Source organism: Rana temporaria, chromosome 1, assembly GCF_905171775.1.
Source record: "Rana temporaria chromosome 1, aRanTem1.1, whole genome shotgun sequence".
Taxonomy (NCBI): Eukaryota; Metazoa; Chordata; class Amphibia; order Anura; family Ranidae; genus Rana; species Rana temporaria.
In genome coordinates this window covers 62,609,558-62,753,736 of record NC_053489.1, presented here as the reverse complement: position 1 = coordinate 62,753,736, position 144,179 = coordinate 62,609,558, and the positions used below count along the sequence as shown (strand labels likewise).

Sequence of the window (144,179 nt, the reverse complement as noted above, 5' to 3'; positions counted from 1 at the left end):
GCTAAGTACGCTGCACGGGCCTATTGATTTCGACATGGACGTAAACTACATAAATCCCTATTCACAGACAACTTACGCAAACGACGTAAAAATTTTGAATTTCGAAGCGGGAATGGCGACCATACTTTAACATTACTATTCCATCTATTAGATGGAATAACTTTAGGCCTAATAAGGCCTAATAATGCCGTACGGAAACGGCGTAAATGTACTGCGTCGGCCGGGCGTACGTTCGTGAATCGGCGTATCTACTAATTTACATATTCTACACCGACCACAATGGAAGCGCCACCTAGCGGCCAGCCTCAATATTGCAACCTAAGATAGGACGGCGCAAGCCATCGTATCTTAGATATGTTTAAGCGTATCTCTGTTTGAGAATACACTTAAACATAAGTCGGCGTAGATTCTGAGTTAGGTCGGCGTATCTACTGATAAGCCGGCCTAACTCTTTCTGAATCTACCTATATGTATCTAGTCAATCTCAATTTTGTGCTTGATTTATATGCTAGATACCAATAGTAAAGGCTCAAATACAGACCACAACTGTAATTTGGTATCTAGCCTTGTTTCCTGGCTTTGGAAATTTGTACAGCTCTTCTTTAGTTTTCCCTGGAAATGTAATACAAGCGAGAATGCCAGGTTATTCTTTAAGCCTATCATGCTGAATTAAAAATACTAGGCTAGCAACAGTAGTTAATGAGCTACACTTATAAGCAGTGCCAAGCTATACACAATGGGAAATAACTTGTGTATATATTTTTTAACAACTAATGGAATCAGATCTACTTGTAAGTAGGTTGCAATTTTGTTATGTATATTTTTTACTTTTAATTATCCTCTGTTGGACCATTCCTATTTCATCCCACATTCACAGCTGTCATACCAATTTCACTGAAAAACTCAGCAAGGAAAGGCTGGGCTTTGCCAATCCAATGTGCCAGCTCTCCCACCAGCTCCATCTTTATTAATATAGATTGAAGTTCTCCTGCCTTGTTGTCCTGCCAAGTAATCCTCTTCCCTAGTGGTGACAACTGCCAAAGTCTGCAAAGATCAATCGGACTTAACATTTCTAACAGATGTGAAATCATTGTAAATGGCTTTTCAAGAAGCTGGAGGATTAGCTAAGTGCCTATTGATCAGTAATATATTTTTTACTAAAACCTTGTTTAGGAGGTATAATTCAATGTTAGTTACTAAATCTCAGTTTTTCTGCTGTAGGTACTCTACCACTAAATTCATCTCAAACTCAGCAATGGCATCAACAACCTCTACTTTTTAATCAGCCAGCTGCCACGCTTCCCAATCCGGTATTGGGAGCCCAGCCTAGCTTTAATCTGCCAACTGTCTTTTCATCACCATCATCAATGGTGTCCTGGAACCAGCCAGCCCACTTTATAGTTCCTCCACCTGTACAAAATCCCCCATTATGGAATCAACCAGTACCTGTCCAACCACCAGGATGGACCCAGCCATCAAGTAACCCTTTCCAAATGAACATTTTTCCACCTAGACTACCAACATTACCCTCTGGATTAATTCAGTCAGGACCAATTATTTCAAGCCCTCCACAGCTTCCACCAAGGCCAGCTGCAGTGGCGGAGTCACCTAAGAAGGAAAGTGATGCTTTTACTGCTCTGGATCCTCTAGGCGAGAAGGAAAAGAAGAATGTGAAGGATATGTTTAAAGACTACCAGCTGGCTAAGCCTCCTGCTGTCCCTGCAAGACGTGGAGAGAACCAGAACAGCTCAAGTAGCACATCTGGAGCCTTTTCAAATTACTTCAGTAGCAAAGTTGGAATTCCCCAAGAAGTTGCGGACCATGACGATTATGATATCAGTCAACTCTCTTCTAAAATTAACGGTAATGTGCTAGGTGTTTTTTTAATGTAATGGTTAATATTGTACTGATAAAAAGATACACTTTGTAAAGTGTAAATGTTTGTGTCCATGGAAAGTATGGTCTGATATGGCCTTTATCATTATTGTGGTAAAGTGGAAATTTTGCATAGTGAACATTTTTGGGAAAGGCAGTAGTAAGGATGAAGAGTATTGCAGTATAACTAAAAGCAAAACAGTTTTTTTTGTTTGTTTTTTATTTGGATAGAGTGGACAGGGATTGTTTTCTGTGTCTCTGTAAGGCCTCGTACACACGACCGAAAATGTCCGCTGAAACTGGTCCGCCGGACCAGTTTCCGCGGACATGGTCGGTCGTGTGTAGGGCCGACCGGACAATTTTCCGACCTAGCGGACAGGTTTCCAGCGGACAAATGTTTCTTAGCATTCTAAGAAACATGTCCGCTGGAAAGCTGTCCGTCGGACATGTCCGCTGGTTAGTACGTCTTGCGTGGAAGCATTGAACTTGCGCGATAGAGAACATCGGTGTAGTCTACATCACCGCGTTCTCTGTCCGCGAGGATTTTGGTTTGATGGTGTATACAACCATCAGACCAAAATCTCTGAGCGGGCATGTCCGATGAAAACGGTCCGGCGGACCGTTTTCATCGGACTGTCCCGTCGTGTGTACGAGGCCTAAGGCCTCTTTCACACGGGACGGATCTGTGATGATCCGCCCTGTCAATCTCCACTTGCTCAGCGGGGATCGCTCCGTTGATCCCCGCTGAGCCGCCATATGATAGGAACCGCCCTGTCAGATTTCCGCTCTCCCCTATGGGGGGATCGGATGAACACAGACCGTCTATCCGTGTTCATCCGATCCGCAGACGGATGGAAAAATAGGGTTTTCCTCCGTCTGCAGAATCGGAGGATTGCGGAACCGGGTGAGATCGGGTGTCAGCAGATGGCCATCCGCTGACACCCGCAATCTCATAGGGTCCCTATGTATGTATGTCCCTTTTCCATCCGTACACGGATGGATGAAAAAGCGGACATACGGTCTGCCCGTGTGAAAAAGCCCTTAGGGAGATTCACCCTCTCTATTTGTCCTGTTTACCTGTAAATAGAGGATGTCTTATCAGTTGCCTAAGGCCCCGTACACACGACCGGATCTATCCGCTGGGATTGATCCGCGGATCAGTTCCAGCAGATAGATCCGGTCGTGTGTACGGCCTAGCGGACATTTCCCGGCGGATAAAAATCCAGCCGACGGATTCCCAGTGGATAAAAATTTCTTAGCATGCTAAGAAATCTATCCGCTGGAATCCAGTCCAGCGGACTGATCCGGTCGTCTGTACAGACTCACCGGATTAGTCCGTCCGCTCCCATCCCTCGCATGTGTCGTAATGATTCGACGCATTCGTGGAAGTATTTACCTTCCAGGGTCGCGCACGTCGCCGCGTCATCGTCGCGGCGACGGCGTGGCACGTCATCACGGATGTATTCTGTGGGGATTGTGTGTACAGCCATCAGATCAAAATCCGCCAGAGGATTTATCCGCTGGAAACGGTCCGGCGGACCGTTTCCAGCGGAAATCCTCTCGTGTGTACAAGGCCTAACAATCCATGAATAGGCTAGCATCTATGAAAATGTACTTTACCTTCAAAAGTCAGATGAGCGCACATACAAATTGTGCCTTTATAGGAAATTGTAGCAAATTGTGCCGTTGTAGTAAGTGTCTGTCTAGATATATTGGCAGTGACCTTTCTAAACAAATCATACAGTACAGGACACAGGCAGAGTATTTATACACCACTGGCATGTGCCTTCAGGTAATTAGACACTGGCAGAGCTTTAGAGGACACTTTCCGAGGGTGTCTCTCCTATAACCACTCTGTGGGTCCTCCTCAGTTTTGTGCTAATGTTTAAAGGTGATGGACCCTTTTTCCTTCATGGAGAAATTCACCCTTTAATACGTTTATTTTTCTTTATTATTTTATCATTGGATTCTTCAATCAAGTCCTCACTTTCTTCTACTGCCAGCCTAGAAGCAGTGTAGCTCAATCAGCCCCGGCTCATTAAAACCTTGAATAGGGATGGCCTGTAATGTTGCTTTGGCCACTGGATCCTGCATGCGTGTTCACCTTGCCACTTGGTGCAAGGTGTCAGCCACAGGGTGCTATGCAAGTCCAGGGCCATTTCCCAATGCTATGGAACCCAGTCCCTAAAGACTCCTTCCAGGGTATACCCACCATGATTGGAAAAGGTCACAGATGATCAGTTGTTATTTCCCACCATTGTTTACTCACTTTACCGCCACTTATACCCAGAGCCCTTATATATTCTCTGGTGGAGAATCTTCCAGGTCCATGTGTTTTAAAAGGCTGTGATTTTTTTTATTCAACCCAGCGGACTGAATGAAAAAAAAACCTGAAGAGCTCAGGGAGAGCTGATGTACTTACTATCCGATGTTAGTACAATAACCTCCGCTGCTGTGCTATTGTGTTCTGACAGGGGGATGTCCTCCCCCACTAGAGTACAGCCATTTGCTGAGAGAGCCGATCGGGTGCTGATCATCAGACCTTTTTCGATCATTCTCCTTCCACACAGGCCAAATGTTGGACGGTTCCTATTGAACCTGCCGATGCTGCCTAATTTTCGGCCTGTGTGTATGGCCCTTGCGGAAAATCACATTCACTATACATAACTCTGTATATCATGCAAATTGCAGTAACATTCTGTCAAACTTTAGGTATAGATATTTTTGCATGGTTACATTTGTAGCAATTTCCTGAACTCAGAGGCATGTTGGCACCTCCAGAGACACGGGTTAGCCAACATTTCTCTCCCGGGCTGAGTCTATGGCTAAGAAGGGGTACAGAAAGAACACTGGGCCAGATTCACAAAAGGGATACAACGGCGTTTCTCCTGATACGCCGTCGTATCCCTGTTTCTATCTATGCGACTGATTCATAGAATCAGTTACGCATAGATAGCCATAAGATCCGACAGGTGTAATTGTTTTACACTGTCGGATCTTAATATGTAATACCGCGGCCACGGCTGGGGGGAGTTCGCGTCGTAAACCAGCGTCGGGTATGCAAATTAGGAGTTACTGCGATTCCCGACGGTTTTTCGCGTTCGCTACGTCGCCGCTAGTCTAGTTTCCCTTCGCAAAGTTAGTCGTTTTTTTTGGTGCCTTAACTTTACACAGCAATCGTATTGCTGTATAAAGTATTCAAAAATAACGTTGTTTGCGTAAGCCGTCCGGTAATACGGAATTACGCTACGCGTGTCGCCGTTCGAAAAAATTACGTCACTTCGCGCAAAGCACGGCGAGAGTTCGGAAATGGAGCATGCGCGGTAGGTCCGGCGCGGGAGCGCACCTAATTTAAATGGCACACGCCCATTTGAATTGGCCCGCCTTGCGCCGGAGGCCGCCGGCGTAGGTTTTCATCGCAAGTGCTTGGTGAATCAGGCACTTGCGATGACAAATTGCGGCGGTGTAACGTATCTACGATACGTTATGCCGCCGTTTTTCTATGTGAATCTGGCCCACTGAGTGTCAGTCACTTGTCTATATTTTAGAAATTTTTTTGGACAACACACAGGTGAGGGTTAGGGGTCCCAGACACCCAAGCAGATCCCTTACAGATTTATCCAGATCCATGTCCCAGCTTCACAGTGTCAGAACCTTTAAGCTGACCTGACAACACTGTGGGCAGCATCCTAGCTGGTTTATAGACTTATCTCTGTTTCCTAGGCTCTGTGCGCCCCCAAGGCACTTTACCAGACCTGTCTGAGAAACCAGCCTTCATCCTGGCTTTCTCCAGCAAAATCATTCTCCTGGAACTTGATTCTAGTGCCCTCCTTTGACTGGCAGGAAAGTTTCAGGGCCACTTCAGGTCTATTGCACATGTTAGGTCCCACGCAGGCTATTGGCCTAATAGCATAGTTCAGTCTTGGAGCACCACCTCCCCAGTCTGCACCCTGCAGGAAGAGAAAAATTACCATGCCTGTCCTAAACATTTATATCCTCCTCCAGCATGTACCCGTGGCATGCACTTCCTCCTGGGTTGGCTGAAGGAAAACTCAGTCCTGTTGCAAAATACCATACTATTGGCAGTGGCACAAATGACACCTACTGGCAGCAGTGAGAAATCACAGCTCCACTGAGTTTAAGGGAAAACCAAGTGAAAAACTAAACTACAAATAAGTCTGGGCTGACAACCAGAAAGCAAATCTGTATGCGGGTAGTAGCCCCTATTTAAGACACAGTGCTACACATTGGTCCATCTGAAAGATACCCTGGAAAGCTGGAAATCATTGTGGTCGGGATCGTACTACAGTGATCTGCACTGGCTTCCAGGTCCCATGCCGAGTGACTGCTTTGCTGTTTGGTGAACACAGGATGTCTCTTATACAGCATCATTCACAGAACAATTTGCATTTTCTTAGTTAATGTGAAGTGTTCTCTGCGTGGCTGGAGAGGTGTTTTTTTTTTTTTTGCCCAGCTGTGGCAAAAGCTTTTTTTGATCATAGTTCTCTTGTGGTGCACTTACTTGTGCTCTCCTGTAACCCAGAATCAGCCAACAGTGGGCTAAAGTTCGCTGTCGGCTAATTTCACAGACCCAACCCATGCTCTGGAAGGATCTTGAACATATTGTGGGGATCCACCCTGTTGCATATTAACAACTGGCTCCTGCTCTCCCCATCTGCACCCACCCCCCTCTCCAGCATAGCGCTCCAGTGTGCTCTGCTGCGGCAGAGCAGAAAGTGGTGACTAACATTCACCGCTCTCTGCTCAGAGCTGACTGATAACTGAGCGTTCAGAGGTCATGTGATTGCTAAGTTCTCGGCCTTGGAGCTGGCGGCACAGCTGCAGCATCAGACCAATACTGCAGCAGGGAGGTGAGTATGTGTGTGTTTTTTTTTATGCTTATGATCTAATGCAACAGAAGTGATTGCCACTATTATTACAATTGTCACTTACAATCCAGTTCAGTACTTTCTGAACCATTGACCCTAAACAAATATATATATATTTTTTTAACAGAAAGATGTTTTTATTAACAAAACAGCATTACAAGATATGCATTAGTCGACAATCAGATTTGCATAGAAACGGTGACAGTCAGAAACAAGCAATTTCAGCGTTTGCAGATTATAAAACAAAGGAAAATCAAAAAAAGGGGAAATAATAAAAGTAAAGTAAACAAACGAGGTGCAAGTTCATAGCTCTCCCACCCCAGCACACCCCAACCATAAACTACCCGGCGCAGACCCAACTAGAGTCCTCCTCAGAGTACACTAGGGCAAATGACCGTCGCCCCTGCGCCAAATCCTCATATATCCAACCAGAACGTGTAAATAACTCAGCAGCCGATCGAAGTTGGCGGCGCCCCGGGAGAGAGGGGGGGCAACGGCCCCCATGCCGGGCGAGGGGGGTTCAACTCTAGTCCCCCACCCCCCCTGGCCCCCCACCCCCGCGCATCCACCCAAGCCGACCAGACCTTATCATACTTAGCAGGGCACTGCCTACTCTCATACGTGAGTTTGTAAAGGGGCAAAGCCGAGTCCACCGCCTTCCTCCAGGAGCCAAGGGTGGGGGGTCCCACGACTTCCACCGTAGCAGTATCTCCTTCCTAGCATAAAACAGTGAGAATGTAATACATAGCTTAGTATACCTATCTCCCTCAACCTCACCCAAATGACTCAGAAGGAGCACCATGGGATCCAATAGCACCCTGGTCCCTCCTATGTCGCTAAGCCTCTCTGCTACCCCCACCTAAACAAATATATTTAAATCAGGTGTTATGACTTCTTTCTGACTTTTCTATTTAGTGTGTCTGTTCAGGGTCAGTCATTCAGAAAGTATTGAACTAGGAACTAGTATTTTTAGAGAAAGGTCAGCAATGGAAGCCTCCATATTTCTCTCTGTACCAATTTTTCTTGTGTTGCAATGCAAATAGCTAGCCTTCAGGCATTTGAGGGTTAATGCAAGCCCCACATCAGCAAGCAGACAATGCACAAGAATGTGTCCCTGTTTAAACTAAGGTCCATGCCTGCAGTAACACCTGATATGTCTAAAGGACAGCTCCAATCATCTATGTCACTTTGCTCTCCTGGAACAAAATATAATTTCATCACATCAAGTAACCAAAGATACCCAAACAATTTTTTGTGTGTCCCACTGATCTTGGCTTTACTTTGTCTCTAGGGGCTGGACTTTCCTTACTTTCAGACTAAACCCCACTGCACAGATTAAGTCCAATTAGTGCACCCTTACTGGCCACTAAGGTGCTCATAATGGTATTGGTCAGGGCTTAGCACTAGAAGTAAGGATATGCAATAACGATTCCCAAGAGCTTTGTGTGCTCTTGTGATCGTGGTTTAAATTGTCTCTAGGGACTGGGCTTCCCCGACTTTAGGACTAAACTCCACCAACAATTACTGGCCAATAAGGGCCCGGATTCACATACAGCAGCGCATTGTTATGCCGGCGTAGCGCATCGAATATACGCTACGCCGACGTAGCGCAGGGCGGCGAGCACAGTATTCACAAAGCACTTTCTCCCAAAGCTACGCTGGGTTCCCTCGGCGTAACTCGTCGTAAGTGGCAGTGGGCGTGAGCCATGCTAATGAGGCGTGACCCCATGTAAATGATGGGCCGAGCGCCATCAAGATACGAATAACGAACGGCGCATGCGCCAGCTCATGGACATATCCCAGTGCGCATGCTCAGAATCACGTCGGAACGAACGCCTAAGGTACGTCGAATCACTGCCTATGACGTGAATGTAACCTACGCCCATCCCTATTCACGTACTACGTAAACAACGTAAAAAACTACGGCTGTGTTCCCTGGTGCAGCCATTTGCATTGAGGCTGCTGACTTACACCTGCTATATGAGTCGTAACTTTACGCCGGACGTACGACTTAAGTAAACCGCGTATATTAATGCGCCGGGCGCAAGTACGTTTGTGAATCGGCGTATCTCACTCATTTGCATATTCGAATCATAAATCAATGGGAGCGCCCCTTGCGGCCAGCGTAAATATGCGCCCACGATACGACGGCGTAGGAAACTTACGTCGGTCAGATGAAGCCTATTTACAGGCGTATCTTGCTTTCAGAGTCAGGCACATAGATACGACGGCGCATATGTGCACTTACGCGGCGTATTTCAAGATACGTCGGCGTAAGTGCTACGTGAATCTGGGCCAAGATGTTTATGGTGGTAGTGGGCAAGGCTTAGGTCTAGGAAAAGGGCTATGCCCTAAAGATACCCAAGCGTCTCTTTGGGTGCCCTTGGTTTTATATTGTCTCTAGCTGCTGAGCTTTTCTGACTTGGGACTAAACCCCATCCACTTACTGTCTTCTTGTCCATTTATTGTACACTTAAGCTGGGTACACACAGGCCAAAACTCAGCTTCTTTTGAACGTGCATGCTAGAAAACCAGCATCTGATCAGCTGAGAGTGCTAATGAGTGTGTTCTAGCAGGGGAAAGTCCCCCTGTCAGAATACAACAGCACAGTGAGGGAAGTCTCTGCACTTTCATTGCTTGTGTTAGTATGACGATGAGTTGTTTTTTCTTTCAGTCTGCTGGGTTGAAGGAAAAAAATCTTAGAGTGTGTACCCAGCTTTACTGACCAGTTAGGTACTTATGGGGGTGGATAAGAGTTCACTCTGAGAAATGTGCTAAGCCCTAAAGACAGAAAAAAACTTCTTTGTATGTCCCTCTGATCTTGGCTTCACATTATCTCTAAGCAGGGCCGGATTAACAATGGGGCTGGTGGAGCTGCAGCTCCAGGCCCCTTTCTCAAGATAGGCCCATTTGCCCAAAAAAAAAAAAAAAAAAAATATAACTTTTTTTTTTTTTAGAATTTTTTTTTTAAGATCGAATTTGGGGGGTTGTAGCTCGATGACCAGAGGTCACAGAAACCCCACATTTGTGGGTAGGCATGGGAAGAGCTACCCCACAACTGGTTAAAATATGGGACGGCTATCATTTATGGTTCCGGAGATACGGGCCTGCTTGCACAGCCTGTCAGAAGCTACATTCAGAGCGGCCAATATAAATACAAGCTGACACACTGCAGCAGACTGATAGGATCACAGTGCTTATAATAATTATTTGTATATTACTCATGGTAATTAACCCCTTGCCACCCAGGCCAATTCTGACACTTCTCTACTACATGTAAAAATCATCATTTGTTTTTTGCTAGAAAATTACTCTATGGTGGTCTTTGCACTTTTTATGTTGAAGGGTACAGAGCTGCACGATTCTGGCTAAAATGAGAATTGCAATTTTTTTGCTTAGAAGATAGATCACGATTCTCTCACGATTGTTGCGGCGTAACATCATCTTTCACATTAAAACAAACAAAAAAAAATGGGCTAACTTCACTGTTTTGTTTTTATGGTTTTTATTATTCATTGAAGTGGGAAAATGCAGTGTGACATAAAATATTGCAGCAATAGCCATTGTATTCCCTAGAGTCTCTGCTAAAATATATATAATGTTTGGCAGTTCCAAGTAATTTTCTAGCAAATAATATTGCTTTTTAACTTAAGAAACAAGTGTTGGACTTTAAGTGGATAAATTTAGTTACAATGTTAGTTAGTTACAATGTTTCATTTTGTTTACAAACTTCGCAGACTGCCCAGATTTGTTCTTTACACACAGAAGTTTATCCCTTTGATCTAAGAAGGAAGTGTCAGTTACAATGTTTCCTGTTAAAAACTTGGCAGACTGCCCAGATATTTTCTTTTGACAGCTGAAAGTCTCTCCACTTGTTATATGAAAGAATCAGCAAACTCTGCATTGAAGATCGTCAGGGGGGTTGAATCGAGATCACGATTTTTTTAACGATTAATTGTGCAGCTCTAGCACGGTATTTGCGCAGCAATTTTTCAAACATGTTTTTTTGGAAAAAAATGTTTCATTCATTAAAAAAACAGTTAGTTAGTTAAGTTAGCACAATTTTTTTTGGTATCCTAAGCGATGCTTTACATTTTTTTAGGTTACATGTTTAGAGTTACAGAGGAAGTCTAGTACTAGAATTATTGTTCTCGCTCTAACGATCGTGGCGTATGTAACCTGTGTGTATCTGGCTCTGATACTACCAGTGCCTACCCAGCCACTGACTAGTATCTCTCCCCAGCCTGTCCCCACACACCCTCTCACCTGCTGACCTGTGGATGGGGGAATCACTCCTGCAGTGTTATTGTGTTCTGCCAGTGCGTACAATGATCAGTGTTGCTAACTTTAGCTGGCAGCACTGATTGTTTTAAGAAAAAAAAAACAGGCTGGTTGTACTCAAGTTGATTAATAGATTGACTTGTGTAAAACCAGCTAGCCCATACATAGATTGACTATGGCTGGTCTCTGCATAATTGGCGTAATTTCAATCCATGTATGACCCGCTTAACCACTACTCAGTCCCTAAATATCCTTCCACTCCTGTACATAGTGCTCACTGTCATACTCTCCACACTCCTCTCCTGTACATACTGCCCACTGTCATACTCTCCACACTTCTCTCCTATACATAGTACCCACTGTCATACCCTACACACTCCTCTCCTGTACATAGTGCCCACTGTCATACCCTCCACACTCCTCTCCTATACATAGCGCCCACTGTCATACCCTTCACACTCCTCTCCTGTACATAGTGCCTGCTGTCATACACTTCTCTCCTGTACTTAGTGCCCACTGTCGCACCCTCCACACTCCTCTCCTGTACATACTGCTCACTGTCATACCCTCCACACTCCTCTCCTATACATAGTGCTCCCTGTCATACTCTCCACACTCCTCTCCTGTACAGAGTGCCCACTGTCATACTCTCCACACTTCTCTCCTATACATAGTGCCCACTGTCATACCCTACACACTCCTCTCCTGTACATAGTGCCCACTGTCATACCCTCCACACTCCTCTCCTATACATAGTGCCCACTGTCATACCCTTCACACTCCTCTCCTGTACATAGTGCCTGCTGTCATACACTTCTCTCCTGTACTTAGTGCCCACTGTCGCACCCTCCACACTCCTCTCCTGTACATACTGCTCACTGTCATACCCTCCACACTCCTCTCCTATACATAGTGCCCACTGTCATACCCTCCACACTCCTCTCCTATACACAGAGCCCACTATCATACCGTCTACATTCCTCTCCTGTACATACTGCCCACTGTCATACCCTCCACACTCCTCTCCTGTACATACTGCCCCATCTTACCCTCCACACTTCTCTCTGGTATGTACTACCCTCTGTCATACCCCCTCACTCTTCCTGTACATACTGCCCATGTCATATCCTTCACACTCCTCTCCTGTACATAGTGCTTTTTTCCATACCCTTTGTACTCCTCTCCTGTACATAGTGCCCACTGTTAGACCCTCCACATTCCTCTCCCTCACCTGCACATACTTCCCACTTATATACCGTCCATACTCCTCCCCTATGTCGCTTACCCACAAAAACAGTTCTTTAAAATTATACTGAATATCCTCAATGTTACCAGCTCTAGAATGGACACACTTTTGTTAGTTCAACTAAAGGAAATCTCAGTTCTCATATTTGTTCTGCCCCATTATTAGTACTCATTTAATTTTGTGATTACTACTATGATGTATAGAGGAACATCGGGGATCTCAGCTACTCTAAATATAGCACTTATATAAAAAAGTGGCCCTGAAAATATTTTTTAAATGTTGGCAACTGTGCACTTAGGCACTGCCCAAGGGCCACCGTCCACCAGGTCAGTAGGGGGCCCCATGAGAGGCTCCTGGGATCCTGTGATAATAAAGCGGTAGTAAACTTTCCTGACATTACTACTTTTTAGAGGCCCTGGGGTAGGTTATGCCACAACGTACAAGTATGCACAGCATATTAGCACATTAGTGTACACTTCAATTTTCAGACTGAGCCCTCCAGTGCTGCGATGAATCAGGCGGGGCCTGGACACTTCCATCTTCACCCGGTCTTCCTTCTGGGTTCTGTGCCTTTGGTCAATTGCCTTGGCTGGGCTGCGTTCATGTCATTCCCACGCATTTATTTATTATTTATTACACCCCATTCACACCTCTGCGACAAAATGCCCGACGCCGGCCGCTCGTGCCGCTGGAGGGGAGAATTCCCATTGCTGTCTATGAGATGGTTCACATCTCATAGACGCCGTACACCTGCGGCATGAAAAAAAAGTCCCGGACCCTTTTTTTCAGGCGGCAGTGGCGTTCGGCCATACAAAGCAATAGGAAGGATTTGTAAAAAAACAAGTTACACTATTCGTGGCAAAATACGCCGCGTACACGGCGTTACTTGTCGCGGAGATGTGAATGCAGCCTAAAAGGCCCCACCAAAATCCTCAGCACCAGGCCCATGATGTTCTTAAAGCGGGAGTTCACCCATTTAAAAATAAAATAAAAATCTCCCCTTAGCTTCCTGCTCGTTCGGTCTAGGGGAATCGGCTATTTATATTAAAATATGAGCAGTACTTACCCGTTTTCGAGCTGCATCTTCTTCCGTCGCTTCCGGGTATGGGTCTTCGGGAGCGGGCGTTCCTTCTTGATTGACAGTCTTCCGAGAGGCTTCCGACGGTCGCATCCATCGCGTCACTCGTAGCCGAAAGAAGCCGAACGTCGGTGCGGCTCTATACTGCGCCTGCGCACCGACGTTCGGCTTCTTTCGGAAAATCGTGACGCGATGGATGCGACCGTCGGAAGCCTCTCGGAAACCTGTCAATCAAGAAGGAACGCCCATTCCCGAAGCCCATACCCGGAAGCGACGGAGAGGATGCGTCTCGTAAACGGGTAAGTACTGCACATATTTTAAAATAAATAGCCGATTCCCCTAGTAATAACGAGCAGGAATCTAAGGGGGAAAAGTGCCCTCTAAGGGTGAACCCCCGCTTTAATCTGGCCCTGTCTCTAAGGGCTGACCTTCCCTCACTTTGGGACTAAACTCCACTCCTCTACCTATTTTGTTGTCCAGTGAATGTAAACTTAACGGTCACTAAGGTGTTCATGGTGAGCAGGACTTAGTTCTAGGAAGAGGGCTAAACCCTAAAGTTATGTAAGTCAAATACTGGGTAACAAAGTGAAAAAAGGGTTGGGGGTTACACAGAACAAAGGTAATATTAATAACTTGTTCTGCCTTTCTTTATCATCAAGGATGACAAGTCCATCTAACCTTAAAAATGACACCTTCTTATAAACCTGGTATTTTGGTGTTATTGGTGAAAGCGTATATTGTTCTTTTCTTAAAGAGAAAAAATTATGTTTTTGGATATATCAGTATGTTCAATTTTGTGATGTTAATAATGCAACTGTTTATTTGACTGACAGAGCCACCAAAGCCAGCCCCACGAGTGCAAACACTGCCAGTGACCAAACCCAGCGAAGGGTTGTTCGAAAACCCATTTGGATCAGACTCCTTTGGTGCTCCATTACAAAACTCTGTAAGTAACAGTCTAGTTTTGTACAGTATGGAGTAAGGACATAGTATTAAAATAGATCTAAAGTTCAAAATTTCACTGAACCTACTTTCCTCCTCTGCTGAAAATAGTAACTACAAGTTGTAAAATTTCTTTGCTGAAGATAATATTGCTTTTCATTTCTATTTTAAACTAAATGGGTTGTTTTACCAGGTGAGGGTTCACATATGCTTCATTACATCTCCAGAGGGAGCCTTAAAGTAAAAGTTCAGTCAAACGTCAAGTATATTTAAATCTATTCCCAGACAAATTCTAAGTCTAATCTATCTACCCTGTTAAAGAAAGATCTGTATACTTACCCGTTCTGAGGGCGCTCTGGCCTGGTTACATGATCGGAACTCGGCATCGTCTTCAGTGTAGAAAAGAGATTGCGGACAACGGCTGCAGAGCCTGGACGATGACATCACCCATAGGCTTACCATGGAGCATCCGTTGAACGCTGTCCCTCCTTTACGCTGAAGCTGACGCTGAGGCCTGATCATGTGACTGAGCCGGAGCGTCCTCAGAATAGGTAAGTATACAGATCTTTCACAAGGTACATAGAATAGGCTTAGAACGGAAGTGGGAGAAGATTTAAGCATAGTTAGTGTTTTGAATTTCCAATTTAAGGCTCCCTCTGGAGATGTAATAAATGCCTTAAAGCATATGTGAACCTTCATGTTGTAAAACAACCCACTCAGTTTATAATAGAAATGAAAGGTAAAACATGTGCGTGTGTGTTGTGGGGGTTAGCTCAATTGGAGATCACCTTCACTAGGAAAAAAGTCTGAGGCTCCGTACACACGACCGAGTTTCTCGGCAGAATTCAGCCAGAAACTCGATCGGAGCCGTATTCTGCCGAGAAACACGGTCGTCTGTACACTTTCGGCCGTGGAAACCGACGAGGGTCTCGTCTGGCCAAATAGAGAACATGTTCTCGATTTCCTCGTTAGTCAATGAGGAAACTTGGCTCGCCGAGATCCTCGGCGGCTTCACAAGGAACTCGACGAGCAAAACGATGTGTTTTGCCCGTCGAGTTTCTCGGACGTGTGTACGGGGCCTCACTTGTAACCAGTTTTATTTAAAAGGTTGCATGGAAATCAAACAAAACAGAAAATGAATCCTTGCCATCCAGGAACTAACTAAATCGAATTGATCCCTATCTCACAGGTAAAGGGCTTCTCCCAGTCACCCACAAAACAAAGATAATGCAAACATTTTTCTTTCTCTTACAAAGCAAGTTTCACATCAATAGCTCTCTCAGGTTTGGCTTACCGAGTCCCAGGCCAAGGGAAACCTCTGGCTCCAGCCTGCTTTATTTATACCACCTGCTGCTGGTCAGCAATGGAACCTAAAATCTGGTACGGAACCAATACTGCCAAGCTGGCCTGGAAAACCCGGACCAGATTCCATGTTAGTTTCCTGCATATGAACGCATGTCAGGTGATACATAGCGTCCATCAATCATCTCGCCTTTCATAATGTCACATATCTTCCACATCTGCACAAGCCCACTGCGGCTGAGCAACTGTCCCAACAAAGCAATGGACACAGGAAAGGGCATCGATATTATTCTGAAGTTTAACAGCTCTATCCTCCACTGTAAAATTAAATGCTTGTAAAGCAAGGAACCACCTTGTCACATGACTGTTTTTCTCCTTGTTATCGCACATGCATTTGAGAGGGGAATGATCCATAACTGTTTAATTTGCCTCCCTAACAAGTAATGTTTGAGGGCCTCCAAGGTCCATTTGATAGCCAAACATTCCTTCTTGACAATGGCATCGTTTTCTCATGTCTATTAAGCTTTCTGCTAAGGTAGACAACCAGGTGCTCCTCCCCATCTCTGATTTGGGACAGCACCTAGTCCCACATCAGAGGCATCTGTCTGTACCACAAACTCATTTGTGAAATCTGGGATCATGAGAACAGGATGTGCACAAAGAGCTTGCTTCAGAATTTGAAATGCCTTCTCTGCCTTCCGGATTTTACTTAATCATGACTGACCCTCTTCTTTTTGTCAGATCTGTCAGTGGGGCTGCAATGGTGGCAAAATTGGAAATAAAACATCTAAAGTATCCTGTGATTTCAAGAGACACCCAAACTTGCAGTTTATTTATAGGTTGAGGCCACTTTTGAATCTCGTCAATCTTAATGATCTGAGGCTTAATCAGCCCTCGACCAATAACATATCCAAGGTATTTGGCCTCCTCCAAGCAAGCATATGGCACACTTTCTCAGGGGTTGGCAGTAAGTCCTGCTTTCCTAAGGAAATCTACTACTGCTTGCACCTGGGGCAAATGAGACTCCCAATCTGGGCTGTGGATGACTACATTGTCAAGATAGGCACCTGCATATTGGCGATGTGGTCTTAAAGTTTTATCCATCATACTCTGGAATGAGGCAGGAGAGTCATGCAAACCAAAAGGCATTCGCTTATACTGGAAAGACTCCTCAGGGGTAGAGAATGCCATCTTCTTTTTTGCAGATTTCATTAGGAGTATACTCCAATAACCTTTAATCATATATAAAGTTGTTGTGTACCGGGCAGTTCTCAATCTGTCAACAAGCTCGTCCACTTAAGGCATTGAATTTGGACACACTGTTCAACTTTCTGAAATTGCTGCAAAACCTTATGTTTTCATCTGGCTTTGGGGCCAAAACTATAGAACTTGACAAGTCACTGTGGGACTCCTATATCACTACTAACTCTAGCATGTTCTTTACTTCATTTGTAACTGCTTCCTGCCTGGCCATGGGTATTCTATAGGACTTTACATTTAAACAAACCCCCAGTTCTGTAATTATGTTGTGTTGTATAAATACGGTTAGTCCGGGCAGGTGAGAGAAAAAGTCTGTATTTCAATTATGAGCACCTTTAGGTGTCATGGGGGGGGGGGGGGGTATTCTTAAAGGGGTCGGTACTGCCAGCAAAGTCTCTCTGTCCTTCCAAGGTTTTAAGAGATTAACGTGATAGTTTTGCTCTGGTTTCCTTCTTCCTGGCTGGTGGACTTTGTAGTTTACTTCCCCTATTCTTTCCATAATTTTAAAGGGACTTTGCCACTTTGCTAGGAATTTACTCTCAACTGTGGGGGCTAGTACCAGCACTCTATCTCTGGGGTTGAAGGTCCAGGTCTTGGCTCCCTGATTATAAACCCTTCTCTGGGCCTCCTAAGCTTGCTCCATATGTTCCTGTACAAACGGCATGACAGCCACAATTCTATCCTGCATCAGCAAGAAATGGTTAATGACACTTCTATAGGGCGTGGACTCCCCCTTCCACATTTTTTTTTTTTTGCAACATCTAGCAATCCCCTGGGATGTCTACTATACAGTAGTTCAAAAGGTGAGTAACCTGTAGACGCCTGAGGTATTTCTCGTATAGAAAACATGAGGTATGGCAACAAAAAAATCCCAATTTCTCCCATCTTTGTCCACCACCTTTTTTAACATATTTTTGAGCGTCTTGTTAAATCTCTCCACAACACAATCAGTTTTGGGGTGGTAGACAGAGGTACAGATATGGGAGATTTTCAACAACTTACACATGACTCTGAACATAAATGATATGCCCTGATCCGTTAATATTTATTTTTGGAATACCCATGCGACTAAATACCTGGACATGCTCTTTGGTAATAGCCGTAGCTGAGGTATTACGCATGGGAATGGCTTCAGGATACCGTGTGGCATAGTCCAGTATCACCAGTATGGGCTGATGTCCCCAGGCAGACTTCACCACTGATCCATGCCAATTTTTTTCAAAAGGCACTTCAATTAACATTAATGGTACCAGCAGGCTGCAAAACTGGGGCGATGGTACAGAAAACTGACAATCTGGGCATGACTCACAATATTCTCTAAGGTTATCAGTGGTGTACCCAAGGTTCAGTATTAAGCTATGATTAAGCACTAATTTATAGTGCGAAACGCGTCAGCTGTTTTACTCCCGTGTTGTGTGCTGTGACTTGTAGTGCATTTTTCCTTTTTTAAATAAAGATAACCATCAAGGTTTTTTGAAAAGCGGCTGTCCATATTTTCTTTTTCCATTCAGTATTGGGACCCTTACTCTTTAATATCTTTATAAATTATATTGGTTATGGGATCAAAAGTAACATTTCTGTCTGTGCAGATGACACCAAGCTATTCAGTGGAATAATGCTCTGTCTAATTGGGCGACTATGTGGCAGATGACGTTTAATGTTGATAAATGTAAAGTTATGCACATGGGGACTAAGAATATGCATGCATCATACATACTAGGGGGAGTACAACTGGGGGGGTCCGTAATGGAGAAGGATCTAGGGGTTTTGGTAGATCATAAGCTCAGAATTGGCATGCAAAGTGAGCAAAGTCCTTTCTTGTATTAAGACAGGTATGGACTCCAGAGAGAGAGACATCATTTTGCCCCTGTACAAATCATTAGTAAGACCTCTTCTGGAATATGCAGTTCAGTTTTGGGCCCCAGTTTTCCAAAAGGATATTGGGGAACTGGAAAAAGTGCAGAGAAGGGCAACCAAACTGATAAGAGGCATGGAGGAGCTCAGCTATGAGGAAAGGTTAGAGGAACTGAATTTATTCACTCTTGAGAAGAGGATATTAAGGAGGGATATGATGAACATTTACAAATATATAAGGGGTCCATATAGTGAACTTGGTGTTGAGTTATTCACTTTACGGTCAACACAAAGGACAAGGGGGCACTTTTTACGTCTAGAGGAAAAAAGATTTCACCTCCAAATACGGAAAGGTTTCTTCACAGTAAGAGCTGTGAAAATGTGGAATAGACTCCCTGCAGAGGTGGTTCTGGCTAGCTCAGTAGATTGCTTTAAGACTGGATTCTTTCCTAAATGTACATAATATAACTGGGTAATAACATTTATAGGTAAAGTTGGTCTGGGGAATATCCGATTGCCTCTCTGGGGATCAGGAAGAAATCCCTTGGCTTGCTGGGAGAACCTATATATTTGGGTGGAGTCAGGTGATCTATGTTCTGTGCCACCCAGACCGCTGTCTGGGTGGACGTGTGTCATACGCCCTGGGCTGCTAGGCTGGAGATTGGGCCTATCCTGGGGGCATCTGGTTGTCAGGCTGTGTGAGGGCCCATCCAGAAGTAAGAGGGCAGCGCAGGGTTGGTACTACAGCTTGTAGTCCAACCGAAAGTGACGGTTCTGCCAAACAGAGAACCTGTCATGGTCGGAGGTAGAAGGAAAGCTGTCGCCATTAAGGGACCAACCACCTTTAACAGGGACCACAGTGAGTAACTGAAGCAAGTACTAGAGCAACATTCTCACTGAATAGGCACGGTGGAGAATCGGGAAACTTCAAGCGTTGATCAAGTCAGGGACCTAACCAGCAGAAGTGACACATGCAAAGCAGCCTTGTGTGTCAAGCCAGGGACTGAGCTGGTCAGCAGGCGTGAAGCTTGAACGGTATCTGGAGTGCCAAGCTAGGGACCCACCAGAGAAGCATTGGTGACGCTTGAGGAAGATACCACCGCAAAAGCCTTGAGGAGCTCACAGGATTCAGAGAGTCCAGTGAGAGACTAGGAGCTCAAGGGGCTGAAGAGCTACATGTGGACATTGTAGTAAAGCTGATGGAACTATTGAACTTTGTGTTAGGAACTGTGAAGTACTGTTGCCATAAGAGACAGCAATTCTGCACATTTCACGTGCAGAAGTGGCACCTTTCTGAGGCCTTTCCCTGTACAGCTGCCCTCCTATTGAAGTCTCAGAGTCTGCCAATTGAAATTGCAACTACTCAAGGGTATCCTGGCCCTAACCCTCTTTCCCTTCAAAATAAAAAAGGACTGTTAAAAGAAATAAAACCTCTTTTGCATCCAAGAACTGTCTGGTGCCCAATGACTTTTATCACCTTTGCACCCACTATGCCTCACAACCCACTACATATTGAAGGATGTCTGCGGTCTGTGGCCTCAAAGGTTCTCATTAGACTGGAAGATGTTAGAGATTCTGCTACATATCTGTAAGGCTATATAAATTTATCTCAGAGAATAGGTGCAGAAATTCAACCCATGCCCCCCCCCCCCAGAAGTCTGTTATGTGCACAGTTCAGGGGTGCCCTACATACTGAGTGCAGGGTTTAGGGACGTGCTGTGCACAAGGTGCAGTTTCAGGGGTGCCCTATCGCTAAACCACTTAACTACCTTTTTTGCCGCTATGTCCCAACTTTATGAGGACCCTCAGCAGACTGCCACTGCCGAGTCTGCACTACGACAAGGCAGTGTTATGTGGCAGAGTTCAGACGGTGGAGTTCTGACACCAATTGAAATGATTCTGACACCAATTGAAATGATGCGTTACCAATTTCGGGTGGGCTTATCTGATGCTCTCAAAGACGAATTAGCACGGGTCGGTATTCCTCCAACCCTGGATGAACTCATTAACTTGTCCATTCAAATAGACCGACGCCTACGGGAATGCCGTTACGAGAGATCCACCAGCCACTTTCAACCCACCTGGATGCTTCCCAAGGTCCCCAGCTCTCCCAGCCAGATTCCTCTGATTCCAGTCGTCCCGACTCCTGATTCTCCCGAGCCCATGCAGCTGGGCCTACTTCGTCCTTCCCTCACCCTGGAAGAACGACAGCGCAGGCTGATCCACAACCTTTGTATTTACTGCAGAGAACCTGGGCACTATGGGAGGACTTGTCCCGCCAAGCTGCGTAAGTGCTTTCCGACTTCTTCTTTGTGTGCATCTGTCCTACCTAAACCAGCTTCTCATCTTGCTCTCGCCATCATGTTGCAGCTATCAGGAAAGGATCCACCCATCCCAGTCTCCATCATCATTGACTGCCGAGCATGCAGCTGCTTAATTGACCTATCATTTGCTGCCAACCTCCACATTCCTCTCCAGCCTAAAACCCAGGGACTTGCGGTACACCTTGCTGATGGGTCCACTATAAAATCTGGCCCTGTTACACAGGAAACTGTTCCATTGTTGGCCACCATGGCTACCCACCACCAGGAATTACTACGCCTAGACGCGATCTCCTCACCTCTGTTCCCCATCATCCTGGGGATGCCCTGGCTGCAAGCCCATAACCCCAGTATTGTCTGGGCCATGGGGGAGATCAGGTTCTTGTCCAGTTACTTCCAGTAGCATTGTTTACAACAAACTTCAGTCAGTCCCCCACAACTTCTTTGCCTTGACACTGACTCTGAACTTCGTCAGTTAGTTCCTGAGACCTATCATGACTTTCTGGATGTGTTCAGCAAGAAGGGGGCAGAGACCCTTCCTCCCCATAGACCTTGTGACTGCCCTATAGAGTTACTACCTGGAACTGAAGTCCTGTTTGGGAGGATCTTCCCTTTAACTGAGCAGGAGCTGGGCACGCTGAAGGTCTATATCGATGAGAACCCAAAGAAGGGGTTTATTCGTACTTCTACTTCTTGAAAAAAAAGACCATTCGCTACGACCGTGCATCGATTACCGGGAATTAAATAAAATCACAATCAAAAACCGCTACCCGCTGCCCCTAATGCCTGAACTTTTCCAAAGATTTGGATCCACAGTTATCTTCACTAAACTTGATCTCCGGGGGGCCTATAATTTAATACGTATCAGAGATGGAGATGAATGGAAGACGGCTTCCTGTGCTCGATTCGGGCACTTCGAGTACCTTGTTATGCCTTTCGGGCTGTGTAATGCACCAGCCACAATCCAACATTTTGTCAACGACATCTTCCATGACTACCTGGATTTGTACGTCATAGTTTTATCTGGATGACATTCTGATCTTCTCCCCTCCAGTAAATGACCACTGCAGGCATGTTCGAAGTGTTCTAACCCGGTTAAGGCAGCATGAACTTTATGCTAAGCCAGAGAAATGCGAATTTGAACAGCAATGCATCCAGTTCTTGGGAATAATTATCTCTGTTAAGGGCATCAAAATGGACACTCAGAAGGTCTCTGCCATCTTGGATTTGCCTGTTCCCACAGATAAAAAGGTGGTGCAGCGTTTCAACGGTTTTTCCAATTTTTATCTGAAGTTAATCAGGGTTTTTTCTGCGATAATCGATCCCCTTACTGAGCTTACCAAGCAAGGAACCCAATTCTTTTGGTCCCCCGAGGCTCAATCTGCCTTCAAAAGACTTAAGGAACTATTCACCTCTGCCTCCATCTTGAAGCACCCCGACCCAGCTTTGCCATTTGTTCTCGAGATTGACGCTTCAGAGATCACGGTAGGGGCAGTGCTATCTCAACGGCAAGGAGCCAAGTCTCTTCTTTACTCAGTGGCCTTCTTATCTTGTAAATTATCCACAGTGGGAAAAAAATATGATGTGGGGGATCGGGAGCTGTTGGCCATCAAGGCCGCATTAGAAGAATGGCGCTACCTACTTAAGGGTGATGCACATCCCATTTTGGTCTACACAGACCATAAGAACTTAAAGTACCTAAGAACAGCCAAACGATTGAAACCACAGCAGGCAAGGTGGGCACTCTTTTTCTTAAGATTCCTGTTTCACATTACATACAAACCTGGGTCAAAAAATACCAAGCCGCATGCGCTCTCCCACATATTCAACGGTTCCGAGAAATCCATACCCCCAGACACTATCATCCCTTTGGTGAATTTCTTGTTGCTCCAAGGGGATCCCATATCTCGAATTAAACAAGCCTCTGCTGGATTGACTTTGTTTCCTGATACCTGTGTAAGGGCATAAGATGGGTTGATGTGGCATAAAAGAAAAATTGTGGTTCCAGAAAATCTGAGGGTAGCAGTACTTGAGCTTTGCCATGACCATAAGTTTGCCAGACGGCTGAATTGATTCAGCGCACGTTCTGGTGGCCTCAGTTGCTGAATGACTGAAAGAGCTATGTGGAATCATGCAATACCTGTTCCTGGAGCAAGAGCAGCCTGTCAAGAGCTTGGGGCCTATTAAAACCCTTACCTGTTTCAGAAAGACCTTGGCATATGATCTCGATGGACTTTTTTGTGGAACTTCCTCTTGCTGAGGGGTTTTCCACTATTTTTGTTGTAGTGGACAGGCTGTCCAAAATAGCCCACTTTCTGCCTATGAAGGGCACACGCTCAGCCATGGAGACGGCGAAGATTTTCATCAAGGAGATAGTGAGGTTGCATGGCGTTCCAGCCAACATTGTGTCTGATCGAGGTGTCCAGTTCACCTCCAGGTTCTGGAAGGCTCTTTGTGGTTCTCTCGAGATCGAGTTGGCCTTCTTGTCTGCTTACCACCCCCAGGCGAACTAGTCAAACGGAGAGGAACAACCAAACTTTATAGCAGTACCTCCGTTGGGCCTCTTTAATACCTATTGCCGAGTTCGCATACAACAATTCTCTGCATTCTGCTACCAAACAGACTCCATTTTTCACTAACTATGACTTTCATCCATCCTTCCTGCCCAGTACCATACCCAAATGCTCTATTCCTGCAGTCTCCGAAACAATGGACTTTTTTCTCACCAACAATAAACTTTTACAGGAAACCATGTCCAAGACCCAGGAGTATAATAAAAAAAATGTTCGACAGAAAGAAGCGAGGAGAACTTATTCTGGAACCTGTCAACTAGGTATGGTTATCCACTGTGAATTGAAAAATGGCCTGCCCTTCCAGGAAACTGGGCCCTAGATTCAGGAGGCCTTTCTCTGTAAAAAGGAAGATTAATAATGTGACTTATGAACTTGACTTTCCTGACTCTCTGAAGGTCTATCCAGTCTACCATGTCACGCTGCTGAAGAATGTTCCTAACCCCTTCCCTAGCCGAAGTACCGATCCACCAGGACCCATAATAGTCGACAATGAGGAAGAATTTGAGTTGGAGGCTATTTTGGACTGCAGAAGGAGATACAACCAAATCCAATACTTAATTAAATGGGAGGGGTATGGACCAGAAGACAATTCCTGGGAACCGGAAGATGGTATACATGTGGAAGAACTTATGCAGGCTTTCAAGAGATCCCATGCTACAAGGCTGGCTCAATTGGGCACCCGGAGGCTTCCCTTAAGGGGGGGCACTGTCAGAGAGGTCCTCCTGCTGCTCACCCTGCTGGTCGCCGCGGCGCGCACCTGTGTGTTCCTGTGCGCGCTGGTGTGCGCCTCGATCCGCGGGCGCCAATCTGTCTATTTAAACTGTCAGATTACCTGGGCTCGGTGCTGTCTGATCTGCAGCTACCTGTGACCTTTGCTCCTGTTTTCTGTCTAAACACCTGTCTCCTGATTCCCCGGCTTGTCTACTGGATTATCCCTGCCTTCCGCCTGCATCGGACCATGGCTTGCCTTGACCTTAAACCTGCCTGCTTCTCTGTACTTCGCTGCCCGCCTGTTGCCAACCCTGCCTGTGACCCGACCATCCGCTCTGCTTCTGCCCAGCATCACCTGCCTGTGCCTGTATCCTGTCCAGCCGGACATCCTCTTCTCTGCACCTGGATCCAGAGCCTCATCATCTGCAACTACCCGCCAGGCTCTCATTCCACTCCGCACTCCCGTGCCTCCTGTCCATACTACCAGGGGCCGCGAGTCGGACACATAAGGGAGACCTCCCTCTGCTCAATCAGGCTCTCCAGTCTGGTATGTACAAGTCTGACACTATACACATCTCACTGCACCTGCACCTCCCTTGTCCCCACCATGAGTGCAGGACAGGCAGGGATCTGTGAGTGGAAAGCTGTGCTTGTAAACACAGAATGCTTCTGTGGTTACAAGTGACAGTGGTGAGCGGAGAGTGGAGGGTGAGAGACAGAGGTGGTGGAATGGAGTTCCGCCATATTCCTGCTGAAAAAAAAGTCCTGGGTGTGAGAGCCACAGGAAATGGCCTGGCAGGCCAGATTCGGCCTGTGGGCCTTGTGTTTGACACGTGTGCTAATGCTAAGAGGTATATGTATAAAATGTTTGATGTCCAGATATGACAAACATCTGCACAATCAGGGTGAATATTGCTATATTTTCTCCAATATGTATAGTTCCTATATTGTTCGTGCTACTCAGTGGCCATAATATGTTTTAGTTTTTTTCAAAAATATCTCAATCAGGAAACAAAAATGTATGGTGGCCACTAGATGGTGCTGACAATATAGAAACTACACATAATAAAAAAATATGGCAATGTTTGTACTGATTGTGCATGTGTGTGTCATATCTTTACAACAAGCATTTTTTACATACAGTATCATTAAGCATCCCTCCACATAATTGCAAACTGATAAATTGTGTACATAATGTTATATTATGCAAAGTTATCCCGATTATCTATTATCCACAATAAATGATCTCTCAATGAGGTTTCCTCCTGAAGGGCCACCTTACAGATTTCCCTAAATATTTTTCTAAAGGAGCTATTGACATGAACATTTCACCACATGTTGGTAACAACCCATGCAATCCATACATACAAAGAAACCATAAAAATAAGTTCAGAAATAAAGTTATGTGTAATAAAATGGAATGACACAGGGTATATTCAACATGACTGTGCACCAGTGAACAAAGCAAGGTCTATAAAGACATATAGGTAGATTCAGGTACGTTCGCGTAACTTTGCGGCGGCATAGCTTAAGGAATTTAAGCTACGCCGCCGTAAATTAGCGAGGCAAGTACATGATTCACAATGTACTTGCCTGCTAAGTTACATCGGCGTAGCCTGAATCGGCGGGCGTAAGGGCGCCTAATTCAAATGTGTTTGAGGGGGGCTTGTTTTATGTTAATGGCGCTTGACCTCAAGTTTTTTACGTTTTTTCTAACTGTGCATGCGCCGGGCGCCTACATTTCCCAGTGTGCATTGCGCCTAAGTACGCCGTACGGGCCTATTGATTTAGACGTGGACGTAAACGACGTAAATCCCAATTCACGGACGACTTACGCAAACAACGTAAAAAAATCGAATTTCGACGCGGGAACGGCGGCCATACTTGACATTACTATTCCACTAGGGCCTAGCTCTAACTTTACGCGGCCTATCTCTTACGTAAACGCCATAAAAGTACTGCGTCGGCCGGGCGTACGTTCGTGAACCGGCGTATCTCCTCATTTACATATTCTACGCCGACCGCAATGGAAGCGCCACCTAGCGGCTATCCAAAATATTGCAATCTAAGATAGGACGGCGCAAGCCGTCGTATCTTAGATATGTTTAAGCGTATCTCTGTTTGAGCATACACTTAAACATAGGTCGGTGTAGATTCTGAGTTAGGTCGGCTTATCTACTGATAAGCCGGTCTAACTCTTTCTGAATCTACCTAATAGATGAGCGAGTTTGGGGTGGAGGAACTTGACTGGCCTACACAGAGTCCTAGGCACAAGTCCTGACACAGGGAGGTAATGATGTTATTCTCACTTTAGAAAGGGAAGGAATGAGGCTATTCTCACTATAGCCAGGCAGACAATGAGGTTATTCTCACTGCATCCAGGTAGGAAGCGGGTTATTCTTACTTTTGCTTTTTCTCCATTAATAGAGTAGAGCAGCTATAGAAGCCCTTATTTTTAGGATTCCCATGAGATGATGATGTAAATGTAGAAAGGATGTGTTGTGAAATATTTATTTTATTTCTAGAACATTGAAGGGGTATGTAAGCTTGACTTACAAAAATAGCACAAATCAGTTGTTATATGTATTGCTTCCTGACAGGTCCCAGTTTTACCTCCTTGAAATATTAACTTACAATGCGTATTTTATTAGCGCTCAGACCACTTATTCATATAAATGACTAGGAACAGACAAAGGAACTTCCTGCCAAATGGATGTCCTCACTTTGTCTTCCAAAACAGTGAAAGGCCGAGACACAGCGTTATTGGCAATACCTATTATTGGCACTTACCGCTAGCTTGTGTCTGTTCTCCTACTGAATTCACCGAAAAGGGGAAACAATACAAGCTGTTCACAATGGTTCTGAATCTGAAAAGAGAACAGATTGGTAGAATGTAGTGCCTTTTTACTCTTAGCAACCACATCAGTTTCTAGTTTTCTAGACTATGTTGAAAAACAAATGTAAAAATTCCTTAGGAAAAACCAAAGGAAAACACTGCGCTAACACGTGATAATTAAATGGTGATAAGTGACAAAAGCAGCTAGTACCTATTGCTCATAATACCCAAAGCAAAAAAACGTACATACAAAAGAAGGTACAGCGCTAATGTAAATGAAATAAAAAGTGAGTGAACCAAATAAAACAAAATATGAAAGATCAAAAAAATCAAAAAAATCTGTGGCTTGATTGAAAAACAACAAAAAATATTGATAAGAAATTCATATAATGTCCAAGGGTGAAAAAAGATTTTTTTGATTTTTTTGATCTTTCATATTTTGTTTTATTTGGTTCACTCACTTTTTATTTCATTTACATTAGCGCTGTACCTTCTTTTGTATGTTGAAAAACAACAGCAAACATTTAATCATTGTTTTTTACAGGACCCCACAAAACCCCTAAACCCACCCTCCAAATCACTTCAAATAGTGGGTGTGGTCAGTCAAATTTCACAAACAGTAGGAGGGTCTTAAAGGGGCATTAAATACCAGGATTGCATTACATAAAGAGTGCAGAGCTGTCACCTGTAAACACAGAAACCATATTTTAGGGAGTGATAACCAGTGGGACAGTGTTTGTAAATTTACTTTTACATACATTTTTGGGCGATGAGAATTAAACGAACACGCGATTTTCTAAAATACCACATGAAATACCGATAATGTGAGGAAATTATTTCTGTAATATAGCCAATGGGATGTTTCAAGACAGATGTTGAAAATAAAGCACAGTAAAGGAAGTAATCCATGCTTTAAAACTTTTGTGAATTGATTACAATTGTGATTTGAGGCCACAATAAATATGTTATGGAAAACTATGATTAGACTAACACTGTGGGGGTTATTTACAAAAGGCAAATCCACTTTGCACTGAAAGTGCACTTGGAAGTGCAGTCGCTGTAGATCCGAGGGGGGCATCCAAGGAAAATAAAAAACAGCATTTTAGTTTGCACATGATTGGATGATAAAATCAGAAGAGCTTCCACTCCTTTTAGATTTATTCCTCGGATTTACAGCGACTGCACTTTCAGTGCAATTTCAAGTGCAATTTGCACTTCTAGGGGCAGATCCTCAAAGAAATTACACGGCGTATGAAGAGATACGAATTTTGCGCGTCGTATCTTTGTTTTGGTATCCACAAAACAAGATACAACGGCATCTGTGTTAGATCAGACAGGCGTACGTCTTCATACGCCGTCGGATCTTAGATGCAATTTTTCGGCGTCCGCTAGGTGGCGTTCACATCGTAATCCGCGTTGAGTATGCAAATTAGCTATTTCGTCACATTTTTTACGTCATTTCCGTGCGGCTTTTTCCGGCGTATAATTAAAGCTGCTATATGGTGGCGTACTCAATGTTAAGTATGGCCTTCGTTCCCGCGTCTAATTTTAAAAATGTTACGTCGTTTGCGTAAGTCATCCGTGAATAGGGCTGGACGCCATTTACGTTTACGTTGAAAACAATGACGTCCTTCCGACGTCATTTGGAGCAATGCACCCTGGGAGTTTTTACAGACGGCGCATGCGCAGTTCGTTCGGCGCGGGGACGCGATTCATTTAAATGAAACATGCCCCCTACCCGCCCAATTTGAATTCCGCCGCGTGAGATACACTACGCCGCCGTAACTTACGGCGCAAATTCGTTGAGGATTCAAACCAAAGCCAGGTAAGTTACAGCGGCGTAGCGTATCTTACATCTGCGCCGGGTGCAGTGTATGTATGTGGATCTGCCCCCTAGTTTGCACTTGTAGTGCCAAGTGGATTTGCCTTTCGTAAATAACCCCCTGTATGTTGTGTCATAGGGAAATTCAGGGAGACAATTGTATGGAGTTTCCCTGCAACTTTAAAGAGGAACTACTGTATACTGTGGGGAAAATAAAGTTTAGCGGAGGGTCAAGGACTGCAGTAAATCATTCCCCCAGTACTCACTGTACTTCATTCTGTGCCATGTAAACCTGACATCTGGTGAACTAATGAACTTAAAGCTGACCTTCACCCATTACAACAGCTTTGTTGTGTCTGATTCCTTCCTCTCCTTCTTCCGCAGTTGGAAAAGCATTCTTACATTTCCACAGGAGACAGTTTTTTTTTTTTTTAAAGCCCATGGCATGTGAAACACACTCAAAAACTTCACCCAGTGCCAAAAAAATGTGCATACACATGAAGAGGTGACACAAAAAAACATGCAACGGGTGTACACAAGCCCTCTAAAATTAGAGGGCCTTGCCCTGATCCCTCGGGGCATTGGGCTCCAGACGGGGACTGGGGTACTTTACACTTGGTCCATCTGGCCGAAACCAGATGGACACCATTCTCTGGAGGGTCTGCCAAAACAGACCCGCCCAAGTACTAGGTGGGGCTCCCCAAAGGGAGACCCCATGAGAGAGCGTGAACTAAGCCAAAAGGCCATGTCCACCCCCTCCCGAGACATTTAGAGCAGGCCCGAGGACCTACACCCTACCAGTCACATGTGCAAAAACTGTGTACAAACACAAAAATACAAAAAAGTGACAAACAAAGGGAATAAATAAAAGAATTTGGGGGAATAGGAAGTGGAGAGGAGAGTGAAAGGTGGTCATTGTGCAATACAATGGCCAGGCCCTCCGGTCAGAAATAAAAACTCCCTCCGGTCCCAGCCAAAAGGCCCAGCCCAGGAGGCAGGTGAGAAAAAAGCATGTATATGGTGCAGTGACCATGGTGCCATAAACCAAAGTGACCCTCACTCCTAGCGATTGTACGGCACCCCTGGACTGCCACTCCGGGGGCACATACATTCACAGGAGACAGTTTTACTAATGAGTGCATTGGGATTCCCATTTGTGTACAGAGGATTCCTATTTGTGTACACAGATGCCGCAGGTATCAAGTCTCCAGATACCAGAGTGTGTATGCACGGAAAATCTCCATGACTATGCAAATTGACGCCAGTCTCTGCTTGGTCCCAGAGACCTGGCAGCGACCTTTGGGACATCTCCACATGTGCTTGATATTCATAGATGACAGCAGGGCATCAAAGAGCAACAGAAGAGGTGAAGGAGCCACAGATCCACAGAAAGCAGCAGCAAATGAGACAGGACTATCAATAGGCAGAAGGAGAGGTGGAGAAAGCACAGATAAACAGAATGGTTGAAGTTTTTATAGGGATATTCTTGCACTTTAGGTCCCCAAGCACAGCCAGACATGGAGCACATGTGATTAGCCTGGGGAGAGTCATAGATCCAGATTCAGAAAAATCAGTAGATATGCCGTCGTAACTCTGAATCTAAGCCGTCGTATATTTAAGTGTATTCTCAAAATGAGATACACTTAAATGTAGCTAAGATACGACGGCCTGCGACATCGTATCTTAGCTGTGTATTTCCGCCGGCCGCTAGGGGCGTGAACACTGATTCACGCCTAGAATGCGTAAATCAGCGAGATACGCCTATTCACGAACGTACGCTTGCCTGTCGCAGTAAAGATACGCCATTTACGTAAGGCGTTTTCAGGCGTAAAGTTAGTCCAAACAAAAATCTGGCCTAGCCAATGTTAAGTATGGACGTCGGTCCCGCGTCGAATTTTGAATTTTTTGCGTTGTTTGCGTAAGTCGTCCGTGAATGGGGCTGGGCGTAATTTACATTCACGTCGAAACCAATAGGTCTTTGCGGCGTAATTTGGAGCATGCGCACTGGGATATGTCCACGGACGGCGCATGCGCCGTTCGTAAAAAAACGTCAACCACGTCGGGTCACGACTCATTTGCATAAAACACGCCCACCTCTTCACAATTTGAATGAGGGACATTTACATTTAGGCCAAGACATTTACGCTATGCCGCCGTAACTTAGGACGCAAGTGCTTTGTGAATACAGCACTTGCCTATCTAACTTACGGCGGCGTAGCGTAAATACGATACGCTATGCCGGCTCTAACATACGCCGCCCTACGTGAATCTGGCCCATAGTGTGCATGGGGAACAGTGGGTGTGGCCAAATTACACTAACAATGAGTGGGGCTTAAAAGGGCATGGATTAATAAAACTTGAGCCTATTTGCAGTGCACAGAAATCCCATGATCCTTGTACCCAACTGACATGTCTAAACCTCAGCACAATCATCTTAACTCTTCCATTACATATGCTTTATAGGTCCATTTCAAACCAATGCCCTGCTTGTATGCTTTATTTTCGAAAACTGATAAGATTGGAAAGGAGAAGCTATTCTCCATTTTTTGGGATCCAGACAGCTGCAAAAACCTGGTAAGGGACAGGAAGGGGGCAGGTGGGGCAACACCACCAGCAGGAGGAGTAGCATCTATCATCTAAAGCATTTACCCCCAGCAAACAAATGGGGTTCAAGAAGCAGTGCAGAAGATTATCCCACCAGAATCTTTTAAAATTCATCCGTACAGGAAAATTCAAGCCAATAGAACCATGTTTTTGTAAACCTTTCAGTTGTTTCTTCTGTAGGAGTTAGTCAGACTTTTCATTTCCCTAATGTCCTGTGCTTTAAGGATCCATTGCCGTAGAGTAGGTGGGTGCACCGACTTCCATAAAGGGGGAATACATGCCCAGGCAGCGTTAACTAGGTGCCTGACCACTGATTTTTTTTTTTTAATACATGAACAGTGGTACCTCATTGTGGTGCAGTAGGTAAAAGGAAGGTATGAAAGGTAATATCCTGTCAGTAAATTTTTGTGGGATAACATGTACTCTGTTCCAAAAAGCCCTGAGAATTGGGCAGGATCAAAATAGATGTAACATGTACTCTATCTCGGCACCACACCTCCAATACATTTCAGGGATACATTTGTGGCAAATTCTTAGTAAATACGCCTTTATGAGATTTTTATTAAGTCTTTCTGTGGGATTTTCTTTGCATACGGCATTTATTAGTTAATGGACATTGGACACTAGTTATACTAAGGGTGTCTTTCAAAATTGCGAAATAGCCTGTTTGCTGACCAGAAAGGTGAAAGTCCATATTTTGTAGTCAGTCTGACTTTTTCCAGTTACAAAAAGTAAGAAAGAGCTTCTAAAATTAAACAAAAACAGATTCTGTCTGGCACAACTTAGGCCTCGTACACACGACCGAGGAACTCGACGGGCGAAACAATTCGTTTTGCTCGTCGAGTTCCTTGTGTGGCTGTCGAGGAACTCGGCGAGCCAATTTTCTCCATTCCCGTCGAGGAAAAGGAGAACATGCTCTCTTTTTGGCTCGACGAGTTCCTCGGCAGTTTCCTCGTCGAAAAATGTACACACGACCGGTTTCCTCGGCAAAAAAAAAAAAACAGCAAGTTTCTTGCTGGTTTTTGCCGAGAAACTCGATCGTCGTTACGAGGCTTAAGGCCTCAGCAGAGCATTAGACTGGTATCCAGAGGGACCACTAGTTCCAGCACCACATATGCCAGCCCTGAAAAATGCAGGAAACTGAGCAGTGGCAGCCTCCAGCCAAGGAGTGGAGCCCTAGTTGTGGTACATTAAAACCCATTCCTAGGGTGCCAATCCCTTCCATTTACAGAACTTTTTTTTTTTTAATACATATTTCTTTTCATGGGTCCTTGGTACGGTCACATGGTCTAATGGGTCCTCTACTTCCTCCAGTGCTGAGCAGGTGACTGATACTGCAGAAACCAGCACCATCTAATTGCATGGCTCCACTCTCTTCAGAATTCTGCCATGACCCCAGGGCAGTCTGGCAAACTATCCCCAGGGGATGGGTCCTTAGCACCCTGGGCTGTCAGGCAGTGGGTTGAAGAGAACCAGTGCTATATCAGTGGGGAGAGTGACGAAGATAGGGTGAGTAATGCAGGAAAAACTTTTTTATTATTAAAAAGCCAATGCTTTAAGGTTTACTTTTACAATTTCCATTTGTGCCATATTTATTGTACATTCTTTGTTTGTTCAGCTATACATATTTCCCTAATTCCTGTGGAGTCCATTAACCTCTATGATTCATGGTTTCTCTTGTATTTATGAAAATGGGGGAGAACGTATGGCAGGTATACTGTAGGGGGCCCGAAAGTGCAAATTACCATATAATGCCCCTGAAAGTAGTATAAGTAATGCTAGAGAGGACTGGCAGAGCCTGCAGACACCTATAGGTAATAATGTTCAGAGAATGCAGACAGACATACTACAGCTGTTGTTGGAAACTGGAAACCTGTTTGGAGGAGACTGTTAGGCCCAGATTCTCAAAGGGCTTACGACGGCGCAACGCCATGTACGCCGTCGTAAGTCCTAATCTGGGCCGTCGTATCTATGCGACTGATTCTTAGAATCAGTTATGCATAGATATCCATTAGATCAGACAGGCGTAAGGCTCTTACGCCGTCGGATCTTAAATGCAATTTTTTTTTGTCCGCTAGGTGTCGCCTCCGTCGTTTTCCCCGTTGAGTATGCAAATTAGCTGGAAAAAAAGGGGGGTTACTCCTGCGCTAATCTGTGTAAACCAAAATCGATGAACAAATATTGACAAAAAAGGCCAAGCAGCAACATTAACATGTGATAATCAAATTAGCTAGATAAGCGAATTCCCGAACGTACACGCGGCCGACGCAGTAAAGTTACGACGTTTACGTTAGGCTTGTCCCGGCGTAAAGTTGCCCCTGGGTATATGAGGCGCAATCAATGTTAAGTATGGCCGTCGTTCCCGCGTCGACATTTAAAAATTTACGTTGTTTGCCTAAGTCGTCCGTGAATGGGGCTGGACGCCATTTACGTTCACGTTGAAACCAATGACGTCCTTGCGACGTCATTTGGAGCAATGCATCCTGGGATATTTTACGGACGGCGCATGCGCAGTACGTTCGGCACGGGAACGGGTTTAATTTAAATGCTACACACCCCCTACCCGCCTAATTTGAATTAGGCGGGCTTGCGCCGGGTGATTTACGCTACGCCGCCGCAACTTTACAGGCAAGTGCTTTGTGAATAAAGCACTTGCCTAAAAAACTTGAAATACGTTACGCCTGCCCTAAGTTACGCGATTCTACGTGAATCCGGGCCTTAGAGACTGCAGACATGTTACCAGAAACTGTGAGATAGAACTCCCATCTTTCCTGCCAGTTTGCAAATTAGTGCTTCTATCCTAACGTTTGGGACCACAAGTGAAGCAATAAAGGGTCAAATGTGGCTCTTGGGTCGCATATTTGGCATAAGGGCAATATATATTGAGTAAAGGAGAGTTTAATGCTCTGAGCAATAAAGACACTTTTTTTGCACCATTTTTTTTAAAGCATTTATGTGCAAAACCTTTTGTAAAATACATGCCAGAGGTTACTTTTTGTAAAATATGTAAATATTAAAAATATGGGTTCAATAAAACATATACATCACAAAGTATAAAAATATATACCACAATTGTATGGCTAAAGTCAAAATAAGATTTATAACTGACCCACTTTTCTTGACAGTACTTTGAAAAATAAGAATATTCCTACTTTAGCAAAATATTATAATTCCTCTTCAGCCTTAATCTACGCCATTTACCCCATGTGCATAAAAAACCTTGGCCGTGCAAAACTTCAAGTCCCCAGAAAGTTTAAATTATATTATTCAGACCATACTGTATTTCAGCTTTCTTTTATCCCCTAATAATCTTTCCATGATTTTTATAAGTAGATCAGTGAAAGCAGTTGAAACAGAATTAGCAAAAAGTTTTCCCAGGCTGTGTCAATGGTCTGGCTTTTGTAATCAATCTGTATGTTAACTCATGCACACAGCCTGGACCTTGCATATAATCTCTCTTAAAGGGACCATATGATCTACAAAATTCACTCTGCAATATCCGCAACCAACTTAAAATAAAAATGCATTTATTGGTACATTTATTAATACAGCCAGGCCAGGGTCATACACAGCAGATCGGCAGATGGACAAAGGGATATTCCAGAAACATAAACGTTAGCCAGGCCAAGGTCATACACAGGGAGATCAGCAGATGGGGTAAGGAACACAGGACAGGGAGAGGATGGATGGTCAGGACAGGGAGACAGGATCAGAAACTCAGGTAGCAGATTTCAGGAACAGGTTCAGATAATCAGGCAGCAGGTACAGATCAGGGCACGAGGACGATACCAGGGCCAGGTATGTTTGCACTTGCCGGATATTTATAGGAATGCCTGTAATTGGCCTCAAGTCACACAGTAACGCAAAAGGTGCTGTCTGCTCCACACTGCCAGGATCCATCCGCTGGTGGACGCCAGTACTGCGGCCCAAGGATGACATAACACCAGCAGGGAGAAGTTCCCCTGACAGTTCAAAACTGCCAGGAGACACCTGCTGGTGGACCTCAGTACTGCATGCCAAATGATAGATATTACCAGCGGATGGAACCTTTCCTGACACGAGAGCAGCCGAGCCGCCCAAGCCAATCCTTCACTAAGCGGCGATGCCCAGCTCGAGTCACTGTCAGGGGCAGGCGAACCTCAGTAATCCTTTGTGCCTGGCCGCTTCCTATATATGGATTCATCGGGTAGTGTGCGGGTATTCCGTCACTTCCTCGATGCCGCAATGTCTCCTAGGAGCTTTTGTCATTGTTCCCAGGAGACATTGCGAAGGTCTGCCGCGAGTTATCGTGGAATTTAGAACGAACTTGTCTCCTGTGAGCTTTTGTCGTTGTTCCCAAAAGACATTGCAGATGTCTGCCGCGAGTTATCGCGGGATTTAGAAAGAACTTGCTTCTTTCTAAATCCTGCGATAACTCGCGGCAGACCTTCGCAATGTCTCCTGGGAACAATGACAAAAGCTCCCAGGAGACATTGCGGCATCGAGGAAGTGACGGAATATCCGCACACTACCCGATGAATCCATATTCAGGAAGCGGCCAGTAACATAAAGGATTACTAAGGTAGAGTGGATCGAAAAAAACAAAACATGCGGTTTAGTAATTATGCATATAAGCGTATCATATTTATTTTTTTGGTGGGGGAGTGGATCTTGGGTGGGAGTTCCCACACTTTTTTCCCCAGGACTTGACCCCTGCACACAGACAACATCCAGCGTCTGCTCCCTGGGCTACGTATTCATAAGGTGTTTGCTTCTATTGTTTAGTATTATCTAAAATACATTTTATATAGATGAAGCTTTAAAAACAATTTCCTTCCATACCTGGAAACCTCTTATAACTGCCGTGCGGCTAGAGTAAAAATAGGCATGAGGTTTCTTTTTCTCCAACCCTCATTCATATTAACTATAAAACTCTTAGTACATTCTGTCCCAGTGTTAAAGTAATTGGTTGCACACCAAGCTCCTTATTACTTTGCTTTCTCACTGATGGCATCTAGCTTGCATTGACGTTACTCTTTAAAATCCTATACCAATGTGTTAAATATCTTACGCAAATTGTTTTTGTCACTGGCAGTGATCAAAGGGTAGTTGCGCTAAACATCACACTATCAAATGACTTATTGCCCAAAATGCAGCCGGTCCCGCTTCTCCAAAAAACAACAATATTGGGCCATTTGATATATGAAAATAAATGACCATGTTTATGACTGCTGCTCTGTACTTTTATTCAGCATGTCTTGCTGAGACTTGTAGTCTCAAGTGCAGTACAAATTATCGCAGCAGGTCGCTCAGTCGGTACCTCCTTGGCCTTGATTCTTTTCCCTGAATGCCAGGCTTTCTGTGGTCGGGTAGATGAACGTTACTAATTCCCCTCCTCCAATAACAGAAAACCTTACATTAAAAGAAAAGATTACCTGGCTTTTTTCTAAACAGAAGAGCTGCCGAGCATTGGGCCCCTTGTGAAGTCTGAACTACAGACGGAACTACAGGTCTCAGTGCTGGATGCTCGCTTTTTTTAATAATGCGGGGGCTGAATGAAAGAAAGTTTTACTGAATATAGAAGCTGCAAAATGTGGGACAGGCATCAATAGGGGTCATTTATTTTTACACAGCAACTGGTCCATAATTGTTTGCATTCCGCTTTAAAGCAGCATTAAAGACAAAACCAAAAAATGTTATATATTGCATCTTGCCAATCTTTAGATGAGGTGGCTGCATTCGTTTTAGCAGACATGTTTTAAGTAATTACAGCAACAACACATTTTTTTTAATACATTTTTTCGAAATCTGCCTTGGAGCTCAGTTAATATTTGATTGAATTATAAGTGATGATGTCCCTTCAAAATCTTATTTTTTCAGAAACCGTTGGCTCATCAAATAACATCTTCTGATCCATTTGGGGATCCATTTGGAAATCCGTTTGCCTAAGAATGTGTCTGTACCGTTTGTTGTAAGTAATTTTGTATTTCTTGACTCTCAGTATAGCCTTCGTCCACTTCGATTTTTTTGATTTATCTAAAGAAGTAAACCAAAAACAAAGACCTGTTCATAACCATCTGTAATACTTTTTTATTTGCACTAACAGTTACATTTTTCAGAGACAAGATTTCAGTGTTCCTGGACCGGGAAGGAGGGGGGTAGATCCCCAAGACCTTGTCATGAAAATGTAACTGCTATTGCAAATAAAACAATGATCATGTACATTTCTCAATTGTTAGGCTGTAAGTGCATTGATATGGGTACAATCACCTTAAAGCGGATCTCCGCCGGAAAACAAATATTAAAAGCCAGCAGCTACAAATACTGCAGCTGCTGACTTTTAATATTAGGGCACTTACCTGTCATGGAGTCCAGCGCCGTCGGCAGCAGAGGACAAGCAATCGCTCGTCACTCTGCTGCCCTCCCGCTATCCTCGGTGAGGGAGCCAGGAAGTGAAGCATTGCGGCTTCACTGCCTGGTTCCCTACGGCGCATGCGTGAGTCGTGTGCGCCGTGCTCACTGGTCCCCGCTGTGTTCTGGGAGCCGTGTGTTTCCCAGAACACAACAGGGGGGAAGGGATCTGACGTCCTGCCCGCAGTCTACCCGCAGACTGTGTGGCCGGAAGTGGGTGCAAATACCTGTCTTTAGACCGGTATCTGCACCCACCTTCCCCCCTGAAATGTGTCAAATGTGACACCGGAGGGGGGAAGAGTTCCGATGAGCGGAAGTTCCACTTTCGGGTGGAGCTCCGCTTTAAGCATGTAAAACCTCCTAACAATATTCTCTACTATGTAAAAGTACAAATGGTGGCCCCAAAAAGATCCATATAAACAGACGGCAACCACCCCAAATCATAACTAGCCTTTGCAGTAAGGTGTTGCATGGAAGGGCAACACACATCTCAAACAAACAAAACTTTCCCAGCACACTTACCAGCTAGCCTGCATACACACCAAACTGACCCTAACAATTCATGTTAAAAACATTTTTTTTGCATAAATCTGCAAATATATGTGGAAGCTGCAATGCCCATATGAAGGCTCTATATATTTTTGAGAATCTCCAAGTTGGAGTATATATAGCAATAGATAGGGTGCTCACTCCATGCAAACCTGCCCTTAATTTATCCACTGCTCCAATTTGGAAAAATATAGAGTTTGGACCGCAGTATACAGAGGAGCCTTGACATGGGCGCTGCGGCTTACACAAATATTTGCAAATGTGTGCAACGAAACCCCCCACTTTTTTTAACGTCAATTGGTAGACTGGGTACATTTTGGTTGTTTGTGATGGCCCCAAAAGGATAATTGTGTGTCTGAAAATATCCTTCCCCAGAACTATGTTCAAAACTACTGTTAGTTCCTGAAATATTTTCATTTTTATCTATGAATGTTATTGACTAGTTTGGCTTGTTAAGCTTATGGACATAGTCCAAAGGCCCCTAGTCTGAACTCAGGGTCCCTTTAAGATAAGAAAGTAATACGTATATCTTGTTTGGGACAGACACTTTCTTTTGGCAATACTATCTTACAAGAAACTAACCCAACCCCCTCACTCACACTAATGCCCTTAAAGCGGGGGTTCACCCTTAGAGGGCACTTTTTCCCCTTAGATTCCTGCTCGTTTTCTCTAGGGGAATCGGCTATTTATTTTAAAATATGTGCAGTACTTACCCGTTTACGAGATGCATCCTCTCCGTCGCTTCCGGGTATGGGCTGCAGGAATGGGCGTTCCTTCTTGATTGACAGTCTTCCGAGAGGCTTCCGACGGTCGCATCCATCGCGTCACGATTTTCCGAAAGAAGCCGAACGTCGGTGCGCAGGCGCAGTATAGAGCCGCACCGACGTTCGGCTTCTTTCGGCTACGAGTGACGCGATGGATGCGACCGTCGGAAGCCTCTCGGAAGGCTGTCAATCAAGAAGGAACGCCCGCTCCCGAAGACCCATACCCGGAAGCGACGGAAGAAGATGCAGCTCGAAAACGGGTAAGTACTGCTCATATTTTAATACAAATAGCCGATTCCCCTAGACCGAACGAGCAGGAAGCTAAGGGGAGAAAAAAAAAAAAATTATAAATGGGTGAACTCCCGCTTTAAGAGGCCAATGACAAGGTGGCACTGGATCTGGGTTAGGGCTCCTGGAAGTTTAAAGCAGAGTTCCACCCAAAAGTCCCCTTCCACCTTCTGCTCCTTTCTCCAGCTTGCAAGGGAAGAGCCAGGGCCATTGCTTCTCCTCCCGGCTGAACAGGAAGTGTGTCCTGAGACCCGATTGTCTGGAAGTCTTAAGACCCGCTCCCTGACTGGGAGGAGAAGCAAAAGACATTAGCGAATATTAATTTGCTAATGTCACACAACTGGGTGGACCCAGGGAGCAGTGCTCTGCGCTCTGAACCCACCCTTTTTTGAAGCAAATTAAAGTCTCAGGCCTCGTGCACACGACCGTTTCCTCGTCGGGCTGGTTTACAACGAGAAACACGTTCGTGTGTATGCTTAGAAAACGCGCGCATGCTCAGAATAAAGTATGAGATGGGAGCGCACCTTCGGTAAAAGTAGCGTTTGTAATGGAGATAGCACATTCGTCATGCTGTAACAGACTGAAAAGAGCGAATCGTCTCTTACCAAATTTTTACTTAACATGCAGTAACATGAGATTAGCAAAATCAGCCCCAAGGGTTGTGTCAGTGGAATCAAACGTCCCCTTTATAGTGCTGTCGTACGCATTGTAGGTCACCGCATTTGAGAACGACGAGATCTTGTCTTGACAGTGTGTAGGCAAAGAAACCTTGTCAAGATTCTTGACAAGCCTGACAAGGAACTCGTCAAGAAAAATTATGTTTCTTTTACGACGAGATTCTCGGTCGTGTGTACGAGGCCTCAGACTCTAATCATGTTCTTTTAAAAAAAAAAAAAAAACATTGAAATCCATGCGTCTCACGCTGTGCGTGTAGATTAGGGGCCAGGCGCATGGATTAGGGGGGCGGCGCCCCTGCACCCCTAATGAAGCAGCCACCACTGATACAAACAATAACAACTGTAACAAATCAAAACAAATGTGACAGGCAGAACAAAGATTGCTGTACTTTCTCTAATATATGTAGTTCTTATGCCGCGTACACACGATCATTTTTCAGCATGAAAAAAAAACATAGTTTTTCAGCATGTCTAAAAAACGACGTTTTCCCAACTTCATCATTAAAATGATGTTAACTACACACCATTGTTTTTAAAAAATGTTCTAGCAAAGCGCGGTGACGTACAACACGTACGACGGCACTCTAAAGGGGAAGTTCTATTCGCCCTTGGGCTGCTTTAGCTGATTCCGTGTTAGTAAAAGACGATTTGCGCTTTTCTGTCTGTTACAGCGTGATGAATGTGCTTACTCCATTATGAGCGGTAGTTTTACCAGAACGAGCGCTCCCATCTCATAACTTGCTTCTGAGCATGCGCGGGTTTTTTTCGTCGTTTTAGCCCACACATGATCATTTTTACAAAACGAAAAACGACATCGTTTAAAACAACGTTAAAAAATGCAGCATGTTGGAATTTTTTTTTGGTTGTTTTTCAGAACCTGAAAAATGATGTGAGGGCTTCACATAATTTTTCAGGTTCTGAAAAACGACAAGAAAAAAATTAGAACATGCTGCATTTTTTAACGTCGTTTTAAACAATGTTGGGCTAGATTCAAGTAGCCCGTCGTAAGTTTGTGCGGGCGTAGCGTATGTTATTTACGATACGCCGCCGCAACTTACATGGGCAAGTGCAGTATTCACAAAACACTTGCTACGTAAGTTGCGGCGGCGTAGTGTAAATCAGCCAGCGTAAGCTCGCCAAATTCAAATTTAGATAAAACATGACCCCACGTAAATGACGTCTTTAACGAATGGCGCATGCGCCGTTCGTGAAAGAATCCCAGTGCGCATGCTCAAAATTCCGTCGCAAATCGTCAATGCTTTCGACGTAGACGTAATTTACGCAAAGCCCTATTCGCGAACGACTTACGCAAACGACGTAAAAAATTCAAAATTCGACGCGGGAAACGACGTCCATACTTAACATTGCGTACGCCTCATAGAAGCAGGAGCAACGTTACGCCGGAAAAGCCTTACGCAAACGACGTAAAAAAAATCCGCCGGGCGCATGTACGTTTGTGAATCGGCGTATCTAGGTCATTTGCATATTCTATGCCGAAAACGACGTAAGCGACACCTAGCGGCCAGCGTAAATATGCACCCTAAGATACGACGGCGTAAGAGACTTACGCCAGACGGATCTTAGGCTAATTTCAGCGTATCTTGCTTTCTGAATACAGGAAGCAGATACGCCGGCGCAGCTTTGAATTTACACTGCGTATCTTTAGATACGCCGGCGTAAATCAATGCTGAATCTAGCCCGTTGTTTTTCGGGTTGTAAAAAATGATCGTGTGTGGGCTAAAACGAGAAAAAATGCATTATGGCCATTAGGTGGTGCAGACGATATACTGTCATGCCGCATACACACGATCATTTTAAATTACGTTTTTGAAAAACTCTGTTTTTTTCATGCTGAAAAATGATCGTGTGTACGCGGTATGACAGTATATGGTCTGCACCACCTAATGGCCATAATGCATTTTTTCTCAGAAATACTTGAATCAAAGAAACAAAAACATTTCTGGTACAAGGTTATTTAGAAATAAAATGTTTTTTCTTTCAGTATTGCATATTTTTTTAATGCAACACTGAAAAAATAGTAGACAAAATGAATGGGAATTTAAAGACACGTTTTAATTTAACTAAATTTACATATAGATAGAAATATATATGAAAATATCTATTTCCCCTCATTTCCTGTCTCTGTGACTCCCATACAAAAAATGGGGAAAGGGGGGTGTTTGTGTCACTTTGCATGGACAACAAAAAATAGTAAGTTCCTACTCTTTCTGACTTCCCTTGAATATGGTTAATAGTAACGGATTTTATTTGACAAAACATTGTTTTTTTTTTACTTGTAAGGTTGCTTTTACTGATGTCATAGGCTTATAAAATCCCATACGTTTGATCTATATATGACCAAAACTAAAAATACTGCTGGTACATTTAGGGATGCACCAATATATCGGCCACCGAAAATTATAGGCCAAATGTAGGGTTATCAGCATTTTGCCCATATAAAAAAAAAGGTGCCAATAATTGCATGCTGCATCCTATTGACTTCAATGAAAAATCACGTCCCATTGACTTCAATGCAAAATCGCCCCCTATTGACTTTAATGCAAAACCGTGTCCCATTGACTTCAATGGAAAAATGCCAGCCACATAAATTACATTTTACAATTTTTTTTTTAAAGCTGTCTATTTCAGTTTTCGGCCAAGTGCATCCTGAATTTTCAGTTTCGGTGCAGAATTTTTATTTCGGTGCAACACTAGTTACATTGTATTTCTCAATGACACTTGCAGACTTTATCTGCAAGCGTAATTTCTGAACTACAAAGCAACTGTCAATTTTACAGATGGGATTTTCCGGTTATAGCGACAGAGAAGTGGGTGGCAGGATACAAGAGACTGGGTACAGGGATACGTCCTCACAACTTTATTGAATTTTTGCGTGTATCTCCTGCAGCCAAGGTCCAGAGAGCAGAACTAAAGTCCCACTGTGAGAAACTGCAATAATCTAGTGATTTTTGCCAAAAGTAACCCACAAAGTCTCTTTTGCCAAACAACCATTTGTCCTATGATCCCTACACAGTGCATGCACCATGGAGTGTACATGCAGCCAAAGAGAGACAGTTTCTGGGGATGATGCAACAAACCAAGACCCAGGGGAGGTGGTGTGGGAGATGGCATCACTATCAGACAGAATGGCTACTATTGCCTGGAAATGTCACCACTGGAGGAGGGCACAGCATGAGGCACATTTTGGTGAGAGCCCACTTCTATCCAGCAGAATTTAGTTCCCATTTAAGTCTAATGCCGCGTACACATGATCGGTCAAACCGATGAGAACGGTCTGATGGACCGTTTTCATCGGACCAAACCGATCGTGTGTGGGCCCCATCGGTTATTTATCCATAGGTTAAAAAAAAACAATCTTGTTTTAAATTTAACCAATGGATACCTAACCGATAGAACAAAACCGATCGTTTGTAGGCACGTCCATCGGTTAAAAATCCATGCATGCTCAGAATCAAGTCGACGCATGCTTGGAAGCATTGAACTTCATTTTTTTCAGCACGTCGTTGTGTTTTACGTCACCGCGTTCTGACATGATTGGTTTTTCAACCGATGGTGTGTAGGCGCGACGGACCATCAGTCAGCTTCATCGGTTAACCGATGAAAACGGTCCATCAGACCGTTCTCATCGGTTTGACCGATCGTGTGTATGCGGCATAATACAAAAAAAATTATGTTTTGAAATAGAAAGACTAGCAATTCTCTGCAAAATTATGGCATCTAATTATGATGATGTGGTTGTAAATATATAGGCTTAAATAATAATGCATAGTGTATTAGATTGAATATTTGTATCTTTTCTCGTTACAGCTATGCACATAGCAGGAAACAACTGAACTCTGAAAACTCCAGGGGGCGCCATTTCATCATCTTGTCTTTACGATATTAATTAATATGTTTGCACTGAATCCAGAATATATTTCATTTTAGTAGATCTTTTCCATCATTTTCCTATAATAACAAAACACACAAGTTAGAGTTGGGAATTTGGAAGACATACTGTCACATATGCATTTGCCTCAAAAGAATAACTAGGGGAGGGCAGATACAACACTCTGACATTGTTTAGAGTGGAGTTTGCCTTTACCCTAGCTGTAGACACTATATGGCAGCCAACAAAATATGTACATTGTACCAAAAGTAATACAAATGTGGGCATCATTTTTGTATTCACTTGCATAGGACTTTCAAATTTCTCATGTTGAAAAGGTAGCTGTCAGTGGCGGCTGGTGGTAATTTTTTTTTTTGGGGGGGGGGGGCGCAATCAGTGCACCCACACTCACCCCTCCCCCGGTCCAGTCGATCGGTTGGTAGGGTCTGGAGCACTTACCCCATCTATGGCGGGCAGCGCTTCACCTGGGCGGCAGGCATCACGGGCGGCTTCGGCTTCCCCTTCCCCTGCTCTCCTCCGCGGGCATCACAGTGGCTTCCGTCTCCTCCCTCCTCCGCGGCCAATCGGAGCACTTCTTCTTTCGTCCAATCGGGAAACGGATCTCAGACCCGCTTCCTAATTGGCCAGGAGGCGAACCAGTGTGAAAATAGCGAATAATCATTTGCTATTGTCACACAACTTTTTTTGAAGCCTCCGGCTCTAATCACGTGCTTCAAAAAAATTAATAAAACCCCATTGGAATTCATGTATCCAGTGTCCTGCATGGGGGCCGGATGCATGGATAGAGGGGGAAGCGCCCGGGCAGGGGCGGACTGACCATTGAGTCACTCGGGCACTGCCCGAGGGCCCCATGCCACTAGAGGGCCCCATCCGGGTTGCCAGGCTCAGTAAAACCAGGGACAGTATGTAAAAATCTGTGTTTTTTTTAGATCTGTCCCTGATATGTCCGAAAATGACATGCTTTTAATGTGAATATCCCAAGATTTTAGCTGCCCTGCCTCTGCACTACCTCCTGGCGTAGTGGCCATCTGTAAGCCAGAGGGGCCCCATACTCTTCTATTGCTCGGGGGCCCCATGAGTTGTCAGTCCGCCCCTGCGCCCGGGCGACCCCTAATAGACAGGCCACACCTGGTAACTGTTCCTCTATTATAGTAACACTTTTTTTTTTCAATTACAGGTAAATAATTGATTCCAAGTAGAAGCAACATGTCGTTATTGAGTCCTTGATAAAGGGGGGGGGGGGGGGTTGCAGGCTGTCCAACACCCACAGAAAGATTACAGATTGTTTTTGGTGATGAAACCGTTGACAAGTGATCATTGGTGACTTTTGTCAATGGTGTCATCGTCATAAACATTCTGTAGCCTTCTTGGGATGTTAGCGGGCACATTGCTTATTCTTGGAATCTATTATTTGGCTGCAATGAAATTTAATCACAAGAAGGGTTACTATCGAGGAAGAGTTACTCTACCAATGTGTGAAATTTGAGGAACCTTAAGGGCTAAATTCACCTTTACTGAAGAAATATTAAATGCATACATTTTTGCAGGAAAAAAAATCTTCATTCATTATTTTTTTCTGCATGAGCCTGGAAAGCATTGCACCCAATAAAAGTAAATCATGGGTGCAATGCAGGGCACCTGCAGACATGTCTTCTGGCTTTCAGCCCGTACCTCTGTACAGGCTTTCTGTTTGAAAGCCAGAGAACAGGTCAGTGAACTATGAGAGTGCTCACCAGCGCCTCTGCAGACCACTTAAACTACAATTCTGTCTGCAGAAGAAGATGGTATTTAGTAGTTTATTCATTCACAGGAATATGTGAATTAATGACCCAGTTGTGTGGGTGAAGCCCTGCACAGCCGCACTATTTTTAAAATGTGACAGCAGTTTTGGGGAGAATAACCCCAACCTGGTGTCACAGGGAGGGAGGGGTCAGGGGGAATGGGGGCAGGAGCTGGAACATGATGCAGGTTTCACCCAAAATTTGGGTAGAACATGGTGAACTTATTCTTTAAAAGTTATGCCCACTTTTGCATTACTTTCGGTACAGCCCTCATATAAACATGAACACTTATAACTTTTAGAGTATGCATGTTTATATACTGAGCAGACACTCACAGTGCAAGCCTTTTGTTGGGAGAACATTAGTGGTTGGATGAGAAAATCCAAAACAACCAAATGTTTATCTCCTCCAGAATTGGAATACTATACAGTAGTACTGTCCACTCAAAGCTTCCAGGTACTTTCTGTGTGCGTGGCGACCTTTGGACTCTTACAGCTATTATAGATACAGCTATGAAATGTGCCAAAAACAGTTGCAACTTGAATTTTCCTGAAAGCAAATTATACACAAATGCAGTTACATCTCTGATTTTCCACATAAAAGCACTTCCCTCCCACAATTCCCAGTTTATTTGGGGCTAGGTGTCTCCAAATTTATTTTCTGTGGCACTTCAAGTGAGAACTGGCCTTGCATCTTTTTCATTGGTATTAGCTATTCTATTGCAGATTGCTATATCCCAAAAGTAAAGATTAAATTATAATATGCTGAAGTGAGGTCAATGAAAGACCAATTTCGTATGACAGAACAAGATTTTCTGAAAGTTTGCTTGTCTTTTTACCCTTCTCCTGCATTCCCATTGAGGTCATTTACCCAACTCTCTCCATATTCACAGCCCCATACGTATTTAGTCTTTGTGCCACCAAGGTCTACCGTAATGTTTACATCCTGTGACTGTCCTCTTCTTCCCAATGTCCGCACATTTCTGGTAGAACCCCAGACTTCAATGGTGCTCATCTAACAGTCTATGAGGTTCTACTGCACTCATGCAGGCACAAAAAGGAAGAATGCTTGGTAAGTCAAAGATAATCATCCCAGGAGGACATGGCTGGATTAAGCGAAATAATTAGGCAACTGTGGGGAGGGAGGGTAGCTTAGATGAGTTCAGTGGGGTGGTTAGTGCCCTTTGGTATATCGCACAACCCTGAATTAGTGTCATTATATCTGAACTAGCCAACTAAAGCTAACCATTTCTGAGCACAAAACGTAAGTCCGTTATGCTGACTCAAGTTTGCACCTATAATGAGCCTTGATACCCGAGGCAGGTAGGAGGGGTTGCAAATCATGTAAGACTATTATTGGCTGCAAAGCGTTGATGCCATTGGTAGCCCATGCTACCAGCTTACAATTGTCTGTAATTGACAGTCAGCTGCCCATGACAACTCAGTTACAGTTGGGGGGGGGGGGTGGAGCATCCCAAGTACAAGACAGCAATGTCTGTATGTGGTGGATGTGTGTTTAGGCTTACCTGCCTTGCTTAGGCATATATGCATGTTGCTGTCATAAAGGAGTCACTGTTATCCCAACCATTTCACCAATCACATAGACAAGCAGGGCTGAATGGTTTAGAAAATTGGCATGTGACTTGGTATTGGTCTCTGTTCCTCAAGCAGAATAAAAAATAAATAAAAAAGGGACATAGTACCCTCTATTGAAAGGTCTTCCGACATGCTTTGAACGGTCATCAAAAAGGTTAATTCATGGGTCTGGTATTGGCTAATGGATTAGAAGCTTTTATCTTAGCCTACCTTTATAATTAAGATAAAGTCTTTATTACCATTACCTGTGGGTGGGAAGGGTAATCCAATCTAAAGCAAGACTCCATTTTGCAGTTAAAATTGAAATGACATGCTAGTGAAACCTTAGTGCTGCTGTATACTAGACAAGCAATTGTATTTATTTTGTTAGCACTTTCTATGATGACAGATTTAGATCATAATTGCTACATACACTATGGTTGTAGCTCACATCAGTTCTCTAGAATTCTGTGCCATCACTGGGTCATCTCACCTTATGATCTTTGACCTCTATTGCCTTGCTAGCTACTATTAAATTGGTAGGCTTCTCCCCATTGACATGTTGTTTTCCTCCACAATATGGCTTCCTCCACTGTAGATCATGGCACTCACTGTGGCCCGTCACATTTATGATACCACACCCTTAACTCAAGGTCTAATTTATGCAATTGGGTACACTATAGGGGCTTTATACATCCTCTTCTGCTCAGTTGCCGTCTTATAAGATAACTCAAAGCACACTGTCAGCATGCTTAGCCTACAAGACATTTCCCATTGTACTTTAATAATAAAAACGCCTACCTGTGTGCTTTAGGTTACAAGGTTATTACACAGTGAAACTGAGTGTTTCCACTCACCCATAGACAATTTGTTAAAGGGCTGTGGCAGGTTTCCATGGCCCTTATACAATGTGGATTTGTGGGGCTCTTCTTGATCTTGCTGCTTCCACTCAATTCTAACCGTGGAGGAACTGGTAGAATTGTAGAGGAGCAGATCGCTTTTCTAAAGCCTAGTAAGCTCTTAAAGTGTAAGTAACGCCCAATTTATTTTTCATTTTGGATAGAACATTTAAAACCCCTGTCAAGTTATTTATTGCTGTCCTTACCTGTTGGGGAGATTTACCTTGTATTGCTTTCCCAGGGACACAACAGACAATCTTTCTAAAGTGAGGGCAAAGAGGGCCAATCTCCCTAGTGGAGTCAAACAAAGCAACATAAACCTGACAGAGTCTAGCCCAGTCTTTCTCAACTTTTTGAACTCAAAGGAATCCTTGAAATAAGTTTCCGGTTTTAGGGAACTGCTGCTAATAATTATTATATCTACACTTCACCATAAATTAGCATTATAGTCACTTGGAAGACTGTTCTCTTACATTTGAGGTCATTGGGAGGAATGAAAAAAATAATAGTTGTCAGTGGGAACTTATCTGAGAGGCAGACATTTGCTGAAGTATCCCCTAGCAAGGATACTTCCAAGGAGTTCCAAGGAAGCCTGGTCAAGATAGGTTGGCCTAACCCTTTCCTGCTCTATCCAAAATGAAATATATTTTTTTTAACCTTTACATACACTTTAAGGAGATGGCACCTAAAAGAGATCCTTGATGTGCTTTTATACATAGTTCACCAATTACTGTGTATACGTTTTAATTATATGACTGGTCCTTGTTAAAGAGACGTTTAACTGAGATGTACATGGAAGTTCTCTGATTCAGTACGGGAAGTTTAAAGTACATTAACCAAGCAGGTAATTGAAGAATGCATATTTCACCTCCATTAAACCGCTTGCTTTAGGGGTTCCTGCACTTTTCAGATCATTACCGCTCACCGCTGTTTGCCTTATTAACCAAGTCTTGTTATGTGCTCACTCTCCCATTACAAGTACATGGAAGTAACAATGTCCTGGAAGAAATATTTGCTTATTTCCAACATTTGTGCAATATCACCAATAAACAAATTTGCTCACCACCCGACAGCCTTTCTGGATTCTACCGAAATGTGGACTTTATTGTAACATACCTCTGGGACTGTGGGAGCTATTTTCTTACACCAATGGAATTTTTAAGCTAAAGGACTTACGCGATCCAACTGGATAGCTAGTTGAATTCTAAAACCATCAATGAACTTGGAACGTCCTAGGTTCATTTTCACAGTGACTTCAATCATTTCTATTACAACCGAACACAGTAAAGACGATTTTTAGGGAATATTTTTAGATTTTTTTTGTAGTTGATCTGGTATCAGCTTGGAAATACAGCTGAAGAAGTATCTTTTTCATGACATAATTAATAGTCTGGCCTCAATACTTTTCAGTATGAACTTGAACTATGAAATGGTATATAAGTAAATCATATATATGTATTGCTAAACTGGAAACCTTTTAATTATGGAAGTGATTTGTCAAGAAGGTCCTGCGTGATACTCTACATATACCTATATTATCAATGCACTTTTTATTTTGTAAAGGAAACCAATCGATAATGTTTAATTGCATTTTTTTTCAATTGAACTGGGTATGTAATAGACTTAAAAATCTTACTTCTATTCTTTGCTCTGTCTGTACAAACTCAAATTGTGTTCCTTATATAATGTTATATTAAAAAATATTATTCAATATGCTGTTTTTCTTTCTCTTTGGTTTAAAAGGTGCCATTTAAATTGCACATGAACCTAAGCCCCCATTCACATTGGGCCAATTTGACATGTCAAAGCGTATGCCAAAACAGTGCCTATTGCCGGCAACAAATCGGTGCGACGCCGGCGTTGCAGTCCTGCACCGATTCCCAAAAGTAGTTCCTGCACTACTTTTGGCGACTTCAGGGGCGATTTCAAAAGACATATGTGCAGGAACCCGCTGATATCTCTAAAATCGCCCCTGAAGTCGAACTGAAATGCCGGTTTGAAGTTGTGCGAGATCAGCTGAACCTAGGCTAAAAGAGATGTATGGGATTTCGTTATTTTTTTTTTCTAGAATCATACTTACCTAGGTGGATGCAACATCAGTCCGATGCTGCATCTGTCCCCCGCAGGCTCCAATAAAGAGAACAGAGTGATCTAACACCGTCAATCGCTCGACTCAGAGCTCCGTGAGTCACCACTTTTTGCTCTGCCCCTCCTTGCTCACTGGAGCTCTGAGCTGTGGAGGGGGCGGGAGAAGCCAGCTCATTCTCTCAGCAGCTCACTGAGAGGTCGAGCCAGGTGCTGGTCCAGGCATGTGGGCAGATCCCGACTCCATTGTCACGATCTTGCCCGAGCCAGGACCGGCTCTGTGACGTCAGCATACAGCAGACTTCAGCTCGCTGTCTGCTGAAAATGGGTCATCGTAGAGCTTGGAAAAGGAGCGCGACTGCCGCTACATGTGTTGTACAGGTTCAGTGACATCACAATGCCCACGTCCGGAATCCTTCCATCTTCTCGGCCAACTAATTGGATGTGAGCAAAGGAGAGCCACAACTGTCACTGCTGACGGCTTACTTGGGGTTTCCATATGTTTGATGTGCTTTTCTCATACAGACACCACGTGAGTTCTCACTTGTCATATCGTCTAATAAATTGTTTTAAACTCCTACACTTAGAGGCGCCTCTCTCCTTTCTGATTTATATCCAGTGTCAAACATGAAGGATATGATCAGCATCAAAATAGAGATTGGAAAACTGTGTTTGCACAGCTACTTATCAAATACCATGACAAAAAGTAAATTCAGTCAGATTTGCAAAGGAATAAATGGGAGCACAAAAGCCATCAAGTAGTACCATCCCTTACAAAGGATCAGCTTCGGGACCAGGCCTATTTTTGACACGTGTTGTTTACAAGTTAAAATCAGTATTTTTTGCTAGAAAATTACTTAGACTCTAGAGAATAAAATGGAGATTGTTGCATTACTTCGTGTCACAGTATTTGTGCAGCGGTCTTACAAACGCAATTTTGGAAACAATGCACTTTTTTTTATTTAAAATAAGAAAACCATAAAGTTAGCCCAATTTTTTTCTATATTGTGAACGATAATGTTACGTTGAGTAAACTAATACCTAACATGTCATGCTTGTTGCAAAATTGCTCCCGCTTGTGAAATGGCGACAAACTTTGGTACTTAAAAATCTCCATAGGCAATGTTTAAAAATGTCTACAGGTTGCCAGTTTTTAGTTACAGAGGAGGTCCAATGCTAGAATTATTGCTCTCACTCTAAAGATCACGACGATACCTCATGTGTGGTTTGAACACCGTTTACATATGTGAGCACGACTTACGCATGCGTTCGCTTCTGCTCGGAGGGATGGAGGGCTTTACATTTTTAAGACTGGAGGACGGAAGTAACATTTGATGTTGCTCCGGTCCTCCAAGGGTATAGACTAGAGTAGGGACCATCTTGACCTCACTCGAATTCCTGCCCATCCATCCTGGGGGTCAGGTTGTTTCCATTGCTACTGGCAGCTCTGGTAAGCGGCGGAGACTACCGGGATGTGGTGGGGGGGGACACCTCCCACCACCCATAAAAATGATCTTGTGGCGAATCCGCCGCTGAGACCACTTGTATGTTAAAGCAGCCCGCCATTTAAAAAAATACCTGGGTCATGCCAGCTAACTGCTGCTATAACTCCAGTATTTAAAGGCAAAGTAGCAATGTATATCCACGGTGGGCAGTCCAGAAGTGGTGAGGGAAAGAACCCAGAGGGGGAAAAGGAGGAGGCAAGGGTGCTAAACCCAAAAGGATCAGGTGCAGAGGACAAAAAGAAAGGTGAGAGTTGTTTGTAACATAGTAACCTGTGGAGGAGTATGGCTTTTACAGAAGCAAGAGTAGAAGTGAGTAGGACCCCCATTACGTGCCAGAGGCATCAATCCAAGGGGCTCCAGACTTTATCAAATTTCCTCAGGCACTTCCTGCTCTCATAATTTAGTCAATAGAGGGGCAGGACTGAAATAATAGAGGCCCGCTATGCAGATGAATAATTTTCCTCCTGGCATAGAAAGAGGCATAAAAAACAAAGTCTACCTACTTCCATACCATCAAGAGCACCCAGTAGAAAATGTACAGGATACAACCCCAGAATCAAATCCTAGGCGGTATTCATAGCATCAACTACAGCGGCCCAAAAAGGGCAAGCAAGCCCACACCATGTGAAAAAAAGTACCAACCGACATTTGACATCTTTGACACAAGGGGCTAGAGGTTGGGAACATATTGACTAGGCGCTGTGGAGTGTAGTATGCCCTGTGCAGAAATTTAAGTTGAGCGAATCTGTCTTTGGCAGATATCATTGTCATGTGTGAAAAATGTGAAACTGTCTCGGCCACCTGTGATTGAAATTGTGAATGTAACTATTGCCACAAAGTGGAACGCTTAAATAGATCTCAGACTATGCAGGAAGATCTGTAAACATTACTTTGCTAGCTGGACAGCATTTGGGAAACTGAGGATTGTACTGTAGGCCAGAAACAAACATCCAGGACACAAGGTCACACTAAATCCAAGGTTACCCACTTCAGCAAGTTGTGAAACCTGCAGTAAACACAGGCAGAGTTAGGCAAGACCACAGGAAGGCAATACGTACTCGGCTTCAAACATGACAGAACTGTGGTATAGTGGAAACAATAACAATATTGGGCCAGATTCAGGTAGGGAGCGCGTATTTGTGTGCGGGCGTAGCGTATCCTATTTACGCTACGCCTCCGCAACTTTGACAGGCAAGTGCAGTATTCACAAAGCGCTTGCTCCGTAAGTTGCGGCGGCGTAGCGTAAATAGGCCGGCGTAAGCCCGCCTAATTCAAATGTGAAAGATGTGGGCGTGTTTTATGTAAATTTATTGTGACCCCACGTAAATGACGCTTTTTCCGAAAGTGTCCCAGTACGCATGCTCCAGATGACGCCGCAACGACTCATTGGTTTCGACGTGAACGTAACTTATGCCCAGCCCCATTCACGGACGGCTTACGCAAACGACGTAAAACGTGAAAATTTTGACGCGGTTCCGACGTCCATACCTAATATTGGCTGCGCCTCCTATAGCAGGGGTAACTATACGGTGGAAAAAGCCTAACGTAAACGACGTAAAAAAATGCGCCAGGCAAACGTACGTTTCTCAATCGGCGTATATACCTAATTCAATGCGTAAATATACGGAAGCGCCACCTAGCGGCCAGCGTAAAATTGCAACTTAGATACGACGGCGTAAGAGACTTACGCCGGTCGGATCTTAGTCAAATCTATGCGTAACTGATTCTAAGAATCAGGCGCATAGATATGACGCCGCAAACTCAGAGATACGACGGCGTATCTGGAGATACGCCGTCGTATCTCCTACCTGAATCTGGTCCATTGTCTTTTTTATTTCTTTTTTCATAAATCTCTAGGTAAGACATATGCATTACATAGATTTTTGGGACATATGCTGTATATTTTATATATATATATTTATTTATATGCACAATTACCAGCCGCTTTATTAGGTACACCTTGCTAGTACTGGATTGGACCCCTTTTGCCTTCAAAACTGCCTTCATTCTTCGTGCCATAGATTCAACAAGGTGTTGGAAACATTCCTCAGAGATTTTGCTCCATAGTGACAGGATAGCATCACACTGTTGCTGCAGATTTGTCAGCTTCACATCCATGAAGCCAATATCCTGTTCTACTACACCCCAAAGGTGCTCTATTGGATGAGATCTGGTGACTGTGGAGGACATTGGAGCTCGGTGACCTCATTGTCATGTTCAGGAAACCAGTGGTGAGATGATTTGATCTTTGTGACAGGGTGCATTATCCTGCTGGAAGGATCCATCAGAAGATGGGTACAATGTAGTCATAAAGGGATGGCAACAATACTCGGGTAGGCTGTGGCATTTAAACAAAGCTCAATTGGTACTAAGGGGCCCAAAGTGTGCCAAGAAAATATCCCCCACATCATTACACCACCACCACCAGCCTGAACCGTTGGATCCGTGCTTTCATGTTGTTTACACCAAATTCTGACCCGACCATCCGAATGTCACTGCTCAAGTTGAGGCTCAACAGACCAGGCAATGTTTTTCCAATCTTCTCTTGTCCAATTTTGGTGATCCTGTGCAAATTATAGCCTCAGTTTCCAGTTCTTAACTGACAGGAGTGACACCCGGTGTGGTCTTTTAATGCTGTGATTCATCTGCTTCAAGGTTTGATGTGTTGTGTGTTCGGAGATGGTATTCTGCATATCTTGGTTGTAACGAGTGGATATTTGAGTTAGGTTGCTTTCACACTAAGGCGCTATTGTGCTAAAAATAGCGCCTGCAATGCACCCTGAAAGAGATGCTCCTTTCTATCCAGCCTGAGGGATGCACACTGCCAGCCACATCTTTGAGGCGCAGTAAAAATACCGCTCCCATAGCGCCCGTGCCCATTGAAATCAATGGGGTAGTGCCTCCAATGGGGTAGCGTAAAGCGGCATTTTTGCGGGCGGGTTTAACCCTTTTCGGCTGCTAGCGGGGGTTAAAATCTCCTCACTATAGGCCGAAAATCGCAGCAAACACAACGGCTTTACCACCAACGCACCAAGCGCCTCAGTGTAAAAGCAGCCTAACTGTTACCTTTCTATCAACTCGTACCAGTCTGCCCATTCTCCTCTGACCTCAACAAGGCATTTTCTTCCAAACAACCGCCACTCACTGGATATTTTCTCTTTCTCTGACCATTCTCTGTAAACCCTAGAGATGGTTGTGCGTGAAAATCCCAGTAGATCAGCAGATTTGAAACTCTCAGACCAGCCCATCTGGCACCAACATTCCAAGTCACTTAAATCCCCTTTCTTCCCAATTCCAACGTGTGTTTTAAATTTCAGCAAGTAATCTTCACCACGTCTAGATGTCTAAATGCATTGTGTTGCTGCCATGTAATTGGCTGATTAGTAATTTGTGTTACCAAGCAATTGAACAGGTGTACCTAATAAAGTGGCCGGTGAGTGTATACAGGCACAGGGGTCCTAGGGTATTCAAGTGTCAGATGATAAGTAGCTGATAATAGTAGTCCACAAAATCTGGTATTTGGGTTATGAATGGCAGCTTTGAAGATTACAAGGAAATAAATGTTGTGAAAGTGGTACGCTTCTGACTGAAAAAGCTGTAACTGGGTGCAAATAATTTTAGGATAAAAATCCCTTCAGGAAAAGGCCCTATGGGGCATCTCAGATTCAGGGGAAGTACAGTAGATATGGGAGGCATGTGAAGGGTCCTGGGGTGTAGAAGTTGCTAGCAGTTGAAAAAGAATATCTACTTGTCCGAGTTGGGACCCTCCAAAGGTCACCATGTAGATTCAGGACACCCAGTATTAGATTCTCTTCACCGCTGACTGTCCCGTGTCCTCCTCCAGCCCCTCTCCGTTTTGCTGCAGTCTCTCTCCCTCCGTGTCCCCCTTGGTTTTTCCTTGTCCCCCCCGTGTCTCTCTCTCCCTCCGTGTATCCCGCCGTGTTTCTCTCTCTCCCTCTGTGTAATCCGCTGTGTTTCTCTCTCCCTCCGTGTATCCCGCTGTGTTTCTCTCTCCCTCCGTGTATCCCGCCGTGTTTCTCTCTCCCTCCGTGTATCCCGCCATGTTTCTCTCTCCCTTCATGTCCCCCCGTGTTTCTCTCTCCCTCCGTGTATCCCTCCGTGTCCCCCCAGTGTTTCTCTCTCCCTCCGTGTATCCCTCCGTATACGTATCCCTCCGTGTCCCCTTCAGGAAAAGGGTTCCCCTATGGGGCATCTCAGATTCAGGGGAAGTACAGTAGATATGGGAGGCATGTTAAGGGTCCTGGGGTGTAGAAGTTGCTAGCAGTTGAAAAAGAATATCTACTTGTCTGAGTTGGGACCCTCCAAAGGTCACCATGTAATGTAGATTCAGGACACCCAGTATTAGATTCTCTTCACCGCTGACTGTCCCGTGTCCTCCTCCAGCCCCCCTCCGTTTTGCTGCAGTCTCTCTCCCTCCGTGTCCCCCTCGGTTTTTCCTTTTCCCCCTGTGTCTCTCTCTCCCTCCGTGTATCCCGCCGTGTTTCTCTCTCCCTCTGTGTATTTCGCCGTGTTTCTCTCTCCCTCCGTGTATCCCGCTGTGTTTCTCTCTCCCACCGTGTATCCCTCTGTGTATCCCACCATGTTTCTCTCTCCCTCCGTGTTTCCCACCGTGTTTCTCTCTCCCTCCGTGTATCCCGCCATGTTTCTCTCTCCCTCCGTGTCCCCCCGTGTTTCTCTCTCCCTCCGTGTCTCCCTCCGTGTCCCCCCAGTGTTTCTCTCTCCCTCTGTGTATCCCTCTGTATATCCCTGTGTCCCCTTCAGGAAAAGGGTTCCCCTATGGGGCATCTCAGATTCAGGGGAAGTACAGTAGATATGGGAGGCATGTGAAGGGTCCTGGGGTGTAGAAGTTGCTAGCAGTTGAAAAAGAATATCTACTTGTCTGAGTTGGGACCCTCCAAAGGTCACCATGTAATGTAGATTCAGGACACCCAGTATTAGATTCTCTTCACCGCTGACTGTCCCGTGTCCTCCTCCAGCCCCCCTCCGTTTTGCTGCAGTCTCTCTCCCTCCGTGTCCCCCTCGGTTTTTCCTTTTCCCCCTGTGTCTCTCTCTCCCTCCGTGTATCCCGCCGTGTTTCTCTCTCCCTCTGTGTATTTCGCCGTGTTTCTCTCTCCCTCCGTGTATCCCGCTGTGTTTCTCTCTCCCACCGTGTATCCCTCTGTGTATCCCACCATGTTTCTCTCTCCCTCCGTGTATCCCGCCGTGTTTCTCTCTCCCTCCGTGTATCCCGCCATGTTTCTCTCTCCCTCCGTGTCCCCCCGTGTTTCTCTCTCTCTCCGTGTCTCCCTCCGTGTCCCCCCAGTGTTTCTCTCTCCCTCTGTGTATCCCTCTGTATATCCCTGTGTCCCCTTCAAGAAAAGGGTTCCCCTATGGGGCATCTCAGATTCAGGGGAAGTACAGTAGATATGGGAGGCATGTGAAGGGTCCTGGGGTGTAGAAGTTGCTAGCAGTTGAAAAAGAATATCTACTTGTCCGAGTTGGGACCCTCCAAAAGTCACCATGTAGATTTAGGACACCCAGTATTAGATTCTCTTCGGGGGGAGGGGGGGAGTGCTTGGACAACTCTCCGGAGGGAGCTAAAGCAGCATGCCTTACTCGGTTGAGGAAAAGCTGGGACAATCATGTCTTACCTGATTTACTCTTTCTGTCCCAGTATGAAATGTTTTCAAAATGTTTCAAGTTGTTGCCGTCATTCTTATGTATGGATTTGTTCATGGTTATGGACAGGGGGAATTAAAACCGGTTGTTTCAAACTGTTACTGTCATTCTTATGTATGGATTTATTTACATGTAAGGTTGAGGGGAGTTAAAACCAGGTGATTAACCCACCTGAAGACAGAAACACAGCCTTTCAGGCAGGGATGGACTGGCCATTGGGACTACAGGGAGTTTCTCACTTCTGCCTAATCTTGTCCCATAAGGGACTGATTCTTTGCCCCGGGTAAAATAATGTCTAGCTTTTCCACTGGTACTGCCTATAAGAGTACCAGCACCAGCCGTTCTACTCTAATAAAGTAGAACGGCTAGTGAAGGGGGAGAGGGGGCTTGGGCGGCCCGGGGGGGGGGGGGGGGTGCAGGAGTTGTCCGGCCCCCATGGGAGAGACCTATCAAAGTGGGCCAGTCTGGATGAAGTCCAGGGCCAAATTTCTGTCCCAGTCCAGCCTTGCTTTCAGGGCTATACACATGCTATGGAAGCAATGCTAGTCACAATTGCATGCGATTGTGGTGGTGCAGCATTTACTTGTAGAGGAAATGTTATACTAATTAGTATAACCAACGCCGCGCTACTAAACTAACCATACAAATTGCAGCCAACACCACAGGATAGATCAATCCTGCAAAAAACAAACAAATAAAACATAAAGTGTAGCGCTAAATATAGGTGAATAAGAGATTGGATATGTTGAAAATAGTCCAATCATGAATAGACGTATGAGTGAAATATGATGAGATATCCACATACACAAAAATATAACTGAAAAAAAGTCTCTACTAAATAGATCAGATAATGATCGTTTAGATCGAAACGCGTCGGGAACCTGCTGACATTACTGCCTATTGTTATATGCCTGATACAAGTGCTGAAAATGTGAGTGTAACTTTTAAACTTTGCTGTCAAGTAAACATTTTTAAAACGGATTTACACTATGTGCATCTTTGCCTTCTTTCTCCTTCCTTCCATTGAATTGAGTGTCTGAACCTCCCTATGGATCCGAGTTTATAATACATCTCAAGCTGACTCCAAGTTGCTCTTTCCCTCATCCTGCACTGGACTTCATCTTCCTGCTGGGTATCGTCAATCTCAAGCGTGTATGACCCATTAGGTATAAGCCTATTTTGGGTCCACGGTTTCTGGTAAGCCTCCATCCACTTCGGTGCTGGATTTTTTCATCTCCTATCTGTGAAGATTAGTCACTTCAATGTTTGCACAATTACCAATTATGAACTGTTTCCAAGGATCTATTTAGTAGAGACTTTTTTTCAGTTATTTTTTGTGTATGTGGATATCTCATCATATTTCACTCATACGTCTATTCATGATTGGACTATTTTCAACATATCCAATCTCTTATTCACCTATATTTAGCGCTACACTTTGTTTTATTTGTGCAGCATTCACTTGCCTGGTAAACACCACTGAAAAAGATCCCCTGCTGATCGCTTTTCAAAGGGGTGACAAGGGGCTGCCGCACATGTGAACAAGCCCTTTGACTGTCATTACCTCATCTACGCTATAGGAAAGAGTTCAGTAACTGTATTTAAGGAATCAGTTGTGGCCTCAGATTTTTTCATACTCCATATGGGGGAGCATGGATCTGTCCTTGGGGACAGCAGGATGAGATGGAGGAATTTGTTACATCTGCTTGATAAGTGCAAAAAAAAAAAAACAGTTGATCCTGCAAGAAATCCAGTGAGCTCCTGAAGCTGGTGTAGGAGGTGTTCTGTAGTCAAACACATATCCTGTTCTAGGGTTACAACGCTGTTCTTCCATGGACACTGTGAGTAAGTGTGCATTCTCCCCCTAGGATAGGAAGTGTGATAAAGGTTATAATTACCAGGTGAAAATAATAGAAAACGAATGCAGCCAACACATCCAATGACTGGTAGGCCACAGTATATAACATGTTTGCCTATGGGCTTGGATATACTTTAACCACTTGCCACCCGCCCACAGCCAAATGATGGCGGGGCGGTGCTGCTCTCTTTCTGGGTGGACGTCATATTCTCAGAACGACCGCTCTCGCGTGCCCGTGGGGGCTCACAGCGTGGAGATAGTGGCCGCGCTGTTTTGCTAGGACATGGCGGTCGCGGCTCTTTAACCATGTCCAATCACAGCCGGTCACATATAAACACAGGGACAAAGTGTGAGGACAGAGTGTGAGGAGAGGAGAGGAGAGTCGATAAGCGACATCTAGGTATGTAATCAGGACACTGATCACAATTAAGTGCCAGCAATGTGTGCCAACCACTGCCAGCAATCAGTGCCCACAAGTGCCAGCAATCAGTACCTACAAGTGCCAGCAATCAATGGCCATTAATGATGCCAGTCAGTGCTGCCCTTCAATGCCCATCACTCCTGCCCATCAATGTCCATTAGAGCCGCTCTGTGCCCACCAGTGCCGCATATCAGTGCCACCCATCAGTGCTGCCTATCAGTGCTTATCAGTGTCCATAAGTGCGGTTTATCCGTGCCTCCTCATCAGTGCCACCTAATCAGTGCCCATAAGTGCCAACTCTTCAGTGCTCATCAGTGCAGCCTATCAATGCCACCTCATCAGCGCCCATCAGTGAAGGAGAAAAATTACTTATTTACAACTGTAGCGCCAGTGTACCTTATGGCAATGTTTCTCAACTCCAGTCCTCAAGGCGCCCTAACAGGTCATGTTTTCAGAATTTCACTCAGATGAAATGTCTGTGGTAATTACTAAGGCAGTGAAACTGATCAAATCACCTGTGCAAAATGATGGAAAGCCTGAAAACATGACCTGTTGGGGCGCCTCGAGGACTGGAGTTGAGAAACACTGCCTTATGGTACCGGTGCTAGTCAAATCTAAGGGTAAGATCAGAGTGTAGTTAGACTCTGATCCAGATTGTTAAGTGCTAAACAGGGTCTCTGCCTCAGCTTGGCTGTGCTGTGGGCTTATTCTGTTGTACTGGGGTGTTCTTCCAGCCCGGTGCTGCAGATGGCAGCAGTGGAGTCAAGGTTTGGGTGTTCTTTTCCAGCGGCCAATCAGGAGGGTTTGACCTCGCTGTGCATGCTGGGAGGGGTATTTATGGGGCAGACGCCATTGGTTCTAGGTCTTCGTCCAGTGTGACACCCACCTTTAGGGTGGCCACATCACGGCACCCTGGCGTTATGGGCTACCTGGCCGGGGCGTGCGTGCCACGCGGTGTTTCTGGTTCCGGAGCCATGCTGGCCCGGAGCATCTGAACAGCGACGGGGACCCAGTGAGTGACTGGGTTCCCACCTTTGAAGATCCCAAGCGGTACTGCTGTTTGGTGGGGAGTCAGTCTGAGGAGCGCCATTGAGAGGCTGGCGGTCCAAAAGCTCTATTTGTGTGAAGAAAATGATAACAATTTCACATGTTAAAGTGTAGCATGACCGCGCAATTGTCATTCAATGTGTGACAGCACTGAAAGTTAAAAAATGGCCTGGGCAGGAAAGGGGTGTAAGTGCCCATTATTGAGGTGGTTAAAGTATCTGTGCAAAAATGGATCCTCCTCATCGGCCTATTAGCAATATGGAAGACTTGCCAGTAGGAATGTGCAGGATGAAGAGATGGTTATACCAGAGAGGGGCTGCAAAGAGTTTGTTCACATTCAGGAAGATATTAGAAAATCCACCAATGCAATTCCATAGCCAATCAATAGTGAAACAAAATATTCCCCACGCTACGTTCAAAATGAATAAACAGAACAAATAATTATTTGCTGCTGTGCACTGTCATGGGTTCCCACACCAACATAAATATACCATATAAAGTGCCCCATCAAACACAGCCACTGTGCCCCATCAAAGGCAGTCACTGTGCCCATGTGATGTCATCATGGAGGAGTGGAAGAGGACTCCAGTGGCAACCTGTGAAGCTCTGGTGAACTCCATGCCCAAGAGGGTTAAGGCAGTGCTGGAAAATAATGGCGGCCACACAAAATATTGACACTTTGGGCCCATTTTGGACTTTTCACTTAGGAGTGTACTCACATTTGTTGCCAGCGGTTTAGACATTAATGCATACCTACCAACTTTTTGACATGGGAACAAGGGACACTTATTCTCAAAAGTATGTAGGCATACTAGAGAATAATGCCCCAAAAAGTGAGCACCCTAAATAATCTATCAGTATAAAGTAACTGTTTAACGCGGTGTCCCAATACATGCACCATACAGCCCACCCAAATAACAATACAGTAAAACCTTGGACTGCGAGCATAATTTGTCCCGGAAGCATGCTTGTAATCCAAAGCACTAGATAGCCTGACTAACACTGTCATGATACTAAGGAACTCTCCAAACAAGTAAGGGACAATGTTGTTGAGAAGTACAAGTCAGGGTTAGGTTATAAAAAAAAAATATCCAAATCTTTGATGATCCCTAGGAGCACCATCAAATCTATCATAACCAAATGGAAAGAACATGGCACAACAGCAAACCTGCCAAGAGACAGCCGCACACTAAAACGCACGGATTGGGCAAGGAGGGCATTAATCAGAGAGGCAGCACAGAGACCTAAGGTAACCCTGGAGGAGCTGCAGAGTTCCAGAGCAGAGACTGGAGTATCTGTACATAGGACGACAATAAGCCATACGCTCCATAGAGTTGAGCTTTATGGCAGAGTGGCCAGAAGAAAGCCATTACTTTCAGCAAAAAACAAAATGGCACATTTAGTTTACGAAAAAGCATGTGGGAGACTCCCAAAATGTATGGAGGAAGGTGCTCTGGTCTGATGAGACTAAAATGTAACTTTTTGGCCATCAAAGAAAACACTATGGGCTAGATTCAGATATGAGATACGACGGCGTATCTCCAGATAGTTGCGGCGTCGTATCTATGCGCCTGATTCATAGAATCAGTTACGCATAGATTTGACTAAGATCCGACCGGCGTAAGTCTCTTACGCTGTCGTATCTTAGTGTGTACTCACATTTGTTGCCAGCAGTTTAGACATTAATGCATACCTCCCAACTTTTTAATATGAGAACGAGGGACACTTATTCTCAAAAGTATATAGGATACTAGAGAATAATACCCCAAAAAATGAGCACCCTAAATAATCTATCAATATAAAGTAACTGTTTAACGGGGTGTCCCAATACATGCACCATACAGCCCACCCAAATAACAAATAACACCCCTGCAAGGGCCGTTAGAAGATGACTGTCCCCAAAGATCGCCCTGACCTTGCAAGTCTCCTGACACTTCTGACACCCTGGGATCACACACAATTCAAAGAAACAATTGCAGAGATACCAGACTATAGCAAAGTAAATGAATGTTTTACAAAGGATCCTTAAGTCGGCAAACAGAGAGGACTGTTAATGCAGATATCCTTTAATCTCTTTAGACTTAGCATGTATACAAAGAATACACAATGCAAGGTAAATCACAATAAATCCAACATTGATGACAACAGACCCTAAAAGGGAGTAGAAAGACCTTTCTGTGTCAAATTGTGCCCTTAATATCCTGATGCCATGGGCCCAGAAATTAAATAGCACAATTTATAGAACACATTATGTAAAGAATGAGAAAGGAGTCCTTTATGTGTGTAGGGTGGGGGGGCGAGAGAGAAAAGTCCTTGCATTGTCAGTGTTTAGAATCTTCAGCCAAGGGCCCAGAGAGATTGCTGTGCAATGGCGTTCCGCACTAAAAAAGAAAAAAAAAACTCTGGCCCCAACGAAGGATCCCCCCGTCCGCTTGCTCTGCAGTGTGTGAGGCTGTGAGCTCTGAAATAACTAAGGGGCAGGGCCACCTGGTGATGTCACCAGGTGGCATCGCCCGTGGTGACATCACCAAACCCAGCATGCCCTGGTTCGATGACATCACAAGGGATGGCCCCATCCCTTAGTTATTTAAAGATGTCACACGGCAGAGCTGGCAGACGGCTGGTGTTGTGATTGCCAATAAATCTTTATCGAGGAGACATTTTTATTTTTAAAATAAAAAACTGCCTACTGTCATTTTTTACGCTACACTTTTTTTAGTGAATGAGTAGGGGGTACTACCCCTACTCATTCACCAGGGGGAGGGCAGTATCTCCAGGTTGTAGAGGAAGGGTTGTGGGGAAGGAAGGGTTGTAGGGAAGAGGCCCTTGCCCCATCAACAGATCCCCCCCACCCCAAAGTACCCACCCCCCATGTTGAGGGCATGTAGCCTCTGGTATGGTACAGGAGTGGGGAGAGGGGTGCTTGCTGGTTCCTAACCTTTCCTGACCTGCCGGGCTTCATGTTTTTTTTGTTTTTTTTTCATTGCCAGCATTTTTTTTCCTAATCGCACCAAAATCACATCTTTATCATGCAGGTGTGACTTCCATGCAACTTTTGAGGGTTTACAGTACATTGAGGTCTATGGACCTCAAGTCGCATGGAAGTTGGACCAAAGTAGTGCAGGTACTACTTTGATGTCGCTGCGACTTTAAGTCACACAGATATGAGCTGTTATCATAGGGAAACTTTGGGTACAACTTGTCATGAGACTTTGGGGTCCACAGTGGCTGTGTTTGATGGGCACGGTTGCTGCGTTTGATGGGCACAGTGGCTGTGTTTGATGGGGCACAGTGGCTGTGTTTTATGGACACAGTGGTTTTCCTCCGTCTGCAGAATCGGAGGATTGCGGAACCGGGTGAGATCGGGGTGTCAGCGCATGTTCATCCGCTGACACCCGCGATCTCATAGGGACCAATGAATGTCCCTTTTTCATCCGTACACGGATAGATGAAAAAGCGGACATACGGTCTGCCCGTGTGAAAGAGCCCTAACGATCTTGACAAAGTATTTCCTGATCTTTCTATGCAGAGAATTCTCTCTGCTCTGCTGAGCCAACAGAGTCAAAAGAAAGAAAACAAAATCTGGGCAGTCTGCCAAGTATCACAACATTCTTTAGCAGGGGAACTAAGTAGAAACATTGTAACAATTTGTGAAATAGATCACTTCGGTGTCTAAAGGAGGAAAGTTTACCAATAAGTTTAACACTAAACCTTTTTCTGACATTTGTTGGTTTCAAGTTAAATTATAATTTTTTTGCAGGAAAATTACTTAGAACCCCCAAAAATTATATACTGTATTTATTGGTGTATAACACTCACTTTTTTACCCTGAAAATAGAGGGTAAACTATGCCTGCGTGTTATGCGCCGATAAATACGGGTATATATTTTTTTAGTAGAGACCCTAGCCACTACATTACCGAGCCTATTTCTGAGATTTTATGTTTACATGTTAAAAACAGTTTTTCTTTGCTAGAAAATTACTTAGAACCCGCAAACATTACATGTATATTTTTTTCTAACACCCTAGAGAATAAAATGGCGGTTGTTGCAATACTTTCTGTCACACCGTATTTGCGCAGCGGTCTTACAAGCACACTTTTTGTGGAAAAAATACACTTTTTTTAATTAAAAAATAAGACAACAGTAAAGTTAGCCCAATTTTATATTGTGAAAGATAATGTTACACCGAGTAAATTGATACCCAACATGTCACGCTTCAAAATTGCGCCTGCTCATGGAATGGCGACAAACTTTTACCCTTTAAAATCTCCACAGGCGACGTTTAAAAAATTCTACAGGAATGCCTGTAGAATTTTTTTAAACGTCACTCTGGGATTGTCTCGCGGCTCTGGAGACCTCAGTTATTGCGGAGCCGAGTGTGCAATCTTGCCTTTAACAGGCACACTCTACGAGTTTAACGTGTTAGTCAGTCCCCGGCACAGTGTGAACCCATAGGCAGGGCTGGACTGGGACAAAAATTTGGCCCTGGACTTCATCCAGACTGGCCCACTTTGACAGGTGTCTCCCACAGTGGCCAGACAACTCACGCACCCCCCCCAGCCACCCAAGCCACCTCTCCCCCTTCACTAGCCACTAGCCGTTTTACTTTATTAGAGTAGAACGGCTGGTACTGGTACTCTTATTGGCAGTACCAGTGGGGAAGCTAGACATTATTTCTCCCGGGGCAAAGAATCAGTTTGGTGCCCCCCTCATGGGACAAGATTAGGCAGAAGTGAGAAACTCCCAGGCCGCTGTCACTGAAGCCGGCCCACTGAGCCATCGGCCCACCGGGAAACTCCCTGTAGTCCCAATGGCCAGTCCATCCCTGCCCATAGGGGGTGTCGGGACGGACGTTGGTACTAAGTGCTTTTTTAGGGTATTCTACTTTCTCATGATTTTATGTTCGAAGTGAAGGGGGATATCCTATTCTATGTAGAGTGAAGGTTCTATTCTAAGTTGAATACTTTATTTTGAAATGTATGTATACCATTCCGCCCCAGGTTGTTCTGGTGGCATTTGAAATGTACTGTAATGCTCTTCAATAAACTTCTTTTGAAAATCAAAAAAATATAAAAAATTCTACAGGTTGCATGTTTTGAGTTACAGAGGAGGTGTAGGGTTAGAATTATTGCTCTCGCTCTACAGATCGCGACAATAGCTCACATGTGTGGTTTGAACATCGCTTTTTTATGCGGGCGCTATTCATGTATGCGTTCGCTTCTGCATGCAAGCTCGGCGGGACGGGGCGCGTTTAAAAAAAAAAAATCTTATTTATTTTCCTTTTTATTTTTTTTCACTGTTCTTTAAAAAAAACTAAAAAATTGTGTCAGGCCCCGTACACACGACCGAGTTTCTCAGCAGAATTCAGCCAGAAACTCGATGGGAGCCGTATTCTGAACATGTTCTCTATTTTCTCGTTAGTCAATGGGGAAACTTGGCTCGCCGAGATCCTCGGCGGCTTCACAAGGTACTCGACGAGCAAAACGATGTGTTTTGCCCGTCGAGTTTCTCGGACGTGTGTACGGGGCCTGACTTTTATTCCTATTACAAGGAATGTAAACATCCCTTGTAATAGAAAAAAGCATGACAGGTCCTCTTACATATGATATCTGGGGTCCAAAAGACCTCAGATCTCATATTTACACTAAAATGCAATAAGAAAAATGTGTCATTTAAAAACAAAACAAAAAATATCCCTTAAAGAGCTATGGGCGGAAGTGACGTTTTGACTTTGCTTCCGCCCTGCAATGACTTGGAGACAGGCGGAGGCCATCTTCCCCTCACTCGTCACTACCAACCACCATCCGACTGGAGTCGAGTCGGACCACTTGGCCTTCAGGAGAAAGATTAAAACCCATCTCTTCTGAGGTCAAGGGGTTCCTTACCCATGAAATGGATACAGCGCCCAGAGGCGATTCAGTTCGCATGTGTTGCGCTTTACAAGTCTCTCTCTCTCTCTCTCTCTATGTCAGGCTAGGGAGAGGACCGGATCACCTCTGTCTCCGCCGCAGAAACCACTTTTATCTGAAAGAGAACCGCCAGCTCTTGAAGAGGATACCGGGGTTATGGTAGCTAGCTGCTACCATAACAACGTACGGCGGGAAGGAAGTGGCTAGAGAATAAAATGGTGGTTGTTGCAATATTTTCTGTCACAATGTATTTCCACAGTAGTCGTTCAAATGCAGTATTTTGGGAAAAAATTACAATTTTGTTGTATAATATGAAAGATTTTATGCCGCGAGGATCGTGATCTTTATTCTAAGCAAAAAAATTGATTGACTCTGCCCAATCAATTGCAGCCACTATGCCCAATCCAACGCAGCCACTGTGCCCCATCAAACACAGCCAATGTGCCCATCAATCGCAGCCACTGTGCCCATCAAACACAGCCGCTGTGCCCCATCAAACGCAGCCACTGTGCCCATCAAACGCAGTCACTGTGCCAAATCAAAACACAGCCACTGTGCCCCATCAAACACAGCCACTGTGCCCCATCAAAAGCAGTCACTGTGCCCATCAAATGCAGCCACTGTGGCCCATCAAACATACCCACTGTGCCCCATCAAATGCAGCCACTGTGCCCATCAAACGCAACCACTGTGCCCCATAATATGAAAGATTTTATGCCGCGAGAATCGTGATCTTTATTCTAAGCAAAAAATTTAGATTTTGGCCAGAATTGTGCAGCTCTAACATATGATGATAAGTGGTATATGTTGAGAGCTTGTGATGTGAGCCCTATTATCGTAATGTGTGTTTAGTACTTCCTTCATCCACCAGCTTTGCTGTAAGAAGGAAGTATTGTGTCTAATAAAGGTCACTGCAAGGGCGCTCAGCTCTTTTGGCCAATTGCCACTTATGCCATTGCATTGCTTCATTAACGAGAAGTAATCCCATTTTCAAACATTGCAGATGTGAAAATACCATTGTCAGGACCCTTGTGACATCCCACACTTTGTTTATCCTTCTGTTATTGAGTAACAAAACCTATAGCAAACAGATATGAAGCCAAACTCTTCAGCTTGTCCCCACTATCCTCTTCCTAGCCACCATGGCTGCACCTCTTCCTCTCCTGGGACTCATCTCTGTGCTATGTACATTGCAATGTCAAGCTTCGGTATCGGGCAACGGAAGGTGAGCACTTTCATTTTAACCCGTTCTTTATTATTTTTTTGTTTTTGTTTTTTTGTTGTTTTTTTTTGTAAGAAATTGCAGGAAATTACTATCTTCCTCTGCTTGGGTAAATGTTGTACATCATTAAACAACTTTTGCATATTTTATGTGGGCAGTGCCTATGTGACTGAAAATCTCCTCCACAGAGGACTGGCAACAGATAAAAATGTTAAAGTTTAAAGTTATTCATTTAAACAGTCCATAGAGATGAGAGTTGCCTAATACGATCATTTTAAGCCTGATTACCCCTACATCTAGCAGCAGGGACATATTTCCATTGCCGCAGCCCGTAGGCACCCCACATACCATTTGCTAGGATCTCATATCTAAAACATGGTATTTCCTTATTTTTAACTCGTTTCGAATATTAAGATATTATGTAAATAACCTTGCATGAAATGGGCATTCCTACTGATGAAGAATAAATATATAAAACAGTGGAAATCCACCCTTTTGGCTCTATTGCATATAAGCACATGCCTACTGTGCCAAAGGGTACATTTGGTCCTGTCAATCAGCCAAATTACAATGTTATCCCCTGAGAAAAGATACGCAGTGTTTGCCTGTGCCATACCTCTCTTGTTTTGGTCCTGTAGGATAAACCTTGCAGGTATTTAAGTATGGTGAGCCCAGCCCTGTAGTGTAATGTCTATTTCCGCGTGATCGGAAATTCTGACAAAAAAAGTCCGAAAAGTGCGTTTGGTCGGAAATTCCGACCGTGTGTAGGCTCCATCGGACTTTTGCTGTCGGAATTTCCGCCAACAAAAGATTGAGAGCAGGTTCTCTATTTTTCCAATGGAAAAAATTCCTATCGGAAAATCCGCTCGTCTGCATGCAATTCCGAAGCTCAAAAAAAAAACATGCATGCTCAGAATCAAGCAGAAGAGCCGAACTGCCTATTGAACTTCATTGGAACTTCATCTCGGCTTGTCATACATCTTGTACGTGACCGCGTTTTTGATGGTCGGAATTTCTGACAAGATTTGTGTTACAACACAAGTTTGTTCCGATCGTGTGTACGTGGCATTAGACTAGCCTTAGGACTTGTGTAGGTGTGCGAATGCAGCATGCTTTCAGATGCACTCATCTGATCCTGAAGATGTATTTGAGCTGCTTTGTATTTACAGTAAAACCTTGGTTTGAGAGTAACTTGGATTGAGAGCGTTTTGCAAGACAAGCAAAATGTTTTAATACATTTTGCCTTGATATACAAGCGATGTCTTGATATAAGAGTAGCGTCATGTCACAACTGAGTATAAAAAAGAAGAGAGGAGCCTCTAAGTGTAGCAATATGGTTACATTTAATGACGGTATAACATTTAGCAACTTATTGCCCCACTTAGAGGTGCCTCTCTTCTCTTTTATACCCTGTAAATAAAATGCTTTGATATACAAGTGCTTTGGATTACAAGCATGTTTCTGGAAATGAATTTTGCTTGCAATCCAAGGTTTTACTGTATTTTATTTTTTTCTCAGCTGCTTCCACCTCCTTTCTGAACTATTTTGAGCTGCTTTTGCATGTTATGCGCAGAAACCCATAGTTTGTCCATTTGTTGTGTAATTGTGCTTATCCTACATGTTTACATTCAGTTACTGTTGGTTTTCTTCCATTCCATACCTCCCAACATTCAGAAGTCACTTTGGATAAGTCTCTATGAGCTTGCAACATTTACCACTGGGATTTTTGCCCATTCCTCCTTGCAAAACTACTCCTGCTCTTTCAAGTTGGATGGTTTGCGCTTGTGAACAGAAATCTTTAAGTCTGACCACAGATTTTCTATTGGATTTCCCTTTAAACCACTCAAGTGTTGCTTTAGCAGTGTGTTTGGGCTCATTGTCCTGCTGCAAGGTGAAGCTCCATCCTAGCCTCAAATCACACACAAAGTGGTACAGATTTTACTCAAGAATATCTCTGTATTTAGCACCATCCATCTTTCCCTCAACTGACCAGTTTCTCAGTCCCGGCGGCTGAAAAACGTCCCCACAGCATGATGCTGCCACCATCATGTTTCACTGTGGATGGTGTTCTTTGGGTGATGTGATGTGTTGGGTTTGAGCCAGACATATAGGTAGATTCAGAGACAGTTACACCGGCGTATCAGTAGATACGCCGTCGTAACTCTGAATCTACGCCGTCGTAAATTTAAGCGTTCACGTCGAAACCAATACGTCCTTGCGGCGTACTTTGGAGCAATGCACACTGCCATATGTCCACGAACGGTGCATGCGCCGTTTGTTAAAACCGTCAATCACGTTGGGTCACTAGTCATTAACATAAAACACGCCCCCCCTGTTCATCATTTGAATTAGGTGCCCTTACGCCGGCCCATTTACGCTACGCCGCCGTAACTTAGGAGGCAAGTGCTTTGTGAATACAGCACTTGCCTCTATAACTTACGGCGGCGTAGCGTATATGCCATACGATACGCCTGCCTAACGTAGCGCCCGCCTACGTGAATCTGGCTAATAGTGTTTTCTTTGATGGCCAAAAAGTAAAATTCTAGTCTCATCAGACCAGAGCACCTTCCTCCATACATTTTGGGAGCCTCCCACATGCCTTTTCGTAAACTAAATGTGCCATTTTGTTTTTTGCTGAAAGTAATGGCTTTGTTCTGGCCACTCTGCCATAAAGTCCAACTCTGCTCATAGGACGACAGTAAGCCGCACTCTCCACAGATACTCCAGTCTCTGCTGTGGAACTCTGCAGCTCCTCGAGGGTTACCTTAGATCTCTGTGCTGCCTCTCTGATTAATGCCCTCCTTGCCCGAGTTTTGGTGTGCGACCGTCTCTTGGCAGGTTTGCCGTTGTGCCATGTTCTTTCCATTTGGTTATGATAGATTTGATGGTGCTCCTAGGGATCATCAAAGATTTGGATATTTTTTTTTATAACCTAACCCTGACTTGTACTTCTCAACAACATTGTCCCTAACTTGTTTGGAGAGTTCCTTGGTCTTCATTGCAGTGATTGGTTAGTGGTGCCTCTTGCTTAGGTTTTGCAGCCCCTGGGGCCTTTCAAAAAGGTGTGTCTATGTAATGACAGATCATGTGACACTTAGATTGCACACAGGTGGACATCAGTTCACTAATTATGTGACTTCTGAAGGTAATTGGTTGCACCAGAGCTTTTTATGGGCTTCATAACAAAGGGGGTGAATACATACGCACATGCCAATTATCCGTTTTTTATTTCTGAAAAATTGTTTTATGTATATATTTTTCTAATTTTACTTCACCAACTTAGACTGTTGTGTTCTGATCCATCACATATACTTCAGATTAAAAAAACATTGAACTAAAGGCTGTAATGTAACAAAATAGGTAAAAAGCCAAGGGGGTGAATACTTTTGCAAGGCACTGTAGGTAAACCCAATGCCACTCCCAAGCTACAAAGAATTAATACACAAAAAATGGTTTATTTAAACCCAAAGGTATTTTTTTCACCACAACTTTTCCTTTATACAGTTATACCTTGGTTTGAGAGTAACTTGGTTTGAGAGCGTTTTGCAAGACAAGCTATTTTTTTAAATAAATTTTGACTTGATATACAAGCAATGTCTTGATATACAAGTAGCGTTATGTCACAACTGAGTATAAAAGAGAAGAGAGGCGCCTCTAAGTGTAGCAATATGGTTACATTTAATGAAGGTACAACATTCAGCAATATATTGCTACACTTAGGCCCCGTACTCACGACCAAACATGTCTGCTGAAACTGGTCCGCAGGCCAGTTTCAGCAGACATGTTTGGTCGTGTGTGGGCGCGAGCGGGCCGAATTCCAGCAAACATTTGCCCGCCGGGCCTTTTCCCAGCGGACAAATATTCCTGGACTTGTTTTAAAACAGTCCGCTGGAATCCTGCCCGCTCGGACATGTACGGTCGTCAGTACAGACCTACCGTACATGTCCAGGCGCCCGCCGTCCCTCGCATGCGTCGAATGACTTCGACGCATGCGTGGAAGCATTTTAAAGGCGGGCCGCCCACGTCGCTGCGTCATTGTCGCGGCGACACCGCGTCATCGACGCGGCGACACCGCGGACACGCCCCGCGTATTGTTTACGCGCGGACTTCTGTACGATGGTGTGTACAACCATCGTACAGAAGCCCTCTGGCAGACATGTATGGTGAAAACGGTCCGACGGACCGCTTTCACCATACATGTTTGGTCGTGAGTACCCGGCCTGAGAGGCGCCTCTTGTCTCTTTTATACTCTGTAGCTCCTGTTGGATTTTTCTTCTAATCCCCTTGTGGAGGCTTCTATTTGTGGATGGACATTTTATGGTTACACAACCAATCACATTGCTTTAACCACTTAACGCCCGCCGCACGCCTATTTACGTCCACAGAATGGTACGTACAGGCAGATGGGCGTATATATACGTCCCCGCCTTCAAGCGGGTCGGGGGTCCGATCGGGACCCCCACCGCTGCGTGCGGCGGGCGGATTCCCGCGGGGAGCGATCCGGGACGACGGCGTGGCTATTCGTTTATAGCCGCCCCGTCACGATCGCTCCCCGGAGCTGAAGAACGGGGAGAGCCATATGTAAACACGGCTTCCCTGTGCTTCACTGTGGCGGCTGCATCGATCGAGTGATCCCTTTTATAGGGAGACTCGATCGATGACATCAGTCCTACAGCCACACCCCCCTACAGTTGTAAACACACACTAGGTGAACCCTAACTCCTACAACGCCCCCTGTGGTTAACTCCCAAACTGCAACTGTCATTTTCACAATAAACAATGCAATTTAAATGCATTTTTTGCTGTGAAAATGACAATGGTCCCAAAAATGTGTCAAAATTGTCCGAAGTGTCCACCATACAGTCACGAAAAAAATCACTGATCGCCGCCAATAGTAGTAAAAAAATAATAATTCATAAAAATGCAAAAAAACTATCCCCTATTTGTAAACGCTATAAATTTTGCGCAAACCAATCGATAAACGATTATTGCGATTTTTTTTACCAAAAATAGGTAGAAGAATACGTATCGGCCTAAACTGAGGAAAAAAATGTTTTTTTATATATGTTTTTGGGGGATATTTATTATAGCAAAAAGTAAAAAATATTGCATTTTTTTCAAAATTGTCGCTCTATTTTTGTTTATAGCGCAAAAAATAAAAACCGCAGAGGTGATCAAATACCACCAAAAGAAAGCTCTATTTGTGGGGAAAAAAGGACTCCAATTTTGTTTGGGAGCCACGTCGCACGACCGCGCAATTGTCTGTTAAAGCGACGCAGTGCCGAATCGCAAAACCTGGCCTGGGCATTTAGCAACAAAATGGTCCGGGACTTAACCAGATAATCTTTTTATATGGACTATAAACAGAAGGATTTATGAATAAATGGTTGTGTAACGAATCATTTGAGTTTCCATTATTTCTTATGGGAAAATTTGCTTTGATATACAAGTGCTTTGGATTACAAGCATGCTTCCGGAACAAATTATGCTCGCAGTCCAAGGTTTTACTGTATTGTTATTTGGGTGGGCTGTATGGTGCATGTATTGGGACACCCCGTTAAACAGTTACTTTATACTGATAGATTATTTAGGGTGCTCATTTTTTGGGTCATTATTCTCTAGTATGCATACATACTTTTGAGAATAGGTGTCCCTCGTTCTCATATCAAAAAGTTGGGAGGTATGCATTAATGTCTAAACTGCTGGCAACAAATGTGAGTACACCCCTAAGTGAAAATGTCCAAATTGGGCCCAAAGTGTCAATATTTTGCGTGGCCGCCATTATTTTCCAGCACTGCCTTAACCCTCTTAGGCATGGAGTTCACCAGAGCTTCACAGGTTGCCACTGGAGTCCTCTTCCACTCCTCCATGATGACATCACAGAGCTGGTGGATGTTAGAGACCTTGCGCTCCTCTACCTTCCATTTGAGGATGCCCCACAGATGCTCAATAGGGTTTAGGACTGGAGACATGCTTGGCCAGTCCATGTACCTCATCGCAGGATAATTTGACTCAATTGAAGAGATGTGAATGCTTAGATGTTTAATCTTTGGTTGGACTTTGAAATGCCGCTTTACCATTCAGTAAAGAATGCAGAAAGGTAAGCTTACTGACTGGTCATTCCATTTATTTTGAATCTCCGAAATTTCAAATTTCTGAAATTTTTAATTTCCGAAATTCCGAATTTCCGACAGTTTCCGACAAATTCGAAATGTCGGAGATTCGAAATTTCGGAAATGCGGAAATTTGAAAATTCAGGAAATTCGAAATTTCGGAAATACGAAAATATGAAAATTTGGAAATTGAAAAATAAAAAAAATCTGAAATTTCGGAATTAACTAATTTGTCAAAATTTGTTAAAAAAAAAATTCGGAACTAAACGAATTGCACATGTCTGCTACATATCTTTGCAAGGTTTGGTATACAGAGAGGGCAGGTGTACTGGTGTCTATTCCTGTGGCCCTCAGGGTGTCAGGCAGAGAGTTTAGGACTCTGCAATATGGCAATGAGGTAACCCAACCTCCCATGCTCCTGATCCAGAGCAGGCCCCTGGGCATGGGAAACTGGCTTATCAATTGCTGCTAAGAGATGCTTCAGGCTTGCATAAGTAATTGTTTAAATATGGATGCATTCATGTAAATGTAATACTCCCTTATATGTATGTTGATATAGAAAAAATATTGATAAATCTCTTACTGTAGGTCACCAAGAGAAACGAATGCTCCACCACCAGTAGACTGCCTGCTGAGCTCCTGGGGCAAATGGACTGAGTGTGACCCATGTACAAAACAAAGGGTAACTTACTGTTTTTGTTACTTCTTATGCATAATTGTTTTTTAATTAAAAGATAAACAAAATGCTAAACACTATGAAATACAGTGGAACCTCGGATTACGAGCATAATCCGTTCCAGGAGAATGCTTGTAATCCAAAGTGAGTTTCCGCATTGAAGTCAATGGAAACGAAAGCAATTTGTTCCGCATTGACTTCAATGGCATGCAATACCGCATGTGGCCAGAGATGGGGGGTGCCGTTGAGCCTCGGAAACAGCCGAAAAGGCCCGAGGACAGCTCGACTGACCTCGGCAAACCTCAGAAAGGCTCGGGAACAGAGTATTTCCGTGTCTTTCCAAGCATTTCCGAACAGCGCCGATCCGCTCCGGTGCCCCCCCCCCCCACCTCAGGTCAAACACGGTATTGCACACCGCTTTGGCCTGAATCCTGCTCGTTTTGCAAGACAACACTCGCAAACCAAGTTAGGATTTTTAAAAATACAGTGCTCGTATTGCGAAACGCTCGTTAACCGTGTTACTCGCAATCCGAGGTTCCACTGTATATAAAAGGCAGCAATACATTAGTGTAAAGTGAGTCAATTTAAAGATAAAACTATAGGAAGATATAAAAGAACCATATTAATGCAGCTTTATAATCATTTATACATCCATAATTAAATGTATTTTAATTCAAGCAGGGTAAGTACCTGAATATGACCTGGTGTCAGCCTAGTGTGGAGTGTGAGAAGCAGTATCAATCAGCTCATGTGCTGACAAGAAGCTTGCTGATAAGAGGAGAGATGAGCTAATCACTGTGCTGCTTCTCCTTTCACTGTCCAGTCACAGGCTGGGGAAGGGTTCAGAACAACCTGGGCTCAGAGAAAAGCAATGTAATCAAATATAACTTGTCTAACCATAACTATAATGACTGCATAACTATAACTTGCAATAGAGTATTTCTTGTAAAGAAAATTGTTCTGGAAACCAGAGTTGTACTAAAGGCTAATTCATTTTAATTAATTGTGTTTGAATTAATTTCACTTATTTAATTTAATTAAACTATTCATTTATTTTAATCAATTAGCTTCTGTGGAGGAACATACAACAAAAGCCAAATTGAGAAAGGAATATTTTAGATACCCTTTGACTGACTTAAAATAAGATAAAACATAGTGGGCCAGATTCATCAATAGATACGCCGGCGGATCTCCTGATCCGCCGTCGTATCTGTGAGACCCGACGGTCGGATCTGTGAGATCCCACGGTCGGAGCTATGCGACTGATTCATAAGAATCAGTTCCGCATAGATCTCCCTTAGATCCGACTGGTGTAAGTGACTTACACCAGTCGAATCTTAGGCTGTAATATCCCGCCGGCCGCTAGGTGTCGTCGATTTGTTTTACACGTCGCATATGCAAATGAGGAGAACCGCCGATTCACGTCCGTACGCCCGCCCGTTGCTCTTTTTCAACGTCGTTTGCGTTCGGCTTTTTCCGGCGGAGAGCTACTCCTGCTATATGAGGGGTAGCTAATGTTAAGTATGGCCGCCGTTCCTGCGCCGAGATTCAAAATTTTTACGTCGTTTGCGTAAGTCGATCGGGAATCCCTATGGCCGCAATTGACGTACCCGCCGCTAACAATGACGTCCTAGCGACGTCATTTGGAGCGCGGGAACGCGCCTGTTTTAAATTGTACACTCCCCCTAGCCGCGGAATTTGCATTCCGCCGGGGGGGGGGGTTACGATCCAACGGTGCAATTTGCGAGGTAAGTGCTTTATGAATCATGCACTAGCCTCGCTAAATTGCACCGGCGGATCGTATACCAGGTAGATCTAGCGGATCTAAAGATCCGCTGAGCTACATGAATCCGGCCCAATGTGTAGAAATATTGTAACCTACACCATCCAATCAGAATTCATATCTCAGTTGATTATGGAATCCAAAGTATTGTTCTTTGCTTTACTTTATTCATTAAACTGTCTTTCTTATGATTTATCACTTTATTTTACACAGTGGGGGGAGATTTACTAAAACTGGAGCACTGAGAATCTGGTGCAGCTGTGCATGGCAGCCAATCGGCTTCTAACTTCAGCTTGTTCAATTAAGCTTTGACATCAATGGCGGTGCGTCCATAAAGGTCCGCCCCTCTCTCCTGTCACGTCTCTCTCACCATGGATAGATTCATGCATTGCATGAATCTATCTATGTTCGCCGCTGCCGCCCCCTATTCAGGTGTCCGGCCCCTTGTCGGGGGGTGTTTTTGGAAGCGCCTGATTAGAGCCCTGGGCTCTAATAGGTGACAGGCGCTGTGATTGGACGCCTATCAGGCATCCAATCATAGCAGAGGATGGGAAGAGGACGGGAGAAGACATCGAGGACTTAGAGCATGGAGGACAGCACTGTGACCCGAGACAGGTAAGTGGCGGGCGAGGGATGCACTGTGGCAGCATTTGATGGGGCACAGTAGCGGCAACTGATGGGGCACAGTAGCAGCAACTGATGGGCACAGTAGTGGCAATTGATGGGGCACAGTAGAGGCAATTGATGGGGAACAGTAGTGGCAATTGATGGGCACACTGGCAGCAATTGATGGGGCACAGTAACGCCAATTGATGGGGCACATAAGTGGCAATTGATGGGCACACTGGCAGCAATTGATGGGGCACAGTAGCGGCAATTGATGGGCACAGTGGCAGCAATTGATGGTGCACAGTAGCGGCAATTGATGGGGCACAGTAGCGGCAATTGATGGGACACAGTAGCGGCAATAGATGGGCACACTGGCAGCAATTGATAGGGCACAGTGGCGGCAATTGATGGGGCACAGTGGCAGCGGCGGCACAGTGGCGGCAATTGATGGAGCACAGTAGCGCCAATTGATTGGGCACAGTAGTGCCAATTGATGGGCACAGTGACAGCAATTGATGGGCACACTGGCAGAAATTGATGGGTACAGTAGCTGCTTTTGATGGCACAGTGGCGGCCATTTATGGGTACAGTGGCTGCGTTTGATGGTACAGTGGCTGCGTTTGATGGCATAGTGGCTGCTCTTGATGGGCACAGTGGCTGCGTTTGATGGGCACAGTAGCTGCGTTTGATGGGCACAGTAGCTCAAATAGATTTTTTTTTCAGTTTGTTTGTGCCCCCCCAAAAATTTTGAGCACCAGCCGCCATTGTTTGACAATAAAATCTGGAAGCTGATTGGTTACTATGCTGCGCTGCACCAGAGTTTGCATGTTCCAGTTTTAGTAAATGTGACTGCTAGTGTCAAATATCAAATGTCACATGAAATTTAAAAACAAACCAAAAATTATATATATCAGCTGACCAATTTAACCCTGTAGCAAAATAAATAATTTATTGGCTGCTTGGAGGTATCTGGGGTGGGGGTGGGGGGGGGGGTGCGATCAGGGTGAGGGTATCTGGGGTGGTGTGATCAGAGTAGGGGGTATCTGGGGGTGTGATCAGGGTGGGGGTATCTGGGGGTGTGTGATCAGAGTGGGGGTATCTGAGGGGTGTGATCAGAGTGGGGGTATTTGAGGGGTGTGATCAGGGTGGGGGTATCTGGGGGGTGTGAGCAGAGTGGGAGTATCTGAGAGGTGTGATCAGGGTGGGGGTATCTGGGGGGTGTGAGCAGAGTGGGAGTATCTGAGGGGTATGATTAGGGTGGGGGTATGATTAGAGTAGGGAGTATCTGGGAGTGTGAGCAGGGTGGGGATATCTAAGGGGTGTGAGCAGGGTGGGGGTATCTGAGGGGTGTGATCAAAGTAGGGGTATCTGAGGGGTATGATCAGGGTGGGGGTATCTGAGGGGTGTGATCAGGGTGGGGGTATCTGAGGGGTATGATTAGGGTGGTGGTATGATTAGAGTAGGAAGTATCTGGGGGTGTGAGCAGGATGGGGGTATCTGGGGGGGTGATAAGAGTAGGGGTATCTGAGGGGTGTGAGCAGGGTGGGGATATCTGAGGGATGTGATCAGAGTGGAAGTATCTAAGGGGTGTGATCAGGGTGGGGGTATTAGGGGGATGTGATCAGAGTGGTGGGTGGGGGTATTTGAGGGGTGTGATCAGGGTGGGGGTATCTGAGGGGTGGGGGTATCTGAGGGGGTGCGATCAGGGTGAGGGTATTGGGGGGATGTGATTAGAGTGGTGGGTATGATCAGGGAGGGGGTATCTAAAAGTCCACAGGTTATGGGGTGCAAATGACTTGCCTTGCCCTGGGCACTGACAACCCACACTACGGCGAAGGCTCGGCGCTGTAACATCCAGGGCAGGGAGAGCGAGAGGTAAGCTGTGGCGGGGTGCCAGTATGTGCGGACCGTACCCGGCTGACTGACACTCAGCATCAGCCACCGCTATCACATTACACCGCACAGCAGGGGAGAGAGACAGTGTTCGGAGCTAGAGAGAGGAAGGCAAATGCTGGACTTAAAGTGTCAAGTTAACCAGGAGGTGATTGGTTTCAAGGTGGTCCTAGCAACCAATCATTAGCATTGTTAATATGAAATGTTAACTCCAGAAGTTCCGGTCCTGTGCTGATTTGTCTCCCCCTCTGCATGCATCATGCATGCCCCAGTAAGGTAGGAAGGGGCAGTGTGCAGGGGTCCAGAGCTTGATTGGGGTCAATGTGCAGGGGTCCAGAGCTTGATTGGGGTCAATGTGCAGGGGTCCAGAGCTGGGGGGCAATGTGCAGGGGTACAGAACTTGGGGGCAATGTGCAGGGGTCCAAAACTTGGGGGCAATGTGCAGGGGTCCAGAGCTGGGGGTGGGGGGCAATGTGCAGGAGTCCAGAGCTGGTGGTTGGGGGCAATGTGCAGAAGTCCTGAGCTGGGAGGGCAATGTGCAGGGGTCCCAGGCTGGGGGGCACAATGTGCAGGAATGGGGGGCAGTTGGAATGTGCAGGGGTCCCGAGCTGGGGGGCAATGTATGATGTGCATGGGTCCCGAACAGGGGGGCATTGTGTAATGTGCAGGGGTCCAGAGCTGTGGTAGGGCTGTGTAATGTGCAGGGTTCCAGACCTGCGGGGGTGTTGTGTAGTGTAAAAGGGTCCAGAGCTGCAAGCAGCTTTGTAATGTAAAGGGGTCCAGAGGTGCAGTTATGGAGAGGGGGTACACAGTAGTGACAAAGATATTGGGGGGTACAGAGATATACAGGGAGCACAGTGGAGTGTTTTTACATTTTACGCCCCTAGCCGATATACTGTTGGGGGTGAAGCAGGCGAGCAGAGAAATTACATCATCTCCCACTGCCCGCCCCGCATCACCACTGTTCTTTCTCACGCGGAACTCATTGTGCTTAGTGACAATTTGCATATAGGATGCAGGAGACAGTGGCATGTGCAATCTGCATCTGGTGGCATGTGGCAAGTAACTGTGGCAATCTGCATCCGGTGGCATGTGGCAATCTGCTAATGGTGGCATGTGACTGTGGCATGTGGCAATCTGCACCTGGTGGCATGTGACTGTGGCATGTGGCAATCTGCATCTGGAGGCATGTGGCAATCTGGTGACAGGCACTGTGGCAAGCTGCATCTGGTGGCAGATTCTGCATTATGGTGAGTTTATCTATTTAAGTTTAACTATTTAATTTTACAATTACAATATAATAATAAAAAAAAATGTGCTTCAATCATCCTGACACCATATTAACCATGGTGTTGTGATGATTGAAGTGCTAACACCAGCCATTTCCTGACAAATTGGCCGCGGAAAACCGCATTGTCACCCAGACACCCCCCCTCGGGCCTTGGCACAATTTTCATCCACAATGCCAGTCCCCGGTGCCAAAAAGGTTGGGGACCACTGCCCTAAGCCATACAGCATCATCACTGTCAACTGCATTCATTATCTCCAATAATGAGCCTGCCGACTTGCTATTACCTCCTTCAGAGTGGCAGTTTAAGATTCTTTTCTAGCATTTAACAAAAGGGCCCAAACATAGGACGCCAATAGTAAGCCCAACCTCAACTTCCAGGTAAGAAGTGGCAGCCAATCACTAAACGGTATTTAAAGTAATTGACTGACTGTCGTGTGTTTGACTGACAAAGAAAACCTAAACGTGCTCATTGAAGTTTCTCTCTTTTTAGTATCGCTCTCGGAGTATTGAGAAGTTTGGCCAGTTTGGCGGCAAACCTTGTGTGAGCAATTTAGGAGAAGTCCAACGGTGTAAATCCGATACACTTTGCGTGGAGAAAGTAATCCAAAGTATTGTTCTTTGCTTTACTTTATTCATTAAACTGTCTTTCTTATGATTTATCACTTTATTTTACACAGTGGGGGGAGATTTACTAAAACTGGAGCACTGAGAATCTGGTGCAGCTGTGCATGGCAGCCAATCGGCTTCTAACTTCAGCTTGTTCAATTAAGCTTTGACATCAATGGCGGTGCGTCCATAAAGGTCCGCCCCTCTCTCCTGTCACGTCTCTCTCACCATGGATAGATTCATGCATTGCATGAATCTATCTATGTTCGCCGCTTCCGCCCCCTATTCAGGTGTCCGGCCCCTTGTCGGGGGGTGTTTTTGGAAGCGCCTGATTAGAGCCCTGGGCTCTAATAGGTGACAGGCGCTGTGATTGGACGCCTATCAGGCATCCAATCATAGCAGAGGATGGGAAGAGGACGGGAGAAGACATCGAGGACTTAGAGCATGGAGGACAGCACTGTGACCCGAGACAGGTACGTGGCGGGCGAGGGATGCACTGTGGCAGCATTTGATGGGGCACAGTAGCGGCAACTGATGGGGCACAGTAGCAGCAACTGATGGGCACAGTAGTGGCAATTGATGGGGCACAGTAGAGGCAATTGATGGGGAACAGTAGTGGCAATTGATGGGCACACTGGCAGCAATTGATGGGGCACAGTAACGCCAATTGATGGGGCACATAAGTGGCAATTGATGGGCACACTGGCAGCAATTGATGGGGCACAGTAGCGGCAATTGATGGGCACAGTGGCAGCAATTGATGGTGCACAGTAGCGGCAATTGATGGGGCACAGTAGCGGCAATTGATGGGACACAGTAGCGGCAATAGATGGGCACACTGGCAGCAATTGATAGGGCACAGTGGCGGCAATTGATGGGGCACAGTGGCAGCGGCGGCACAGTGGCGGCAATTGATGGAGCACAGTAGCGCCAATTGATTGGGCACAGTAGTGCCAATTGATGGGCACAGTGACAGCAATTGATGGGCACACTGGCAGAAATTGATGGGTACAGTAGCTGCTTTTGATGGCACAGTGGCGGCCATTTATGGGTACAGTGGCTGCGTTTGATGGTACAGTGGCTGCGTTTGATGGCATAGTGGCTGCTCTTGATGGGCACAGTGGCTGCGTTTGATGGGCACAGTAGCTGCGTTTGATGGGCACAGTAGCTCAAATAGATTTTTTTTTCAGTTTGTTTGTGCCCCCCCAAAAATTTTGAGCACCAGCCGCCATTGTTTGACAATAAAATCTGGAAGCTGATTGGTTACTATGCTGCGCTGCACCAGAGTTTGCATGTTCCAGTTTTAGTAAATGTGACTGCTAGTGTCAAATATCAAATGTCACATGAAATTTAAAAACAAACCAAAAATTATATATATCAGCTGACCAATTTAACCCTGTAGCAAAATAAATAATTTATTGGCTGCTTGGAGGTATCTGGGGTGGGGGGGGGGGTGCGATCAGGGTGAGGGTATCTGGGGTGGTGTGATCAGAGTAGGGGGTATCTGGGGGTGTGATCAGGGTGGGGGTATCTGGGGGTGTGTGATCAGAGTGGGGGTATCTGAGGGGTGTGATCAGAGTGGGGGTATTTGAGGGGTGTGATCAGGGTGGGGGTATCTGGGGGGTGTGAGCAGAGTGGGAGTATCTGAGGGGTGTGATCAGGGTGGGGGTATCTGGGGGGTGTGAGCAGAGTGGGAGTATCTGAGGGGTATGATTAGGGTGGGGGTATGATTAGAGTAGGGAGTATCTGGGAGTGTGAGCAGGGTGGGGATATCTAAGGGGTGTGAGCAGGGTGGGGGTATCTGAGGGGTGTGATCAAAGTAGGGGTATCTGAGGGGTATGATCAGGGTGGGGGTATCTGAGGGGTGTGATCAGGGTGGGGGTATCTGAGGGGTATGATTAGGGTGGTGGTATGATTAGAGTAGGAAGTATCTGGGGGTGTGAGCAGGATGGGGGTATCTGGGGGGGTGATAAGAGTAGGGGTATCTGAGGGGTGTGAGCAGGGTGGGGATATCTGAGGGATGTGATCAGAGTGGAAGTATCTAAGGGGTGTGATCAGGGTGGGGGTATTAGGGGGATGTGATCAGAGTGGTGGGTGGGGGTATTTGAGGGGTGTGATCAGGGTGGGGGTATCTGAGGGGTGGGGGTATCTGAGGGGGTGCGATCAGGGTGAGGGTATTGGGGGGATGTGATTAGAGTGGTGGGTATGATCAGGGAGGGGGTATCTAAAAGTCCACAGGTTATGGGGTGCAAATGACTTGCCTTGCCCTGGGCACTGACAACCCACACTACGGCGAAGGCTCGGCGCTGTAACATCCAGGGCAGGGAGAGCGAGAGGTAAGCTGTGGCGGGGTGCCAGTATGTGCGGACCGTACCCGGCTGACTGACACTCAGCATCAGCCACCGCTATCACATTACACCGCACAGCAGGGGAGAGAGACAGTGTTCGGAGCTAGAGAGAGGAAGGCAAATGCTGGACTTAAAGTGTCAAGTTAACCAGGAGGTGATTGGTTTCAAGGTGGTCCTAGCAACCAATCATTAGCATTGTTAATATGAAATGTTAACTCCAGAAGTTCCGGTCCTGTGCTGATTTGTCTCCCCCTCTGCATGCATCATGCATGCCCCAGTAAGGTAGGAAGGGGCAGTGTGCAGGGGTCCAGAGCTTGATTGGGGTCAATGTGCAGGGGTCCAGAGCTTGATTGGGGTCAATGTGCAGGGGTCCAGAGCTGGGGGGCAATGTGCAGGGGTACAGAACTTGGGGGCAATGTGCAGGGGTCCAAAACTTGGGGGCAATGTGCAGGGGTCCAGAGCTGGGGGTGGGGGGCAATGTGCAGGAGTCCAGAGCTGGTGGTTGGGGGCAATGTGCAGAAGTCCTGAGCTGGGAGGGCAATGTGCAGGGGTCCCAGGCTGGGGGGCACAATGTGCAGGAATGGGGGGCAGTTGGAATGTGCAGGGGTCCCGAGCTGGGGGGCAATGTATGATGTGCATGGGTCCCGAACAGGGGGGCATTGTGTAATGTGCAGGGGTCCAGAGCTGTGGTAGGGCTGTGTAATGTGCAGGGTTCCAGACCTGCGGGGGTGTTGTGTAGTGTAAAAGGGTCCAGAGCTGCAAGCAGCTTTGTAATGTAAAGGGGTCCAGAGGTGCAGTTATGGAGAGGGGGTACACAGTAGTGACAAAGATATTGGGGGGTACAGAGATATACAGGGAGCACAGTGGAGTGTTTTTACATTTTACGCCCCTAGCCGATATACTGTTGGGGGTGAAGCAGGCGAGCAGAGAAATTACATCATCTCCCACTGCCCGCCCCGCATCACCACTGTTCTTTCTCACGCGGAACTCATTGTGCTTAGTGACAATTTGCATATAGGATGCAGGAGACAGTGGCATGTGCAATCTGCATCTGGTGGCATGTGGCAAGTAACTGTGGCAATCTGCATCCGGTGGCATGTGGCAATCTGCTAATGGTGGCATGTGACTGTGGCATGTGGCAATCTGCACCTGGTGGCATGTGACTGTGGCATGTGGCAATCTGCATCTGGAGGCATGTGGCAATCTGGTGACAGGCACTGTGGCAAGCTGCATCTGGTGGCAGATTCTGCATTATGGTGAGTTTATCTATTTAAGTTTAACTATTTAATTTTACAATTACAATATAATAATAAAAAAAAATGTGCTTCAATCATCCTGACACCATATTAACCATGGTGTTGTGATGATTGAAGTGCTAACACCAGCCATTTCCTGACAAATTGGCCGCGGAAAACCGCATTGTCACCCAGACACCCCCCCTCGGGCCTTGGCACAATTTTCATCCACAATGCCAGTCCCCGGTGCCAAAAAGGTTGGGGACCACTGCCCTAAGCCATACAGCATCATCACTGTCAACTGCATTCATTATCTCCAATAATGAGCCTGCCGACTTGCTATTACCTCCTTCAGAGTGGCAGTTTAAGATTCTTTTCTAGCATTTAACAAAAGGGCCCAAACATAGGACGCCAATAGTAAGCCCAACCTCAACTTCCAGGTAAGAAGTGGCAGCCAATCACTAAACGGTATTTAAAGTAATTGACTGACTGTCGTGTGTTTGACTGACAAAGAAAACCTAAACGTGCTCATTGAAGTTTCTCTCTTTTTAGTATCGCTCTCGGAGTATTGAGAAGTTTGGCCAGTTTGGCGGCAAACCTTGTGTGAGCAATTTAGGAGAAGTCCAACGGTGTAAATCCGATACACTTTGCGTGGAGAAAGTAATCGACTGCGGGAGGGATTTCCAGTGTGAAAATGGTAAATGATGCAAGCGAAGCGTGTCAGCCTGTGACTTATTAAAAAGAAAACAATAGTGTTCTTTTATTGACTGCACCCAGGGCTTTTTTTCAGCGGGAACGCAGAGGAACGCCGTTCCGGCACCTCCAGCATGCACCTGTTTTTAAACTGGTCTGACCCATCTTTCCGTAATAATTGAAGAAAGTGTTGAATTTGTTGTAAGTGAAAACCCTCCACGGAGGGGGGGGGGGGAAGGGGCTGTATGCCAGGGGGGAACAGGGCATTGCTGAAAAGCTGGGCTTGCAAATCAATATTTAATATAGGATGCCTTCCTCATACCCAGTCCATACTAGTAAGAAAGCCCAGCTTCGCTTGCATGTATGTTGTTACCTGTAATATACTGTATAAGAAAAATATAAATCGCGCTACCTCAACCACCCTTCTTGCCGGACACAAGCGTATGCAAGTGGGTGATCTATAGTGATATGAGTGAAAGGCTGGCTGCTATGTCAGGAGTGACCTATAATGGCCACTAGGGCGCAGCATGCAGCCACCTCATAATCCCACACCTGTGATGGTGATTTACAAGTGAAAACAAAAAACAAACGAAAACACTTGGATCAAAAAGACATTAGCTAAATATGAACTTTGGCTATGAATGAGTTAATAGTCCAAAATAATAACAGCAGAAAGTCCGTTAGATAGCAGACAGTATGTCAAACACCCGTGCATCTGTGCCACATTACAAATTGGTTGTAAACGTGTCCAAAGGAAAACGTGACATCTCCTCCACCAAACTTATAAATTGGCCTCTTACCAAATTCCCACGATCCCTTATTACAGGGGATCAGAAACAGCATATAATAGGTCCCAATCTCACAGTTTTTGATATGCGGTCCTGTTGGATCTCGTTCTTCAAGAAATTTCAGCAGTATCATTGCCCACCATGTAAGAAACAGTGACAGCTCCACATAGTGCGTTAAATGTGTAGAAATGTATTTAAAAAGTTAAAATTGCACTTAAACTGTGAGATTGGGACCTATTATATGCTGTTTCTGATCCCCTGTAATAAGGGATCGTGGGAATTCGGTAAGAGGCCAATTTATAAGTTTGGTGGAGGAGATGTCACGTTTTCCTTTGGACACGTTTACAACCAATTTGTAATGTGGCACAGATGCACCCTAGTGGCCATTGAAGGTCGCTCCTGACATAGCAGCCAGCCTTTCACTCATATCACTATAGATCACCCACTTGCATATGCTTATGTCCGGCAAGAAGGGTGGTTGAGGTAGCGCGATTTATATTTTTCTTATGCTTATTTCTTGTAGTTATTGTTTACATGATAATCGCAGCACCTGGAGGGATTAGACTGTGACCCCGTTGCATTTTTTTCCCCTTTTTTTTCATCTTTTCTGTATTTTTAGCGCAGTTTCTTTCCATTTTCCATGTAATATACTGTAACTATCTTTCTTGGTCCCTTCTCTGCTAAGAAAGAAAAAGAGCGGGAGCTGCGGTGGCTCAACGCGATTGGCACTGCGCTGACAAGCCATTCACCTCTGCAGCTAGAGGTTCGGATCCCGGTCTCGGCTTCATGTGAATTGAGTTTGGTGGTCTCAGCCCGGCTCCCGGTGGGTGTGCTATGCAAGGTAAGCCTGTGCTTAGTACGCCCACCCCCCTCCCACAAAAACCACCACACCTACACATGCACTCTAAATTGGGTTAACACACGCACATTGACCACGCGGTCTCTAAAGAGAGGCGAAGGACTAATGGGGCTGGTTGAGCGGGCTAATCCTCTCACTCCCTTATAGGGAGTCCCTCTGCCCTGTTGGGCTTCAAAGCGGAGCAGGTAGGGCGGGCTGTGTGGGAGGACCCCCTCACACACCCGCCATTGCCACCCGGGGCATGGAGAAAGGTGGCAGATTGCCTCTGGGGGAGGCCTGCCTACTCCCAACTCCTGCAGTCCGGCTCCTCTCTCGAGTACATGCACAAAAAATACACTTAAAAAAAAAAGAAAGAAAAAGAGGGGTGTCAAAACACAAAATCCCCATAGGCAGTCTGTATTCTCCACTGCAGGTGGTACTCGACAGCAGCGGATGTGCAGATGAGGGAGGAAGTTCAGAGGAACTTGGTTTGTCTATTTTTTCCTTGGTCAAATGGAGGCAGATTTCCTATTGGATGTTGGTGCCCCATGTGACTTTGGTGGCCATTTTGGGTCAGGCAGAGTCTATTTAAGAGAGAGTTTGGTGCGTTTTATACAAGTGGACAGGTTAGAGACAGGATCCCTGACTGCCAGGGATAATGATAGCGATAGGGAAAGGATCCAGAGGAGTAGGGAGAGAGCAGGGACTACTTCTACCTCTTCAGGAAGCTTCCCATTTGTGTCAGACCGGACAGACTGCACTTTGCTCCTCATCCCCCGAGTCTTCTTACGGCTGTCATTCTCTGCATGTCTGTAAGGCCGCGTACAGACGAGCATACATGTACGATGAAACCGGTCCGCCGGACCGTTTTCACCGTACATGTATGCCCAGGGATTTCTGTATGGTGGCTGTACTCACCATCATACAGAAATCCGCGCGTAAACAATACGCGGAGCGTGTCCGCGCCGTCGCCGCGACGATGACACGGCGACGTGGGCGGGCCTGCCAGTTAAATGCTTCCACGCATGCGTCAAAGTCATTCGACGCATGCGAGGGATGGTGGGCGCTCGGACATGTACGGCATGCCTGTACAGACGACCGAACATGTCCGAGGGGACAGGATTCCAGCGGGCTGTTTTAAAACAAGCCCGGAAATATTTGCCCGCTGGGAAAAGGCCCGGCGGGCAAATGTATGCTGGAATCCTGTCCGCTCGGGCCTACACACGACCGAACATGTATGCTGAAACTGGTCCGCGGACCAGTTTCAGCAGACATGTTCGGTCGTGTGTACGGGGCCAAAGTGGCTGAGGACAGGTAAGTTCTGTTGAGCTGATTTAGTTTTCAATACAACATTCTTTGCAAATCTGCACTCTGTGGGCCAGATTCAGGTAGATCCACGCAATATTTGCGTGGGCAAAGGGCAACGATTTTTGCTCTGTGCCCACGCAAATATTTTGATATGCCCGCGATTCACGGAGCAGTAGCTCCGTAAATTGCGCGGGCGCTATGCTAAATAGCCCGGCGTAAGGGCGCCTAATGTAAATGATCCCGCCGGGGGCGGGAATCATTTAAATTAGGCGCGCTCCCGCGCCGAGCGAACAGCGCATGCTCCGTCGGGAAACTTTCCCGACGTGCATTGCGGCAAATGACGTCGCAAGGACGTCATTTGCTTCTAAGTGAACGTGAATGGCGTCCAGCGCCATTCACGAATCACTTACGTAAACGACGTGAAATTTAAATTTCACGAGCGGGAAGGGCTGCTATACTTTAGCATTGGCTGCCCCTGCTATAGCAGGAGCAACCTTGCGCTAAAGTCGCCGTACGGAAACTCCGTACCTTGCGTGCGCAGGGCCCGCGCAACTTTTGTGAATCGGTGGTAGTATGCAATTTGCATACTATACGCCGATCACAATGGCCGCGCCCCCTAGCGGACAACGCAAGAATGCAGCCTGAGATATGAAGGCATAAGGAGGCTTATGCCTGTCATATCCTAGGCTGCAGTCCGCGTAGCGATGTTCCTGAATCAGGGGCATTCGCTACGCGGGAGCAAAACAGCTATTGCGCCGCGCAACCTATGGTTCTTGAATCTGGCCCTGTGTGTTTACTGTCTGTCACACGACGCTGTGGTTGGCTTACCTCTGTTGGCACAAGACAAGCTGGTGGACGTAATTTTGTGCTCTGTGCCACTTTCCTCAAAATAACTTTTTAGGCGTGTGTCAGGACAGGCAAAAATAGACCGTGCCAACACCTAAGCTAAAGATGAGATGCAAAGGCATCCCCCTGTTCTGCCTTTGCCGACTGCAATCGCGGGCTGCCCGGGAACATTGAGTTCCCGGGACCCGCGAGCACGCTCACAAGACACGCGGCGCATGCGCGCCCCTATCGTCGGGTGCCCGCTGGGTGGAAAATTTAAAGGGACGTACAGGTACGCCAATGTGCCTGCCTGTGCCATTGTGTCAACGTACATCTGTGTGCGGCGGTTGGCAAGTGGTTAAACTGCATACTCAGCACAAAATGTTGGAACGCATGCATTGCCAAGAAATTGGTAAAATTCATTACAATGTAATAATTCTCTCTTGTTGATATACACAGGTAGATGTATAAAGGATAGGCTGAAGTGTAACGTTGATAATGACTGTGGAGATTTCTCTGATGAAGAGTGTGAAGACAGAGACCCGAGACCCGTCTGTCGTGGTGATAATCTTGAACTGTCTGAGCCAGCCAGAACATCAGGAAACGGGTTTGTAATAGTATCATGATGGACCTGTATAACTAAATTCTCTCACCTGTTATTGAGTTCAGCAATACATTTTAAAAAGACTAAAGTGACTGGCACCCAATTTGTTTCCCCGCTCTACCGTACACCAATGACCAGACCCTGGGATTTAGTTATTAGCCCACGGAGTCACCTGGGGGACCACTGTTACCACTCAGGGTTAAAGGCTAACACCTTTTAGACCCTGTGGGGGGTGTAACATGTAACATGGTGCAAATCAGATGCCCCTACCCCCAAATTGACCCCTGTAACAGCATGTGGGGGTTCTTCGCTGCAGTAACTGTCAATTTTGAAATTTGAGTGGCTGTGAGGGGCTCTGCCTGCACAGCCATGTCATTCCTTCACTGAGATCTGTGAATGAATGAACTACAAGTTCTGTGTTCCACCATGGCAGGCAGACTTTTAGTTCTCAATGGAACATCAGTGTGGCAATCACCGCACTCGTAATCCATTGACACTTCCCCCCCTTTCTCCAGCTGAAAGCCCATAACTTGGTACTGACATAGAGCCATAGGTCTGCACAGCCTATTGCATTAGGGTGCGCACACCTATACATAGAGCTGGAGGAAGAGTCTGCAAGAGCCTGGCACTAAACCCATGATCCACTAATCACAGTTGCAATACTTTGCAGCTGATTTGAAAAAAAGTATATATATACAGTATATATTTATTTATATACAGTGTATGTATATATATATATATATATATATATATATATATATATATATATACATAATATATGCACATTTTTTTATTATCTGCAAAGATTTGCATTTATAATTTTTTGGGATAAAGTGTACATAGGGCCAGATTCACAAAGAGATACGACGGTGTATCTACAGATACACCATCGTATCTCTGACTTACACTGGTCCTATCTATGCGCCTGATTCATAGAATCAGATACGCATAGATAGGGCTAAGATCTGACAGTGTTACACTGTGGGATCTTTTTTTCAATTTAAAAATGGCGCCGGGGGCATTCCCGCTGATTTACGATAAATAATATGTAAATCAGCGAGATACGCAAATTCACGAACGTACGCGGACCCGTCGCAGTGTTCTTACGTCGTTTCCATAGCGGTTTTCCCGTCGTATACTTACCCCTGTTTTTAGCAGGCGCAGCCAATGTTAAGTATAGCTGGCGTTCCCGCGTCGAATTTGAATTTTCCAACGTGGTTTGCGTACGCCGATTCACGAACACGCGCGTCGCAAGTCCCGCTCACGTCGAAACCACTGACGTCCTAGTGACGTCAGTGGGAGCAATGCACGCCGGGAAATTCCCCGGACGGCGCATGCGCATTTAAATCGGCGCGGGAACGCGCCTGATTTAAATAGTACACTCCCCTAGCCACGGAATTAGAATTCCACCGGGGGATTTAGGATCCGCCGTCGCAAGTTTGGAGGTAAGTGGTTTGTGAATTAGCCACTTGCCTCCTAAACTTGCGGGAGCGGATCTTAATTCACGTAGATCGAGCGGATCTATAGATCCGCTGAGCTACGTGAATCTGGCCCATAGTCTTTAAGGGTATGATCAGATTAGTTGACCTTCTATGCAATCTCTCTAGTTTCACACAATACTCTTTTTGTGAACAGTGAGCTTGGATGTTTGCCTAAATTAAGAGTGAAGTAGATCTATGGGCAAAATAAAAAATGACACGTGATGCAGTCTGTGACTGACAATAACACAGCAGTTTTTTGATTCTCTGAATTGCTCATGTAACGTGGTGCTTTTACCTGTTGATCTTGCCAGAAAATCTGTTAAATTTATAAAAAAAACCTTATGCCGCGTACACACGACCGTTTTTCATGACGTGAAAAATGCCCTTTTTTAAATTGGTCATTAAAAACGATTGTGTGTGGGCTCCAGAGCATTTTTCTCGACGTGAAAAATGGCCATTAAAAATTTAGAACATCCTCTAATTTTTCTCGTAGTTTTTCACGTCGTGAAAAAATGGTCGTGTGTGGACTTTAACGACGGGAAAAAAACGTGCATGCTCAGAAGCAAGTTATGAGACGGGAGCGCTCGTTCTGGTAAAACTAGCGTTCGTAATGGAGATAGCACATTCGTCACGCTGTAACAGACAGAAAAGCACGAATCGTCTCTCACCAAACTTTTACTAACACAAAATCAGCAAATGCAGCCCAAAGGGTGGCGCCATCCGAATGGAACTTCCCCTTTATAGTGCCGTCATACGTGTTGTACGTCACAGCGCTTTGCTCGAGCATTTTTTTTTCACAATCGTGTGTAGGCAAGGCAGGCTTGACAAGAATCACGTCGAGAAAAACATTGTTTTTTCCATGACATTAAAAAACGGTCGTGTGTACGCGGGATTAGACTTTAGAACCATTTTAATTTAGTACTTTCCTTCAACAGGTGACATACTGTACATGACAGTATGTTCTTGTCTTAAAAATGTTTTAGGCCAGGCCAGGTTTAATTGAACCTAAACTCTAGTGGATTGTGTCTATATAGTGTTTTTTGTGTTATAGAAAGACAATTCAATGTTATACTTCATATTTTTTTTTTCAGAGTCAGTATTCTTGGAACGGACACGAAGGCAAACCCTTTTGACAATGAACATTTTAATGGACTCTGTAGTCGAGTTCGTGATGGTAACACAAGAACATATTATCGCACACCATGGAATGTCGCAACACTGAATTATCAGGTAAGGAAAAGGTGTATGTGTTTAATAATATTCCCCCTTTCATTCCCCCTTTCATTTAGGCATACTGGGCCAGATTCAGGTACAATTGCAGCGGTGCAACGTAACCCGTTTACGTTTCACCGCCGCAAGTTTTCAGTCTAAGTGCCCGATCCACAAAGCACTTACCTGTAAACTTGCGGCGGTGTATCGTAAACACGTCCGGCGTAAGCCCGCCCAATTCAAATGGGGCGTGTACCATTTAAATTAGGCGCGCTCCCGCGCCGGACGTTCTGCGCATGCTCCGTTCGCAATTTTCCCGACGTGCTTTGCGCGAAATTACGTCGGCGCGACGTGTTTGTGAATCGCGACGTGCGTAACGTACTTACGCCGGAAAAAAAAATTCAAAATCGACGCGGGAACGACGGCCATACTTTAACATGGCTCGACTAAAGTTAAGCCATGTTAAAGCAGCCTTAAAGGGGTTGTAAAGACAAACATATTTTCCTCTTAAATTAAAGTCTGACAGTAGCTGATAAAGTAAAATGTAATGTTTTGCATTATAACTAGTTTGATACCTGTTGAAATCGAGCTGTTTTATTCACCTCCAGCACTCCTGAATCATTATTCTCACTGACTTCCTGGTTTGCGGTGCGCATTCATTCTTGCTACATCACGGCCTAATGGGAACTACAGTTCTTATCCATGCCTGTGAGGGATAAGAGAGCATCTTCACGCAGGGCTGTAGTCATAGGGAGGGGGTGAGCACATTCTGCTTTCCACCATGCAAAACAGCTCAGATGCTGGTGGAAAGCAAGAAGAGGAGAGACAGGAAATGGCATTTTCAAACCTGGATTACTGTATTTTGAAGGTCAAAAGGAAAAACGAGGTAAGTGATATTTAAATGCTCTCGCTTACAGCAATCAATTGATCTAATAAAAAATGAACCTTTAGTGTTCCTTTAACTTTGCGACGGGAAACTATTACTATCGACGATGTAACGACCGCGAAAACCGTCATGGATCGCCGTAAATCCTCATTTGCATACCCGACGCTGGTATACGACGCAAACTCCACCCAGCGGCGGCCGAGGTACTGCATCCTAAGATCCGACGGTGTAAGACAATTACACCTGTCAGATCTAAGGGCTATCTATGCGTAACTGATTCTATGAATCAGTCGCATAGATACTCTGAGAGATAAGACGGCGTATCAGAGATACGCCGTCGTATCTCTTCTGTGAATCTGGCCCACTATCTTTAGTGAAATTCTCTACAGGGCAGGAGGTACAGACTGCTGCGAATTCTATTGCGAATTTGAGCTGAAATTCGCAAGTCATTAAAATAACATTGTTTTACATCAGTGCGGTGCGAATCTAAGCTGCGGAAAAAGGGTCCTGTGCGAGTTTAATCCGTGTGCGATGCGAATTCAGCTCTATAGACTGGCATTCCCTTAATTTTTTAATTACATTTTTTTGGCAGCCTTCAAATCCCCGCCGACCTCTAAGGCCCTGTACACACCAGAGGATATCCGCTGGAAACGGTCCGTCGGACTGTTCCCAGCGGATAAATCCTCTGGCGGATTTGGATCTGATGGCTGTACTCACCATCAGATCGAAATCCGCGCGGAATACATCCGCGGTGACGTGTCGCGCCGACGCGGCGACGTGCGCGGCGCTGGAAGGCAACTACTTCCACGCATGGGTCGAATCATTACGACGCATGCGAGGGAGGGGAGCAGACGGACTGATCCGGTGAGTCTGTACAGACGACCGGATCAGTCCGCTGGACTGGATTCCAGCGGATAGATTTCTTAGCATGCTAAGAAATTTTTATCCGCTGGAAATCCGTCGGCTGGAGAAATCTCCGCTGAAAAATGTCCGCTCGGGCCTACACACGACCGGATTTGTCTGCTGGAACTGATCAGCGGATCAATCCCAGCAGATAGATCCGGTCGTGTGTACAAGGCCTTAGGGGCCCGTTGGTCACCAGGGCCCCGGGTGGCATTCCCCTTTTTCTTTTTCCTTTTTGTCAGCACCCAAAGCCCCCCCTCAACCCCAGCTTATGTAATTTACTGTGCCGCTTCTCAATTTGCGGCAGCCATTCCTAATGGCGGCCCTGTTCCTAACCAAACTATTCTTGGATGGTTGGGAGACATTGACCTCGGAGGATGCTTTTTGTACTATTCCTTATTCATGGCTGTGTTCTTACAAAAAATTGTGAGCGACCCCACTCCCTTGGCTGAGAAGAAACCCCACACATGAATGGTCTCGGGATTCTTTACTGAGGACATGACACAGGCCTGATGGTAGCGCTCACCTTTGTTTCTCCTAAGGTATCTCCGAACCGTAAAGGGGATTCATCAGAGAAAATGACTTTCCCCCAGTCCTCAGCAGTCCATTCCCTGTACCTTTTGCAGAATATCAGTCTGTCCCTGATCTTTTTCCTAGAGAGAAGTGGCTTCTTTGCTGCCCTTCCTGACACCAGGCCATCCTCAAAAAGTGTTTTCCTCACTGTGTGTGCCGATGTACTCACACCTGCCTGCTGCCATTCCTGAGCAAGCTCTGCACCGGTGGTGCCCCGATCCCACAGATGAATCAACAGAAGGAGACAGTCCTGGCGCTTGCTGGACTTTCTTGGGCGCCCTAAAGCCTTCTTCACAGATGCAGGGGAAATGTTTTTTATGGGATTAAGTTAATTTTCATGGCAAAGAGGGACTTTGCAATTAATTGCAATTCATTTGATCACTCTTCATAACATTCTTGAGTACAGTGGAACCTCGGTTTAAGAGTAACTTAGTTTTAGAGCGTTTTGATTTTTAACTTTTTTTTTTTAAATTCTGAATCGGTTTGCGAGTGTTGACTCGCAAGACGAGCAGAATTCAAGCTAAATAGGCCTGCAGTACCTCATTTGGCCTGAGGTACGGGGTGCAGAAGCCGAGCAGAGCCTAAAATAGGCCTGCAGTACCTCATGTGGCCTGATGTACGAGGGGGCGCAGGAGCCGAGAAAAGCCGAACATTGGCCTGCAGTACCTCATTTGGTCTGAGGTACAGGGGCACAGGAAACGAGCCAAAGTGTCCTCAGGCCTTTTTGGCCATTTCCGGTGCTCTCTGGTGCCCCCCCCCCCCCAAACCTCTAGCCGCATTCAGTTTTGCATCCCATTGAAGTTAATGCGGAACAAATTATTGACTTCAATGGGAAAACTCGCTTTGATATGCGAGTACTTTGGATTACGAGCATTCTCCTGGAACGAATTATGCTCGTAATCCGAGGTTCAACTGTATATGCAAATTGCCATCATAAAAACGAAGGAAGTAGACTTTGTGAAAATTTATATTTCTGTCATTCTCAAAACTTTCAGCCACAGCTGTATGTATCAACAACTATTTTTTTAGCAGGGATATCACCTTGACCACATAGTGTATGCTCTACATCAAGGATATGCAATTAGCAGACCTCCAGCTGTTGCAGAACTACAAGTCCCATGAGGCATAGCATGACTTTGACAGCCACAAGCATGACACCCAGAGGCAGAAGCATGATGGGACTTTTAGTTTTGCAACAGCTGGAGGTCCGCTAATTGCATAACCCTGCTCTACATGTTTGGCAAAGGAAATCGCTTCTTCAGGAGCTGTAAATACATGCAGTGGATGTTATGCATCTTTATCCAAAAAATACACCTCTTTCCACACTTTATGTGCCTTTTTACATGGAATTTTTGTAATTATAGTGATTTTTAATTTTGCTAATCAATGAAGAGTGTTTTATTTTTATATATATTATCATATTTTATGTGCCTAAAAATTCCATATTGTACAATCAAATTATACATGACTGTAAGTCAATATTATTTTAATTGATGTTATATATATTTTAAGTTATTCTTTTATATGTTTTTGTTTTTATGTTTTTTTTTTAGGCCTCTTGCACACTGGAGCTTGAAAAAGCTCAGTACAGCAGGGTTTTTTACTGATCTAAAATTTACAGTCCATTGTTTGCAACGTGCCTGTACACACAGGCACGTAAACAAGCGCTGCGTATTCTTGAGTAAAAAAAAAAAAAATATATATATATAAAAAAAACTGTGGGCCAGATCCACAAAAGGGATACGCAGGCGTATCTGCTGGTACGCCGTCGTATCCCTGTTTCTATCTATGCGGCTGATTCATAGAATCAGTTACGCATAGATATTCCTAAGATCCGGCAGGTGTAATAGTTTTACACTGTCGGATCTTAGGATGCAGTACCGCGGCCGCCGCTGGGGGCATTTCTCGCCGAAATTCCGCGTCGGGTATGCAAATTAGCACTTACGGAGATCCACGAAGGTTTTTCCCTTCGTTAAGTCTCCGTAAGTGTTAGTTTGCCGTTGTAAAGATAGGGCTGCTTTTACAAAGTGTAAAGTTAGTACACCATGTAAAAGTATACCTGTCTTTCCCGCGTCGCTGTCAAATTTCTTTTTTAAAACATTTTTTCCGCCGCATCTTTTTTACCCGTCGCGATTCACAAAACTCGGAGCAACGTAACGCAAAGCACGTCGGGAAAATAGCGTCGGGAGCATGCGCAGTACGTCCGGCGCGGGAGCACGCCTAATTTAAATGGGACTCGCCCCATTAGATTGGGCCCGCCTTGCGCCGGACGGATTTAAGTTACACCGCTGCAAATTTCTAGGTAAGTGCTTTGTGGATCGGGCACTTAGGTAGAAATTTTGCGGCGGTGTAACTTAAATGGGAACATTTAAGTTGTGCCCGCTGGTTGTGGATCTGGCCCTGTGTTCCCAGTCAGTATTGTGTGTCGGTACATGAAAATATGTGCATATGAGCATACATTATAATTATTTTAACTAGGAATGTATTGTGTCGCAAATGTGCAAGCGCACATTTACGTGCAAATACGTGCAACTACATGCAAAACATCTGAATTTATGCAGTTGCTTAAACATCAGTACCCGTTTACAAGAGGCCAAATACTCAGCAAAAAAATAAAATAAAGGAACATTGAATATAAGATTAACAATTTCAAGATCACTTTGGGTTATTTAAAGAGAAGGGCCCGAATTCAGAAAGAATCGCGTATCTTTAGGTGGGCGTATCGCATCTCATATGTGCTACGCCGCCGTAACTTAGTCAGGTGAGTAGTGTATTCAGAAAGAAGTTGCACCCGAAGTCAGGGCCAGATTAAGAACATCATGGGCCTGGTGCTGAGGATTTTGGTGGGGCCTTTTATGAATAATAAATAAATGCGTGGGAATGACATGAACGCAGCCCGGCCAAGGCAAGTGACCAAAGGCACAGAACCCAGAAGGAAGACCGGGTGAAGATGGAAGTGCCCGGGCCCCGCCTGCTTCATCACAGCGCAGCACTGAAGGGCTCAGTCTGAAAATTGAAGTGTACACTAATGTGCTAATATGCTGTGCATACTTGTACATTGTGGCATAACCTACCCCAGGGCCTCTAAAAAGTAGTAATGTCAGAAAAGCTTACTACCACTTTAATATCACAGGATCCCAGGAGCCTCTCATGGGGCCCCTACTGACCCAGTGGCCCTTGGGAAGTGCCTAAGTGCACAGTTGCCAACATTTAAAAAATATTTTCAGGGACACTTTTTTATATAAGTGCTATATTTAGAGTAACTGAGATCCCCGATGTTTCTCTATACATCATAGTAGTAATCACAAAATTAAATGAGTACTAATAATGGGGCTGAACAAATATGAGAACTGAGATTTCCTTTAGTTGAACTAACAAAAGTGTGCCCATTCTAGAGGTGGTAACATTGAGGATATTCAGTATAATTTTAAAGAACTGTTTTTGTGGGTAAGCGACATAGGGGAGGAGTATGGACGGTATATAAGAGGGAAGTATGTGCAGGTGAGGGAGAGGAATGTGGAGGGTCCAACAGTGGGCACTATGTACAGGAGAGGAGTGCAAAGGGTACGGCAAAAGGCACTATGTACAGGAGAGGAGTGTGAAGGGTAGGACAATGGGCAGTATGTACAGGAAGAGTGTGGGGGTATGACAGAGGGTAGTACGTACCAGAGAGAAGTGTGGAGGGTATGATGGGGCAGTATGTACAGGAGAGGAGTGTGGAGGGTGGAGGGTATGACAGTGGGCACTATGTATAGGAGAGGAGTGTGGAGGGTATGACAGTGAACGCTATGTATAGGAGAGGAGTGTGGAGGGTATGACAGTGGGCACTATGTATAGGAGAGGAGTGTGGAGGGTATGACCGTGAGCAGTATGTACAGGAGAGGAGTGTGGAGGGTGCGACAGTGGGCACTAAGTACAGGAGAGAAGTGTATGACAGCAGGCACTATGTACAGGAGAGGAGTGTGAAGGGTATGACAGTGGGCGCTCTGTATAGGAGAGGAGTGTGGAGGGTATGACAGTGGGCACTATGTACAGGAGAGGAGTGTGTAGGGTATGACAGTGGGCACTATGTATATGAGAGAAGTGTGGAGAGTATGACAGTGGCACTATGTACAGGAGAGGAGTGTGGAGAATATGACAGTGAGCACTATGTACAGGAGTGGAAGGATATTTAGGGACTGCGTAGTGGTTAAGCGGGTCATACATGGATTGAAATTACGCCAATTATGCAGAGACCAGCCATAGTCGATCTATGTATGGGCTAGCTGGTTTTACACAAGTCAATCTATTAATCGACTTGAGTAAAACCAGCCTGTTAGGTTTTTCCCAAAACAATCAGTGCTGCCAGCTATAGTTAACAACACTGATCATTGTACTCACTGGCAGAACACAATAACACTGCAGGAGTGATTCCCCCATCCACAGGTCAGCAGGTGAGAGGGTGTGTGGGGACATGCTGGGGAGAGATACTAGTCAGTGGCTGGGTAGGCACTGGTAGTATCAGTCCCAAATACACACAGGTTACATACGCCACGATCGTTAGAGCGAGAACAATAATTCTAGTACTAGACCTCCTCTGTAACTCTAAACATGTAACCTAAAAAAAATAATTTAAAGCATCGCTTAGGATACCAAAAATAATCGTGCTAACTTAACTAACTAGTGTTTTTTTAAATGAATGAAACAGTTTTTTTCCAAAAATTGCTGTGCAAATACCGTTAAAAAATCGTTAAAAAAATCGTGATCTCGATTCAACCCCCCTGACGATCTCCAATGCAGAGTTTGCAGATTCTTTCATAGTGGAAAGACTTTCAGCTATCAAAAGAAAATGTCTGGGCAGTCTGCCAAGTTAACAGGAAACATTTAGGTAGATTCAGTAAGAGTTAGGCCGACTTATCAGTAGATAAGTCGACCTAACTCAGAATCTACGCCGACCTATGTTTAAGCGTATGCTCAAACAGAGATACGCTTAAACATATCTAAGATAAGACGGCTTGCGCCGTCCTATTTTAGATTGCAATATTTCGGATGGCCGCTAGGTGGCGCTTCCATTGCGGTCGGCGTAGAATATGTAAATGAGGAGATACGCCGATTCACGAACGTACGCCCGGACGCCGCAGTAGTTTTACGCCATTTCCGTAAGGCATTAGCAGGCCTAAAGTTATTCCATCTATTAGGTGGAATAACAATGTTAAAGTATGGCCGCCGTTCCCGCCGCGAGATTCAAATTTTTTACGTTGTTTGCGTAAGTCGTCTGCGAATCGGGATTTACGTCGTTTACATCCACGTCGAAATCAATAGGCCCGTGCGGCGCACTTAGCCGCAAAGCACCCTGGAAAAAGTAGGCGCCCGGCTATGCGCATTAAAAAAAATACGTGAAAAACGTGAGGTCAAGCCTCATTACCATACAACACGCCCCCCCTCCAAGACATTTGAATTCGGCGCCCTTACGCCCGCCTGCTTTAGGCTACGCCGCCGTATATTAGCAGGAAAGTACATTGAGAATCATGTACTTGCCTAGCTAACTTACGGCGGCGTAGCCTAAACAGGCTAAGCTACACCACCGCAAGTTTGCACCCAGGTACCTGAATCTACCTAATTGTAACTAACCTTCCTTCTTAGATCAAAGGGATACACTTCTGTGTGTAAAGAAAAAATCTGGGCAGTCTGCCAAGTTTGTAAACAAAATGAAACATTGTAACCAACTATCTTAGATCAAACTTCTGTGTGTAAACGCAGGAAATGTAACCACTTAGGCTTCATTCACACACAGGCGAACTCCGTCGCTACGGAGTCCGCCTGCTCCCGTCGGCTCAGTGGGAGATCAGTACGCAGATCTCCGCTGAGCCGACGATGACAAGCTCCTCTCTGCTCACTGAGCGGGGAGGAGCTTGTCGGGGAACCGCTGTGTCCCTATGGAGCGATCTGATGAAAACGGACAGCATGTCCGTTTTCATCAGATCTTACCCGACCCGATCCGAATGGACGGATGGGGACGTGGCCCCCATACGTCTGTTTTTAGCGGGTCGGATGTCAGCGGACATGTCTCCGCTGACATCCGACACTCCATAGCGATGCATGGAGCGGCCGTTCAGGTCCGCCGACAGACGGACCCGAACGGCCAAGTGTGAATGAGGCCTTAAAGTCCAACACTTGTTTCTTAAGTTAAAAAGCAATATTTTTTGCTAGAAAATTACTTGGAACCGCCAAACATTATATATATTTCAGCAGCGACTCTAGGGAATACAATGGCTTTTGCTGCAATATTTTATGTCACACTGCATTTGCCCACTTCAATGAATAATAAAAACCATAAAAACAAAACAGTGAAGTTAGCCCATTTTAATTTTTTTTTTGTTTTAATGTGAAAGATGATGTTACGCCGCAAGAATCGTGAGAGAATCGTGATCTATCTTCTAAGCAAAAAAATTGCAATTCTCATTTTAGCCAGAATCGTGCAGCTCTATACCGTGCAACATAAAAATTTGCAAAGACCACCATAGAGTAATTTTCTAGCAAAAAACAAATTATGATTTTTACATGTAGTAGAGAAGTGTCAGAATTGGCCTGGGTGGCAAGGGGTCAATTACCATGAGTAATATACAAATAATTATTATAAGCCCTGTGATCCTGTGATTACTGTAGTGTGTCAGCTTGTATTTATATTGGCCGCTCTGAATGTAGCTTCTGACAGGCTGTGCAAGCAGGCTCGTATCTCCGGAACCATAAATGATAGCCGTCCCATATTTTGACCAGTTGTGGGGTAGGTCTTCAACTGCCTACCCCCAAATGTGGGGTTTCTGCGACCTCTGGTCGTCGAGCTACAACCCCCGAAGTCAATCTTTTTTTTTTTTCTGAATTTTTTTTTTTTGGGCAAATGGGCCTATCTTGAGAAAGGGGCCTGGGGCTGCAGCTCCATCAGCCCCCTTGTTAATCCGGCCCTGCCCGAAGTTATGGTGGCATAGCGTATATGGGCCGGCGTAAGCCCGCCTAATTCGAACTAGGCTGGTAGGGGGCGTGTTGTATGGTAATGAATCGTGACCCCACGTAAATGACGCACCTAACGAATGGCGCATTGAGCGCGCATGCTCAGTATCACGTCGAATTTTCTCCGTAAATTACGCTGGCTCAATGTTTAGTCAACGTGAACGTAACCTACGCCCATCCCCATTCACGGACGACTTACGCAAACGACGTAAAATATGACGCTGTTCCGACGTTTCCGACGTTCATACCTAACATGACTTACCCCTGCTTTATGAGGGGTAAAGTTACGCCGGTCAGACGCCTTACGTAAACAGCGTATTTTAATACGCCGGGCGCAAGTACGTTCGTGAAACGGCGTATCTAGCTCATTTGCATATTCAACACGGAAATCAACGGAAGCACCACTTAGCGGCCAGCGTAAATATGCACCTAAGATACGACGGCGTAAGAGACTTACGTCAGTCGTATCTTAGAAAAATTCTGGCGTATCTGATTCTTTGAATCAGGCGCCGAGATTCGACGCCTCACATTCAGACTTACGACGGCGTATCTGGAGATACGCCGTCGTAAGTCCTTTGTGAATCTGGGCCAAAGTTACTAAGCCATACAGAAGGAATAGCAGTGAGCTGTAAGGTGTCACTGCTCTAATTCATTTGTGTAACTTTTAGCGTGAGCTTCTGAGCTCTGTAAACAACAAACTTTTTACAACAAAAGACATTCAGAAAATTGAAAACTTTGCAAAAAGAACCAAAACTTACACCTGTAGGCTAGATATCCAAATACATTGGTATTATGCAACTTTGCAAAAAATGTAGATTATATTTTTAGTTAAGACCTTAATAACAGAAAAAATAAAAATAAATGTAGCAGTGTGAGCTGAATGGCACTAAACGGTAAGTTTAATTATGGTTTAATGCAGTTTGCATTCTAGATCTTATTATAATTTTCCATTTACTGTTATCTCTCTATATTCCTCAGACGGTAGCTGACAAGGCTTTTACATCAGAAACTTTCACTGACACTGTTTCTGTGGTGGAAAGTGTTTTGAAGGAGACGACAGAAAGCTTTGAGGCATCGCTATCCTTCAAGCTCACACCAACTGAACTAAGCAAAAAAGCCGGAGGAGGTGTCAGCGGCGTTAAAGACGTTGCAGGAGATAAGGGTGGTAAAGAGATTAAAGAAGCTGGTGGTGGCGCAGAGACTGAAGAACCTGATGCAGCGGGCGTTAGTGGCAAACAATTTACAATCGGTGGAGAGATTGGAATTGAGAAAACCAAGAAAGAGAAAGTGACTCAGCTCAATGAGTACAAATTAGACAAGGTAAGGCACATAAATGTTACAGGGGGCCCTATGCCTTCCAGGCTATCCACATAGTAACAACAATCAGTCCCCTGAACATATACATTGCCATGTTTATAATTTTTGACAATACTGTCATTTTTTTTATAATGGTGGAGGGTTGTGGAAACATTTACTACATTCATTCAAACACGTTTGTTTATTTTTTTATACTAATAAAATAATTTTCAGCTAGACTGCAAATCTCCTGTTATATCATCTGTATACATACAGTATATATGAATATCTTTTGGGACATATTAGTTTGAAGTGGACCTATACCTTGCCCATGTTCTGCTGCCAAATGGTAAACCATGGCTCATTTATGTGTTCAGCGGAAAGATGTTAAATTGTGAAAAAGGATTTGGTCGCAGTAAAGGTCTAACATTACAAGCCTGTATGTATAATAGTAAAACCAGGTGGCATCAACTTCAAAAGTGAGGTAGGCAAGGCTGGGACAAGGGGTGGGCAGGAGGGACAGTTTCCCCTCACGCAATGGTTTATTGCAGGGATGGAGGGCACCCTGACCCTAACCCTAAGGAAAGGGGGGCGCAGTTTGGCATCTTTGCCCTGGGTGCTGGATGACCTTGTCCTGGCACTGGAGGTAGGTGGTGGTGGAATGGATTCAGAAGATCCTTCAAACTATAGTTTCTCAGTGTTATAGAAGTGACATTCCATGTAGCAACAGGAGAGGTGAATATTAATTTTTTTTTTTTGCAGGGAAATTCTTTAGATACATTTTTTCTTTTTTTACCAGATCCCTTATTTAAAAAAAATAAAATAAAAATGAGCCACCATTGTCATCTCCTAATGAAGTTGCTAGTTTCATGGCTGTAAGAATGACTCTCTGGCTTTGAGGAGGGTGGCTACCTGGTTACTTGTTGTTGTTATTTCTTTTTGAGGAACTGATTGTGACGGTAGTAGAAAATATCCCCGTCAAGCATTCCCTTCTTCTCCGATAAAAGAAAATCACCCAATATTCCACGAGTAGGAATACCCCTGGAATCGCCGAATAAGCCACACATGAGCCAAAGCTTAATGCTGGAACAAGACACTCTTTAATGGCAGCATTCTCCTAGTTATATACAGTTTACAAGCTAATCATCAATCAAAGAACAATGAAATCTCCACCCCCTTTTCACACACTGGGGCTCCCATACAGATTATAGGTAGACACTCTGGTGCCGACCCTGACAAGGCACATTTCTTTAGATAATGACATCAGTGAAGTTAATTACTACAACGAAGCAATCAGAATAATTAACATGAGCCAATTATCGAATCATTTAGCCTGACGATACAATACACATCTCTTAAGGGTAAACACAGGTCTTCTTCACACACAGACATTAAAATAGCAGGGAGAGAATTAAACTGAAGCATATAGGCAATTGCATAAAAGTCCTTCACACTGATCAAAGACAAGTCTATAAATTGGGAATTCTGAAGTTACTCCGACTTCACTCACTGTATCATTATTTATGGCTCATGATTTAAGAAAGTTTAAGAAAGACAACCTAATCTTTGCATAGACATAGGTTCACTTTATAGTTTTCCAACTGTCCCAATCTGCCACAGCAACACCTAAAAAGCAGAGGGGGCAACGAACCTGGCCTGATAAAAATGGGACTTGTTATTTTTCTCATTTATTTTTGAAGAACTGTTTCAAGACAAGTCTACAAATTGGGATTTCTGAAGTTACTTAGACTTCACTCACTGTAGGCTTATTTATGGCCTATGATTTAAGAAAGTTTAAGGAAAAAAAACTGTTCTTTGCATCGTCATAGGTTCACTTTAATACAGTATATACTTTAATTTTCCAACTGCCCCAATCTGTCACAACAGCACCTAAACAGCAGAAGGGGGGGGGGGACAACTTCTAATAGGATATGTTGGACTCTTTGTGACCCCTTATTATTAATAGGAAGGTCATCCGTGCGCTTTAGGAGCTTTCCTTCTACACAAGGCTTTCATTTATTTTCCCTCTGAATATCACCTCACCACCTTTACCACCTTCACACTCAGGTTACAAACCAGAGAGAAGACTGCTATAGTTGTTGGAAGTGATGTCACCGGATGTGACATTAGTTGTGTGGCTTCGCCCTAACGCATTTTGTCTGTGACATCACTTGTGGCGTGGTGGAGCGCACGGCCATCTTTTTTGAGGTAGTGATTGTGCCATTGAGCTACATGGTATTTGCACCCTGTAATTGCAATAATTTGGTTTTATGTCACTTAAATAGACAGTATTACACTATTGCGATCTTCTCTATGGTTTGTAACCTGAGTGTGAAGGTGGTAAAGAGTGGTTAGGAGATATCCAGTGGAACAAAGATCAATGAGGAAAGAAGATCAATGAGATGAGATCAATAAATTGTAGCTCAATGGCACAATCACTACCTCAAAAAAGATGGCCGTGCGCTCCACTGCACCGGAAGTAACACCAAACAGACGAACCGCGTTAGGTCGGAGCCACGCAACTTACGCCACATCTGATGATGTCACTTCTGACCACTATTGTGGTCTTCTCTCTGGTTTGTAACCTGAGTGTCAAGGTGGGAGGATATAAAGCTCTTAAAGCCCTACTGATCTTCTTATATATAATAAGTAGTCACTAAAATCTGGTGAGTGTCACTCACAAAGGGTGAGGGGAGAACCAGATGCACTTGATATGAAAATAATTTTGCGTTTTTAAATATTCAAATTGTTTTGCTCAAGAATGGGACACTATATAAGCATATGAAGCACTTGCACTTTATGTGGACTTGTAACTGGAGGACTTTTGCTATGTTGTTGGTTTTGGTCTAGGGGTTTGATTTCTGTCATATATATATTGGTTACACAATGTATGGATTACAGTATGTGGTATTGGATTTTGATTAATTTTGCACATATTTTGATATAGCTTTGCACCTAAAAAAAATAATGTATGCATTAGTAATACTCTTTCTCAGTAGAGATATATGAGGTGTGTAGAAGCTTAAGGAAGGGAGCTTAAAGTAATATTAAAAGTTCACTTTTTTACCATTACTGGTAAAAAATAATAATATTCAAGCGAATGTTCATTCGCTTTCCTAACACACAGCTGCGTAAACTGCGAGGGCCCAGCATGGTACTCGCTGTTTACCTTTTTTGACGCCTATTAGAGCCTATGGTTCTAATCAGGTGATTCCAAAAAATACCTTGCAGCTGTAATTCACCCGGAAAAGGGGCGGGCACCTTAATAGGGCGTGTCAGCAATAAATAGATTCATGCAATGCAATGCATGAATCTATCTATTGGTGGTAGACAGGTGGCAGGAGAGAGGGGCGGTGCCCGTGCACCCCTTATGGATGCACCGCCACTGGTACACTAGTTCTGGTGGCAGCCAGGGATTCCTTCACTTTGGAGTGATTTCCTCTCAAATCGTGTTTTAGTTATGGGACAGGAAAAAGTGTATTTTTAATCGACTTTTGTCAAAGGAGCTGAATGAAATACAGTGCCTTGAAAAAGTATTCATACCCCCAATTTTTTTTACAAATAAATATCTGAAAAGTGTGGCATACATTTGTATTCAGCCCCCTTTACTCTGATACTCCCCAGGGCAAGATATGCATTCCAGTAGCTACCGGCGCACGCTTCCTAGGAGTAGGACGTGTGGCCCATGGGATGTAGATAGGTAGGGCCCCCCCAGCCTACGTCGCCGCGGCCGAGTGGCCCCCCGCACCTCCCCACCAGGTACCAGCCTGCTACCCCCCTGTAATTGGGTCACCTACCGCTCTCTCCTGACTCAAGTCACAACGCAATAACTACCAGTTGGTAAACCCCCCCTGCCCCCCCCCCCTCGAGGTCACTACCTTGGCTCTTTGCATCATTTTGATCCAGGGCCACGTCCGATCGCCACGGCACATTGGCTTAGCACGGACAGGGGTTTTTCACCTTCCTCTGGATCAAAAATCAGGGAGCTGGGATTCTGTGAATCATCACTCCCAGCACTACTGCAAAGCCCCCCCCCCCTTATAGGCATTCTGCCCCCAGTGCGTCAGTGACTATGACAAAACTGAGGTACTCGCCAGCAACTATTTGGGGACTAAAGCCATTGGCCTCAAAATTGCCGGCCAACACCAAAAAAGTCTTAAGGACTGAACGACTGTGGAGAATCGATCGACAGTCAAACACTACACCTGCCTAGCCAAACCAAAGCCCATATCATGCGCTCTGGTCAATACAAGATCATCAGTAAGACATCGAATAGAAATTCATGATCTCATCCTACAATGCGATTTAGACTGTCTCTTTATTACAGAAAGCTGGCTCACAGCTGACTGTAACACCATTCTCGACGAACTGGTGCCAGAGAACTATCGCATAATAACAGAAAACAGAATAGGACAAAGAGGAGGAGGCCTGGCAGTGATCCATAAGAGTTCCCTCTTGATCACTAAACCAGTCCTTCAGAACACACTTCCATTCATGGAATCTCTCTCCCTACAACTTCAAACAAATCCACAGGAGACCGTCTATATCCTACTCTGCTATAGACCACCGGGTCCAAAATCGCAGCTTCTCACACTTATACACTAAACAGCAAACATTTTTTGCTGCTTGGGGATCTCAACCTTTGGGCCAACTCCTCACAGGATCCCGTGGCCGTCGCCTGCATTGACCACTTGGAAGGACTAGGTCTGCAGCAACTAGTATGTGGGCCCACACATGCTTCTGGGCACACCCTCGATCTTATTTTCAGACAAAATCTGGAAGTAAAAATTCTGGAAAATGAGTCGTTACCATGGACAGACCACCATGTAATCAAATTTATGATTACCAAAAATACCCCTTTAACAAAAACGCCCAAACCAGTGACAATACACTGGACCAGATCTCAGAAAAAGCTCCATTCAGAGCTCTTCAAAACAATACTAGGAATTCAAATAAAAACGATCCCTTCTCATCAATCAGCCACTGAAACCCTGGATTCCATAAACACAGCTCTACTGCAGTCAGCCGACTTGGTAGCGCCTAAACGTAAAACCTGTATCCGTAAATACAACTCCAGCTGGTTTAACGACCAGCTATTGTCCCTTAAGCAAGAACGTAGAAGAGCGGAAGCAGCTTGGAAAAGAAGCACTACAAACGAAAACCGCGCCATCTACAAGGAAACAACAAAGAAATACCACAAAGAAATTTTCCGAGCCAAAAAAAAATATTTCTCCAAGATCATCACCAATGCCCTAAACCGTCCTTGCGAACTCTTCAAGTTGGTTAGTCAGACCATGAACCCAGCCTGTCTTGAAGCCCCCAATTCTGATACCCAAGAATTTTGCAATGAATTATCGGACCATTTCGTGAACAAAATTGAAAGGATCTGTGTAAGCATTCTGCAAAACAGTATCCCCCTCAACCTCCTCAGCAGTCCCCAGCCCAATCACCACAGGAATCAGGCCCAAGTTTACTCTAAAACCCATCTCCCTGGATGCCACTAAAAATATTATCTGCACTCTGCGAAATAGCACAGCGCCTAACGATATTATCCCCACCAAACTGCTGAAGGAATGTGCCGATATTTTGGCACCACCCATCAAGCAGCTGATTAACCAGTCATTCAGGAAAGGCATAGTGCCCTCCCTGTTGAAACAAGGGATAATCAAACCCATCTTAAAGAAACCCACCTTTGACCCCAAAGACCCTGAACATCGTCGTCCCATAACAGGCCTGAACGTTTTCTCCAAGGTAATGGAGAAAGTGGTGGTACAACAGCTGCAACAGCATTTAGACACCCATAATTTGCTCGATCCTTATCAATCGGGTTTCTGTCCAGGCTACGGGACGGAAACAGCATTGCTCAAAATATGGGATGATGCTCTTGAGGCCGCAGACAAAGGAGAACCTTGTCTTCTAGTACTGTTGGACCTTAGCGCAGCTTTTGATACGGTTGACCACAAACTATTGCTAATTCGGCTAGCTGAAGTAGCCAAGATCGCGGAATGTGACTTACCCTGGTTCTCCTCCTTTTTGGAAAACCGATCACAAGTAGAGAAAATGGGACCATTCACTTCTGAAAAACGCACGGTGTCATGCGGAGTCCCTCAAGGATCACCTCTGTCGCCGGTGCTGTTTAATATCTATCTTCACCCTCTTTTTGAAATTATCAGCAGCCAAAAGCTGCTCTACCAATCCTATGCGGATGACACACAATTGTATTTTCGTATCTGCAACAAAAAGGATCACCATCTCAATCTAGAGAAATGTCTCTCTTTGATAGAGAACTGGATGACAAAGAGTTATCTTAAACTCAACGGCTCAAAAACAGAACTTCTCCTGTTTCACGCCAATCGGAAGAATCAACTGGCAACAACCTGGACACCTCCGCCCATTCTAGGAAAAATCATCACCCCTAGCACCAAAGTCAAAAGTCTCGGGGTCTTCTTTGACACCCACATGACAATGGATGCACAAATAGGGTCAGTAGTCAGCGGATCACACCATCTGCTACGCTTATTACGCAGACTAATCACATTTATTCCTAAAGAAGACATAGCAGTCGTGGTGGGAACAATTGTTAACTCCAGGCTTGACTATGCAAATGCCCTCTATCTCGGACTCCCAAAGTACCAAATCACGCGCCTGCAGGTCGTTCAGAACACGGTGGCGCGTCTGGTGACTAGAAAAAAACCATGGGAATCAATCTCCCCTTCACTGAGAAGCCTCCACTGGCTACCAGTGAAAGACAGAATCACTTTCAAAGCACGCATAAATGTATTTGGGGTAATGCCCCCCAATACCTATGCGACAAAATAAAAGCCTACAACCCCAATCGCGCTCTGCGATCATCCAACCAAAATTTACTCCAAATCCCCAAAACCAGATACAAGTCCAAAGGAGAAAGAAGATTTGCTGTCCAAGGCCCTCGACTTTGGAACACTTTGCCAACCTCCATTCGGTTGGAGGAGAACCACTTGGCCTTTAGGAGAAAGATCAAAACCCACCTCTTCTGAGCTCAAGGGAGAATTCCTCAAACAAGCGCCCAGAGGCGATTCAGTTCGCATGTGTAGCGCTATATACATTTTTCACTTACTCACTCACTGATACTCCTAACTAAAATTTAGTGCAACAAATTGCCTTCAGAAGTTACCTAATTAGTAAATAGAGTCCACCTGTATGTAATTTAATTTTAGTATAAATGCAGCTGTTCTGTGAAGCCCTCAGAGGTTTGTTAGAGAACCTTAGTGAATAAACAGCATCATGAAGAGAGGATGCAAGGAGAGCTTGTTTGGCTGGACTTCTATTGATTAAAGGAGTGCAATTCATTATGCACTCCTGTGACCCGTTTTCATCAGAGAGCGGGCTGAAGTCCGCTCTCTGCTGAGGTGACGGATATCAGTCCAGGCACCGCATCAAGACAATAAAGTCTGGATTCCCCAGGTGCCTGGACTGACACCCAGCTCAGCCTCTCCACGAGCTAATGAGACGGACTGCTCTGCCCCCTCCACAGCTCAGCGCACCAATAAGCGAAAAGGGAGATGAGCAGAGAGCTGTGATGGACAGTCTGCAGCTCTCTGCTCACAAAGCTCTGAAAACTGAGTGGTCGGAAAATCAGAGAAGCAGCCAAGCGGCCCATGGTAAATCTGGAGGAGCTGCAGAGATCTACAGCTCAGGTGAAAAAATATGTTCACAGGACAACTATCAGTTGTACAGCAACTAGCCCAACTCCAGGGAAGGCCCACTAAGGGCAAACAACTTCACTACTCCATTATGCTGCCCCTCTCTCTGTACAACTTTCACTCTCCTGTCAGGAAAGGCAGAGCTATGACCTCACTTGCTGGGGCGGGAACCAGGAGGAGCTAAAAAAAAGGGGACACTATTAGCCCCTCCCTACACACAGATGGCAAAAAAAATGGGGGTTCTAACCCTCCCTTAAACTGGATACACACTATACAATTTTCTTTAGATATTTTTTCCTTTAGATTTACTAAAACCATATAATATGAGGTCAAACCTAAACAGTTTCAATTTGTTTGCAATCAGGGCGTGGCACTCCATGGTTTTGGTAAATCTAAAGGAAATCTAACAACACAAGTTGCATAGTGTGTATCCAGCTTTATACTATACAAAATTAATAAACATGTTTTGCGTTTAGTTTTACTTTCATGGGAGAACCAGGACTCATGTAAGTACACAATCAACTCCTTCTACTACAACATTATATTTGTTACTACAGTACTAGTGTTTTTTTTTTAATCCATTGAAGAAATATTTGTTTTTCTTTACAGAATAAAAAATTCCTGCAGATATCAGGAAACATACAGCTGGCAAAATTTCAGATGCGTACTCGGGGTTTTGTTGTCACCCCAACTTTTATTGATGATGTGAACAACCTGCCATTATTTTATGACAAGGCAGAACATTTTGCCTTTTTGGAAATGTATGGCACTCATTATGCAACCTCTGGAAACATTGGTGGCAGATATAAGCTTGTCTATGTACTGGATGATACCGTTATGAAAACTAAAGGTAAGCGTCACGCTAAAGCTAGCCCATGGCCAAAAGGGCTCAGGAGAAAGGGTGATTGAACAGTTATACATTTTTGTTCTCTATATTCTCTCTGTTGTGTAACCGTCCCCCAACATAAACCAGGGCTTGAAGGGTGTCTTCATGTGCCTCTCTCTTGGATGCTCCATAACCCTGAACACTTGGATAATCCAAATGTCTAAGTAATAAGGGACCATTAATGTTGTTGTTGTTGTTTAGTTGTGTATGACTCTTCGTGACCTCATGGACCATAGCACGCCAGGCTTTTCTGTCCTCCACTACCACCCGGGCTTCCTTTTTTTCATGTTCAAAGTTTCAATGATGCTATCTATCCATCTTGTTTTCTGTCGTCCTCTTCTCCTTTTTCCGTCCATGTTTCCCAGCATCAGGGTCTTTTCCAATGAGTCCTCTTGTTGCATAAAGCCCTGTACACACGATCGGTTTGTCTGATGAAAATGGACCGATGAACCGTTTTCATCAGACAAACCGATCATGTGGGGGCCCCATCGGTTTGTTTTCCATCGGCGAAAAAAAATAGAACTTGTTTTAAATTTTTCCTATGGATAAAAAAACAATAGAAAAAAAATGATCGTCTGTCCATCAGTCAAAAATCCATGCATGCTCAGAATCAAGTCGACGCATGCTCGGAAGCATTGAACTTCATTTTTCTCAGCACGTCGTAGTGTTTTACGTCACCGCGTTTGGACACGGTCGGATTTTTGACCGATGGTGTATAGGCAAGACTGATGAAAGTCAGCTTCATCAGATATCTGATGAAAAAATCCATCGGATTAGATTCCAACAGATATCCGATCGTGTGTACAGGGCTTTAGGTGGCCAAAGTATTCAAGTTTCAGCTTTAGGATCTGTCCTTCCAGTGAATGTTCAGGGTTGATTTCCTTCGGGATTGACCTGGTTTGATCTTCTTGCCGTCAAAATGGTCTTTCAAGAGTCTTCTTCAACACTATAGTTCAAAAGCATAAATTCTTTGGCGTTCAGCCTTCTATATGGTCCAATTTTCACAGCCATGGGTTACTACTGGGACTACCATAGCTTTGACTATACGGCACTTTGTAAGTTGATGTCTCTGCTTTTTATAATGTTGTGTAGGTTTGCCATTGCTTTCCTCCCGAGAATCAAGTGTCTCTTAATTTCATGGCTAAAGTCACCGTCTGCCATGATCTTGGAGCATAGGATAATAAAATATGTCACTGTTTCCATCTCTTCACCCTATATTTGCCAAAGAGTGTTGGGATAGGTATCATTCACATTACCATGTTGCATTAAATGGCACCCAACATACAAAATGCATTTGGAATACAGGACACCAAAGCACAAAGCACATTGGGTGACATTTATCAATCCTGTTGCATGGCAACCAAATGCTAAACTGGAGCACTGAGAAATATTGAGAGACAGATATATTACCAGGTTACAACCTGAATCATAAATGCCACATTTGGCTGCCCTAAAGCAGCACTTGCGCTTGCTAAATGAATCCTGACCCTGACCACTTCTTAGTAATGCATCTGTTGAGAGTGGAAATTTGTCTCATCTTCATTAATAAATCTGTCTTTGAATTTTTCAAATGGTCACTTAGGAATACAGATGCAAAGGTCTGTAAATCAATCTCAGAGACTGTGCTGAAGAAGATTTTCAACGAATTGTGTTGCTATGTTCCTTGATAAATGTCCCTTGTATGTTGCAGTGCACTGCAAAAATATATATATATATATATATATATATATATATATATATATATATATATATATATATATATATATATATATCAGCATCAAATTTAACTGCATTGAGAGCCCATTTAAAGTGAATGCACAGTAAAGTGCCTTGCGGTGCATGTGTTACCACAGTATTTCCCACAGGGGACAGGCCCTAAAGAAACCAATGGAACCAGTTGCAATCAGATTGCTTGGCCTCTTTTAAATGTACAAGCACATACATAGAGTATTGCAAAGGCCCTGGCTGGAAAAAAAATGGAGTGGATTATTTAGGTAGTCCTTTATATTTCATGGTTGTTGGGGAATCTAAATTTGATTGTATCCAGATTATAATATATCAGTTTATGGTGTTGCACTATTAGAGATAAATGAATGTGAAAAAGATTAAATAAACTTGAACAGGGCAAAATCGTTAAAAACAATATACAGTATCTCACAAAAGTGAGTACACCCCTCACATGTTTGTAAATATGTTATTATTATTTTCAACACTGAAGAAATGACACTTTGCTACAATGTAAAGTAGTGAGTGTACAGCTTGTATAACAGTGTAAATTTGTCCCCTCAAAATAACTCAACACACAGTCATTAATGTCTAAACCGCTGGAAACATAAGTGAGTACACCCCTTAGTGAAAATTTCCAAATTGGGCCCAAGTAGCCATTTTCCCTCCCCAGTGTCATCTGACTCGTTAGTGTTACAAGGTCTCAGGTGTGATTGGGGAGCAGGTGTGTTAAATTTGGTGTTATCACTCTCACTCTCTCATACTGGTCACTGTAAGTTCAACATGGCACCTCATGGCAAAAAACTCTCTGAGGATCTGAAAAAAAAAGAATTGTTGCTCTACATAAAGATGGTCTAGGCTATAAGAAGATTGCTAAGACTCTGAAACTAAGCTACAGCATGGTGGCCAAGACCATACAGTGGTTTAACAGGACATTTTTCACTCAGAACAGGCCTCGCCATGGTCGACCAAAGAACTTGAGTGCATGTGCTCAGCGTCATATCCAGAGGTTGTCTTTGGGAAATAGACGTAAGAGTGCTGCCAGCATTGCTGCAGAGGTTGAAGGAGTGGAGGGTCAGCCTGTCAATGCTCAGACCATAAGCCGCACACTGTATCAAATTGGTCTGCATGACTGTCGTCCCAGAAGGAAGCCTCTTCTAAAGATGGTGCACAAGAAAGCCCTCAAACAGTTTGCTGAAGACAAGCAGACGAAGGACATGGATTACTGGAACCATGTCCTGTGGTCTGATGAGACCAAAATAAACTTGCTTGGTTCAGATGGTGTCAAGTGTGTGTGGCGGCAACTAGGAGAGGAGTACAAAGACAAGTGCTTACAGTCAAGCATGGTAGTGGGAGTGTCATGGTCTGGGGCTGCTGGGGAGCTACAGTTCATTCAGGGAACCATGAACGTCAACATGTACTGTGACATATTGAAGCAGAGCATGACTGGAACTTCGTATACTGGGCCACAGGGCAGTATTGCAACATGATTAAGACCCCAAACACATATCCAAGATGACCACTGCCTTGCTAAAGAAGCTGAGGGTAAAGGTGATGGACTGGCCGATCATGTCTCCAGGCCTAAACCCTATTGAGCATCTGTGGGGCATCCTCAAACGGAAGGTGGAGAAGCACAAGGTCTCTATTATCTACCAGCTCTGTGATGTCGTCATGGAGGAGTGGAAGAGGACTCCAGTGGCAACCTATGAAGCTCTGGTGAGCTCCATCCCCAAGAGGGTTAAGGCAGTGCTGGGAAATAATGGTGGCCACACAAAATATTGACACTTTGGGCCCAATTTTGACATTTTTACTTTTGTTGCCAGGGTTTAGACATTGATGGCTGTGTATTGAGTTATTTTGAGGGGACAGCAAATTTACACTGTAATACGAGCTGTGCACTCACTACTTTACATTGTATCAAAGTGTAATTTCTTCAGTGTTGTCACATGAAAAGATATAATAAAATATTTACAAAAAATTTGAGGGTGTACTCTTTTTTGTGAGATACTGTATATATAAATTCATTGTGTGATATCTTGCAGATAAACTTGAATAAACACAAATGGAGGCGTGGCAGTCCCTCTTATCAGATAAGATTGATATATAAGTGACAGAAATATATGAATAAGTGGAGGCGATTCAATAGATGATACATGTGATAAATTCTCAAATCAGTCCAACATAAATAATGACGAGCAAATGCTGAGTGATGAAATGTGCAAAACAAGCAACCACAATGTGCAGTGACACCTCTGTGCTGATTGGCCTCTCATCTTACTGCTGTAAGGTAACAGCATGTGTGGGTGATCTTGGTGAAACTCCAATGGCTTACGGTAGGTACGTTTTTCCAGGGCTAGCCCAGCTAATGTCTCTCTCGGACCAAGAACTCCGGCCCCCGCCAAAGATCCTTCTCTCCTGAGCCCGGTCACTCCCCAGCGTAGATGTTATGGCTCATGATTGGGGTCAGTGTATGGAATGGTGCCTCAAGGCCCGGAAAAAGACAAGCAAAGGGCCACTTCCAGGCTGCAGGCTGCACTTTGAAGACCACAGGGTTAGAGGATCTAACTGCCTAGGTAAATATGACACTAGTCTGACCACACAATGCATTAACAAGTAAGCTCAGCCAATATGGGCATGTCTGTAGCAGGAGCAGGGTATAAACAGAACAATCCAATAGCTACCCCTACTCTATCTGCTATCTGAAAGTCAACTGTAACATAAAAATGGAAGTACAGGATATCACACAACAAAAATAATTCACATTCAATAGATTTTCTAAAGCTAGCCATACACGGTTAGCATTTCATTAAAAAAAAATCAGATTTTTTTTTTTTTTTTTTTTAATGGTTAATGAAGACAAATCGATAGTCATAATAACATGAAAAATCAAAGGCAAGGGAAATAAAATGATTCTTGCTTCTTATCTGAACAACCTAAATTCTAACTGTTGTCACAGGTGTGCAGGGTCCCAAGGGGGTCCCGCTGGGCTGTGCAGGATAGTGCTGGAGATCAGGATGGGCAGTACAGGAGTATTGGACAGAGCTCAAAGCATGCACGTCTCACTCCATGCTATATCGGGCCATGCCCCCCAAATTCTAACTGTTAATGTGATCCTCAGTCAGGAAAAGGAAACTTCTTGTAAAGCACATGTGGTAGAAAAGTTTAATCTGCAAATAAAACTTTAGTGGTCACCAAGTGTCAAGTGATTTATTTTCAGTGGATGCAGATTTTTTTTTTTATATATCATTTGAGCTTGATGTAACTAATGCTAAGTAATATACAAAGTAGATTATATCTGTAGCGCTACCCACGAAGGAGCCACTTGGTAATTTGGGTTCTTTGATCTGCACCTCGAATCCAGGAGCACCCTTTAGCCACTCTTGCATACCTGAGTGAAAGTTACTACAAGCATTTATATCATGGGTCTTCAAACTATGGCCCTCCAGTTGTTCAGGAACTACAATTCCCATAATGCCTAGTTATGTCTGTGAATGTCAGAGTTTTACAATGCCTCATGGGATGTGTAGTTCCCCAACAGCTGGAGGGCCGTAGTTTGAGGATCCCTGATTTATATGAACACACAAGTGTGGATATCTTTTACTGCACTGTGAGTTATTATCAGGAAATAGACACAAAACCGTTTAGTTGGTAAATTAACTCAATATATTGGTGTAGGTTAGAATAAATGGTGGTTTGAGCATAAAGAAACACACAGAAGGTAGGTTCAGACAGTCTGCTAGACAGTATAATCACCATGCCAATGTAACTTAGAATAGAGTTCTGTACAAGTATTTGGGATAAACTCACGAATCAACAAAGTCAGCAATAAACAGTGCATATACACATTAACCACAATGTGAATAATAATACAAAACTAGTCTAGAGTGCAGTCTAGGAGAATGGCTAGGATATGGTGCAATGTCCCCTGGGAGGTACCTTTTTGCACAAGCGATAGGTGAAGGTCACTGTGTAGCAGCAGTAAAGGGAAAGTCTTTAATCCTATCTCTTCAGCTGGCTAGCGTTGTGGCACAGTTGTACTGATGGTGCATATGAGAATAGCCCCAGTCAAGCCTGCAGATAGAAATAATTCTACTACATGGCTGTATGGTCAGTTACTAAAGGGCTCAGTCTCTCTCTCTAGCAGCAGATAGCAAATCCCCACAGCAGCAACTGACCAGTCCCAGCAATATTACAGCTCACCACACACAGTGATTATTCCATTCTCTGTTATGTACGCAGGTTACTTTGGCTGTTGGCACTCCCATACTCAGCACTCCAGATATAGACATGACGCAGCGATAACAGCATTGCACACTCTCCAGTCTCCCTCACGGCAAAAAGGAAGCTATATCCTGTACAGCATCCAGACTATGTCTTGTATTGCCTCCTCCTAGCAATCTCTTTGGGAAATGCAGTTTAAAAACTCTTAATTACACTAGTGTCCCTCTCCACTTGTCTACAGTTCCCATTGCTGCCTGACTCAATATATTGAACTCCTCCTGCTCAACAGCTCCCTCCTCTTGCTGATATAGTTGTTACCCATTTCAGCACTGCAGGGCAGGAGCTACAAAGAGCAGCTGCAGCCAGTGTTTCTCTCACTCTCCATATTTAGACAATCACGTGACTACAGATTGTATGTATCAAAAATTATAACCAAACTGATTAGGAGCAGAACTTCATTGGCCAGCTTACCTATACAGTAACATTTTTCTTTTCAAACACAGCCGTCACTGATACAGAAGTGGAAGAATGTCTCGGATTCAATCTTGGCTTAAGCGTAGATGGTCCAGGAATAGAAGCCAACGCCAAATTAAAAAGGCCAAAATGTGAAAAAGTTATTGGTCATAAAGAGGGTAAGTACATATATCTCCTAGATGCCAATTAGTGTTTTTTTTAATGAATTATGTTATCATTGTGGAGGAATTGTAGCTGTTATGCTGAATATTATTATTAGAATTTTAAACACTCCCTCTTAGGCCGAGTACTCACGAGCAAACATGTCCGTTCGAAATGTCCGACGGGCTGTTTCCGGCGTACAAGGCTGTTTTTTCATTTGGCCCGCTGGCTTGTACACACCAGCGGACGATATTTCCCTGCGGACCTGAACGCGTGCACGTAATCCACGTTTGACGTCACTATAAAGGGAAAGGCCAAAGTCAATGGCGACGCCCTCTGTTCCGCTTTTGCTAGTTACGGCTTTGCTCGTGTTAGTGAAGGTTTGGTTAGAGCTGATTCGCGCTTCTCGGTCTCCAGGCTTTAGCAGGTAGTATTTTCTCGTTCAGTGCGTGTGCTTGTGGGTACGTAGTTGGCATTCGGGTACAGGCGTGCAGTTCGTTCTGCTTAGCAGATTCGTACTGTGCGTTCGTATCTGTGTGTCGTGCGTTCTTTGCAGGTACCGCTGGATTTGATTGTGCTTTCTGTTGGAGTGTGTTCTTGACTGACCAGCCGGCCGGTTTGAAGCCATGATGGAGCAGCAGCGTCAATTTTCGCGAGTTGGTGCTGTTTATGGGATGGCTGCTGGATATGTTCATTATTCCAGTACTTTGGCCAGAAACAGGGGGCGGAGGCGTTTCTGGACCAAGAATTGGTTGCGCCAGCGTGACCAGTTCTCACATATGCCTCTGCTTAGGGAAATCCAGGAGAATAATCCTAATGACTATAGGAATTTTCTCCGCATGACGGACCCCGTATTCAACAGTCTGCTGGATCTTCTGTCCCCCTATATCACGAGGCAGGACACTGTGATGCGCCAAGCCATCACGGCCGAGCAGAGGCTTATTGCCACGTTGCGGTACCTGGCGACTGGGAGGAGCCTGCAGGACCTCAAGTTCTCGACAGGCATCTCTCCGCAGGCGCTTGGGGTCATCATACCGGACACGTGTGCTGCCATCATTAAAGTTATGCACGAGGAGTATATGAAGGTAAGTTTCCTCATTTTAACCTCACAATGTGTCTTTAATAATGTGGCAAACTAACTTTTTATTTTATTTCCCAGATATGCTGTGTGTTTAACTAACGTTCCCTTTTCTCACTATGCATGTTGATATCAGCTTTTACATGTTCTTTTTATTTTGGCCTACCTGCATATTTTGATCTTACCCAATATTAACCTGTCCAGCATGCTATCTTCGGGCCAACCCCCACCATGCCACTTTTTTTTTTTTTTTTCTAAAAACAGTTTTAACACCCCCCACCCCCCCTTCAAAGTGTTTTTGTCCCCATCAGAGGGCTGTGGAGTCTCTTATTAATTAAGTGGGCCTATATATTTGTGCCCCGAAATTCTCCCTTCATAATTTGCAAATGCTATTTTAAAAATGTAAAGTTGCACAAGGATGCTTGTAGGATTATGTTTGCAATGTTTATGTGCCAAAGTACTAAATCTCTTTTTTTGTTTGTCCCCACAGCTACCCTCCACACCACAGGAATGGCAGTCTGTGGCTTCCCAATTTGCCGAGCGGTGGGATTTTCCTAACTGCGGTGGAGCAATAGATGGGAAACACGTCCGCATTGTGCCCCCACCCCACTCGGGGTCCTACTATTATAATTACAAGGGTTATCATAGTATCGTGTTGATGGCGGTGGTGTCGGCACAGTATGAGTTTCTATATGTGGACGTGGGGAAGAACGGCCGGATGTCAGATGGGGGAGTGTTCGCACGGACTGATTTCTATGATTGTCTCCAAACTGGTGGTCTGGCATTGCCACCAGATGAAGATAATGTGGAAGGACTTCCGTTTGTGTTCCTAGCGGACGAGGCTTTCGGCCTTGGACCTCACCTAATGCGGCCTTTTCCCCAGAGGACCCTCACCTTAGAGAGGAGTGTGTTTAATTTTCGGTTGTCCAGGGCTCGGAGGGTAGTCGAGAATGCCTTTGGGATCCTCAGCAACCGGTTCCGCCTGTTCCTGACATCGATACATTTGGCGGAATATAAATTGAACACCATTATATTTGCCTGCTGCATTTTGCACAATTTTCTACGCAGGCACTCCCAGACGTACCTAGCCTCCATGGGCTCTGAGGCAGGACTACCCTCAGAGAACATTCCTGGCCTGGACACTGGTCGCGCTGGCTTGGCCCCCCAATCTGCTCGTGAGGTACGCGACAAATATGTTGAGTACTTCATGGGTCGGGGGGCCATTGCTATGCCAGATCATATTTCTTTCTAATTCGGCCCCCAAAGAAAGGAATATTCTCACAACTAATAAATAATTAGACCATTGGACTTTATACAGTTGTTTGTCATTACTGCTTTTTCTCTATTTTTCTGTCTTCCAGGTTATCTCCAAAAATCGTGCACTTCTAGTGCCAAATTTACTTACTCAGATGTATTAACTAACCACATTTGCACATTATTCACTCATCTACAAACTGGGTATTCAGTCTAGAAATAAGAAGCCACTCATTTTTCTGCTTTTGATGTCTCATATTTTTTTTTTTAGTTTATTCATTTTTTAACAAGAAATGTGTATTTTTAGGCAGAAAACATTTCCTGCAAATTCTTGAGACAAAATATTGGCTTTTAATTATTTATTTTTTTGTCTTTATTGACAGTGATTATCAATAATAATGATCGAAACACAATGTAAGAATAATTTCACTGAAACTATACGCAAGAATTTTTGGGCTTGTCATTTGTTTGTGTCTAATTTTTTCAACAAGATTTTAACACAACACAAAAATTTTTGAATTTTTTACCAAAATTAGTTAACTTCTTTCTTTAGGTGAGATTTATTGTTCGTTTTGTGATCTGAAACTGGAAACATTTACAAACCAAAAAAGATCAACACCAAACAAAAATTAAAAAAAATAACAGCAGTCAGTCATATGGATGGTGTGCTTTCACACTGGAATACGCCAAAATTTCTAAATGCACACATTCAGTGCAAACTCACCAAATGTCATTGGTTAAACAGACAAATGGCCACATGTGCTATCTGACATCATGGGTGATCAATGTCTGTGTTTTGTGGGAGCAAACCCTTCCTCTCAACTACTTGAGGATCGAGGAGGGGTTTGTACCCACAAAGCACAGACAATAGATAGTCTGTGATGGCAGCTAGCACATATTGGCACACTGTGTGTGCATTTAGAAATTTTGGCGTATTATAAAGTACAAAAATTAAAAAGGGTTTTGTGGGCGGGGGATGGGCGGGGGATGGGCTTCTGTGGTTCAGTCTTTGACACGGCCCATCATGTCCATGATATTTTTGTAATTTTGGTTGATGACTAGCATCCTTTGTCGCATGTTCTCCATTTCCGTGCTACACTCTGAAATGACATTTCGCACATTCTGCTCCATGACTAGCATCCTTTCCTGCATAATGTCCATTTCCGTGCTGCACTCCATTAGTTGCTGGATAATGATAGAAGCACTTGCACGTGAAAAATGTGCTACTCCATCTTGATCCCCTAAAAAGAAACAAATTGGCATTCAAAATATGTAAATAATTTCCAGCCTATCTGCATATGTTTGGCCCTATTAATATAGGGGTGACACTGACCTGATGGCCTGATAATTTCCACATCCCCAATTTCTTCATCTTCTATCACTCCTCCTTCTTCCACCACCTCCCCATCATCTTCTATCACTCCTCCTTCTTCCACCACCTCCCCATCATCTTCGACTCCTCCTTCATCCATCAATCCACCTTCTTGCAATTCGCCAAATTGTTCTTCCGCCACTTGCCCTTCATCTGATATAAATTCTAAGTCCAAAATAACTTCTTCCTCCTCTCTTCCTTCCTCCTTTCTTCCTTCCTCTTCTCCTTCCACATCCTCTTCTCCTTCCACATCCTCTTCTCCTTCCACATCCTCTTCTCCTTCCACATCCTCTTCTCCTTCCACATCCTCCTCTCTTCCTTCCACAGCCTCCTCCTGCTCAACATGTGGAGGTGTTTGATTTTCCGGGTGTCTGGCCCTCTCTGCCTCCTCCAATTGCTGGCGTCTTCTTTCCCCTATAAGAAATAATAAAAAACAAAAGGTATACTCATCAGCACACAGATATTGGATATCATAAATCGCACACATTGCATAGACGATACATTTATGATGATTTTTGGTTGTTTATTCTTTCAGCAATCCTCCATTTTTGGCGTAGTTCTAGGCCAAGCTCTGATCCTGCCCCTTTTTTGCAAAGAAGTGACACAAATGGATGTCACCCCAAAACATTAATTCTCGTCGACCCTCCAAATAAATATACTTAGATTTTTGAGACACAGGTGCTTTGCATTTCAAGATGTTAAAACATCAGCTTTATTTGCATTTTGGAGAATGAATCTTGTTTGCCTGTCACATTCACTCAATTTAATTTCTGTGATTTTGCTAGTCAACAATGTTGGAAAACCAAGTTTGGGGCCAGTCAGCCATGTCCAGGTGTGTTGTTCCTGGAGTAACGTCACATTTTTGCTAAACAATGTCATATTACGCGTGTTTACTATTTCACAAAATTTGTTTAAGGTTGTTATTTGACATAAACACAATACAGTATCTACACGTGTTCAAAAGTACAAGCAGGCCAAGGAGGCAGATGTGAAAAAATACATGTCAACACATTATTGCAGACATTTCCCCCCCCCCCCTTAAATAATATGGACTTACTTTTACGCAGAATTTTTAGTATCTTCTTCATGTGATGTGGCTCCCTCAATTTTAAATCGGACCAACGCTTCCGTAGTTGCTCCTTTGACCTGGTGACACCAAACATTCTCCTCATTCTCCTTGCCACCTTGTCCATTATGTGTGACTTCCTACGGTTCGGTGTTTTGTAGGGCCCACATTCACCATCATAATCCTTCCTCCTCATGATGTAAACCAACTCCACCATTTCTTCGAACGCCATATTAGTGGCTTTATATCTTTTAGGCCTGGATCGGGACGGTCCAGCCTCTGTCCCTTCACTTGCGCCATGAGAGCTCCGTGCCCGCTCGTGTGACATCGCCATCTTTCCTTCCCACAGAGATTAGGGGCGTGGAAACGAGGAAATGTCCCGTCAGGGGCGGAGATGAGGGCGGGGATTATTGCATATGCGGAGTGTCGCGAATGCCAACAACGTATTGACGTACGTTACGCGGAGAATATTCGCGCGATTCCAGAACCTACACAGTTAACGCCATATTTACTTTTTCAATTGATTAGGGGCATGGCAAAGGTGACGAGGGCGGCGTTTCATACATACGCGGAGTGTATAAAAGGCGCTTGACGTGATTACGTAGGTTACGTGTTAATTCAGCGAGCGGAAGAAACGAGGATTGTGAGAGAGGCAGGTAAGAAATTTAAACATGGGATCAGCAGCGGGCTCTAAAATGTAGAGCAATGGGATGGGGGTTTGGTCTGTTGGTTGCACAGTTTTATTAAGCTATTATGTCTCTTGGATACCAGAATGTGATTTTCATACCCAAATGCTTTTGTAGACATCACAAAATAGAGAGATCAAAAATGCTGTGACTCATTATCAATTATGTAGGGTGTATTCAGATCAGGCCAAGTATTGTTCTGTGTTGGTTGGACAGAGGTCATTAGGAAGTTTCTTTCATGTAATCAATGCTGAGGGGCAGGATATCTACACATGCAATAGTGCCTTGATGAATGCTGTCATTTGTAATAATTGTGTATGGTTGTAGATTTATATTATTTCCTGCAATGTAACCAAAGGGGCGGCATGTATAAAAAAAATGTTATCTAAAACCAACCAATGGGGCAGAGCTGGCCAGCATTTTCTAAACAAGAGACACTGTGTTTGTATTTCTATATAGGTACGACTTTTTAAACAACATATTCTATCAATGTAAATGCTGAGGCTTTTTTTAATTGTGTTTTTGGTTTCTTTTTATTTATTCAATCTAGAAAAAAAAAGAGTAAATCCTAATTTCCCAATGGATCTCCTGCAGAGCCAAGACATTATCCAGCATTTGCTGGATAAATTCAGGGAAATGCCCATCCTGTGGGATTCAAAGCAGGACCATTATCATAACAAGGACGTACGAGCGGCAGCACTTGAACAGCTAGCAGCATACATGAGGACATGGGTGCCAGAATGCAGTGCCAACATGGTGAAGGATAAACTTGCCAACCTCAGGGGCACATATAGGAGAGCGTACAAAGCTCACCAAAAGCAGCTAAGATCTGGAGCAGCAGCAAGACCACCAAAGGAACCCAAGCTGTGGTATTACAACCAGATGTCATTTTTGCGGGATCAACTGGAAGGCAGGGCATCAATGTCAAGTCTGAATCCCAACCTTTCCTCCACGCTACCTCCCAGCGGGACTTCCCCAGATCACCACAGCCCTGCAGAGTCGGATGAAGAGGGCCTGGCTGACAGAGAGGCAGATCTGCGCCTCTACGATGATGAGGTATAGTAGTTTCATAACTAGTTATGTAATAATCTTAATTATTGTTTGATTCTTGACTTGATATTGGTTAATAAAATACAAGCTGGGAAGTAAAAATCTAAAATCGTGGGCAAACAAATAGGTGTCAGGGATGACAACTGCAGGGGTCAGAGGGTGAGTCTGTTTTCAAGTTTAAATTCAAGGCAAAAAATAAGATTCAAGCATGAAAATGTGAGTGAGTATATTCCTAAATATATTACAACATGTCACTTTTTTTTACACAGGAAGAAGAGACCAGCCAGGAGGTGGCAGATCCTCTCCTCACTGTCAGCCAGGACGAAGGGGTCAGTGGCAGCCAGGAGGAGGCCGGGCCCAGTGGCGTTCAGCAGCTCCCCAGGACAAGCACCACCAGCCAGGCTCCTCCCCTTTATATTAGGCCACCAGGCCGTAAGAAGAAATTGGGGGCAGTGGAGGAAGCCAGCCTGAAAATGATTCAGGAGGCGAGTGCCATCATGAGGGCCCCCCTCAACCCCACTGAGGCCTACAGTGCCTCCGTGGCACATGACCTCAATAAAGGCACGGAGGAGCAGAGGCAATTGGCCAAGGGCATCATCAACCAGGCCCTTTGGTGGATGCAGAGGGAGCTGCTGACCCCAGACACTGGGCTATGTGACCCGGCCCGGCTTGCTGAACATCATACTCCTGCTGCCACATCATCCCCACCTGCAAGGGCCCAGGGAAGACCCGCTGGAAGGCAGCCTGGAAGGAAGGTTGCAAGGAAGAGGAGACGTTGATGCCCTGCCTTCCATTTGATCCCCCACAAATGGCATCTTGTTTGGACTACCACAGCTTGGGTTCCTTTGGTTATGTGCTGCTGCTTCAGATTTTATTTTGTGTGCTTCCTGAGGTTGGCTAGTTTATCCTTCACCATGTTTGAAATGCAAGTTTGCATGTATGTTGCTAGCTGTTCAAGTGCTGCCATTCTGTTTTTGATCCTTTTTATAATTTGCTCAAATAAAAGCCTTTTTGTTGATTTGAAAAACGTGCCTATTGTTTGTAATACTGTGGGTATTATTTTAGGCATCAAACATTACAAACAAATAAAATGTTTAATCTAAACTATTCACTAACTCATGTGGGGGGGGGGGGGTCATTTGGTGTGCCAACATGGTAGACAATTTAAACAACCTTCAAAAAAATCATGTTAAATATACAAACAAAAGCTAAATCAAAACTATTTCCTATTAAAATATTCTAAATGGTGACATAACTATAAACACCTAAAGAAAGTGGGAAAGATAACCATTAAACATTAAAAGCAAAAAATTTGAAATGTGGAGGACCACTAAAAATATGATACGTCGGGCCAATAAAAGTTTGCTAAAATCTTACTACATCACAGCTAACAAATGTCACTTTTCAGTATGGAACAACTCAGTTGAAATAACATGAGCTAAATAACTGATTAGTTATAGCAAGAGAAGAATGAATAAAACGACGGCATCAAGCATTGGTTATTGTGTGTTTTGCTTCAGTGTTCTATTGCTAGAATTAATCTTTCTATTGACGAATGTGCCATATCCCAAAGAAACGTCAGTTTTACCTGAACGAGCGCTCCCGTGGCCTCATTTAGTCTGAGCATGCGCGGGGTTTTTGTACGTTGGTTTTGTGTACTCACCACCAAACATGTACGTTCGGACAGGATTTGAGCGGACGGTTTTAAAACAAGTTTGGAAATAAATGTCTGCTGAAAAACGGCCCGGCGGGCAAATGTACGGTGAAATTCTGTACGCTCGTAACTACACACGACCAAACATGTATGCTGAAACTGGTCCGCGGGCCAGTTTCAGCAAACATGTTTGGTCGTGAGTATGGGGCCTAATGGACATCCATATACCAAGGAATGTGAGTTGCAGTCCCTATTATTGGCTTTGGAGATCATTTGCTTTGTATTGCTTATGCACACCTCCCAACTTTCTGAGATGAGAAACAGGGACACCTGTAAATAGAAAGTATGTAGGCAAAGTGCATGCAATTACTGGTGTGCATTTAAAAAAAAAAGAAAGAAATAATTTAGAGATTAGACACATGGATTAGTGTAGTCTTAAGGCCCATTCACGTTGGTACATTGTGGCAATGCACATACTCTATGTATGGTGTGTTGCAGTGTCATTCGCTTTGAATGGCATTCCAATGCGTTGTACAGTAGGGAACAAGGCACTGCAGTACAGAACAATGTACACACCATGCATTTTGGTGCGATGCATTGCCAAATAAGGTCATGTAAGTTTTTTTTACTGTTGCAGTGCGCTGGCAGTCCATTAATAATGAATGGGCTGCCTAATGCAATTCACATTAACAGAATGCTTAACCACTTCAATACCAGGCACTTACGCCCCTTCCTGCCAGGACAATTTTCAGCTTTCAGCTCTGTCACACTTTGAATGACAATTGCGCGATTATGCAACACTGTACCCAAACGAAATTTTTATCATTTTCACAAATAGAGCTTTCTTTTGGTGGTACAGTATTTGATAACCTCTGCGGTTTTCATTTTCTGCTAAACAAACAAAAAAAATATCAACATTTTTGAAAAAAAATGTTTTTTTTTTTAGTTTCTGTCATAACATTTTGTTTTCCCCTTCACTGATGGGCACTGATGAGGCAGCACTAATGGACACTGATAAAGTGGCACTGATGAGGAGGCACTGATATGTAGAATTAATGGACACTGAAAGGTGGCATTGATATGAAGCACTGATGGGCACTGATAGGCAGCATAGATGGGCACTAATAGGCACTGACAGGCGGCACTGATAGGCTGTACTGATTGGCACTGACATGTGGCACTGATAGGCAGCACTGATGATGAAGTACTGACAGGTGTTACTGCTGGGCAGTGATTGGCACTGTGGTGGGCAGAATTGGCAATGTGGTGGTCAGTGATTGGCACTGTGGTGGGCAGGGATTCGCACTGTGGTGGGCACTTGCAGTGCTGGGCACTGGTTTGCAGGTGATTGATACATTTGGGTGGCTGTGCTGATAATCAATGTGCCGATTATCAGCACAGACCCCCCCCCCCTCTGACATGGAGAGGTGCCGATCGGCTCTCCCTGTCAGCGTGAACCGAGAAATGCCATTTACTGGCACTTCCTGGTTCACGCGATGATCAGCTGTGATTGGTCACAGCTGATCACGTGGTAAGAAGCCTCTAAAAGAGGCTTCTTTTCACGACCGGAGACACGGCGTGTCAGACTGACACGCCGCGCTGTGCGCCCCTCGCGGGCGCATGCCGGCATGTGATCCTGCTGGACGTCAATAGACGCCCAGTCAGGATAACAGAACCACTTCCTGTACGTCAATTTGCTATTGACCGGATGGGAAGTGGTTAAAGCGGTAGTAAACCGCAGAAAAAAAAAACTTCAAGATAATAGCACATTATGAAATACTTACCTTAGAACAGTGGTTCTCAACCTGGGGTCGGGACCCCCTCGGGGGTCAAATGATGATTTTCCACGGGTCACCAAATTCTGGACTGTTCCTGAAGCCCACACCGCTTCCAGCTTTTATGTGGCTGCCCAGTAGGGCTGTCCCTGGAGCCTGTGGCCATCCAGCTGGGCTGTTCCTGGAGCCCACGGCCACCCACTCAGACTCTTCACAGTGCCCTATTCAGTTCACGGCATGGCTGGGGTGCACAGATTAGAGATCCGCTGACTGGTGAGGATTGTGAGGTGGGAGGGGCTGAAGGAGACCCTGTCTCCTGATTTCAGCATTGGTGTCACTGCTATGAGACACAACAAACTAGGAGACACACTGGGTAACACTACCTGTGATTATAGTTCCCAGTAAAAGTCCCCACTACAGTTCTCAGATCAGCAGATGACCTTGATCAAAAGCACCTAAGTTGGCTGTTCAGAATTCCCCCCAGCATTGCCACTCATCCCATTTCCCCCCCACCAAGGAGTAAGAGAAGGAATAAAAATAGAGAATACATAGAAGGGAGAGGAAATGAGGGGCAAGAAGAAAGAAAAATGGAGAGAAAGAATTAGAGAAAAAACAAGAAAGATGGCTAGAGAGAGGGATGGGGGGAAAGAAATTAGGATAGCCAAAGATAAAAGGGAAAGAAAGGAGAACAAAGAGAAAGAGTGGTACATCCTAAAATGTACCATATGAGGTTTTAATACTGTACGAGTGGAAGTGCTAAATTTCCGTGGGTTAGGGTCGCAAATTACTTGTCTTGCCTTGGGTGCTGACAACCCACACTACAAAAATAATTTTACTGTTGGGGGTCCCCACAACTTGGGAAATTTTATCAAGGGGTCACGGCACTAAAAGGTTGCGAACCACTGCCTTAGAACAAATCTCCCACAGCACAACTGGTCACTGATGAGGGAGCTGACATGTTCCCTCTGTTTTTTCCGCGATCGCTGGCTCCGCGCTGTGAGTGGCCGGAGCTACGATGAAATCACTCTCGCCTAATCTGATAAAACACCGGCAGCCGAATACAGTCTGGTACAGGAAGATTTCACTGTTTTGATAGCACAGCGGCTAACTAGGACAAAGCTGTTGCCGCCTCAGAGGTGGCCATTTTGTTGGCTAGTATCGGTAGGGAGTGACAATCTCCGCTCATAATATGCACCGGACTGTATTCGGTTGCCGGTGTTGCGTCCAAACAGCGATTCGTCAAAATCTCCAATCACTGATGAATTAAAGAAAACGGAAGTTATGTAGTTGGAGTTTCGAGTTGGCTATTTTGACAGAACACCAGCTCAACCCTGGCTGTACACAACACTACAATAAGAGTCTCCTCCTGTAGCTGTGCCCGGCTGAAAGTTTTCTCCGCTGCCAGACACTTAGGGGTAGATTCACGTAGATCCGCGTATCTTTGCGGCGGCGTAACTTATCCGATTTCCGTTACGCCTCCGCAACTTAGACGGGCAAGTGCTGTATTCTCAAAGCACTTGCTCCGTAAGTTGGGGCGGCGTAGCGCAAATCGGCCGGCGTAAGCCCGCCTAATTCAAATGTGGGACAGGGGGGCGTGTTTTATGTTAATGTTCTGTGACCCGACGTGATTGACGTTTTTCCCAAACGGCGCATGCGCCGTCCGTGGAATTTCCCAGTGTGCATTGCTCCTAATGCGCCGCAAGGACGTCATTGGTTTCAACGTGAACGTAAATGACGTCCAGCCCCATTCACGGACGAGTTATGCAAACGACTTAACTTTTTCAAATTTCGACGCGGGAACGACGGCCATACTTAACATTGGTACGCCGCACTTACGCCACCATATAGCAGGGGTTACTATACGCCGGGAAAAGCCTAACGTAAACGGCGTAACTGTACTGCGTCGGCCGGGTGTATGTTCATGAATTCGCGTATCTAGCTGATTTACATATTTCGACGTGTAAATCAGCGTACACTCCCCTAGCGGCCAGTGTAAATATGCAGTTACAATCCAACGGCGTAAGAGACTTACGCCTGTCGGATCTAAGGGAAATCTATGCGTAACTGATTCTATGAATCAGGCGCATAGATACGATGGCGCAACTCAGAGATACGACGGCGCATCTGGAGATACGCCGTTGTATCTCCACTGAGAATCTGGCCCTTAATCCTTTTCCTTGTAGTGCTGCAGACTGGGCTACAATGTATACTGAAGCATGCTAAAAAAAAATTCTAGTGTGGATATGTGCTAGCTGCGGTTGTAGAATGATGACTATTATTTGCATGCATCCCCTGCCCCAGTGCTGCCAAGCTGCTTTGTAGATAGATTTGTGTTTTTGTTATTCTGACTCCTTTTTTGTATCTTTACAGCAACACCAGATAAAGCAGGAATCATTCACAAAGTCGTTTCTTTTGTTGAGGGAGGAGCAACAGCTTTTACCGCAAAACTAAATGCTAAACTTGAGCATGATGAAAAAATTGACATTAATGATTTTGTGGAATGGGCTGATTCCTTAGGAGACAATCCTGTGATTTTAAAGTCTAAGGTAAGTTTTTTTGTTTTTTTTGTTTTATGTATTTCTCCTTCTTGAATGTCACAGAGGACTTCTACTTGCTCCAAAATAATGCAGCAATTAGTATTATATTATATTGGAAGTCAACATTTTACGTCTCCTATCACTTAGCATATACTTTATGGCAATCTGTTGATTTTTTAACAAAAAGGGTTTGTTAAAGGGGAGTTCCACCCATAAATATAACATTACATCAGTAGTTTTAAAAAAATGTCATTAGTCCTTTACGAAAATTTTTAGATGCCTTCAAAGTGTTGTTGCTAGGCAGAATAGTTAATCTTCCCACTTCCTGCACCTAGGTGCTTAATGCTTCCTAACCTACACCGCACAGACTCCTGGGAATGTAGTGGGTGCAACTTTCCAGGAGTCTGTGCACTCCCCAGTCTCAAAGAATCATGTGACTTGGACAGCACAGGTGCTGAAACCTGGTCTGACACTGCTTGTGCAGCACTGAGCATGTGCGAGGTCTGCAAGGCTGAAATCTAGGAAGTCATACAGTCTGGCTTCATGATGCCCACACTTAAGATGGCCCCAGTCAATTTCTATTTTATAAAGTGTCTAAATGCTGTAACAACCTAACAAAACGGACCTTAGTTTACAGACTAACTTTACTAGAATACATTAAGCTTGTGTATTACAGGGGTATTTATATTTAAAAAGTGAAATTGTGGCCGGAACTCCGCTTTAATAGGTCTATGAGCTCGTCCATGTCACTGCTACCCTTGCTGTTCTTGTTGTTGTTCTTGTTGCACTGTGCATTACATTCTCCTTTCTGTAACTTTTAGGGGCATGTTACTGTACACAATAGTATAGGAACAGAGGTTGTAGTAACGGCAACAACTGGACCCCTCTTCAACCTAACTGCCCCCTTTACTGCCATGTCCTCAACAACACTTAGGGGTGTATTTATAAAAGAAATCCCAGAGCCATCTATCCTGCGAAACTTCATATGCATTTGTTCTGTGCGAATGCAGGCAAAATCAAATGCTACTAGGCTATTGTTGCTCCAGGTCCGATATTCTTCATTCATAAGAAAAATGTGAATCAGAAAAATATCACATTATAGCCAATAGATGGGGCTGAGGATCATAGTCATTATTTTTTTCCTATGATGATCAGCTCCATCTAGTGGCCATAATGCTGTATTCTCTTGATGCATGCTAGGTTTCATGAATGGTGACCTCGAGAGAAAAATATCCTAGTATCATTTCCACAGAATACAGGTATGTGCAGTTTCACAGGACAGGTAGCTTTTGGGGGGCCAGAACAAAGTGCAATGCCTCGTTCCCTTGTACCCCCAGTTCTTAGACAGATTACAAGACCAAGTGCAGGACCTGCGTGGGTAAACCAAACTCTGCACCATCCTCTTGCTTACCATCTAAGCACACCTGACCACATCTCTTGGTGTTATATGTATTAAAACTTTTGGTGTGAGGCGCAAAATAGAGATATAGCAAGAGACGAGTAGTGTACTTATGCCGTGTGCTGGGGTCTTTTATGTGCTTTTTTTCCTACATCAGTTACACTTGGGCTCCCTGACTTCATCAGGTCTAGAACAGCTGCACCTTATGGGCCAGATTCACGTAGAACTGCGGCGGCGTAACGTAGATACGTTACACCGCCGCAAGTTTTCATCGCAAGTGCCTGATTCACAGAGCACTTGCGATGAAAACTACGCCGGCGGCCTCCGGCGCAAGGCGGGCCAATTCAAATGGGCGTGTGCCATTTAAATTAGGCGCGCTCCCGCGCCGGACCTACTGCGCATGCTCAGTTGCGCAATTCCCGTTGTGCTTTGCGCGCCGTGACGTCATTTTTTCGAACGGCAACGCGCGTAGCGTACTTCCGTATTCCCGGACGTGTTACGCAAACGACGTTCATTTTTAAATTTCGACGTGGGAACGACGGCCATACTTTAGACAGCAATACGTTTGCTGACTAAAGTTAGGGCACCTAAAACGACGACTAACTTTGCGACGGGAAACTAGACTAGCGCCGACGTAGCGAACGCGAAAATCCGTCGTGGATCCTCCGAAAACTCCTAATTTGCATACCCGACGCTGGTTTACGACGCGAACTCCCCCCAGCGGCGGCCGCGGTACTGCATCCTAAGATCCGACAGTGTAAAACAATTACACCTGTCGGATCTTATGGTTATCTATGCGTAACTGATTCTATGAATCAGTCGCATAGATAGAAACAGAGATACGACGGCGTATCAGGAGATACGCCGTCGTATCCCTTTTGTGAATCTGGTCCTATGTACTTTAGAGTAACATATATACGGTAAATATATATAATGTTGTAAACTTTTTACATGTAACTGTATGTGTTATTATTTATATTATTGGTGTTTTGTTGTCTACAGATATCCCCAATTTATTCTCTGATCCCACTTGATATGAAAGACTCGTACAACAAGAGTCAACACCTGCAAAAAGCCATTCATGACTACATTGAGGAATACAGCACATGTAAATGCCAGCCATGTAGAAATGGCGGTACCTTGCTTGTGGTAGACGGTGAATGTTGGTGCAAGTGCCCAAACTACTACGAGGGCGTGGCTTGCCAGACATCAAAGTCTCCCCTATATCCATGTAAGTAAATGTAACTAAGTGAATGAGGCATTGGGAGTCAAAGGCACTGTCTATAAATTGGCAGTTGTTTGAAGCAGATCTGTACTGAGAAATAGAAAAAAAAGTGCTAGCATTCAGGTTTTTTGGTAGAAGAGACTTTTGTATGTATTTTCTGCCAAAAAATTGTGAGACCCTGACCTGCATTTGCGGGAGTTGCATCATACTAGGCTGGACTATTGAAGAAGACATTGGCAGTTGGAGAAGCTTTCGAGAGCATGACATTGGTGGCTGTGGTGTGGCGTGGATGCGCAGAGCTTCTATTGCTGGAACATTGAGAAATCAGAGGTAAGATTGGCAGTATACATATAGGTAGGTGCACGCTACTTTCTCCACTGCAGGTGATGCATTTCCCCAGCAGCACTGCAGTAAAAGAAGAAGTCAGGGGGAACACAGTTCCTCTATGGTTTCCTGGGTCAATAGGGGAGCATCCAATTAGATGCTGCCACCCCATGTGACTCTGGCAGCCATCTTGGGTCAGGCAGAGCTGATTTAAGGCCTTGGCTCCCATGGTAGGCACACATTTTTAAACTGGTAGAGTATGGACAGGTCCCCCCGCCTGGTAGGGACAGTACTAGAGGCAGAGAAAGGTTCCTGACAAGGAGGGAAAGTGTAGGGCTTGCAATCTCTTTAGACACCTGCCTTATGGGCACAAGACGGCCAGGTCGCATTCTTCGCCTCTCTATAGACCCTGACAGTCAGATACAATCTGCTCTCTGCTGTTGGAACTGTGAGGCCCCGTACACACGACCGAGTTTCTCGGCAGAATTCAGCCAGAAACTCGATCGGAGCCGTATTCTGCCGAGAAACCCGGTCGTGTGTACACTTTTGGCCGAGGAAGCCGACGAGGAACTCGTCGAGCCAAATAGAGAACAGGTTCTCTATTTCGAGGTCAGTCAATGGGGAAACTTGGCTCACCAAGATCCTCGGCGGCTTCACAAGGAACTCGACGAGCAAAACGATGTGTTTTGCCCGTCGAGTTCCTCGGACGTGTGTATGGGGCCTGAGTGTTGCTGGGTTGGGCTTCCTTCTCACCTTTTGTTCCTTCCTTTCATTGAGTGTTAGTAACCCCAGGTAGAGTTGTCGGCTGCCCAAGCGGTGTACGAGGGCGGCTGCGGGGGCTTCGATCTGAGGTGAGTATTACATAATTAGCTAGTATGCTGTGCATACTAGCTCATTATGCCTTTGTCTTGCAGGTGTTTTTTTGGGGGGAAAAGTGGGTTTACAACCACTTTAAGGTAACGTCTTCACCCCCTTCTAATTCTAGTATTTTTTGCAAATTTTTGTAAATGTTTGTATGTACATTTTTTTAATTTGCGTTCATTTATGTTTGTAGCACCAAATTTAAAAATTACTGTGTACTGAAAATATGATTAAAGGGGCAAATCGCAAAATAAATTATTTTTGAACCGTAAAATTTGTTGTTAAAAATTTTAGTTAACCCATATTCTTTTTTGTCATACCAGAAAAACAAGTGAGTTTGCCACATCCCTGGATATATAACAAGTTTGGATACCCCCAATTGAAATTTTAAATTGGCAAAAACACTAATGGAATGAGTAGAATTGTTTTATTGATACAGATAGAAACCAAAAATGTATCATACGATGATTACTAAAACAAACATGTACATCAGACACAAACACACATAATACAATATCTTACAGTAGAGTACAAGTTACGTGTGAGTAGTTTCTCTCCAGTAACCGAGAACATCCTTTCTGTAGAGAAACTACTCTATACACATACTTTTGTACTCTACTGCAAGATATTGCATTATGTGTGTTTGTGTCTGATGTACAGTGGGGATCGAAAGTTTGGGCACCCCAGGTAAAAAAAATTATTAATGTGCATAACGAAGCCAAGGAAAGATGGAAAAATCTCCAAAAGGCATCTGTGACGGTATCGGTATGATATCCCCGTCAAGCATTCCCTCCTCTCCATACAAGAACATCACAGGATCCCCCACACATGAGTCAAGACTGGATGCTGGAACCCAGTCTTGATTGGGTGAGAGATCGCAGGCCCATGACTGGTTCCAACAATTTAACCAAGCAGGGAGATTTACACTGACATATCCTTCACAATGGCCCCCCTTTTTCTCCCTGCTCCGGCAAACCCGGTTGGACCTTCCCTGGTCCAGTAGGGTTGACGGGTTCAGAGCTTTTAGTCCGAGGTTAACTCCGTTTGGCGTGACTGACCTCCCTTGGCAACTGCTTCAGACTCGGGTATGCCACCGGGTCGTCAGATCACACGCCGGTCAGTCCCCAAGTCTTTGTGCGATCTGCAGAGTCACCAGAAGTCAGTGTGAAGACAGCGAATGGGTCTGTGCGCCGCCATCTAGGTGTCCCGCTATGGGAGGGGGCAGGTTATGGCTCTGAAGTGACAGTCACAGGAGATTCATAAAAAGAAAAAGTTATATTTGTTGAAATGCTGTAGCACTGGTGCTCAGAGTCCGGGGGGGAGGGGACTCAGAGCCCCATAAGGTCAGCCACCCCCTGCTCCCTCCGCAGCCGCCGGTTCTCCTCTTTGAGCTTCTCCAGCTCCATCTCCAGTTCATGGAGCCTGGGGGGGTCAGCCCGCTGTGACCTCAGGTGGTTGTTCTCCTCCTCCATGCGGCTTATGCACTCCTCCAGCTCTATGTATTCACGGATCAGCTCCTGCTTGCTCATGTCCTGCAGGCTTTCCACGTGGTCCTTCATCATCAGGAACTGGGTGGTGGTGTAAGGGGCCACCGGTGGGCCCTTGGCGAACATCTCGGCCCGCATCTGGGGCGCCCGCTGCGATTCCATCTCCTCCAGTTGCTTCTTCTCCTCCCAGGTCCGCTGGTTATATGACTTCCAGGACCTCTTCTTCTTGGAGGGTAGCTGGCGGTGCCTCTTTCTGCCCAGCTCCCTCCAAGGCCCCTCCGGCTCATGGCTGTCGCCCATGACCAGCTGACAATGGTGTTCCCTGTTGTCCGTAATAACAGATTGTACCATGAGGGCTTCGTAAGGGGTGCCCAATGGTTCTTCCTGACCCAGCTCCTGGGGATCCCAAGCCGAGTCTACACAATGGGCTGCTGCTGGTGGGCGGTACCCAGGTTGAGACCAATTTGACCTGGTGTTGTCACTCATGGGGCAATTCTGCTTGAAGTGACCGAGCTGTTTGCACCGGAAGCAGCGTTGTTCGTTGTCCTCCTGGCGTGGATAGCGAGGGCTAGATGTCATCGGTCTGTTAGGCGGTTGGTATCTAGCGGCTGGTGGGTGTGAGGGCGCCGTTGGTCGTGGAGGTTGTACCCGTGGTGTGACCTGGTTTGTCTTGCGAGTATCCGCATATTCATCCGCCAACTTCGCGGCCTCTGGTAGAGTCATGGGCCTGCGATCTCTCACCCAATCTTTGACGTCCGTCTGGATGTGATTGTAAAATTGCTCCAGGAGCATTAGTTGCAAAATGTCCTCTGCGGTGGTGGCCTGGCTGCTGTTAACCCAGTTAGAGGCCGACAGGGACAACTGGCATGCCCACTCCGCGTAAGAGTCTTTCGTGGTTTTGCGTGAGTCCCTGAACTTCTGTCGGTGGGACTCTGGGGTTACTGCATAACGAGCCAGGAGCGCTTCTTTAACCCGGGCGTAGCTATGGATATCCTGATCTGGCACGGTCCGGAAAGCATCAGAAGCTTTGCCTGACAGTTTGCCTGACAATATTGCAACCCACTCTCTTCTAGCTATTCGGTGCAGGTTACATTGTCGCTCAAAGTCTGCCAGGTAGTTATCAATTTCACAGTCCTTTTCATCAAAAGCTTTAAAAGCGCTAAACGGGATCTTCCTTGTGTCTGCTGTGCTGTACTCACTGTTCGGAGAAGGTGCGGCTGCTTGTTGGACTGCTGCCAGTTTTAACTGTAGTTCTGCGTCCCTTATTTGTTTATCCTTCTGTAGCTCTGCGTCTCTTATTTGTTTATCCTCCTGTAGTTCTGCGTCCCTTATTTCTTTAGCCTCCTTCGCTAACAGGTCCATCACTCTCAGCACCACATCTGCCGTTGGGTTCGGGCCGAACCACGCTAGCTTCTCTCTCATTAGCTTGTTGGCTGGCGATTCCTCCTCCTGAATCACTGGTGTCTCCATCTCTTGTACTGCTGGCGTTGCTGCAATCCCGTCCTCCTGGTCTATCTCCATTGATTCTGCTATGATGACCCGCTCGGTTTTGTTGCTAGCAATCCTTCCACGAACTTCCAGTAGTTCTTCCAGTGTCTGCTTGGAATCCGGGTGTAAAGGAGAGTAGAAGGGAAAATCCCACCGCTACCAACCAATTGTGACGGTATCGGTATGATATCCCCGTCAAGCATTCCCTCCTCTCCATACAAGAACATCACAGGATCCCCCACACATGAGTCAAGACTGGATGCTGGAACCAAGACTGATTTATTGGCAGCTTGCTGCTGGTTATAAATACAGTTTTACAAGCTAAATCCTTAATCAAGGAACAATGGGAGCTCCACCCCCTTTTCACCCACTCTGGAGTTCTCATACAGAATATAGCCAGACAATTCGGAGCCGACCTGAGACACATTTTCTTTAAATAATGACATCAGGGAAGTTAATTACAAGGTGTACAGAACACATTAGCTGGGCAGCCTGGCACCGCATAATGAAGCAATCAGAATACATAACATGAGTCACCTCTAATCACAGTAAACAGGTTTAACATCCCTTTGAAATAAGAAACTAGCTGCAGACGGGTCATTAACATGTCAATAGCTTGTAACACATGAATCCATTTTACCTCTAACCCACAATTTAACCAAGCAGGGAGATTTACACTGACATATCCTTCACAGCATCAATTTACAGATTATACATTCTTATAATATGTAAAAAAAAAAGTTAGATTTTATTTCCATCATTTACACTTTCAAAATGACAGAAAACAAAAAAAATGGCGTCTGCAAACGTTTGGGCACCCTGCAGAGTTAATATCTTGTACTGCCCCCTTTGGCAAGTATCACAGCTTGTAAACGCTTTTTGTAGCCAGCCAAGAGTCTTTCAATTCTTGTTTGAGGTATCTTTGCCCATTCTTCCTTACAAAAGTCTTCCAGTTCTTTGAGATGTCTGGGCTGTCTGTCACGCACTGCTCTTTTAAGGTCTATCCATAGATTTTCAATTATGTTGAGGTCAGGAGACTGTGAAGGCCATGGCAAAACCTTCAGTTTACGCCTCTTGATGTAAGCCCCCGTGGATTTTGAGGTGTGTTTAGGATCATTATCCATTTGTAGAAGCCATCCTCTCTTTAACTTCAGCTTTTTTACAGATGGCATCAAGTTACCATCCAAAATTTGCTGAAATTTTATTGAATCCATTTTTCCTTCTACTCGTGAAATGTTCCCTGCGCCACTGGCTACAATACAACCCCCAAAGCATGATTGATCCACCCCAATGCTTAACAGTTGGACAGAGGTTCTTTTCATTAAATTCTGTGCCCTTTCTTCTCCAAACGTACCTTTGCTCATTCCGGCCAAAAAGTTCTATTTTAACCTCATGGGTCCACAGAACTTATTTCCAAAATGCTTCAGGCTTGTCTATATGTTCATTTGCAAAGTTCAAACGCTGATTTTTGTGGTGAGGACGTAGAAGAGGTTTTCTTCTGATGACTCTTCCATGAAGACCATATTTGTACAAGTATCTCTTTATAGTGGAATAGTGTACCACAACTCCAGTGTCTGCCAGATCTTTCTGGAGGGATCGTGCAGTCAAACGTGGGGTTTGAATTGCTTTTCTCACAATCCTGCAAGCTGTTCTGTCAGATATTTTTCTTGGTCTTCCAGATCTTGTTTTAACTTCCACTGTTCCTGATGATTGCCATTTCTTAAAGCGGTTGTATACTCAATATTTTTATTTTTTACACCTGAAAGGCAAAAGGCATAATGAGCTAGTATGCACCGCATACTAGCTCATTATGAAATACTTACCTTGGAACGAGGTGTAGAGAACTAACCTGGTCCACGCCGAGCGAGATGTCATCTTGCCTCAGCGTGTCTTCCGGTATCGCCGCACCAGTAATGTGATTGCCTGGAGCGGCGATGTCGTCACTACCGCGCATGGGAGACTTCATTCCAGCAAGGTCCGGTGGCTGCCGGGCCTTTAGCCGAGGATCCCTGCTGCGCATGCGCCGCTGCAATCAGCGGTGCATTGCAAGGGGAATATCTCCTAAACCGTACAGATTTAGGAGATATTCTTTATACCCACAGGCAAGCCTTATTGTAGGCTTACCTATAGGTAAAAGTGGTAGTAAAGACTACCACTTTAATTACATTGCGAACAGAGGATATTGACATCTGAAAACGCTTTGCTATCTTCTTATAGCCTTCTCCAGCTTTGTGAGCGTCAACTATTTTCAGTTTCAGTTTTAGACAACTGCTTAGAAGAACTCATGGTGCTGATTGTTGGGGCAAGGTCAGATGAGTCTGGGCATTTAAAACCTTTGAGATTGACATGACCTGGTCTTCCCAGACGATGATTGAGAACAATCCATGACACTGGCAGGTCTCAGCTTTGCAAAGAGGGCAGCGCATGCTATAAATTCTGCAGGGTGCCCAAACTTTTGCAGACGCCATTTTTTTGTTTTCTGTCATTTTGAAAGTGTAAATGATGGAAATAAAATCAAACTTTTTTTTACATATTATAAGAATGTCTAAAGCCTCGTACACATGATCAGTCCATCCGATGAGAACGGTCTGATGGACCGTTGTCATAGGTTAACCGATGAAGCTGACTGATGGTCCGTGGTGCCTACACACCATCGGTTAAAAAAACGATCTTGTCAGAACGCGTTGATGTAAAACACAACGACGTGCTGAAAAAAACGAAGTTCAATGCTTCCAAGCATGCGTTGACTTGATTCTGAGCATGCGTGGATTTTTAACCAATGGTTGTGCCTACTAACGATCGTTTTTTTCCCATCGGTTAGGAATCCATAGGTTAAATTTAAAGCAAGTTGGCTTTTTTTTAACCTATGGTTAAATAACCTATGGGGCCCACACACGATCGGTTTGGACCGATGAAAACGGTCAATCAGACCGTTGTCCTCTGGTTAACCTATCGTGTGTATGAGGCCTGATCTGTAATTTGATGCCTTTTGGAGATTTTTCCATCTTTCCTTGGCTTCGTTATGCACATTAATACAAATTTTTACCTGGGGTGCTTAAACTTTCGATCCCCACTGTGTGTGTTTGTTTTAGTAATCATCGTATGATGATTTTTTTGTTTCTATTTGTATCAATAAAATGATTTTACTCATTCTATTAGTATTTTTGCCAATTTAAAATCCCAATTGAGGGTATCCATATTCTTTTTTAACAACTCCTTCTTTCCCTACCCTTATCTTTTTTAAATTCTAGTTTTTGTAGCGTTGATTTCAAGTGCTCAAGTATGGAGGGACTTTGGCATCCTTCTTGTCCTCATACTACATATACAGTATATCTCCACTAGTAACTTCAAATCAGCCGGGAACTTTCAACACTAGTGGCAACCAATGTCAGCATCCACATTGCCTGTCCTCTTCACCAAGCCGGTAGACTGCAATGTACTGCCCCAGCCAGCCTTTCTTTATGGGGCCTAATAAAAAGAAATCTACTTACAGTACATACCTAAATAGAAAACACAAAACATTGTGTGACGTTCAATTCAGAATTTATCCTATTGATCGAATATCATTTTTTTCACAGCCTCTGCAGCCATCGATGGACACTGGAGCTGCTGGAGTGACTCATCTTCCTGTAAAAATGAAGAAAAGACGCAGACGCGTCAGTGCAATAACCCACCCCCACAGAATGGCGGTAAGCCATGTGCTGGAGACAAGGAAAGGAAAATCTTGTGCTGAGCTGAAGAAGAATATCTTATACTATGAAGGCAGCCGAGTCTCTGGTTGAGCGAGTCAATCAAATTGTAAATGTAGTAATTGTGTAACATAACAAGGAAGAAGGAAAGAGAACATGCATATATAACCTTGTACCTGTGTAAGTAATGAACAAACAATAAATATGCATTGAGATACAACTTCTTGTTGTTTCATGGTTTGATAAATACAGAAATAAATCTCAGAATGTTTTGTGTGTTCCTGTTTCGGGCTAGTAGGGAAGGAATGTATAAGATATCGTGGAGGACGCCATTAAAGTCAACCTGTTGCTTTTCCTAGCGCAAGTTCACATCATCAGCTCACAAAAATAGCTCCCAGTTGGTTCAACTCCAGACAAACAGCTTTGGAAAGAATTTACATTTCCTTCTGATTTAATTCCGTCTTTGACCCCATTGGGGAGATTTCCACTTTCTGTTCTTTAGTGCTCCTACGAATAAAAGAGGGAGCAATCACCACCGGGAAAGGAAAGCAGTAGAAACATTATCAAAAGTTCTAACCCTTCCCGACTCTACTAAAATGTGTTTTTCTCTTTGTAAGTGACCCCAAAAAAAAAACTGGTACTAATCCTTCTCTACTCTATCCAAAATGAACATAAAAGCTTTAAAGCCCAATGCCGTGTTTTTATAAACCTTAACCACTTCCAGCCCAGGCTGATTCAGGAATTTTTACATGTAAAAATCATCATGTTTTTGATAGAAAATCACTTAGAACCCCCAGACATTATATATATTTGTTTGTGTTAGCAGTGACCATAGAGAATACAATGGCGGTCGTTGCAATTTGTTATGTCACTCAGTATTTGCGCAGCAAATATTTTAAACAAATTTTTTGGGAAAAAATACAGTTTAATGAATTTTAACCCAATCCTTTTGTAAAATATAAAAGATGAAGTTAGCTCAAGTAAATAGATACCTAACATGTCACATTTTAAAATTGTGCACACTCAAACATCAGTACTTAAAAATCTCCATAGGCTTAAAAATACAGGTTACCAGTTTAGAGTTACAGAGGAGGTCTAGTGCTAGAATTATTGCTCTCACTCTAACGTTTGCGGTGATACCTCACATGTGTGGCACGAATGCCGTTTAAATATGCAGATGCAAGGCATGACAGGTCCTCTTTATGGAGACATCTGGAGTCAATGAGACCCCAGATATCTCCTCTATCACAAAAAGATCACAAAAACAAAACAAACATTGATCTCTACTTTACAGGGGGGAAAAAACTGGCAGTGTTTACATCTGCCAGAGTCGGAAGTGACATCATGACTCCCACAGCCAGCTCTATGGTAATCTAGAGTTACAGCCAAGTCGGTAGTCCATCTTCCATCCTCCCGCATGGGAGATTCTGCAGAGGCACCGAAGTGTGGCGGGAGGGGGGTGTGTCCCCTCCCGCTGCCTGCAAAAGCAATCAAGTGGTTAAATAGTCGTAGGATAGCTTATACAAGTGAGGGAAGAGCCAGCTGAAAACAAAGATATCTGAATGATGCCTGTAGCTTCAGGCATCATTCAGATATAACCACTTCAACCTAAGGACGTCATATGATGTCCTTACGGGCGGGAGGTATAGTTCATTGGAACCATTGTGGTTCAAACAATCTATTTCCTTCACTAACAGATGCAGCGGCTGTCAGCACTACATAAACTGTATGTAGCCTCATTGCCCACTCCCAGGACAAAATCGAGTCAGGCTACTCAGCCAATCACAGGAAGCTTTGTACTTTATGAATGCATACAAAACTTCTTCTGATTGGCTGAGGTGGAGATCAAGATGTCTCTACATAAGTTTTACATGTATATCTGCTGTCTTCAGCTTTCTAGACTCTTTACAAAGTACACATTGTGTTAGAAATGTTTCTTCCTGTTTCAGCAGTGTGAGGGGAGTCTGGGCATACACTGTGTGCGAGCTGATTGGAGGAAAGGCACACGCCCCCCTCCCCCCGCCCTCCACATAGACAAAGGAACAAAGTAACTTGCAGAGCTGTGCTGTGAATAGACAAGCTCTCTGCTTATCTACCTCCAAGTTCCCTCCCTGACACAAATTTCCATCTGCTTTTATCTCCTGTGTCGGAGAGCTTGTCAGAAGTTATCATGGGAAGGGAGTCGCCGCTCCTGGTGGGTCTAATAAGCAATTAGGAACTTCTCAGGAAACCAAGGGTGCTGGCAATGCACTAGGCAAATTGTAGAAATTTCAAAAGGGATGGACAGCCGCACTCCAAAAAAACTTCTTAGGTTGTCTTTATTGGTAAAATCAATAGAAATGCATCACAGAATACAGCCAAAAAATCGGGAAAAGGAGCAGTCTACGCGTTTCACACTGGTTCAGTGTTTAGCCATGACTAAGCACTGAACCAGTGTGAAATGCGTAGGCTGCTCCTTTTCCAGATTTTTTGGCTGTATTCTGTGATGCATTTCTATTGATTTTACCAATAAAGACAACCTAAGAAGTTTTTTTGGAGTGCGGCTGTCCATCCCTTTAGAAATTTCTACAATTTTCAGAAGTTATCATGCTGATAACAGAAGAACGGAGCAGCAGAAAGACACGGGATTCAGAACTTTGGAGAGAGATAAGTAAACACTACAGAAATATGTGCCCAGGACAGATTTCATGAATGGGGTTTACATCCACTTTAATCAATAAGAGGAAGTGTTGTATTCATTAAAAAATGCAGTGTTTTCTGTGAAAAGCTCTGCAGTGCTCAGCCCAATTTGATTCTGTTTTCAGAAATGGGACAGGAAGGTGATGCCGCTAGCTGAGGCTATATACAGTTCATGCAGCGCTGAGAACATGTGTTAGTGAAGGAAATAGTACATTTGGACTAGCTCGGTCCAAAAAAACTATTTAAAATGACCCAAAACATGAATCTAGGCTTTAAAGGTCCTTCACACCAACAATGGTGGTTCAGTTGGCAGATGCAGTCCTAATG

General features: G+C 44.7%; 2 protein-coding genes across 4 annotated transcripts in view; both read left to right on the top strand.

Annotated features, from left to right (window-relative positions):
• DAB2 (DAB adaptor protein 2) overlaps positions 1 to 44,212 on the top strand; it is a 267,105-nt gene extending 222,893 nt beyond the window's left edge. For 2 of the 3 annotated variants that reach the window (XM_040338682.1, XM_040338692.1), the window contains 4 exons: positions 1,222 to 1,863; positions 14,203 to 14,315; positions 37,454 to 37,544; positions 44,091 to 44,212. In XM_040338682.1, the coding sequence (XP_040194616.1) occupies positions 1,222 to 1,863; positions 14,203 to 14,315; positions 37,454 to 37,522 (824 nt within the window). In that variant the 3' untranslated portion in view covers positions 37,523 to 37,544; positions 44,091 to 44,212. The remainder of the gene's footprint in view (positions 1 to 1,221; positions 1,864 to 14,202; positions 14,316 to 37,453; positions 37,545 to 44,090) is intronic. The other variant, XR_005747128.1, reaches the window with a different exon arrangement.
• Positions 44,213 to 68,041: 23,829 nt separating this feature from the next.
• On the top strand, positions 68,042 to 141,393 carry C9 (complement C9). Its single transcript, XM_040338670.1, has 11 exons — positions 68,042 to 68,157; positions 74,856 to 74,949; positions 85,261 to 85,405; positions 89,620 to 89,767; positions 92,337 to 92,475; positions 102,782 to 103,123; positions 111,391 to 111,631; positions 118,117 to 118,245; positions 130,534 to 130,709; positions 133,102 to 133,330; positions 141,063 to 141,393. The coding sequence occupies exons 1-11, from the start codon at positions 68,075 to 68,077 to the stop codon at positions 141,215 to 141,217; spliced, it is 1,881 nt and encodes a 626-aa protein (XP_040194604.1). The 5' UTR covers positions 68,042 to 68,074; the 3' UTR covers positions 141,218 to 141,393.
• The last annotated feature ends 2,786 nt before the right edge of the window (positions 141,394 to 144,179 follow it).

Coding starts and splice junctions, on each gene's coding strand:
- C9 (XM_040338670.1), top strand. CDS start 68,075: ATGGCTGCACCTCTTCCTCTCCTGGGACTCATCTCTGTGCTATGTACA. Junction 89,768..92,336: donor GCCAGAACATCAGGAAACGG/GTTTGTAATAGT, acceptor TTTTTTTTTCAG/AGTCAGTATTCTTGGAACGG. Junction 103,124..111,390: donor ATGAGTACAAATTAGACAAG/GTAAGGCACATA, acceptor TTTTCTTTACAG/AATAAAAAATTCCTGCAGAT.